We start from the raw sequence: 144,179 nt of genomic DNA on the forward strand, positions 1-144,179 counted from the left end.
TTGACAAGATGAAGATCCCCAGGAGTAGCCTCCTACCAAGCAGAGCGCCATTCTACGGGGTCGTCCCAGGCAAGGAAGCCACACCACTCGGGTGCATACGACTTCACATCACCTTTGGTGAGCCAGACAACTTCCATAAGGAACCACTCACCTTCAAGGTGGTGGATTTCCCTAGCACGTGCCACGCCTTGCTCGGGCAGCTATGTTTCGTGAAATTTATGGCTGTTCCCAACTATATGTACTTGAAGCTAAAAATGCCAGGCCCCAAGGGAGTGATCACTGTCAACGCCAATTTCCAGCAAGCCTACTACTGAGATCGAAACTATGTCGCCCTTGCTACCACAATATCAGTGTTCCTCGGCCATGCTGACAATGGCCACACCTCAGGAAAGGAGGCTCCAGGTGGGAAAAAGATCAAGACGATGGCATCGCTCGACCGACCAAGCTCTAGCAAGGTCTGGGGCACTACTGCAAGCGACATCGGCCCGAGAAGCCTCTCCGCCCTAGCACCAATGTCCACAAGAGGAATAGGCCCGGCGGAGACGAGCACTGACCATTCCCCCATAGGAAGGCCCCGGCCAAGCCACAGCCTTAGTAGCGCGGCATCCCTAGCAGGCTACGGAGTCCGACCCTTTGCACCAACAAGGCGTCCGAAAGACAGAATAACAGCTACGTAGCTTGAACTCTTAAGTCTTACATTTATGTTCTGTACCTTTTCAATTTTTGATTTAAAAAAATTTGTGACCTCGTTGCTGCGAATACTTTTTTCCTAAAGCGCTCTCTCTAAGCCCTCTGTCGTGCCTAGCTGACCCAAGCATGGTGGATCGCTCGGGGGCTCCCTAGGTGTATATCAATGGGTTAACTTCGCTCGACTTGAATTGACCAAAAAATCACCCGGTGCGTGTGCTTGCTCCTTCGCCCTCGGCTGGAAGTTTCCTCTCGGCTTGCCCGAGTGCTCTTGGTCCCCGTCCGAGCTAACATCAACACCTGGAAAGTCAAACATCTATGTCTATTCTAGCCCTAGCTTGTTTTTTTTTTATTCATCTTTTTTCATTAGTCTTAACCCTAAGACAGGTTGCTCTGCGCCACGAATGATTGAGGCAAAGCCTCCCAGAAGGGGACTCAGCTGAGAGTTCAAGGCCAGCCGAGCAAGGCTTCAAGGCCACTCGAGGCACATAAAGTGCAAGGGCCGTACACGGGCGGGCACAAGCGGCCAAAGCTCGACGCCCAGAGGCAAACCAGCCACACCATCGAACGATGTCCAAGTACGGACATAGAGCCACTCATGGTGATCCACCGAGAGAGGCATCAAGCCCCCGAGTTTGGGAGAACGGCCTTCGGAACCAAGCAAGTAACTCTGTCGGGAAGCTGAGAACCACCCCCGAGGCCTGAGGCTAGGGACAGGTCGACTGGAAACTTGGGGTTCTCACGGACTTACCCACTAGTAGCACCGGAGCGGCACTCTTGTCTATCGAGCCTAGTGTCGTACAACCCAGACCACACTACTACAGAATGGACTTGTTGTCCCGGGCGGTAACGGCCTTTAGTCCTAGTTACCGCGCCGGGACAACGATCCCGGGACTAAAGGTGCCACCTTTAGTCCCGGGTCATCGAGCCGGGACTAAAGATGGACCTTTAGTTCCAGTTGGTGTTACCAACCGGGACTAAAGGCCCTCCAGCCTAGCAAACGTGGCCGCACCCTTTAGTCCCGGTTGGTAACCCCAACCGGGACTAAAGGTTCCTTTTCTTTTTCTTTTTTTTTAATTTGTTTTCAGTTCAGTTACGTGTATTTGTTTAATATATAACATGTTTTTATGTACGTATTCTACGCTGCTAATATAAATACACGCACGCATATAATTACATCTAATTCTCATCTCGAGCATTATTATATTCGAATAAAGTATGAACCTATATATATTATAGATATATATATATATATGTATATATACAACACTTTCATAATCTTGTTCTCGAAAATAACGATATCAATAAATATTTAATTTACATCATTTATTCCTTAGGATCAAAGTAGAACTCGCCGTTGGGATTTAGCACTTTTTCTAGAAGATATCCTGCTATTGACTCTTGAACTGCTTTCAGATGGTCTTTTTGCATGACCCTTCGTTTCAACCATTCAGTCTTGCATTTGAAATAAAAGGAAAAGTATTAATACATATATATATATATTCATTTAAAAATAAATAAAAAATTGATATATACGTACTCTGAGGACATCTTTAGGAGTTCTTCTTATGTGCGCAGTGATAAATTCACAAACGTAGTATCCACACAAGTTATTACCTGGTTCCTGCCGCAAACACCACTATACGAGAAGAAGATTATTCTCATCATCTCACACGTAAATTGAAGTACGATATAGTAATTAAACACGTGGGGAAGTGTATATAGTACAACTTACTGGTATTTCAACTACATTAAGTGGTGCCTTACAATCCTTGCGATGTTGCCAAATAAACTCTTTCCAAACCCTGTGCGACCAATAATGTACGATCGTTAATAAATTATGGCAAAGTCTATTCAATAATAGTTGTGCGCGAGAGATCGAAATTACCCCTGGATAATGTCTATCATATCTTGGTATAGTGCCCGCTCTTTTCTCAACGAGTCAAAGATTACTAACCGACTTGAGTTTAACTCAATGACAATGAGTATCCAGTGAAACCTGTATTGGTTTATACACACACGTACATGCATATAAGTTGTATTGATATTACATAAAATATGTAGACTACATTATTATTAACACTTACTCAAAGTTGTACGGGAAAAGTATTGTTGTCTTGTCGTGCTGCTTCACGAAGAACATCATGATATTCTCCTGTGCTTCAGATACCCACCGCTCCTTGACAATAATACCGGTTTTGAATACGATATAAGGATCAATGAAGCCAACACTGGTGTCTTGTATTCTTTGGAGCTCTGACATCTGGAATCTGTATATAAATATAAGTTACATGTGAGGATAATTATATACACGTACGCATGGAAGTGAGTTTATTAAATAAAAGTAAGAATCACTTACAAACAAAACGAGCTAATGATTGATTTGTCCAGAGCGTCCAAGTGGAATAGTTGATGCAATTCTTCGAAACTAATATGTAAGATGTCATCGCCACGGAAGTAATGATGGTCTCTAAATCTGACAAAGATCCACTGCTCACCCCTGCCACACGCCTGCATGTACCACTTGTTGAGCAAGTACATTTGCGTACCCAATTTATTCAGAGCCGCAGGGTTGTACAGACTTTTGCCATATTTATAAGTCTTCCAGGTATCAACTTCCAAGTTCTGGATTGGAGCTTTGCCCGTCAATTGATCCAAGGTTAAACCAGTATCTTTAAAAAAAGCATTAAGGGCTTGAACCGACACTTCTCCAGAGTTGTCTGGTCGATAGACTTCTATGTTGGAACCATATTCATTAGCAACAACAAGATTTTGCATTGGTTGCTTCTGTTGTCCGAGCTGTGGGACATTCTTCCCTGATGCTCTTTTCCTTTTCTTACCTGCATCATGTGACTTCACGAGGGAGCGGTCATAGTCTGATAGTGGCGAAGGCTTACGAAGTTCAATCATCTTTTTCTTGTGAGCATCGACCTTCTGCCTCAGCACCTCTCGTGGTAGGTAAAAGTACGGCTTCTCCTTAAGCTTCGCTTGACTCTTGTTTTTGGTATCTATAAAAAAATCTTTCACTTTTTTGTCTTCTTCGGCTGCTATTTGCTCATCAGTCTTTTCAGGAAGTATTTCTTGAGAAATAACTTTTTTTCTCGAGGTCTTCTTTGCCACTGGGACCTTAGACGTCTTTGTAGTGCGTCGCTGTGGAGGGGGTGGGGGCGGTGTTGGAGACCGGCGTGGAGGCAATGTGGCCGGTGTTGGTGGAGATCGGTGTGGAGGCGTTGGAGATCGTTGTGGAGGCGGTGGGGCTGGTGTAGGAGTTGGAGATCGTTGTGGAGGCGATGGGGCCGGTGTAGGAGTTGGCGATCACCGTGGGGATGAAGTCGTCTCGCCCCTCGCGACGCTGTGATGAGATGGGGAATGAATGATTAGGCTAGGCTGGGGGGAGACCCTGCTACAAAAATAAGTTGTGTGTCAATTATTTTTGAAGCCAATAGAAAATTAATGGAAAATAATATTTCATTCACTTTCATTCGTACCTAGGGTGAGGTAGGGGAAGCGGTGGTGCCCCAGGAATGATGATGAAGCGTTTGCGCCATTGAATAAATGTCTTCTCTGCTTCTCCTAGTGTCTTCTCCCCATCACCGCCTTCAATGTCAAGAGGAACATTGCTATAACCTTTGAGCACTCTATCGACCGAGACACTAGCATATCCAGGTTGAATAACTGACCCATGGATTCTTGGTGTCTTCGTTCGGTCTATTGGAGATACAACCCCGACAGCCACCATGATTGATGCATTATTACCATCTGGAATATGCAGCTCACATGTTGTTAGAGGCTCGGTAATGTCATCAACAGGGAAGCGCAACCCAGCGTTGTCTTGAATAACTGGCAGCTCCGTAGAAGCACAACTGCTTTTCATCTGACCAACGGGGCTAATGGTGACTCCCAGCGTTGATTGCGATTGCATTTAACTCATTGCTAGCTGCACTTGCCTCTTGATCTCCTCCTACATTCTTGCCTCAAGAGATTTTTCTCGTTCACGTGATTCAAGCAATGCTTGTCGTGACTCATCAACAAATTGCTCCAATGCACGGATTCGTTCTGCCTCCTCATCCTTCTTTCTCTAGCGGCTTCTGTAGGTATCCTTGTCTGCTGGGAATGCGTGTAGCCACGAAACCTCCCCATAGCCTCTTGTTCGACCACCGTGTTCGGGATTCTCTAGGGCATATGTCAATTCATCCTTCTCTCTGTTGGGCTTGAAAACACCACTATCAGCTTCTTCCCTAGCACGAGCTAGTCTCTGTGTTGCTCTCTCAATTTTTTGGCCAAAAATTAGCTTGCCAGTGTCTGGGTCTAGGCTTCCCCCATGAGCGTAGAACCAATTCTTCGCGCGTTGAGGCCAGTTCTTCTCTATTGTTTCAGGTATGATTCCCTTGGCAGTAATCTCTGCTTCTAGGTTCTGCCACTTGGGAATAGCACTCCTATAACCACCTGATCCCATGCGATGATGGTATTGCTTCTGTCGGGCATTCTGCCGATTCCTCATCACACGTTCCTCAGTGTCTTGAGATGTCTTGTATTCTACGAAGGCATCCCAATGGGACTCCAACTTGACAAACACCTTAGCATTGAAATTCGGCGTAGCATTCTTCAAGATAAACTTTTTATACAATGTCTTCTTCCAACTCTGGAACAATGTTGCCATCTTCTTCATTGTCCAATCCCTCACTAGCTCCTTCAAAGCATCATCTGCTTGTAATGTGAAATGCTGGGTGATATCTCTCCAAGCTAGGTTCTTGTCACGATCAGATACAAAACTAACATTAGGAGCGGATATCTTCTGCTTCCATTCACGAGCACTAACTGGGATCTTATCCCTTACAATGAACCCACATTGATTGACATATGTCTGAGCATGTGGTCCCAATGGTTTGCCGGTGTCGGTGTTGAATTCTGATATTATGAAACGGCCCTCTAATGGCTTTTTTGGCCCTCGGACTTTCCTACTTTTGTCGGTGGTTGATGTAGATCCAGAGACTGGCTACATGAGTAGAAACACAACGATTAACAATAAATATACGTACGCATGCATCTATAAGAGATGATAGATAATCGAATATACCTCGACAGTATTTTCTTGCGCGACAATTTGTTGATCTTCAACCACCGGCATATTCAGGATATCCTCATAATCAGCAAAGTACTGACTCGTGTCATCTACATCCACATTGATGCCGGCGTTGATAATATCCGTCATTATGTCATCACTCAAGTTATCATCCGGAGCAGCCATTTGTATCTTCAAGATAACACATAGATAGAATTACTATGGTACATAACATAAGTACATGTGATAACACATATAGAATTACTAAATCCAATTAAATATAATAACACATAATATTTCATAAGGATAAATAATAATAAGGTATAGGCTTTGGAATTGAATCAAAAACACTTTCGATCCAAAAACATGGAAATAAGTACATGTATATATATACACATAGAATGATACAATATATTTTCTCTCTCTCTCAACATAAAGAAATAAGTGCATATGTCTATATCTCTAGATATGCATGTGATACACATAGAATGTCTCTCTAGATACAATTTTCTCTCTCTCTCAACACATGAAAATAAGTACATGTATATATACATATAGAAATAATTAAGTACATATGTATACATATAGAATCTCTCTCTAGATATAATATATATAGAGAGATAGAATATATAATTACTAAATCCAATTAAATAAATCTAACATGAAATTAGATAAACTAGTAATAGATAATACATTTTAATCTAACATATATCAAAAACTATAATAAAAAACTATCTAAAAAAACTATCTAAATAAAATACTAATTAAATTTTAATACATTTAATCTAATATATCAAAAACTACCTAAAAAATAACTAAAAAACTAACAATAATAAACTACTAATTAAAATTTAATACATTTTAATCTAACATACAGCCGAGACTTTGTAAAAAAAATCTAAAAAAACATGGCCGATCGAGAGCATGCAGCAGATCAAGCAGAGTACTTGACGGAGGCCGTACGGTGGGCGCGCGGGAAGCGTCGGTGACGGAGGGTGTGGTCGTGTGCGGCGGCGGAGACGGGATGCGGCATTGCGGGCTGGGAGAATGGCGCGGCCGGGCGGGGGTAGACGACGGCGGCGTGGCAGAGATGAGCTCGACGATGGCGGATGGCGCGGCCGGGCGGGGCTGAACGACGAAGGTGAGATCGAAGATGAACAGAACAGACGTTCGATATATATAGGCCGGGACCCTTTAGTCCCGGCTGATAACACCAGCCGGGACTAAAGGACATTTAGTCCCGGCTGGTAAGACCAACCGGGACTAAAGGCCGCCTAGCCTTTAGTCCCGGTTCTTGGTCTGGGCCGGGACTGAAGGCCTAAAAATTTTGGCAACCCGCCAGCGTAATTGGAAAGGCCTGGGATTTTGATTTTGTTTAATACTAGGTTAATCAATTAATTCCATAGCAACTTCAATACTTTGCAATATTTATTTTAAAAAATACTATTGATTAACTAATTATTTATTGTAAATAGGAAAATTTTGTAACCTAAAGTTTTTAATTTCTTTTATGAATATAGAATATAAATGTTACTAATACTAAGTATTTTGTTAATGCAAAAATATATTTGTAACTTAAAATTAATAAAACTAATATTATTCGATAGGAAATTTATTATCACATTATTGTAACGTCAATGTTTCAATTTTGTCTCGGTTTTTGACCAAAATTGACAGGAAATTTTTGTTGAACCTATAAAAATAAAGAAAATATAGTATTTTTTGTTTTATAACTTTTTCAAATGAAAAAATGGCCTATATAAGGATTGCATATATTGATGAGCTTAACAAACTCGGTATTCAAAACTTTTCAATTTGAGACAATCTAGGGTTCCGAAAACTAGTTTGTAGGCGTCGAAATTTAAAAATCACAAATTTGAACCGTCCAAACTTTCTTAGATGGAAAGTTGACCAAAACAACAATTGTAGATCTTTTTGAGTTTAACAAACTTGGTATTCAAAACTTTTCAATTTGAAGTCATTTAGAGTTCATAATACTAGAGTCAAAGTGTTGTTTTTTCATTTGACCAAATTTGACTTGGTCAAACTTGCTCAAATGAGACACTAAATGACCTCAGATGAAAAAACTCTGAATACCAAGTTTGATCATCTCAGCAAGATCTACAATTGTTACATAGCTCATTTTCCCATTTGAGAAATTTTTATCAAACACTAGTCACAACTTCTTGAATCTCATATAGACTTTCTAAAACTATGTCACACACTTGTGAAATTTGAACTACATTTTGTTCAAGCTTTCTCAAATGAAAAAATGGCCCATATAAGGATTGTAGATATTGATGAGCTTAACAAACTTGGTATTCAAAACTTTTCAATTTGAGACAATCTAGGGTCCCGAAAACTAGTTTGTAGGCGTCGAAATTTAAAAATCACAAATTTGAACCGTCCAAACTTTCTCAAATGGAAAGTTGACCAAAACAACAATTGTAGATCTTTTTGAGTTTAACAAACTTGGTCAAACTTGCTCAAATGAGACACTAAATGACCTCAGATGAAAAAACAATTGTGAAGTCATAACATATTACATAATATCCGTATCTAAAACATAATATATTAAACATGCATCGTTGTATCATGCGGGCACAACAGTAAATTTCTTCTTGACGTATGACCCTTGGTTATGATCTTGTCGTAACCATGGAGTGTCTTCATCATTTAACATGATGCTTGGATCTTTCTTCACTATGAAGGGTGAAATTCGGACATTTCTTTCGTAATCTTCTGACATGTCTGACTTGTCTTCAATTCCCACTATATTTATTTTCCCAGAAAGAACTATGTGGTGCTTTGGCTCATTGATCATTGAGTTGATGTCTTCGTTTTTTACTCTCTTTGATTTTGTAGACATGTCTTTCACATAGAACACCTGACTCACATCGGCAGCAAGGACGAATGGTTCGTCTTTGTACCCAATATTGTTGAGGTCCACTGTTGTTATTCCATACTCTTTGTCGACTGTTACCCCTCCTCCGGTCAGCTTCACCCATTGGCACCGGAACAAAGGGACTTTAAAATTAGGTGTGTAGTCTAGTTCCCATATATCTTCTATGCGGCCATAATATGTTTGTATATTCCCATTTGGATCTGTGCCATCTATGCATTTGATTGTGCTCCTTTTATCTTGGGCAACTGTGTAAAATGTATTCCCATTTATCTCGTACCCTTGGTACATGAGGATATGCCATGATGGTTGTCTAGCCAATAAATACAGTTGCTCATCAATATTGTCATCGCCTTGACATTCTTTTCGCAACCAACCACTGAAACTTTCCATGTGCTGACACCTAATCCAAGCTTTAGTCTTCCCTGGAAACTTGGATCGTAAGAACTCCTTATGTATCTCGATGTACGGATGCACCAATGATGAGTTCTGAAGAACTGTGTAGTGTGCTTTATTGAAATAACCGTCTTCCATGCCAATATATGTTTTCTTCCCTAAAGTTCCTTTACCACTGAGTCTCCCCTCGTGTCGCGATTCGGGAATGCCAATCGGGGCAAGGTCAGGAATAAAGTCAACATAGAACTCAATGACCTCCTCTGTTCCATAGCCCTAGGCGATGCTTCCTTCAGGCTTAGAACGGACTTTCACATATTTCTTCAAGACTCCCATAAACCTCTCAAAGGGGAACATGTTATGTAAGAACACAGGTCCAAGAATACTAATCTCCTTCACCAAATAAACTAGGAGGTGTGTCATGATATTAAAGAAGGATGGAGGGAACACCAACTCAAAGCTGACAAGACATTGAACCACATCATTCTGTAGAGTAGCTAGTTCCACTGGATTGATTGCCTTCTGAGAAATTGCATTGAGGAATGCACATAGCTTCATGGTGGCTAGACGTACATGTGGAGGTAGAATTCCTCTTAAAGCAACTGGAAGCAATTGCGTCATAAGCATGTGGCAGTCGTGGGACTTTAAGTTTAGGAATTTCTTATCTGGCACATTTATTATACACTTTATATTGGAGGAGAATCCCGATGGGACCTTGATGCTGCTTAGACATTCGAACATGCTGTCCCTCTCTTCTTTGCTAAGCGTGTAGCTAGCAGGACTTAAGTAATGACGTCCATCATCTGTCTTCTCTGGATGAAGGTTGTCTCATTCTTTCATGCCCTGCAAGTCCTGGCGTGCTTCAAGTGAATCCTTTGGCTTCCCGTACACACCCATGAATCCTGACAGGTTCACACAAAGATTCTTTGTCAGGTGCATCACGTCGATTGCGTTGTGGACCTCTAGGACTTGCCAATAGGGTAGCTCCCAAAAGATTGACTTCTTCTTCCACATGGGTGCGTGCCCCTTAGCATCTTTAGGAACAGATTCGCTGCCTTGTCCTTTTCCAAATACTACTTTCATATCCTTGACCATTGCGAGTACATCTTCCCCGGTTTGGTTATGAGGCTTCTTCCGGTGGTCTGGCTTACCTTTAAAATGCTTACCTTTCTTTCTTACTTGGTGATTCAAAGGAAGGAATCGACGATGGCCAAGGTACACGACCTTTCGACATCTTTTCAAATATATACTGTCAAGGTCATCAAAACAATGTGTGCATGCATTATATCCTTTGTTTGTCTGACCTGAAAGATTACTTAAAGCAGGCCAATCATTGATTGTTACGAACAACATTGCTCGTAGGTCAAAGTGTTCTTGTTTGTACTCATCCCAGACACGTACACCTGGTTTGTTCCATAAAACTAGAAGTTCTTCAACTAATGGCTTCAGATAGACATCAATGTCGTTGCTAGGTTGCCTCGGACCTTGGATGAGGATCGGCATCATAATGAACTTCCGCTTCATGCATAACCATGGAGGAAGGTTGTAGATACATAGAGTAACTGGCCAAGTGCTATAACTAGTGCTCTGCTCCCCAAAAGGATTCATACCATCTGTACTTAAGGCGAACCTTAAGTTTCTAGCCTCATTTGCAAACTCTGGAAATTCCCTGTCTATCGCTCTCCACTAGGACCCATCAGCTGGGTGTCTCAGCATATTGTCTACCTTACGGTCTTCTTTATGCCACCACAACAACTTTGCATGGTCTTTATTTCTGAACAAACATTTTAAGTGTGGTATTATAGGAGCATACCACATAACCTTGGCAGGGATTTTCTTTCTAGGACGTTGTTCACCCTCGACGTCACCAGGATCATCGCACCTGATCTTATACCGTGATGCTTTACATACCGGGCATTCATCCAAATTCTCGTATTCATTGCCATGGTAGAGGATGCAGTCATTAGGACATGTATGTATCTTCTGGATTTTTAATCCCAATGGGCAGACAATCTTTTTTGCTTCGTACGTAGTGGTGGGCAATTCATTTGGCTTCGGAAGCATCTTCTTTATGAGGTTCAATAAATTCCCAAATGCCTTGTCGGATATACCATTCTTTGCCTTCCACTGTAGCAATTCCAGTGTTGTACCCATCTTTTTTTGCCCCTCTTCGGCCGTCGGGTATAGCAACTTCCTATGATCCTCAAGCATGCGCTCGAACTTAACTTTCTCTTTTTCACTTTCCAATTCTTGTTGTGCATCACAAATGGCATCGCCAAGAGCATCACCGAGATCATCTTCTACCGCTACCTCTTCTTCATCTCCCCCCATTGTAGTATCATCAAAGGCACCATATTGAGCAATAATGTCATCAATGTCTAAATCTTCTCCTTCACCTTCTTCTATCATTACCCCGCTTTCTCCATGCTTAGTCCAACATATATAGTTTGACATGAAACCTGACTTAAGCAAATGTGAATGAAGACTCATTGAGCTTGAATATTCCTTTAAATTCTTACATAGGGCACATGGACAGCACATGAAACCATCCCGCTTATTTGCCTCGGCCACACCTAAGAAATAGTGCAAGCCCTCAATAAAGTCTTGGGAGCGGCGATCGGCATTGTACATCCAATGGCGTGACATAATCTGTATTACACGACAAATTATGAAAACCTTGAACATAATTAAGTATTTTATTACACAACATAAATGACACATACACGGTTGATTAATTAACTAAGCCTGGCTACAACGTAAGCAATCCCAACTATCACTAAACAAACTAAAACTACAATGCACTTCAGTAACATAATTATTTCGTGATCGTACGCAACTAAAACAGACAAATCATTCTTCTGTTGAATATCAATAAGCTTCTCCTGCTGGCTCACTGACTCATCAGCAGCAGCCGCTACCTCAAGCGCACCCAAATTCTGCACGTATGTAGCATAATCTTCCTCCCAGTACCAACCATCGCATCCATTGCCCTCCCATTGAAATTAAAGCCAAAAAATATTTAGTCAAAAATATTCAAGAAAAGCAGGTCAATTAGCCATAATTATAAAATGCGTAAGAAACTCACATCGCGATCCGGGCACTTGTAGAAAATACGACCCTTGTTGGGTCCCTGTCTCTTGACTCGGTACTCCATCATAATATTCTGCTTACACTTGCCGTAGATAATGAGAGGGAGTTCTGGCCTCAGTCGTTTCGCAACCGAACGAGAGGCCGAGGATCCGGTACCAGTTGTCATCTACTTTCTATACTTATTTTTGCAAACTAGTGTAAATTTCATATTTTCTAAAATAATATATTTAAATAAAACCAGTACGGATTTCACATGTTTCAATAAATAACCATCCGTACTAGTTGACCTTGCTTACGTGATCATCTCGGCCAGCATTTCTCCACCGGACGGCACCGTACTTGGCCAAGGAAGAGCTCCGATTCTACGAGAAAGGGAACACGGTCTTCCACGACCATTGCCGCTCTCCCTCGTAGAATCAAAGTTCCTCCTTGACGTCCGTTACCGCTCGGCAGAGAACATGTTGGCCGAGCTAAACACGGTTCGCAAGTTCAACTAGTACGGATTTTCTATAATTTTCTAACTATTTACTAAGTTTTTCATTTCATGGAAAATTTAATTCTAAAAAAAGGCATGATTTCTAAGTAGTTCATTTCATGGAAAAAATAATTCTAAGTGACCTGCTCGATATCGGCGAGCTCACGGACGTTTAGTTTGCCGAGGATAGTAACATTTGTAGATGACATTTATAGGTCTGAAGTTATCAAATATCCATCAAATTATAGCTCAAAAATATGTTTCAATAAATAACCATCCGTACTAGTTGACCTTGCTTACGTGATCAACTCGGCGAGCATTTCTCCACCGGACGGCACCGTACTTGGCCAAGAAAGAGCTCTGATTCTACGAGAAAGGGAACACGGTCTTCCACGACCGTTGCCGCTCTCCCTCGTAGAATCAAAGCTCCTCCTTGACATCCGTTACCGCTCGGCAGAGAACATGCTCGCCGACCTGAACACGGTCCGCAAGTTCAACCAGTACGGATTTTCTACAATTTTCTAACTATTTTCTAAGTTTTTCATTTCATGGAAAATTTAATTTTAAAAAATAAAAGGCATGATTTCTAAGTATTTCATTTCATGGAAAAAATAATTCTAAGTGACCTGCTCGATATCGGCGAGCTCGTGGGCGTTTAGGTTGCCAATGATAGTAACATTTGTAGATGACATTTGTAGGTCTGAAGTTATCAAATATCCATCAAATTATAGCTCAAAAATATGTTTCAATAAATAACCATCCGTACTAGTTGACCTTGCTTACGTGATCATCTCGGCGAGCATTTCTTCACCGGACGGCACCGTACTTAGCCAAGGAAGAGCTCCGATTCTACGAGAAAGGGAACACGGTCTTCCACGACCGTTGTCGCTCTCCCTCGTAGAATCAAAGCTCCTCCTTGACGTCCGTTACCGCTCGGCAGAGAACATGCTCGCCGAGATGAACACGGTCCGCAAGTTCAACTAGTATGGATTTTCTACAATTTTCTAACTATTTTCTAAGTTTTTTCATTTCATGGAAAATTTAATTCTAAGATCACGTAAGCCACCGGGGACGAGGATGGCGCGTGCTCCAGTGAGGACGAGCGAGGCATGATTTTGATGAACTAATTTAACTTTTGTTTATCCAAACATATATGCAAATCATCATGTGATTTTGAGCTAAAAATGACATATAAAATCATAATAAAGTCCAACATATAAAGTTACACATGCATCTACATCGCAAAATGAGATAAGCTACTGATAAAACATAAGAGAATTAAGTTTGTTACCTCCAAAATCGAAGAGCAACACCAATGGAGGGGGAGAGAGCAAGAACAACAGCAAGCTGAAGAACAGAGGCAGTGAGTTTGAATGGAATGGCTCGGGCTCGGGGAGGAAGAAATGAGCTGAATTATAGGCCGGGATGATTAGTCCCGGTTAGGGGTCCAAACCGGGACTAAAGATTAATCTTTATTCTCGGGGCATCACCCAAACCAGGACTAAAGGTAAACCTTTAGTCCCGATTGGTAATACCAGCCGGGACTAAAGATCCCTACCCCGCGGACGACCGTTGGGCAGGGACCTTTAGTCCTGGTTGGTATTACCAACCGGGACTAAAGGATCCTTTAGTCCCGGGGGCAAAAAATGCCGTGGCTAATGCCAAATTAAAACATCATTCTAAAGTCTGTTCTCTAGTAATGCCAATGAGGGAAGCAACCAACCCGAGCACGACTCGCATGAATAAGATTACTCAATATGTAATTTTATTACATGGGAACGAGAACAACCGTAACAATTATAATATATGGAAGCAGAAACCAAAGAAAAAGCTCACGTATACAGCAGCAAAAAACACAGACGGGGCACCTGACCCTCCATCCAAACCTCCATGGCACGCAGGAGGGCTCTGCGTGAGCCGTCACCACCGACCCCTGACCATGCAAGGGAAGCCGAACCCCTTGGTTCTGGATCTAGGGAAGAAGGCGACCTCTAGGTAGAAGAGGGAGCTGACGGAGGTCGCCGTGTCTGTACCAGCTTGCTTCCCAAACCAACCTTCACGATGACCTATCCCCCGGACGTCGCCCGAGAACGCGGCCTTAGCTATCAACCCCACCGGCGGGGTGGCACCGACTCCTTTAGATAGGCTCTCTCCTTGCCCATAGGGAGGAAGGATTACTGGGCGACCATGGTCGCTAAATTCCTTCCACCCTCAAGGGAGAGGCGGAAGTGGACGACCCCATGCCATCTCTGATGAAGACAGGGAGGTCATGGCCCATCACAGGTCCCCCTCATGCGGAGGTGGCATGGGGGCCAACAACAACAAGGGACCCACGAGGCGAGAGGCGTGCGAGGAAGAATGGGCAGTTCCCTAAACCACTAGGGGCATGCGGGAACTTGCCCCCTCATGCTACGCCACGCAACTGTTCCTCCCCCTCCACCTTGTTGCTGGTCCAACTTCATTGAAACCCTTCCACCCTCTTAGAAGCAACGCACCAGGCACCCGAGAGGCTCACATGAAGGGCACTACGTCCCACTCCACTGGCCAAGCCATGGCAGTGAAGATGGTGAAATGAAGGAGGATCTGTGTGGGATGCCTTCTGGTCACCTCTGGGTCAGGGCAATTTATAACTTGAGGACATAAAATACAAAGCAGCGGCAGTCGTCCGATCAGCCACACATAGTGGACCGGTTGAATGACATCTCAGAAAGGTTGAAGCCCCTTTATGACAAGGACCAGGCGCATGATGGTTACATGGGAGAAACCACGCACCATAATGGCAAAGGAAACAGGACGCCAGTAAGCCGTCGCATCCCTCCCCGTGACCCGCGCCACCACACGATGAAACTGCACTGCCACCCAAGCGTACGCTCTAGCACAGGAATCAAGGAGCTGCACCCCTCTCGAATCCTCCATGCCGAACCGACGGCTCGGATCCGTGCATTCAAAATGCCGTGGCTATCCGCCCCTTGGATCGTTGCTGCATGGCGTGGTGGTTTGCCCCGCACGGAGCATAGCGCCATGCGCATTGACTCCTCCTGTCGGCGTGATGACCAAGGAATATCACAAGACTACACCAAGTGGCAGTGGGAGGGGCACGCACGGAGAAACGTCCCACTCGCTGACAAACTGGCCCCATGATGGGCCCGGGGGCTCCTTTTGCCCACATTATCAGGAGTTTGAAGGCCCAACTGGCGGATGATACATGGCCACTCCTGAACCTAGAGATCAAGAGCAATGGGCACTATGCAATAGGCCCTCCAACAGCCTTTAGCCTGGGCACACGGAGTGCCTTGGTCGTCGCAACATGCAGCCCGAGCCCTAGAGGCCTGTTACCGAGACCTCAGATGGGCATGGAGCACCAAGCGATGAGATGGCACCGAGCCAAGGCGTAAGCAGGGCGCCTCATGGAGGCCTAGAGCCGGTAGTCCCCCTAAAGGACTCGCCGGGCCCTCGCTCAGGCTCTACCGTGGGTATCGCCTGACCTAGAGGTCATCCAGGCATCCCTCACGTCCCCAGAAGGACATCCAACCAAAGACCAACAAGACTCGAGCCCCTTTGGTCGGTTCATAAACCGCGGTCGAAGACAGCCCCTCATCGCCATCCCAGGAGCAACCCAACCATGAAAGGCTCAGGGGCTCCTGACGAGAGTCTAACGTAGGGGCATGCTAAGTCCTCGAGAAGAGAGCGATAGTCCGAGTGACCCCCCGACTGACTCTCAGCTTGGGGGCTATACCCATTGGGTATGCTCGCGCCTACCCTCTGGCAGAAAAGGAATGGCTCGGCATCCCATGAATCGCCCTCCAATGAGGAGAACTGCAGTGTTAGAAGGGCAAGCCCGAGCAGGCAAAGCAACTATCACTCGGTGCTCGGGGGCTTGGCCACAACACCAGGATTCCGGACCCAAGGGGAGCCCGTGACATGCCTCTACCCCAGCGACCATCTGAGTCTTGGCTCGGGGCCAACCAATGTCCCGGGCCAAGACTAGAAGCCAGCTCTAGAATCTGTCAGGCGCCCAAAGCCTAATAGGCACAGAAGCACTACAACTCCTTCCCGTTCCACAGCCGCGAGGCACTATCGGCCACTTCCTTGGCATGGCCACGCAAGGGGTGTCATCCTTTAGGACTAGGAACTCCCCAAGCCCGTAGGGTAGAGGGCTCTAGGCCCGCTCGTTAGCCCCTCTGGTGATGAGGACATCACTCCTTCAAATTCAAGCCAAGGAGACGAGGAGGACCAGCGTGGGCGTCCATCTCATTCACATCATGGCAGAGTCCCAGTCCAACTCAAGTTGGAGTCTATCTCGGATTATAATAGCATTCCCGGTAAAATCAACGCCCAGGGCACATACAGACACCGTTTTTATGATCTACATATGCATAGAAAGATAATTTCATAAGATAACCAATGTCTTTGTTTGACATCAAAATTCATCTGGAGTCAACAGGAATCGTCAAAACAAGTCAACATCCAAAATCTGCTAGGGTGCTGCGACACCGTCTTTTGGTCCGTTGGGCCGTGTATCGTCTTAGAGCCCATTAGGGGTGCATCTAGGGGTTTGCACGCCCAAGACACTATATTTAGTTGTTTTCGCTCTAGTTAGGTTTTGGGTTTTGTTGCATTCTTGGCTTCCTTGTGAAACAGACATTGTTCGCTACATTTGTATCGTCAAGATCGACTGTTGTGAACTAGGGCCCCGGTTCTTGATCTTGTTCGCCTGTGTTGACTAGTCATTTCGAATCAAGACTTGAACCTCATATCAAACTCATATACTTCAATTATATTTGCAATTTCAGATTGCGTTTATCCTATTCTTGCTTGTATTCTTGATTCTCTTGCAGGAAAGCCATCTCGGCGAGGTAAATCGCGTTGTGCGTGGTTGATAACCAATAGAGCAGTGGTGTAATGGTTGTGGGGGTCTGAATCAGACATGGTTCGAAGCCTAAATTGTTAACGTCGAGTTCTCTAGGAATCAAAGTTACCATACCTATCGAAAGAGTGGGCCACGTCTACATCATCTGGGCAGGGGGAGGATCCTTGCGTATCAAGGAAGCCTTAAGAAGGCTCACCTGGGGAAGACCCCATCACAGCAGATAGCACCTGACGTTCTAGTGCTAGAATATAGTAACAAATAAGGGAGTAGTTGCAACATTGTTGCCCCCCTCCTACATGACAAATAAGTACCTGGTGGTGCCAAGATGAAGGAACCAGAGGTGCCAAGGCGAGACAACCTAGACAAAATCCCCAATTTGTACCCCATGCCCTCCTCGGTATATAAGGGGAGGCATGGGCTCTTGTAGAAGGGATCAGATCGGCTCATGGAAACTAAGCGTGAGTCGGCCAAAACCCTAGGATAGCACCTCGCAATCCTCTACCAATCTCTCTCTCAAGGATTGTAAGAAACACCCAATTGGGCATTCCTAACACGAAGAACACTATATTGGCATTGTTTGGTACTGCTTATTTGGAAAGCGCTTCCTAGATAAACTGTACAAATAGAGTAAAAGCGATGGTCAAAATAAGCTGGCTTGATTCAGCTTCTGCTTTTTAGTATAAATGAGAGCCATAGGAATAAGCATGGCAAAACAACCTACAAAAAAGCGTGTTGTTCGGCTATTGGTTTGAGCTTATTTTGGCCATAAGTAGCTTATAAGCTATACCAAATAGGGCCATTGCTGGACGTAGGGCTCAAAAGCCCGAACTAGGATAGATCACATGTGCCTTTGAGTGTTTTGAGTGTCTGTGCCTCCGAAGATCCACACACTAACCTCTAATGAACAACATGATGCTTATCGTGGTTTCAAACCTGTGACAACCACGATGTCGTCGATGTACACCTCCAGGTTTCAACTGATCTGCTCCTTGAAGCACATATGCATGCATCATTAGAAGGTTGCCCCAGAATTTGTCAGACCAAAGGGCATCGACACATAGCAGAAGGAGCCAAAAGGGGTGATGAAGTAAGTTGTGAGTTGATCCGATGAATTCATTATGATTTGGTGATACCCAGAGTATGCATCTAGAAAACATAGGGTTTTGCACCCTGCCGTCGAATCAACCACTTGATCTATGTGCAGCAAAGGGAAAGGATCCTTTGGGCATGCTTTGTTAAGGCTTGTGTAGTCGACACACATCTTCCATTTTCCAGTCTTCTTGACCAGGACAGGGTTGGCCGACCACTTGGGGTGCTGTACCTCCCTCATGAAGCCCGCTGCTAGAAGTCAAGCGAGCTCCTCCCCGATCGCCTTTCGCTTCTCCTTGTCAAAGCGGTCGAGTTGTTGTTAGAATGTCTTTGCCTCGAGCTTGTTGTTGAGGCAGTGCTTGGCAGTTCTGCGTGGTATGCCTAGCATGTCCAAGGGCTTCCATGCAAAGATGTCGGCGTTCTTGCACAGGAACTCTATGAGGCACGCTTCTAGCTCCGGTGGTAGGTTAGCTCTGATGCGCATGACCTTGTTAGGATATTGGGTGGAGGATGGCTCTCATGCACATGATTGCCTTGGTGTGATCTACCGACTTGAAAGAGCTCGGGGGATCTCCCTCTTACTGTGCAGGGCCTCCTCCTTAAATTGGTGCTGGATATTGACAAGGTCAGTGGTGGCAATCGCTGTGGCCGCATGGATTGTCACCTCGTGTTCACACAGGTATGCTTCTCGGGCGCTAGAGTCCATGGTCATGACCCCGTGAGGGCTTGGGCATCTTGAGTTTTGGGTGAGCGTAGTGCGGGATGGCCATGAACTTTGAGTAGCAAGGCTGCCCGAGCAACACATGGTAATGGTCTAGGAAAGCTACCACCTCGAAGTTGAGTAGTTTCGTACAAAAGTTGGTCGGTTGCCTGAATGTGATGGGCAGCTGGATGCTCCCGAGGGGTACAACCTGCAATCTCGGAATGATTCCGTAGAGGGCACCTCGCTTAGGCGAAGATGGCTTCTTGGGATCTTCATTTGTTCTAGGGTGTTAGCATAGAGGATATTCAGCCCACTGCCATCGTCCATCAACACCCTTGAGAAATAGGGGCAACCGATGATCGGGCTAATGACGATTGGGAAATGACCCTGGCTAGGCAAGTGGTCGGGGTAGTCATCTCGGTCGAAGGTGATCGACACCTCAGGCCACTGGAGGCGTGGTGGCGCTACGGTCTCAACCGCGTTCACCTCCTGCTCAGTGAGTTTCCACCACTGTAGACACTCATGAGCCTGCTCGCCGCTGAATCTGATGTGGCACCTTTCCCCCGGGGGGTACTATTGCTAGCATTGGTTTCGCATTGGGAGGCGGCTTCGGTGGTACCGGAAAGGGGGGCGCTGCATGGCGCATCTCGGCTTGCGGGCTGCCCTAGTTCACTTTGGAACACCCCACAGCACTCCAGATTTCGCATGGGGGGTCTAGGAGGATGCACCAGCGGTGGGGGCTAGCGGGAGCCCTCATCCAGTGACGACCTAGTGATGGACGTTCGCTAATGTGTAGAACATCCAGCGACACATGACACGGTGGGTTTTGGGCCCAAATTGAGGTGGATATGATAGGACAACACCTTCTAGATGGCACATAGGAGGTCTGCCAGAGGGCACGACGTTGGGGACTTGCTATCGTCCCTCAGAAAGATGGAGATCGCCACTGTGGTCAACGACATAGTCTAGACTCCCAAAGATGAGAGCCTGGCCGGGGGTGATGGCGCCGCCGGTAGAGATGATCTCGCTGGAGAAGCGCACATCACCTTCGAGGGTGATACCTCTGGCTCTAGTGGCTAGGACAGTGGTTCGGGCCACCGAAGGGTAGCAATCACACATGACCGCTCCCCTACCTGCTGCGCTAGTGGTCACGGGTTCGTAACCACACCAAGCATCGAGTTGTTTGTCGAGGGTCGGTGTGTGGACTCAAAACACTCAGGGATACGGGTGATTTATCCTAGTTCAAGCTTCTAAGCCCTACGTCCATTAGTACGATGTTCTTCATGTTAAGAATGCTCAAATGAGAATTATTACAATGGAGGAATCGAGAGAGAGCGGTAGGGGATAGCTCGGTGCTATTCTAGGGTTCTTGGTGAGATCATCCAATCAACGGGATTCAGTCCGATCGTCTCCCCGTTCTATTCTTTGGTTGGCCCCTCCTTTCTACGGGAGCCCATGCCTCCCCTTATATACTGAGGAAAGCATGGGGTACAAAGAGAATGGTTCTTAACCTAGGGCTTCTCGCCTTGGGCTTTGGTCTTCGACGTCTAGGCACCGTCCTATTCCTTCTTTGTCTTGTAGCTAGGGGCCAACAAAACCTCAACCACTCCCTGACACATCTGCTGTAGCTTAGTGCTAACCTCCAGGTGTTGTTTGATCCAATGGTGCCTTCCCCAGGTGTCAACGATATGTGGTCGGCAGTCTATCGAGGGGTATGCCCACGATAGTAGATTGTTTGGTGGAGGTGCGCGTGAACAGGAACTGGATGGCAAACACAAGCACCGAGACTCAAGATTTAGACAGGTTCAGGCCGTCAATGAGATGTAATACCCTAGTCCTCTGTTCGGCGGATTGTATTGTTTGTGGGATGGAATAATGAGATGATTTTGAGGGGGTCCCCTACCCGCCTTATATAGCCTGGGGGGTAGGGTTACAAGTCGGTTAGATCTAAGTCTAATCGTATAAGCCACAATCTTTATAAGGAATCTAATATTTGGCATATCCTAGCAGATCAACTGTAATCTTTAGGATATCGCCTTGGTGCCTTGCGATGTGCGCCGAGCAGTGCCGTGCTCCGCAAGTCATCATCTTGTGGGATGGACCGTCCCTTTGTGCCATGGGTACCTGGGGTTATACCCCCCACACTAGGTGAGCCATCTCCTGGCTTATTTGACACGCCAGGCTCCTCCTTCTGCCTAGAGGGGCTGCCAGTTTGGCTTGGACTCCCCACCCATCATGGGCTTTGGGAGTTCCTTGCCCTGACGCGTCACGCCTTGGGCATGGCTCTGCTGAGGGAGTGGCCGACAGCCCTCGTGGCTGTGGAATGGGATGGCGGTGTAGTGCTTCTTCGCTTGTTAGGCTCTGAATGCCTGACAGTTTCTAGAGCTGGCTTCTGGTCTTGGCTCAGGACGGTCATTAGCCCCGAGCCAAGATTGGGACGACAGTGGCTTGGTCGGGGCTCGCCTTAGGCCAGGAATCCCCACGTCTTGGCCGAGCCCCTGAGCCCGAGCGATGGCAACTTTGCCTTCTCAGGCTCACCCTTCTGATAGCGAAGATCTCTTCGGGGGAGGGCCATCCAAGGTCCGCTAAGCCATCCTTAACTGCCAGAGGGTGCGCGCGAGTGCACCCGATGGGTGTAGCCCCCGAGCCCCTAGTTGATTCGAAGAGTCAGCTAGAGGGTCGGACTGTCGCGTCCTCAACCCGGGGACTTAACATACCCCTGTGTTGGACTATCATCACTTGGCCCTGATCAAGCTGGTGTCACTACAGAGAAACGGGTTTTAGTCCCGGTTGGGAAGGCCCTTTAGTCCCGGTTTTCCCAACCGGGACTAAATTCCCGGGACTAAAGGTCCACACCTTTAGTCCCGGGTCTGGGAGCCGGGACTAAAGGTCACCCACGGAAGAAAAAATAAAGGAAATCCTCGAGGCCTCGCTTGCTCTACGTGAGATTCGAACCCAACACCTCTCTCCTCGCGCGTAGGTACATTACCAACTCAACTGCACACCACTTGTGACAGAGTCATGTGTGCTCTCCTTTTGAATAGACTCGTGGGAGACCTTTAGTCCCGGGTAAAAGACCTTTAGTCCCGGTTGAAGACACCAACCGGGACTAAAAGGTCACCCTTTAGTCCCGGTTGGTGTTACCAACCGGGACTAAAAGTTGGTGAACTTTTACTCTAGGTTGCTGACACCAACCGGGACTAAAGATGACTTTTAGTCCTAGTTGGTATTACAAACCGGGACTAAAAGTCCTTTAGTCCCGAACGCAAAAAATATTGAGACTAAAGGCTAAAATCGAAGTGGGTGAAAGGTCTGTTTTCTAGTAGTGTGTGGATCCGCCTCATAGCTGTTCGGACCCACCGTGCCTCCCACTAGATCTGCCATGCCACCGCTGGGGTGGGGAGGAGGGTGAAAGAGGAAGGGGTGACCACCGTGGTGGGATGGGGCGGTGGTTGGGGTGGGATGGGGCCGTGGTCCGGGGGCTAAGCTAGGGGTTTATCGTACATGATTATCTTGGTGGAGCAGTTGCTGCGGGAGTGGGAAATTTACAATAAGTCTCCAAGATCTCCAAGCATATAAGCTGGAGCCTATCTGGAAGCACTGAACTTTGCATCAGAAGCTGAAGTGGGTCGTGTGGAATTGGAAACAGATGCTAGTACTCTTGCTCTCAGTCACCAGCTATAATTTTGATAGAGCACCAACTGGTATTCTTTTATGTGAGATTAAATTTCAAATGTTTTTAAATTTTGTTGATGTAAAAGTTAGGCACGCGCCTTAATAATGTAATTCTGTAGTGCATCGTCTAGCTAGGGTTGGTGCAAACTTGTTGCATGGTGGTTTTCACCTTTGGCATGAGTCTGTGCCCTCGATGCATTCGGCGGAGCCACTGCCTAGCCACACTGGGCGGCGGTGAATGGCAACGGATAATTTTCTTATCAAGGAGGAATACTGTATTTTCTAAATAAATATTTTTCTATGAAGTGGATCGTCCGGGCTTATAAAAATTTCTGCCTCCATCACTGTCTCCATGCAAGCACTTGGTATTTAAGATTAACTTAAGTTAATGGAGCTCTGTGTCCATTCTAAAAAAAGGTTCATAGGATGGCCTTACTTTTCCCAGTGCTTGTCGAATAAAGTAAGCAAAGCACTGCTTTTTTCCACTTTAATTTCAGATGGCCTTACTTTTTTCGTCTAATGGAGCAAGTAAACAAACTTTTCGCTACAGCTGATTGCAGGATTCACAATTTTATATGGCTTCTCATAGACTCAAATTTTGCCGAAGTGTGGACCAGCAGAAAGCATGTGGAATAAAATAAGTAAGGGCACTTTAATCGATCAAAGTGTCTTTAGACAGATTCTAGCAGTATTGGTGCTGCCTTCGGAGCTCAATCCCGGGGTGTCTCAAATTAGTTGAAATTTCACTGTCTTCTATAAAAATATGAACATAAATAAATGTGTTTTAAAAACATGTAGCCTCATCCTTTGACAACAATAGACACTTGTCCATAGATGTCAATCTAGCTACGTCTCTGTTACTATACATATCTATATAGCAGTATAAAAGATTTAGGAGAGGGAAAACGGAATGTTCAAAATTTCATTATCTCATTAAAAAGGAGATAGATAATGCCATAGTTGTTTTTTTTTTCAAAACGCGGTAAGCTGCAGATACTCTTATACAGGCACATAAAATCATTTCTACAAAATCGAATAACAGAGGCACTTAAATACCATTTACAGAGCCAGACCCAACCGCCTCTCCAAATCTAAATCTATTTATAGAGCTAGGCAGGACCTTGCTGCCTCTAGAAATATAATTTTCAAGGGATGATAGCTTAAGTTGCTCGCCTCTGGAAATGAATTTACAGAGGCGGCATGCTTAAGTCATTCAGCTCGAATGGGTTTTACAGAAGCATCTTGCTTAAGGCCCTGCCTTTATAAATCATTTCCATATTTTAAAGTTTTCTCGCTGAGTTTCCAATCCTTTAACGGAGACGGGTCTTGGCCTTGGGCCAACCTAGCGTACTGCACGGGTAGTGCTCATCTGGACTAGATTGGGTTGTTTGGTACTCCCTCCATTCCAAGATGTAAATAATTTTACTTTTGTCTTAAGTCGAACTACTCTAATTTTAACATGACGTTGAGTCAACGGGGATTGGCATAAAACATTTCACAAGGTAATCAATTACAACCTTGAATTGAGAGTATTTTCTAGAGAAAAGAACCTACTACACAACAATGGTTTATCAAAAGATATGTACATGTGTAAGCTGCAAGACAAAAAATAAAAGAAGAAAGATTGGGATACATTGAATCCTGCTAGATCCACTGTGCCATAGATCTCCAACATAGCATCTTCATTCCTATCAATGTAGCCCCCTTTCAGCGATTGAGTATCAGTTGGTATAAATCTATGCCGATGAAGGTTTTAATTGTTGTATAAGTGGCGTCAGTATAAAGTTTTGTTGACTGACACATATATCCCGACTGATAGTTCAATGCTCATGTTTATATTGACGCATAATCTGTTACAAATTTCACTGTCACACGGTTTGACGATATAAATATCTACCAATTAACACGGTCCATCATAGGTATACATAATTATATAGTTAGTTTCACATTAACCATATAGTATCAATCTTTTAAAATCCATATAAGTTCATATTACACATTAACACAGAATTGGATGAACATAGTGTCGGTATATTGGACCCTGGGTATATCCTCACCAGCCACCGCCTAGAAATAAGCCCGACTAGGATGGGTGGGCTGAGCCTACTAAGGAAGAAGCCCGACCCGAACAGGGTGCTACAACAACTTGGAAGACAAGCCATCGACTACATAGCCTTGGGAGCCAAGTCATTTGTATTGATCCGACAGTTTGATATAGTTTGTAATAGACTAGGAAACACGTATGTCAACCGATCAGGACTACCTGTAACCCTTCCCGGCCCCACTCCTAGTTATATAAGGAGGAGGGGTAGGGAGCCCATGATTAGTGCCTTCAATCCTGCAACAGATCCTAGCAATCATCTGTAACTAGAACCCTAGACAAACTCATCAACTCCCCCTGTAAATCCCGAGCATACGATATACGAGATCTATTCTTGACTAGACATAGGGCACCTTATACCTAAACCAGTATAAACTTGTGTCTCGTGTGCTACACTTCTGATTCTCTGCGCACAAAATGCTAATCTACTTGTTGACGATAAAATACATGACACACAGCTCAGTTTTCATTATTTGTTCTAGTACCATCTCTTACGAAGACGAAGTCAAAGGCAGCCTAGCTTGATCAAATGGTAGCCACAAGCTAGGTGGCTAGGTCGAATAAGTATCGCACAGGCATAAGTAGCTTGTCACAACCCACATATCATATGTTTGGCCTGCACTACCTAATTAGTTCACCCGCAAAATGCCTCCTTTCTAATTACTCGAAGACAAAATATATAGCATCCTTGGCCACTTTTCTAGCATTGGAGCATCATTGATGGTGTGTACATTCGCAGGAAAATTAAAAGGAAAAGTGAAGATGGACCCAACACGAGGGGTGGGGACCAAGGAACCTAGTGCTAGTTTTATATATAATCACACAAGAAAAGTGCGTACTGATTCTCAATGATGTGGAAAAATATAGTTATAGTCGCCTCTACCGGAAACAATATTGTCCATGGCTGGTTATGCTTCTGATTATCAGGTACATGACACCAAAAATAGTTACTCCCTCCGCTCCAAATTATAAATCACTTTGACATTTTTGGTACATCGAATTTGCTATGTATCTAGATATACATTATGTCTAGATATATAGCAAGTTTGATATATCAAAAAAATCAAAGCGACTTATAATTTGGAATAGAGGGAGTACATAGAAAAACCAAAACAATTAGGAATGTCAGGGGAAAACAAAAATATATTTTCAAATGTCGTCAAATATATTTATCAAACATCTACCATATGCTTTGTATTGCTAGCTGGACACAGGCCTCCAAAGTTTTTTTTATATATAAAAAAGAAGAGAAGCCAATGATATGTGTTTTAGTAAGTGGTATATATAGTGAACTATTTCCTAGTATATAATCCGATAAAGATGAGACTTTCCACGTCACGTCCGTTTCTTCTGCCTATATATACGCAGTTTAGGCTTGCTTCAAGCATAGCATGCATTGCCTAATACTACGTAACTACTAAGACACGTTGCTCGATCAAAAATTGAAAAAAAAAAACAATAACCATGACTCCTACTTTGACACTACTACTTCTCTTGTCTCTTTCTTCTCCAATTGGTCATGCTGGAGGTCATGAACGAGTTCAGGACAAAGAAGACACAGGAGCAGAAGCTGCAACTAGGTCGTCGATCAAGTCCAAAGCCGTCTGCTCCGGCCACAGAGGTTTCTTTCTTTTCTTTTTGTTTAATTATTTAATTATTATTTTACTTCTTTTCTTCTTTAGGAAAAAATCATTAATTTCCTAGTGTGTGTGTATATATGTGTGTGTGTTGATTTAAACTATATATATCTTGTTTTCTGTAAGAAATTAATAATCAAGCTGATCATCAGCTCTCTTGATTTTTAAATTCCATATATATATAGTGAGTATACCAGTTTCCGGCCGTGCTTGGCTGCCGCTGAACCACCGGCATGGCCCTTGCTCGCCTCTTCCTGCCTCGGCAAGGATGCCGTCGACGGCCGACGTGCTTCGCCGAGACCAACTCCGCGCGAAGGGCATCAGAGGGGTCTTGAACGGCAGTGCTTCCGCCGTGGAGCGCCACCCCGCGACCGTCCGGCCGGTCACCCTCGGCTCCTCCCTGGACACGTTGGAGTACGTCATCACCATGGGACTAGGCACGCCGGCTGTGAAACAGACCGTGTTCATCGACACCGGCAGCGACATCACGTGGGTGCAGTGCCGCCCGTGCCCTGTCCCACCATGTCACCAGCAGAAGGACCCCATCACTACCGGAAACGGCTTATTTGCCGACGGCCGGGAGGTTTGCCGATGGCCAGAGAATAAGCCATCGGCAGACCACAGGATTTGCCGATGGCAAAGCAGAGCCATCGGCAAAGATATTTTGCCGACGGTCCAGACATCGGCAAAGACAGTCCATCGATAGGTCAGGGGTCTCACACCACCAAGGGAGCCAGATCCTGCCAGAGTTCATGGAAACATGGGTATTCTTCTATTGATGCATTTGTTATAGCACTCAATTGTCACTACTTGTAACCATGTTTGTGTTTGTCCGCAGTCGGCGACGCATGGTGGGGAGCAAATCAATGAGTTCACGGGGTACGCGCTTGCTCACATCGGCAAAGCGAAAGCGCCCACCACCGTGTACAGCTCGTCGCTCGGGCCAGAGAAGTACACCAGCCCGGTCGTCTACGACAAGCTCACCAAGTACGCCGCAGCAGCTCGAGAGCGCCATGGCGATGACTACGACCCCGCCGCCGAGCCCCTGGACACTGACCTCGTGATGAGGATTGGAGGAGGGAAGCAGCACGGCCGGTACTTTATGGCCAACAGCGTCATCGACCCGTCGTCTGTTCAGACGCTGAGCCAGATCTGCAAAGAAGACCGGCAAAGGGGGGGCGGATCGCAGATCCCCATAGCGCCTCGGCAGCAGAGCAGCGCGCAGATGATGACGACACTTCAGGTAAGTGGAGTTTCATTCGTCGTTCACTCGTTTCACGCATGATGTACCTTGCCTTCAAATACCATCAACCATTCTGGTGTAATATTGCAGGCCACGGTCCAAGAGCTGCAGGCGGCCCAGGCAGCCCAGGCGGCTATCCAGGCACAGCGGGATGCGGCCCATCAGGAGCAGCTGCTGGCACTTACGTAGCACTACCAGAGATGTTGGCGGACCTGTCCCTACACTTCCGGGCCCAGATCCCGGGAATGCAGGAGCCTCCTGCCTCGATCTTCGCTCCACCACCGGTAGTTCCACTGCCTGTTCCTATACCTGGTCAGGTGAGTACAATGATTGTCGCTTTAGCTTGTGCGGCCAGCCTACAGGTACTAATTACATCACTTGGTCTTTGTGCAGGCACCGTCGGCGGGTTCGAACCTGACTCCAAGTGGTAGCCCTCCACTGGGTCCTTCTCCACCGCACGGCTGGGCACCTTACCAGAGCTTCCCCACGCAGCCGTACGTCTGGCCTCCTCCACAGTCGCAGGGGTACTCCTCCTGGCCGCAGCAGGGGCACTATGGGCCTCCAGGCGTCTGTCCGCAGCAGCTGGGGCAGTACTGGCAGTACGGTTCGGCCCCGCAGTCGGGTTGGTCGCAGCGGGAGCAAGGTGGGGGCACGACTCCGAGTTGGTCTCCGTGGGAGCAAGGTGGTGGGGGCTCTGGGACCCCTGGGGACGGCGCCTCGAGCTAGGTACTACACTTGTCGCTTTTGGACCTTGTATGGATGACTATGTATGGATGACGATCGACATTTGTCGCTTGTGTATGGATGACTTGGAGGATATGTGGGTACCATGCTATATATGTGATGTGCAGATGAAAATGGTATTTTGTTGCTATATATGTGGGTCATATGCTATATATGTGATGTATGTGTTGAAATGTCGTGGAAATGCAAGCAAAACAGAAAAGGAAAGAAAAAAAATTCCCAGGTTTGCCGATGGCCAGCCGTCGGCAAACCTGAGATTACTTGTCAGCAAATCCCAGGTTTGCCGACGGCTTCCCAGGCCATCGGCAAAATGACCATAACTTTGCCGATGGCCGGCCGTCGCAAAAATAGTTTGCCGACGATCGTGGCCATCGCCATAGAAATTCCGAAAAAAAATAAAAAACGCTTTGCCGATGGCCGTGCCGCGTCAGCCGTCGGCAAAGCCGCCGTCAGCCTGACGGCGCGTCGGCTGACGTGGCGCCTTTGCCGATTGCTGATGTGGCCATCGGCAAAGCTTTGTCGATGGCCTGACAGTTGGCCGTCGGCAAACCTCCCTTTGCTGAAGAAATGTCTGCCGATGGCTCTTTGCCGACGGCCACGTCGGATTGCCATCGGCAAAGCCTTTGCCGATGGCAATCCAGACTTCGCCGATGGCTGCGGGCCATCGGCAAACAAGCCGGATCCGGTAGTGCATGTGTCGACCCGGCGATGTCGGCGACGTACTCAGCCGTCCCCTGCGGCTCCGCCGCCTGCCGGGAACTAGGGCGCGACGGCGGCTGCTCCTCCCGTAACCTGTGCCGGTACGCCATCAGCTACGCCGGCAACGACTCCAGCACGGGGACGTACAGCTCCGACAAGCTGACGCTATCCACCACGTACGCCGTCGACGGCTTCCTGTTCGGCTGTCAACACGCCCCCGAGGAGACGCCCAACGACGACGACGCCAGGACCGACGGGATCATGGGGCTCGGTGGCGGGGTACCTTCTCTGGTGTCTCAGACCGCGGAGAAAGCCTTCTCCTACTGCCTCCCGCCGTCACCGAGCTACTCGGGGTTCCTGACGCTCGGCGCGCCGCGCGTCTCCTCGTCGAGGTTCGCGGTGACGCCCATGTACATTTACCCCGACCACCCCACGTTCTACATCGTGGTCCTGCAGGCCATCGTCGTGGCCGGGCGGTGCCTCGACGTACCGACGTCCGTGTTCTCCAATGGCGCGATCATGGACTCGGGTACGCCGATCACAACGCTGCCACCAGAGGCTTATCGCGCGCTGTGTGCGGCATTCCGGAAGGAGATGAGGATGTATCCGCGAGCGGCGCCAATGGAGAACTTGGACACCTGCTTCAACCTCGACGGCGATGTCGGCGACGCCAAGCTGCCCAACATTACCCTAGTGTTCGAGCGGGGCGCCGCCATGGAGCTCGACCGGAAGGGGATCATTGTCAACGACGGCTGCCTCGCGTTCGCACCCCACAACGATGACACCTCCCCGGGAATCATCGGTAACGTGCAGCAGAGAACGTTCGAGGTGCTGTACGACATCGGCAGTCAGGCCGTGGGATTCAGGCGTGGCGCCTGCTGAGCTGAGTGCATACACTTCATCATCCATCCTGCACCGGTGCCTCCATCTGTGCTTCAAAATAAGAAACTACGTAAACGATCGTGCGTTGCAACGGGAAATACAATACCACGGTATTATAATTAAGTATGAACGTGTGACCCAAATATAGTGTTACGATAATATAAGTATATAAACGTGTGTTGTACTGTTACCCATGTTAAATTACTTTTTAGAGACGTTGTGTACCCAGTCGTACCAGTCCCTAAAGATCCTCGGCTTTTTACCCACTTTGAGATGGCAGCGATGACCGGACAGTTGAGTTCATGGATGGGAAGCTTTTGCTCCATCGAGCTCAGGTCAATTCTCAAGCGACGGGACAATCCGCCCTGCAGCAGGGGCAGGCGCAGTGCACGGCAAACCACAAGAGAACGCATACAGGATGGTATGCATGGGAGCACGACACCGTAATCGCCTCCGCCTATGTGGCCGGGCCCCGCACCTCCTTGAGGTAGACCGCACAGAGAACGAACGAGGCCTCCGACGATGGCGCGCTCGTGGCCTCCACCTCGCCGTGAGCATCGCCAGCAGTCGTCGCCGCGTCCAGCGCAGCTGCGGCCGCTGAGCCCGTAGATCCTTTGCTATCCTGGGGATATGCTTGTACGTTGCAACGGGAATAAAATTATGCCTTGATAACTTAAGTTTGAACATGTAGTATACTATTACTAATATTTTGAGTGTGATGTTCGCAAGATTTTGTTTTGTATCTAATGAAAAACGATATTTTGAGTGTGACAAATCATCAGTATGAAAAAATTTCTACTTTCCTTGCATGGATATATATTGTTGTGTTGTGCCAGACATAACTCACAGTGGGTACCTTTTTATTTGCTTTGTTCATCGTGCGTGGATATATATACTGTTGTGCCAGACATAACTCACAGTAGGTAGCCTTTTATTTGTTTTGTTCATCGTGCGTACTCTTCGCTGGCAAAATATCGGTCGTCGTCAATCATTGCAGGGTGTGGACTGTGGAACCGGGTCTTGTCTTCAGGCTGCAACAAGTGACTATATGAGTCCCCTATTGAATCATTCTGATGAATACGTGGGTTGCAACTCGCAACTGCGCACTTTCGAAGGGGAATTTCGACTTAAGGCATTTCTCTGAAGTATGTTTACTGCCTGAGATGGCGTACTGGCACAGTGGCACATGGCGTCAAGACATTGCTCTCCAAGATAAGATGACAAACAGATGACAAGAAGTTCAATAACAAGCAAAGGCTCACAAGCCTATCTGGCAATCCACACGACGATGGATGGAGAGTGAAGAGGTTCCTTTCGACTGGAATTGTAGCACTTTGATAGATTATTAGGGACCCAGATGAGTAAATTTATAGTTTGGGACTTAGGTGTCACACGATAGTTTAGGGACCGTTCATGTAATTATGTGCTGCAGACCCACATGTCAGTTCCATGTTGGAGCGCCACATCAGCTAATGGACTGTGACGTGGCTGTTTTTGACCGGGATGGTATACCTAAAGTAGTTTAGGGACCTAGATATGCAATTTTATAGTTTCGGGACCTGGATAAGAATCGTGTAATAGTTTAGGGACCGTGGGTGTAATTTACTCTTGGCAAAATATTGGTTGTCATCAATCATTGCAGGGTGTGGACTATGGAACAGGGTCTTGCCTTCAGGCTGCAACAAGTGACTATGAGTCCCCTATTGAGTCATTCTGATGAATACGTGGGTTGCAACTGCGCACTTTCAGACGAGAATTTTGACTTAAGGCATTTCTCTGAAGTATGTTACTGGCTGAGATAATTTGAGCAGATCATGACATGTAATTAAAAGGTCGAAGCCATGATTGTTGCATGTGTTTTACACACATATCAGTACACATTTAGAGGTTCATAAACACAAATACTTTGCAGAATATTCTATACCACCACCATTCACTATCAGCAGTTCATTGCAAATTAAAATGTATGCTCAGAGTTTTCCAATTTCCTACAGAAAACAACCCAGAACTCTAGTGGCAAAAGAGTTTAACATCTTAAACAAATTCATGATCTCGATGAGTATCTGCAAGAAAAAGAAAGCCAGTCCCTTACATTAACCAGTTATAGAAATAGAGCTTAACGCTAAAATAGATGGGTGTGTCAAAATATCTCTCTTTGAATCTGCTTCTATTGATTCTATTTGTGAGTAGCGTTCTTCTTTTTTATTGCATCGACATGCAACCTTTTCAAAGACAAATAATATGGGTAGGACTAGTCATAAATAATCCTCCTTCTCTACCATATTATATACCAACTTCTAACTTTTAATTGGTGCCCAATTTAAATGTTTGGTAGTGAAACTTGTGAATTACCCTACTACAAGCAGTCCAATAGATAAAATCAGTAATAAGCTTGCTGGATTCAGGATAAAGAAGCTCCCTTAGAGACATACCGGAAGGATAGTAGACATCCCCAATGATGAAAGAGCTCTGACCTGGAGAAAAACATGAGTGAACATATTTTTAACATGTTAATGACAACATCAACTGAACAAAGTTAGTCTCATGTCATTTGGAGGCATATTTATTTTCTATGAATTTCAAAAGATCTAGAAAAATATATGCACTATCTTATTTTTTAGATTGCTAGCTTCTTCATTGTACCTCACATCTGTTTCATAAAGCTTTTGGCCCTTCAGCATCTCATTTGCCACCGCGTGAAGCCACAACAAAATGACCCAGGAGAGGACATCACCCCACGTCGTGCACTGTTGCATCTGCCTCGGCTGATCAGCTGGTGCCCCTGATATCGCCTTGGCATCAATCAGTCTTGCGTCGGCATGAAGGGCAGATAGGACCAGACAGACATTTCGACAGAGCCTTCATCAGGGACAGTTCTTGGATCAAAACTTCCAACCATATGGTGCTCTGTTTTTCAGATTAGCACGAATTAGTTAGCATCTGATTCCTACATGACAAATAAGTACCTGGTGGTGCCAAGATGAAGGAACCAGAGGTGCCAAGGCGAGACAACCTAGACAAAATCCCCAATTTGTACCCCATGCCCTCCTCGGTATATAAGGGGAGGCATGGGCTCTTGTAGAAGGGATCAGATCGGCTCATGGAAACTAAGCATGAGTCGGCCAAAACCCTAGGATAGCACCTCGCAATCCTCTACCAATCTCTCTCTCAAGGATTGTAAGAAACACCCAATTGGGCATTCCTAACACGAAGAACACTATATTGGCATTGTTTGGTACTGCTTATTTGGAAAGCGCTTCCCAGATAAACTGTACAAATAGAGTAAAAGCGATGGTCAAAATAAGCTGGCTTGATTCAGCTTCTGCTTTTTAGTATAAATGAGAGCCATAGGAATAAGCATGGCAAAACAACCTACAAAAAAGCGTGTTGTTCGGCTATTGGTTTGAGCTTATTTTGGCCATAAGTAGCTTATAAGCTATACCAAATAGGGCCATTGCTGGACGTAGGGCTCAAAAGCCCGAACTAGGATAAATCACATGTGCCTTTGAGTGTTTTGAGTGTCTGTGCCTCCGAAGATCCACACACTAACCTCCAATGAACAACATGATGCTTATCGTGGTTTCAAACCTGTGACAACCACGATGTCGTCGATGTACACCTCCAGGTTTCAACTGATCTGCTCCTTGAAGCACATATGCATGCATCATTAGAAGGTTGCCCCAGAATTTGTCAGACCAAAGGGCATCGACACATAGCAGAAGGAGCCAAAAGGGGTGATGAAGTAAGTTGTGAGTTGATCCGATGAATTCATTATGATTTGGTGATACCCAGAGTATGCATCTAGAAAACATAGGGTTTTGCACCCTGCCGTCGAATCAACCACTTGATCTATGTGCAGCAAAGGGAAAGGATCCTTTGGGCATGCTTTGTTAAGGCTTGTGTAGTCGACACACATCTTCCATTTTCCAGTCTTCTTGACCAGGACAGGGTTGGCCGACCACTTGGGGTGCTGTACCTCCCTCATGAAGCCCGCTGCTAGAAGTCAAGCGAGCTCCTCCCCGATCGCCTTTCGCTTCTCCTTGTCAAAGCGGTCGAGTTGTTGTTAGAATGTCTTTGCCTCGAGCTTGTTGTTGAGGCAGTGCTTGGCAGTTCTGCGTGGTATGCCTAGCATGTCCAAGGGCTTCCATGCAAAGATGTCGGCGTTCTTGCACAGGAACTCTATGAGGCACGCTTCTAGCTCCGGTGGTAGGTTAGCTCTGATGCGCATGACCTTGTTAGGATATTGGGTGGAGGATGGCTCTCATGCACATGATTGCCTTGGTGTGATCTACCGACTTGAAAGAGCTCGGGGGATCTCCCTCTTGCTGTGCAGGGCCTCCTCCTTAAATTGGTGCTGGATATTGACAAGGTCAGTGGTGGCAATCGCTGTGGCTGCATGGATTGTCACCTCGTGTTCACACAGGTATGCTTCTCGGGCGCTAGAGTCCATGGTCATGACCCCGTGAGGGCTTGGGCATCTTGAGTTTTGGGCGAGCGTAGTGCGGGATGGCCATGAACTTTGAGTAGCAAGGCTGCCCGAGCAACACATGGTAATGGTCTAGGAAAGCTACCACCTCGAAGTTGAGTAGTTTCGTACAAAAGTTGGTCGGTTGCCTGAATGTGATGGGCAGCTGGATGCTCCCGAGGGGTACAACCTGCAATCTCGGAATGATTCCGTAGAGGGCACCTCGCTTAGGCGAAGATGGCTTCTTGGGATCTTCATTTGTTCTAGGGTGTTAGCATAGAGGATATTCAGCCCACTGCCATCGTCCATCAACACCCTTGAGAAATAGGGGCAACCGATGATCGGGCTAATGACGATTGGGAAATGACCCTGGCTAGGCAAGTGGTCGGGGTAGTCATCTCGGTCGAAGGTGATCGACACCTCAGGCCACTGGAGGCGTGGTGGCGCTACGGTCTCAACCGCGTTCACCTCCTGCTCAGTGAGTTTCCACCACTGTAGACACTCATGAGCCTGCTCGCCGCTGAATCTGATGTGGCACCTTTCCCCCCGGGGGTACTATTGCTAGCATTGGTTTCGCATTGGGAGGCGGCTTCGGTGGTACCGGAAAGGGGGGCGCTGCATGGCGCATCTCGGCTTGCGGGCTGCCCTAGTTCACTTTGGAACACCCCACAGCACTCCAGATTTCACATGGGGGGTCTAGGAGGATGCACCAGCGGTGGGGGCTAGCGGGAGCCCTCATCCAGTGACAACCTAGTGATGGACGTTCGCTAATGTGTAGAACATCCAGCGACACATGACACGGTGGGTTTTGGGCCCAAATTGAGGTGGATATGATAGGACAACACCTTCTAGATGGCACATAGGAGGTCTGCCAGAGGGCACGACGTTGGGGACTTGCTATCGTCCCTCAGAAAGATGGAGATCGCCACTGTGGTCAACGACATAGTCTAGACTCCCAAAGATGAGAGCCTGGCCGGGGGTGATGGCGCCGCCGGTAGAGATGATCTCGCTGGAGAAGCGCACATCACCTTCGAGGGTGATACCTCTGGCTCTAGTGGCTAGGACAGTGGTTCGGGCCACCGAAGGGTAGCAATCACACATGACCGCTCCCCTACCTGCTGCGCTAGTGGTCACGGGTTCGTAACCACACCAAGCATCGAGTTGTTTGTCGAGGGTCGGTGTGTGGACTCAAAACACTCAGGGATACGGGTGATTTATCCTAGTTCAAGCTTCTAAGCCCTACGTCCATTAGTACGATGTTCTTCATGTTAAGAATGCTCAAATGAGAATTATTACAATGGAGGAATCGAGAGAGAGCGGTAGGGATAGCTCGGTGCTATTCTAGGGTTCTTGGTGAGATCATCCAATCAACGGGATTCAGTCCGATCGTCTCCCCGTTCTATTCTTTGGTTGGCCCCTCCTTTCTACGGGAGCCCATGCCTCCCCTTATATACTGAGGAAAGCATGGGGTACAAAGAGAATGGTTCTTAACCTAGGGCTTCTCGCCTTGGGCTTTGGTCTTCGACGTCTAGGCCACCGTCCTATTCCTTCTTTGTCTTGTAGCTAGGGGCCAACAAAACCTCAACCACTCCCTGACACATCTGCTGTAGCTTAGTGCTAACCTCCAGGTGTTGTTTGATCCAATGGTGCCTTCCCCAGGTGTCAACGATATGTGGTCGGCAGTCTATCGAGGGGTATGCCCACGATAGTAGATTGTTTGGTGGAGGTGCGCGTGAACAGGAACTGGATGGCAAACACAAGCACCGAGACTCAAGATTTAGACAGGTTCAGGCCGTCAATGAGATGTAATACCCTAGTCCTCTGTTCGGCGGATTGTATTGTTTGTGGGATGGAATAATGAGATGATTTTGAGGGGGGTCCCCTACCCGCCTTATATAGCCTGGGGGGTAGGGTTACAAGTCGGTTAGATCTAAGTCTAATCGTATAAGCCACAATCTTTATAAGGAATCTAATATTTGGCATATCCTAGCAGATCAACTGTAATCTTTAGGATATCGCCTTGGTGCCTTGCGATGTGCGCGAGCAGTGCCGTGCTCCGCAAGTCATCATCTTGTGGGATGGACCGTCCCTTTGTGCCATGGGTACCTGGGGTTATACCCCCCACACTAGGTGAGCCATCTCCTGGCTTATTTGACACGCCAGGCTCCTCCTTCTGCCTAGAGGGGCTGCCAGTTTGGCTTGGACTCCCCACCCATCATGGGCTTTGGGAGTTCCTTGCCCTGACGCGTCACGCCTTGGGCATGGCTCTGCTGAGGGAGTGGCCGACAGCCCTCGTGGCTGTGGAATGGGATGGCGGTGTAGTGGCTTCTTCGCTGTTAGGCTCTGAATGCCTGACAGTTTTCTAGAGCTGGCTTCTGGTCTTGGCTCAGGACGGTCATTAGCCCCGAGCCAAGATTGGGACGACAGTGGCTGGTCGGGGCTCGCCTTAGGCCAGGAATCCCCACGTCTTGGCCGAGCCCCTGAGCCCGAGCGATGGCAACTTTGCCTTCTCAGGCTCACCCTTCTGATAGCGAAGATCTCTTCGGGGGAGGGCCATCCAAGGTCCGCTAAGCCATCCTTAACTGCCAGAGGGTGCGCGCGAGTGCACCCGATGGGTGTAGCCCCCGAGCCCCTAGTTGATTCGAAGAGGTCAGCTAGAGGGTCGGACTGTCGCGTCCTCAACCCGGGGACTTAACATACCCCTGTGTTGGACTATCATCACTGGCCCTGATCAAGCTGGTGTCACTACAGAGAAACGGGTTTTAGTCCCGGTTGGGAAGGCCCTTTAGTCCCGGTTTTCCCAACCGGGACTAAATTCCTGGGACTAAAGGTCCACACCTTTAGTCCCGGGTCTGGGAGCCGGGACTAAAGGTCACCCACGGAAGAAAAAATAAAGGAAATCCTCGAGGCCTCGCTTGCTCTACGTGAGATTCGAACCCAACACCTCTCTCCTCACGCGTAGGTACATTACCAACTCAACTGCACACCACTTGTGACAGAGTCATGTGTGATCTCCTTTTGAATAGACTCGTGGGAGACCTTTAGTCCCGGGTAAAAGACCTTTAGTCCCGGTTGAAGACACCAACCGGGACCTAAAAGGTCACCCTTTAGTCCCGGTTGGTGTTACCAACCGGGACTAAACGTTGGTGAACTTTTACTCCAGGTTGCTGACACCACCGGGACTAAAGATGACTTTTAGTCCTAGTTGGTATTACAAACCGGGACTAAAAGTCCTTTAGTCCCGAACGCAAAAAGTATTGAGACTAAAGGCTAAAATCGAAGTGGGTGAAAGGTCTGTTTTCTAGTAGTGTGTGGATCCGCCTCATAGCTGTTCGGACCCACCGTGCCTCCCACTAGATCTGCCATGCCACCGCTGGGGTGGGGAGGAGGGTGAAAGAGGAAGGGGTGACCACCGTGGTGGGATGGGGCGGTGGTTGGGGTGGGATGGGGCCGTGGTCCGGGGGCTAAGCTAGGGGTTTATCGTACATGATTATCTTGGTGGAGCAGTTGCTGCGGGAGTGGGAAATTTACAATAAGTCTCCAAGATCTCCAAGCATATAAGCTGGAGCCTATCTGGAAGCACTGAACTTTGCATCAGAAGCTGAAGTGGGTCGTGTGGAATTGGAAACAGATGCTAGTACTCTTGCTCTCAGTCACCAGCTATAATTTTGATAGAGCAACCAACTGGTATTCTTTTATGTGAGATTAAATTTCAAATGTTTTTAAATTTTGTTGATGTAAAAGTTAGGCACGCGCCTTAATAATGTAATTCTGTAGTGCATCGTCTAGCTAGGGTTGGTGCAAACTTGTGCCATGGTGGTTTTCACCTTTGGCATGAGTCTGTGCCCTTCGATGCATTCGGCGGAAGCCACTGCCTAGCCACACTGGGCGGCGGTGAATGGCAACGGATAATTTTTCTATCAAGGAGGAATACTGTATTTTCTAAATAACTATTTTTCTATGAAGTGGATCGTCCGGGCTTATAAAAATTTCTGCCTCCCATCACTGTCTCCATGCAAGCACTTGGTATTTAAGATTAACTTAAGTTAATGGAGCTCTGTGTCCATTTCTAAAAAAAGGTTCATAGGATGGCCTTACTTTTCCCAGTGCTTGTCGAATAAAGTAAGCAAAGCACTGCTTTTTTCCACTTTAATTTCAGATGGCCTTACTTTTTTCGTCTAATGGAGCAAGTAAACAAACTTTTCGCTACAGCTGATTGCCAGGATTCACAATTTTATATGGCTTCTCATAGACTCAAATTTTTGCCGAAAGTGTGGACCAGCAGAAAGCATGTGGAAATAAATAAGTAAGGGCACTTTAATCGATCAAAGTGTCTTTAGACAGATTCTAGCAGTATTGGTGCTGCCTTCGGAGCTCAATCCCGGGTGTGTCTCAAATTAGTTGAAATTTCACTGTCTTCTATAAAAATATGAACATAAATAAATGTGTTTTAAAAACATGTAGCCTCATCCTTTGACAACAATAGACACTTGTCCATAGATGTCAATCTAGCTACGTCTCTGTTACTATACATATCTATATAGCAGTATAAAAGATTTAGGAGAGGGAAACGGAATGTTCAAAATTTCATTATCTCATTAAAAAGGAGATAGATAATGCCATAGTGTTTTTTTTGGAAGAAAAGCAACGGAAAAAGACGCGGTAAGCTGCAGATACTCTTATACAGGCACATAAAATCATTTCTACAAAATCGAATAACAGAGGCACTTAAATACCATTTACAGAGCCAGACCCAACCGCCTCTTCCAAATCTAAATCTATTTAATAGAGCTAGGCAGGACCTGCTGCTCTAGAAATATAATTTTTCAAGGGATGATAGCTTAGTTGCTCGCCTCTGAAATGAATTTACAGAGGCGGCATGCTTAAGTCATTCAGCTCGAATGGGTTTTACAGAAGCAGCCTTGCTTAAGGCCCTGCCTTTATAAATCATTTCCATATTTTAAAAGGTTTCTCTCGCTGAGTTTCCAATCCTTTAACGGAGACGGTCTTGGCCTTGGGCCAACCTAGCGTACTGCACGGGTAGTGCTCATCTGGACTAGATTGGGTTGTTTGGTACTCCCTCCATTCAAGATGTAAATAATTTACTTTTGTCTTAAGTCGAACTACTCTAATTTTAACATGACGTTGAGTCAACGGGGATTGGCATAAAACATTTCACAAGGTAATCAATTACAACTTGAATTGAGAGTATTTCTAGAGAAAAGAACCTACTACACAACAATGGTTTATCAAAAGATAGTACATGTGTAAGCTGCAAGACAAAAAATAAAAGAAGAAAGATTGGGATACATTGAATCCTGCTAGATCCACTGTGCCATAGATCTCCAACATAGCATCTTCATTTCCTATCAATGTAGCCCCCTTTCAGCGATTGAGTATCAGTTGGTATATATCTATGCCGATGAAGGTTTTAATTGTTGTATAAGTGGCGTCAGTATAAAGTTTTGTTGACTGACACATATATCCCGACTGATAGTTCAATGCTCATGTTTATATTGACGCATAATCTGTTACAATTTCACTGTCAACACGGTTTGACGATATAAATATCTACCAATTAACACGGTCCATCATAGGTATACATAATTATATAGTTAGTTTCACATTAACCATATAGTATCAATCTTTAAAATCCATATAAGTTCATATTACACATTAACACAGAATTGGATGAACATAGTGTCGGTATATTGGACCCTGGGTATATCCTCACCAGCCACCGCCTAGAAATAAGCCCGACTAGGATGGGTGGGCTGAGCCTACTAAGGAAGAAGCCCCGACCCGAACAGGGTGCTACAACAACTTGGAAGACAAGCCATCGACTACATAGCCTTGGGGAGCCAAGTCATTTGTATTGATCCGACAGTTTGATATAGTTTGTAATAGACTAGGAAACACGTATGTCAACCGATCAGGACTACCTGTAACCCTTCCCGGCCCCACTCCTAGTTATATAAGGAGGAGGGGTAGGGAGCCCATGATTAGTGCCTTCAATCCTGCAACAGATCCTAGCAATCATCTGTAACTAGAACCCTAGACAAACTCATCAACTCCCCCTGTAAATCCCGAGCATACGATATACGAGATCTATTCTTGACTAGACATAGGGCACCTTATACCTAAACCAGTATAAACTTGTGTCTCGTGTGCTACACTTCTGATTCTCTGCGCACAAAATGCTAATCTACTTGTTGACGATAAAATACATGACACACAGCTCAGTTTTCATTATTGTTCTAGTACCATCTCTTACGAAGACGAAGTCAAAGGCAGCCTAGCTTGATCAAATGGTAGCCACAAGCTAGGTGGCTAGGTCGAATAAGTATCGCACAGGCATAAGTAGCTTGTCACAACCCACATATCATATGTTTGGCCTGCACTACCTAATTAGTTCACCCGCAAAATGCCTCCTTTCTAATTACTCGAAGACAAAATATATAGCATCCTTGGCCACTTTTCTAGCATTGGAGCATCATTGATGGTGTGTACATTCGCAGGAAAATTAAAAGGAAAAGTGAAGATGGACCCAACACGAGGGGTGGGGACCAAGGAACCTAGTGCTAGTTTTATATATAATCACACAAGAAAAGTGCGTACTGATTCTCAATGATGTGGAAAAATATAGTTATAGTCGCCTCTACCGGAAACAATATTGTCCATGGCTGGTTATGCTTCTGATTATCAGGTACATGACACCAAAAATAGTTACTCCCTCCGCTCCAAATTATAAATCACTTTGACATTTTGGTACATCGAATTTGCTATGTATCTAGATATACATTATGTCTAGATATATAGCAAGTTTGATATATCAAAAAAATCAAAGCGACTTATAATTTGGAATAGAGGGAGTACATAGAAAAACCAAAACAATTAGGAATGTCAGGGGAAAACAAAAATATATTTTCAAATGTCGTCAAATATATTTATCAAACATCTACCATATGCTTTGTATTGCTAGCTGGACACAGGCCTCCAAAGTTTTTTTTATATATAAAAAGAAGAGAAGCCAATGATATGTGTTTTAGTAAGTGGTATATATAGTGAACTATTTCCTAGTATATAATCCGATAAAGATGAGACTTTCCACGTCACGTCCGTTTCTTCTGCCTATATATACGCAGTTTAGGCTTGCTTCAAGCATAGCATGCATTGCCTAATACTACGTAACTACTAAGACACGTTGCTCGATCAAAAATTGAAAAAAAAAAACAATAACCATGACTCCTACTTTGACACTACTACTTCTCTTGTCTCTTTCTTCTCCAATTGGTCATGCTGGAGGTCATGAACGAGTTCAGGACAAAGAAGACACAGGAGCAGAAGCTGCAACTAGGTCGTCGATCAAGTCCAAAGCCGTCTGCTCCGGCCACAGAGGTTTCTTTCTTTCTTTTTGTTTAATTATTTAATTATTATTTTACTTCTTTTCTTCTTTAGGAAAAAATCATTAATTTCCTAGTGTGTGTGTATATATGTGTGTGTGTTGATTTAAACTATATATATCTTGTTTTCTGTAAGAAATTAATAATCAAGCTGATCATCAGCTCTCTTGATTTTTAAATTCCATATATATATAGTGAGTATACCAGTTTCCGGCCGTGCTTGGCTGCCGCTGAACCACCGGCATGGCCCTTGCTCGCCTCTTCCTGCCTCGGCAAGGATGCCGTCGACGGCCGACGTGCTTCGCCGAGACCAACTCCGCGCGAAGGGCATCAGAGGGGTCTTGAACGGCAGTGCTTCCGCCGTGGAGCGCCACCCCCGCGACCGTCCGGCCGGTCACCCTCGGCTCCTCCCTGGACACGTTGGAGTACGTCATCACCATGGGACTAGGCACGCCGGCTGTGAAACAGACCGTGTTCATCGACACCGGCAGCGACATCACGTGGGTGCAGTGCCGCCCGTGCCCTGTCCCACCATGTCACCAGCAGAAGGACCCCCATCACTACCGGAAACGGCTTATTTGCCGACGGCCGGGAGGTTTGCCGATGGCCAGAGAATAAGCCATCGGCAGACCACAGGATTTGCCGATGGCAAAGCAGAGCCATCGGCAAAGATATTTTGCCGACGGTCCAGACATCGGCAAAGACAGTCCATCGATAGGTCAGGGGTCTCACAACCACCAAGGGAGCCAGATCCTGCCAGAGTTCATGGAAACATGGGTATTCTTCTATTGATGCATTTGTTATAGCACTCAATTGTCACTACTTGTAACCATGTTTGTGTTTGTCCGCAGTCGGCGACGCATGGTGGGGAGCAAATCAATGAGTTCACGGGGTAACGCGCTTGCTCACATCGGCAAAGCGAAAGCGCCACCACCGTGTACAGCTCGTCGCTCGGGCCAGAGAAGTACACCAGCCCGGTCGTCTACGACAAGCTCACCAAGTACGCCGCAGCAGCTCGAGAGCGCCATGGCGATGACTACGACCCCCGCCGCCGAGCCCCTGGACACTGACCTCGTGATGAGATTGGAGGAGGGAAGCAGCACGGCCGGTACTTTATGGCCAACAGCGTCATCGACCCGTCGTCTGTTCAGACGCTGAGCCAGATCTGCAAAGAAGACCGGCAAAGGGGGGCGGATCGCAGATCCCCATAGCGCCTCGGCAGCAGAGCAGCGCGCAGATGATGACGACACTTCAGGTAAGTGGAGTTTCATTCGTCGTTCACTCGTTTCACGCATGATGTACCTTGCCTTCAAATACCATCAACCATTCTGGTGTAATATTGCAGGCCACGGTCCAAGAGCTGCAGGCGGCCCAGGCAGCCCAGGCGGCTATCCAGGCACAGCGGGATGCGGCCCATCAGGAGCAGCTGCTGGCACTTACGTAGCACTACCAGAGATGTTGGCGGACCTGTCCCTACACTTCCGGGCCCAGATCCCGGGAATGCAGGAGCCTCCTGCCTCGATCTTCGCTCCACCACCGGTAGTTCCACTGCCTGTTCCTATACCTGGTCAGGTGAGTACAATGATTGTCGCTTTAGCTTGTGCGGCCAGCCTACAGGTACTAATTACATCACTTGGTCTTTGTGCAGGCACCGTCGGCGGGTTCGAACCTGACTCCAAGTGGTAGCCCTCCACTGGGTCCTTCTCCACCGCACGGCTGGGCACCTTACCAGAGCTTCCCCACGCAGCCGTACGTCTGGCCTCCTCCACAGTCGCAGGGGTACTCCTCCTGGCCGCAGCAGGGGCACTATGGGCCTCCAGGCGTCTGTCCGCAGCAGCTGGGGCAGTACTGGCAGTACGGTTCGGCCCCGCAGTCGGGTTGGTCGCAGCGGGAGCAAGGTGGGGGCACGACTCCGAGTTGGTCTCCGTGGGAGCAAGGTGGTGGGGGCTCTGGGACCCCTGGGGACGGCGCCTCGAGCTAGGTACTACACTTGTCGCTTTTGGACCTTGTATGGATGACTATGTATGGATGACGATCGACATTTGTCGCTTGTGTATGGATGACTTGGAGGATATGTGGGTACCATGCTATATATGTGATGTGCAGATGAAAATGGTATTTTGTTGCTATATATGTGGGTCATATGCTATATATGTGATGTATGTGTTGAAATGTCGTGGAAATGCAAGCAAAACAGAAAAGGAAAGAAAAAAATTCCCAGGTTTGCCGATGGCCAGCCGTCGGCAAACCTGAGATTACTTGTCAGCAAATCCCAGGTTTGCCGACGGCTTCCCAGGCCATCGGCAAAATGACCATAACTTTGCCGATGGCCGGCCGTCGCAAAAATAGTTTGCCGACGATCGTGGCCATCGCCATAGAAATTCCGAAAAAAAATAAAAAAACGCTTTGCCGATGGCCGTGCCGCGTCAGCCGTCGGCAAAGCCGCCGTCAGCCTGACGGCGCGTCGGCTGACGTGGCGCCTTTGCCGATTGCTGATGTGGCCATCGGCAAAGCTTTGTCGATGGCCTGACAGTTGGCCGTCGGCAAACCTCCCTTTGCTGAAGAAATGTCTGCCGATGGCTCTTTGCCGACGGCCACGTCGGATTGCCATCGGCAAAGCCTTTGCCGATGGCAATCCAGACTTCGCCGATGGCTGCGGGCCATCGGCAAACAAGCCGGATCCGGTAGTGCATGTGTCGACCCGGCGATGTCGGCGACGTACTCAGCCGTCCCCTGCGGCTCCGCCGCCTGCCGGAACTAGGGCGCGACGGCGGCTGCTCCTCCCCGTAACCTGTGCCGGTACGCCATCAGCTACGCCGGCAACGACTCCAGCACGGGGACGTACAGCTCCGACAAGCTGACGCTATCCACCACGTACGCCGTCGACGGCTTCCTGTTCGCTGTCAACACGCCCCCGAGGAGACGCCCAACGACGACGACGCCAGGACCGACGGGATCATGGGGCTCGGTGGCGGGGTACCTTCTCTGGTGTCTCAGACCGCGGAGAAAGCCTTCTCCTACTGCCTCCCGCCGTCACCGAGCTACTCGGGGTTCCTGACGCTCGGCGCGCCGCGCGTCTCCTCGTCGAGGTTCGCGGTGACGCCCATGTACATTTACCCCGACCAACCCCACGTTCTACATCGTGGTCCTGCAGGCCATCGTCGTGGCCGGGCGGTGCCTCGACGTACCGACGTCCGTGTTCTCCAATGGCGCGATCATGGACTCGGGTACGCCGATCACAACGCTGCCACCAGAGGCTTATCGCGCGCTGTGTGCGGCATTCCGGAAGGAGATGAGGATGTATCCGCGAGCGGCGCCAATGGAGAACTTGGACACCTGCTTCAACCTCGACGGCGATGTCGGCGACGCCAAGCTGCCCAACATTACCCTAGTGTTCGAGCGGGGCGCCGCCATGGAGCTCGACCGGAAGGGGATCATTGTCAACGACGGCTGCCTCGCGTTCGCACCCCACAACGATGACACCTCCCCGGGAATCATCGGTAACGTGCAGCAGAGAACGTTCGAGGTGCTGTACGACATCGGCAGTCAGGCCGTGGGATTCAGGCGTGGCGCCTGCTGAGCTGAGTGCATACACTTCATCATCCATCCTGCACCGGTGCCTCCATCTGTGCTTCAAAATAAGAAACTACGTAAACGATCGTGCGTTGCAACGGGAAATACAATACCACGGTATTATAATTAAGTATGAACGTGTGACCCAAATATAGTGTTACGATAATATAAGTATATAAACGTGTGTTGTACTGTTACCCATGTTAAATTACTTTTTAGAGACGTTGTGTACCCAGTCGTACCAGTCCCTAAAGATCCTCGGCTTTTTACCCACTTTGAGATGGCAGCGATGACCGGACAGTTGAGTTCATGGATGGGAAGCTTTTGCTCCATCGAGCTCAGGTCAATTCTCAAGCGACGGGACAATCCGCCCTGCAGCAGGGGCAGGCGCAGTGCACGGCAAACCACAAGAGAACGCATACAGGATGGTATGCATGGGAGCACGACACCGTAATCGCCTCCGCCTATGTGGCCGGGCCCCGCACCTCCTTGAGGTAGACCGCACAGAGAACGAACGAGGCCTCCGACGATGGCGCGCTCGTGGCCTCCACCTCGCCGTGAGCATCGCCAGCAGTCGTCGCCGCGTCCAGCGCAGCTGCGGCCGCTGAGCCCGTAGATCCTTTGCTATCCTGGGGATATGCTTGTACGTTGCAACGGGAATAAAATTATGCCTTGATAACTTAAGTTTGAACATGTAGTATACTATTACTAATATTTTGAGTGTGATGTTCGCAAGATTTTGTTTTGTATCTAATGAAAAACGATATTTTGAGTGTGACAAATCATCAGTATGAAAAAATTTCTACTTTCCTTGCATGGATATATATTGTTGTGTTGTGCCAGACATAACTCACAGTGGGTACCTTTTTATTTGCTTTGTTCATCGTGCGTGGATATATATACTGTTGTGCCAGACATAACTCACAGTAGGTAGCCTTTTATTTGTTTTGTTCATCGTGCGTACTCTTCGCTGGCAAAATATCGGTCGTCGTCAATCATTGCAGGGTGTGGACTGTGGAACCGGGTCTTGTCTTCAGGCTGCAACAAGTGACTATATGAGTCCCCTATTGAATCATTCTGATGAATACGTGGGTTGCAACTCGCAACTGCGCACTTTCGAAGGGGAATTTCGACTTAAGGCATTTCTCTGAAGTATGTTTACTGCCTGAGATGGCGTACTGGCACAGTGGCACATGGCGTCAAGACATTGCTCTCCAAGATAAGATGACAAACAGATGACAAGAAGTTCAATAACAAGCAAAGGCTCACAAGCCTATCTGGCAATCCACACGACGATGGATGGAGAGTGAAGAGGTTCCTTTCGACTGGAATTGTAGCACTTTGATAGATTATTAGGGACCCAGATGAGTAAATTTATAGTTTGGGACTTAGGTGTCACACGATAGTTTAGGGACCGTTCATGTAATTATGTGCTGCAGACCCACATGTCAGTTCCATGTTGGAGCGCCACATCAGCTAATGGACTGTGACGTGGCTGTTTTTGACCGGGATGGTATACCTAAAGTAGTTTAGGGGACCTAGATATGCAATTTTATAGTTTCGGGACCTGGATAAGAATCGTGTAATAGTTTAGGGACCGTGGGTGTAATTTACTCTTGGCAAAATATTGGTTGTCATCAATCATTGCAGGGTGTGGACTATGGAACAGGGTCTTGCCTTCAGGCTGCAACAAGTGACTATGAGTCCCCTATTGAGTCATTCTGATGAATACGTGGGTTGCAACTGCGCACTTTCAGACGAGAATTTTGACTTAAGGCATTTCTCTGAAGTATGTTACTGGCTGAGATAATTTGAGCAGATCATGACATGTAATTAAAAGGTCGAAGCCATGATTGTTGCATGTGTTTTACACACATATCAGTACACATTTAGAGGTTCATAAACACAAATACTTTGCAGAATATTCTATACCACCACCATTCACTATCAGCAGTTCATTGCAAATTAAAATGTATGCTCAGAGTTTTCCAATTTCCTACAGAAAACAACCCAGAACTCTAGTGGCAAAAGAGTTTAACATCTTAAACAAATTCATGATCTCGATGAGTATCTGCAAGAAAAAGAAAGCCAGTCCCTTACATTAACCAGTTATAGAAATAGAGCTTAACGCTAAAATAGATGGGTGTGTCAAAATATCTCTCTTTGAATCTGCTTCTATTGATTCTATTTGTGAGTAGCGTTCTTCTTTTTTATTGCATCGACATGCAACCTTTTCAAAGACAAATAATATGGGTAGGACTAGTCATAAATAATCCTCCTTCTCTACCATATTATATACCAACTTCTAACTTTTAATTGGTGCCCAATTTAAATGTTTGGGTAGTGAAACTTGTGAATTACCCTACTACAAGCAGTCCAATAGATAAAATCAGTAATAAGCTTGCTGGATTCAGGATAAAGAAGCTCCCTTAGAGACATACCGGAAGGATAGTAGACATCCCCAATGATGAAAGAGCTCTGACCTGGAGAAAAACATGAGTGAACATATTTTTAACATGTTAATGACAACATCAACTGAACAAAGTTAGTCTCATGTCATTTGGAGGCATATTTATTTTCTATGAATTTCAAAAGATCTAGAAAAATATATGCACTATCTTATTTTTTAGATTGCTAGCTTCTTCATTGTACCTCACATCTGTTTCATAAAGCTTTTGGCCCTTCAGCATCTCATTTGCCACCGCGTGAAGCCACAACAAAATGACCCAGGAGAGGACATCCACCCCACGTCGTGCACTGTTGCATCTGCCTCGGCTGATCAGCTGGTGCCCCTGATATCGCCTTGGCATCAATCAGTCTTGCGTCGGCATGAAGGGCAGATAGGACCAGACAGACATTTCGACAGAGCCTTCATCAGGGACAGTTCTTGGATCAAAACTTCCAACCATATGGTGCTCTGTTTTTCAGATTAGCACGAATTAGTTAGCATCTGATTCCTACATGACAAATAAGTACCTGGTGGTGCCAAGATGAAGGAACCAGAGGTGCCAAGGCGAGACAACCTAGACAAAATCCCCAATTTGTACCCCATGCCCTCCTCGGTATATAAGGGGAGGCATGGGCTCTTGTAGAAGGGATCAGATCGGCTCATGGAAACTAAGCATGAGTCGGCCAAAACCCTAGGATAGCACCTCGCAATCCTCTACCAATCTCTCTCTCAAGGATTGTAAGAAACACCCAATTGGGCATTCCTAACACGAAGAACACTATATTGGCATTGTTTGGTACTGCTTATTTGGAAAGCGCTTCCCAGATAAACTGTACAAATAGAGTAAAAGCGATGGTCAAAATAAGCTGGCTTGATTCAGCTTCTGCTTTTTAGTATAAATGAGAGCCATAGGAATAAGCATGGCAAAACAACCTACAAAAAAGCGTGTTGTTCGGCTATTGGTTTGAGCTTATTTTGGCCATAAGTAGCTTATAAGCTATACCAAATAGGGCCATTGCTGGACGTAGGGCTCAAAAGCCCGAACTAGGATAAATCACATGTGCCTTTGAGTGTTTTGAGTGTCTGTGCCTCCGAAGATCCACACACTAACCTCCAATGAACAACATGATGCTTATCGTGGTTTCAAACCTGTGACAACCACGATGTCGTCGATGTACACCTCCAGGTTTCAACTGATCTGCTCCTTGAAGCACATATGCATGCATCATTAGAAGGTTGCCCCAGAATTTGTCAGACCAAAGGGCATCGACACATAGCAGAAGGAGCCAAAAGGGGTGATGAAGTAAGTTGTGAGTTGATCCGATGAATTCATTATGATTTGGTGATACCCAGAGTATGCATCTAGAAAACATAGGGTTTTGCACCCTGCCGTCGAATCAACCACTTGATCTATGTGCAGCAAAGGGAAAGGATCCTTTGGGCATGCTTTGTTAAGGCTTGTGTAGTCGACACACATCTTCCATTTTCCAGTCTTCTTGACCAGGACAGGGTTGGCCGACCACTTGGGGTGCTGTACCTCCCTCATGAAGCCCGCTGCTAGAAGTCAAGCGAGCTCCTCCCCGATCGCCTTTCGCTTCTCCTTGTCAAAGCGGTCGAGTTGTTGTTAGAATGTCTTTGCCTCGAGCTTGTTGTTGAGGCAGTGCTTGGCAGTTCTGCGTGGTATGCCTAGCATGTCCAAGGGCTTCCATGCAAAGATGTCGGCGTTCTTGCACAGGAACTCTATGAGGCACGCTTCTAGCTCCGGTGGTAGGTTAGCTCTGATGCGCATGACCTTGTTAGGATATTGGGTGGAGGATGGCTCTCATGCACATGATTGCCTTGGTGTGATCTACCGACTTGAAAGAGCTCGGGGGATCTCCCTCTTGCTGTGCAGGGCCTCCTCCTTAAATTGGTGCTGGATATTGACAAGGTCAGTGGTGGCAATCGCTGTGGCTGCATGGATTGTCACCTCGTGTTCACACAGGTATGCTTCTCGGGCGCTAGAGTCCATGGTCATGACCCCGTGAGGGCTTGGGCATCTTGAGTTTTGGGCGAGCGTAGTGCGGGATGGCCATGAACTTTGAGTAGCAAGGCTGCCCGAGCAACACATGGTAATGGTCTAGGAAAGCTACCACCTCGAAGTTGAGTAGTTTCGTACAAAAGTTGGTCGGTTGCCTGAATGTGATGGGCAGCTGGATGCTCCCGAGGGGTACAACCTGCAATCTCGGAATGATTCCGTAGAGGGCACCTCGCTTAGGCGAAGATGGCTTCTTGGGATCTTCATTTGTTCTAGGGTGTTAGCATAGAGGATATTCAGCCCACTGCCATCGTCCATCAACACCCTTGAGAAATAGGGGCAACCGATGATCGGGCTAATGACGATTGGGAAATGACCCTGGCTAGGCAAGTGGTCGGGGTAGTCATCTCGGTCGAAGGTGATCGACACCTCAGGCCACTGGAGGCGTGGTGGCGCTACGGTCTCAACCGCGTTCACCTCCTGCTCAGTGAGTTTCCACCACTGTAGACACTCATGAGCCTGCTCGCCGCTGAATCTGATGTGGCACCTTTCCCCCCGGGGGTACTATTGCTAGCATTGGTTTCGCATTGGGAGGCGGCTTCGGTGGTACCGGAAAGGGGGGCGCTGCATGGCGCATCTCGGCTTGCGGGCTGCCCTAGTTCACTTTGGAACACCCCACAGCACTCCAGATTTCACATGGGGGGTCTAGGAGGATGCACCAGCGGTGGGGGCTAGCGGGAGCCCTCATCCAGTGACAACCTAGTGATGGACGTTCGCTAATGTGTAGAACATCCAGCGACACATGACACGGTGGGTTTTGGGCCCAAATTGAGGTGGATATGATAGGACAACACCTTCTAGATGGCACATAGGAGGTCTGCCAGAGGGCACGACGTTGGGGACTTGCTATCGTCCCTCAGAAAGATGGAGATCGCCACTGTGGTCAACGACATAGTCTAGACTCCCAAAGATGAGAGCCTGGCCGGGGGTGATGGCGCCGCCGGTAGAGATGATCTCGCTGGAGAAGCGCACATCACCTTCGAGGGTGATACCTCTGGCTCTAGTGGCTAGGACAGTGGTTCGGGCCACCGAAGGGTAGCAATCACACATGACCGCTCCCCTACCTGCTGCGCTAGTGGTCACGGGTTCGTAACCACACCAAGCATCGAGTTGTTTGTCGAGGGTCGGTGTGTGGACTCAAAACACTCAGGGATACGGGTGATTTATCCTAGTTCAAGCTTCTAAGCCCTACGTCCATTAGTACGATGTTCTTCATGTTAAGAATGCTCAAATGAGAATTATTACAATGGAGGAATCGAGAGAGAGCGGTAGGGGATAGCTCGGTGCTATTCTAGGGTTCTTGGTGAGATCATCCAATCAACGGGATTCAGTCCGATCGTCTCCCCGTTCTATTCTTTGGTTGGCCCCTCCTTTCTACGGGAGCCCATGCCTCCCCTTATATACTGAGGAAAGCATGGGGTACAAAGAGAATGGTTCTTAACCTAGGGCTTCTCGCCTTGGGCTTTGGTCTTCGACGTCTAGGCACCGTCCTATTCCTTCTTTGTCTTGTAGCTAGGGGCCAACAAAACCTCAACCACTCCCTGACACATCTGCTGTAGCTTAGTGCTAACCTCCAGGTGTTGTTTGATCCAATGGTGCCTTCCCCAGGTGTCAACGATATGTGGTCGGCAGTCTATCGAGGGGTATGCCCACGATAGTAGATTGTTTGGTGGAGGTGCGCGTGAACAGGAACTGGATGGCAAACACAAGCACCGAGACTCAAGATTTAGACAGGTTCAGGCCGTCAATGAGATGTAATACCCTAGTCCTCTGTTCGGCGGATTGTATTGTTTGTGGGATGGAATAATGAGATGATTTTGAGGGGGTCCCCTACCCGCCTTATATAGCCTGGGGGGTAGGGTTACAAGTCGGTTAGATCTAAGTCTAATCGTATAAGCCACAATCTTTATAAGGAATCTAATATTTGGCATATCCTAGCAGATCAACTGTAATCTTTAGGATATCGCCTTGGTGCCTTGCGATGTGCGCCGAGCAGTGCCGTGCTCCGCAAGTCATCATCTTGTGGGATGGACCGTCCCTTTGTGCCATGGGTACCTGGGGTTATACCCCCCACACTAGGTGAGCCATCTCCTGGCTTATTTGACACGCCAGGCTCCTCCTTCTGCCTAGAGGGGCTGCCAGTTTGGCTTGGACTCCCCACCCATCATGGGCTTTGGGAGTTCCTTGCCCTGACGCGTCACGCCTTGGGCATGGCTCTGCTGAGGGAGTGGCCGACAGCCCTCGTGGCTGTGGAATGGGATGGCGGTGTAGTGCTTCTTCGCTTGTTAGGCTCTGAATGCCTGACAGTTTCTAGAGCTGGCTTCTGGTCTTGGCTCAGGACGGTCATTAGCCCCGAGCCAAGATTGGGACGACAGTGGCTTGGTCGGGGCTCGCCTTAGGCCAGGAATCCCCACGTCTTGGCCGAGCCCCTGAGCCCGAGCGATGGCAACTTTGCCTTCTCAGGCTCACCCTTCTGATAGCGAAGATCTCTTCGGGGGAGGGCCATCCAAGGTCCGCTAAGCCATCCTTAACTGCCAGAGGGTGCGCGCGAGTGCACCCGATGGGTGTAGCCCCCGAGCCCCTAGTTGATTCGAAGAGTCAGCTAGAGGGTCGGACTGTCGCGTCCTCAACCCGGGGACTTAACATACCCCTGTGTTGGACTATCATCACTTGGCCCTGATCAAGCTGGTGTCACTACAGAGAAACGGGTTTTAGTCCCGGTTGGGAAGGCCCTTTAGTCCCGGTTTTCCCAACCGGGACTAAATTCCTGGGACTAAAGGTCCACACCTTTAGTCCCGGGTCTGGGAGCCGGGACTAAAGGTCACCCACGGAAGAAAAAATAAAGGAAATCCTCGAGGCCTCGCTTGCTCTACGTGAGATTCGAACCCAACACCTCTCTCCTCACGCGTAGGTACATTACCAACTCAACTGCACACCACTTGTGACAGAGTCATGTGTGCTCTCCTTTTGAATAGACTCGTGGGAGACCTTTAGTCCCGGGTAAAAGACCTTTAGTCCCGGTTGAAGACACCAACCGGGACTAAAAGGTCACCCTTTAGTCCCGGTTGGTGTTACCAACCGGGACTAAAAGTTGGTGAACTTTTACTCCAGGTTGCTGACACCAACCGGGACTAAAGATGACTTTTAGTCCTAGTTGGTATTACAAACCGGGACTAAAAGTCCTTTAGTCCCGAACGCAAAAAGTATTGAGACTAAAGGCTAAAATCGAAGTGGGTGAAAGGTCTGTTTTCTAGTAGTGTGTGGATCCGCCTCATAGCTGTTCGGACCCACCGTGCCTCCCACTAGATCTGCCATGCCACCGCTGGGGTGGGGAGGAGGGTGAAAGAGGAAGGGGTGACCACCGTGGTGGGATGGGGCGGTGGTTGGGGTGGGATGGGGCCGTGGTCCGGGGGCTAAGCTAGGGGTTTATCGTACATGATTATCTTGGTGGAGCAGTTGCTGCGGGAGTGGGAAATTTACAATAAGTCTCCAAGATCTCCAAGCATATAAGCTGGAGCCTATCTGGAAGCACTGAACTTTGCATCAGAAGCTGAAGTGGGTCGTGTGGAATTGGAAACAGATGCTAGTACTCTTGCTCTCAGTCACCAGCTATAATTTTGATAGAGCACCAACTGGTATTCTTTTATGTGAGATTAAATTTCAAATGTTTTTAAATTTTGTTGATGTAAAAGTTAGGCACGCGCCTTAATAATGTAATTCTGTAGTGCATCGTCTAGCTAGGGTTGGTGCAAACTTGTTGCATGGTGGTTTTCACCTTTGGCATGAGTCTGTGCCCTCGATGCATTCGGCGGAGCCACTGCCTAGCCACACTGGGCGGCGGTGAATGGCAACGGATAATTTTCTTATCAAGGAGGAATACTGTATTTTCTAAATAAATATTTTTCTATGAAGTGGATCGTCCGGGCTTATAAAAATTTCTGCCTCCATCACTGTCTCCATGCAAGCACTTGGTATTTAAGATTAACTTAAGTTAATGGAGCTCTGTGTCCATTCTAAAAAAAGGTTCATAGGATGGCCTTACTTTTCCCAGTGCTTGTCGAATAAAGTAAGCAAAGCACTGCTTTTTTCCACTTTAATTTCAGATGGCCTTACTTTTTTCGTCTAATGGAGCAAGTAAACAAACTTTTCGCTACAGCTGATTGCAGGATTCACAATTTTATATGGCTTCTCATAGACTCAAATTTTGCCGAAGTGTGGACCAGCAGAAAGCATGTGGAATAAAATAAGTAAGGGCACTTTAATCGATCAAAGTGTCTTTAGACAGATTCTAGCAGTATTGGTGCTGCCTTCGGAGCTCAATCCCGGGGTGTCTCAAATTAGTTGAAATTTCACTGTCTTCTATAAAAATATGAACATAAATAAATGTGTTTTAAAAACATGTAGCCTCATCCTTTGACAACAATAGACACTTGTCCATAGATGTCAATCTAGCTACGTCTCTGTTACTATACATATCTATATAGCAGTATAAAAGATTTAGGAGAGGGAAAACGGAATGTTCAAAATTTCATTATCTCATTAAAAAGGAGATAGATAATGCCATAGTTGTTTTTTTTTTCAAAACGCGGTAAGCTGCAGATACTCTTATACAGGCACATAAAATCATTTCTACAAAATCGAATAACAGAGGCACTTAAATACCATTTACAGAGCCAGACCCAACCGCCTCTCCAAATCTAAATCTATTTATAGAGCTAGGCAGGACCTTGCTGCCTCTAGAAATATAATTTTCAAGGGATGATAGCTTAAGTTGCTCGCCTCTGGAAATGAATTTACAGAGGCGGCATGCTTAAGTCATTCAGCTCGAATGGGTTTTACAGAAGCATCTTGCTTAAGGCCCTGCCTTTATAAATCATTTCCATATTTTAAAGTTTTCTCGCTGAGTTTCCAATCCTTTAACGGAGACGGGTCTTGGCCTTGGGCCAACCTAGCGTACTGCACGGGTAGTGCTCATCTGGACTAGATTGGGTTGTTTGGTACTCCCTCCATTCCAAGATGTAAATAATTTTACTTTTGTCTTAAGTCGAACTACTCTAATTTTAACATGACGTTGAGTCAACGGGGATTGGCATAAAACATTTCACAAGGTAATCAATTACAACCTTGAATTGAGAGTATTTTCTAGAGAAAAGAACCTACTACACAACAATGGTTTATCAAAAGATATGTACATGTGTAAGCTGCAAGACAAAAAATAAAAGAAGAAAGATTGGGATACATTGAATCCTGCTAGATCCACTGTGCCATAGATCTCCAACATAGCATCTTCATTCCTATCAATGTAGCCCCCTTTCAGCGATTGAGTATCAGTTGGTATAAATCTATGCCGATGAAGGTTTTAATTGTTGTATAAGTGGCGTCAGTATAAAGTTTTGTTGACTGACACATATATCCCGACTGATAGTTCAATGCTCATGTTTATATTGACGCATAATCTGTTACAAATTTCACTGTCACACGGTTTGACGATATAAATATCTACCAATTAACACGGTCCATCATAGGTATACATAATTATATAGTTAGTTTCACATTAACCATATAGTATCAATCTTTTAAAATCCATATAAGTTCATATTACACATTAACACAGAATTGGATGAACATAGTGTCGGTATATTGGACCCTGGGTATATCCTCACCAGCCACCGCCTAGAAATAAGCCCGACTAGGATGGGTGGGCTGAGCCTACTAAGGAAGAAGCCCGACCCGAACAGGGTGCTACAACAACTTGGAAGACAAGCCATCGACTACATAGCCTTGGGAGCCAAGTCATTTGTATTGATCCGACAGTTTGATATAGTTTGTAATAGACTAGGAAACACGTATGTCAACCGATCAGGACTACCTGTAACCCTTCCCGGCCCCACTCCTAGTTATATAAGGAGGAGGGGTAGGGAGCCCATGATTAGTGCCTTCAATCCTGCAACAGATCCTAGCAATCATCTGTAACTAGAACCCTAGACAAACTCATCAACTCCCCCTGTAAATCCCGAGCATACGATATACGAGATCTATTCTTGACTAGACATAGGGCACCATATACCTAAACCAGTATAAACTTGTGTCTCGTGTGCTACACTTCTGATTCTCTGCGCACAAAATGCTAATCTACTTGTTGACGATAAAATACATGACACACAGCTCAGTTTTCATTATTTGTTCTAGTACCATCTCTTACGAAGACGAAGTCAAAGGCAGCCTAGCTTGATCAAATGGTAGCCACAAGCTAGGTGGCTAGGTCGAATAAGTATCGCACAGGCATAAGTAGCTTGTCACAACCCACATATCATATGTTTGGCCTGCACTACCTAATTAGTTCACCCGCAAAATGCCTCCTTTCTAATTACTCGAAGACAAAATATATAGCATCCTTGGCCACTTTTCTAGCATTGGAGCATCATTGATGGTGTGTACATTCGCAGGAAAATTAAAAGGAAAAGTGAAGATGGACCCAACACGAGGGGTGGGGACCAAGGAACCTAGTGCTAGTTTTATATATAATCACACAAGAAAAGTGCGTACTGATTCTCAATGATGTGGAAAAATATAGTTATAGTCGCCTCTACCGGAAACAATATTGTCCATGGCTGGTTATGCTTCTGATTATCAGGTACATGACACCAAAAATAGTTACTCCCTCCGCTCCAAATTATAAATCACTTTGACATTTTTGGTACATCGAATTTGCTATGTATCTAGATATACATTATGTCTAGATATATAGCAAGTTTGATATATCAAAAAAATCAAAGCGACTTATAATTTGGAATAGAGGGAGTACATAGAAAAACCAAAACAATTAGGAATGTCAGGGGAAAACAAAAATATATTTTCAAATGTCGTCAAATATATTTATCAAACATCTACCATATGCTTTGTATTGCTAGCTGGACACAGGCCTCCAAAGTTTTTTTTATATATAAAAAAGAAGAGAAGCCAATGATATGTGTTTTAGTAAGTGGTATATATAGTGAACTATTTCCTAGTATATAATCCGATAAAGATGAGACTTTCCACGTCACGTCCGTTTCTTCTGCCTATATATACGCAGTTTAGGCTTGCTTCAAGCATAGCATGCATTGCCTAATACTACGTAACTACTAAGACACGTTGCTCGATCAAAAATTGAAAAAAAAAAACAATAACCATGACTCCTACTTTGACACTACTACTTCTCTTGTCTCTTTCTTCTCCAATTGGTCATGCTGGAGGTCATGAACGAGTTCAGGACAAAGAAGACACAGGAGCAGAAGCTGCAACTAGGTCGTCGATCAAGTCCAAAGCCGTCTGCTCCGGCCACAGAGGTTTCTTTCTTTTCTTTTTGTTTAATTATTTAATTATTATTTTACTTCTTTTCTTCTTTAGGAAAAAATCATTAATTTCCTAGTGTGTGTGTATATATGTGTGTGTGTTGATTTAAACTATATATATCTTGTTTTCTGTAAGAAATTAATAATCAAGCTGATCATCAGCTCTCTTGATTTTTAAATTCCATATATATATAGTGAGTATACCAGTTTCCGGCCGTGCTTGGCTGCCGCTGAACCACCGGCATGGCCCTTGCTCGCCTCTTCCTGCCTCGGCAAGGATGCCGTCGACGGCCGACGTGCTTCGCCGAGACCAACTCCGCGCGAAGGGCATCAGAGGGGTCTTGAACGGCAGTGCTTCCGCCGTGGAGCGCCACCCCGCGACCGTCCGGCCGGTCACCCTCGGCTCCTCCCTGGACACGTTGGAGTACGTCATCACCATGGGACTAGGCACGCCGGCTGTGAAACAGACCGTGTTCATCGACACCGGCAGCGACATCACGTGGGTGCAGTGCCGCCCGTGCCCTGTCCCACCATGTCACCAGCAGAAGGACCCCATCACTACCGGAAACGGCTTATTTGCCGACGGCCGGGAGGTTTGCCGATGGCCAGAGAATAAGCCATCGGCAGACCACAGGATTTGCCGATGGCAAAGCAGAGCCATCGGCAAAGATATTTTGCCGACGGTCCAGACATCGGCAAAGACAGTCCATCGATAGGTCAGGGGTCTCACACCACCAAGGGAGCCAGATCCTGCCAGAGTTCATGGAAACATGGGTATTCTTCTATTGATGCATTTGTTATAGCACTCAATTGTCACTACTTGTAACCATGTTTGTGTTTGTCCGCAGTCGGCGACGCATGGTGGGGAGCAAATCAATGAGTTCACGGGGTACGCGCTTGCTCACATCGGCAAAGCGAAAGCGCCCACCACCGTGTACAGCTCGTCGCTCGGGCCAGAGAAGTACACCAGCCCGGTCGTCTACGACAAGCTCACCAAGTACGCCGCAGCAGCTCGAGAGCGCCATGGCGATGACTACGACCCCGCCGCCGAGCCCCTGGACACTGACCTCGTGATGAGGATTGGAGGAGGGAAGCAGCACGGCCGGTACTTTATGGCCAACAGCGTCATCGACCCGTCGTCTGTTCAGACGCTGAGCCAGATCTGCAAAGAAGACCGGCAAAGGGGGGGCGGATCGCAGATCCCCATAGCGCCTCGGCAGCAGAGCAGCGCGCAGATGATGACGACACTTCAGGTAAGTGGAGTTTCATTCGTCGTTCACTCGTTTCACGCATGATGTACCTTGCCTTCAAATACCATCAACCATTCTGGTGTAATATTGCAGGCCACGGTCCAAGAGCTGCAGGCGGCCCAGGCAGCCCAGGCGGCTATCCAGGCACAGCGGGATGCGGCCCATCAGGAGCAGCTGCTGGCACTTACGTAGCACTACCAGAGATGTTGGCGGACCTGTCCCTACACTTCCGGGCCCAGATCCCGGGAATGCAGGAGCCTCCTGCCTCGATCTTCGCTCCACCACCGGTAGTTCCACTGCCTGTTCCTGTACCTGGTCAGGTGAGTACAATGATTGTCGCTTTAGCTTGTGCGGCCAGCCTACAGGTACTAATTACATCACTTGGTCTTTGTGCAGGCACCGTCGGCGGGTTCGAACCTGACTCCAAGTGGTAGCCCTCCACTGGGTCCTTCTCCACCGCACGGCTGGGCACCTTACCAGAGCTTCCCCACGCAGCCGTACGTCTGGCCTCCACCACAGTCGCAGGGGTACTCCTCCTGGCCGCAGCAGGGGCACTATGGGCCTCCAGGCGTCTGTCCGCAGCAGCTGGGGCAGTACTGGCAGTACGGTTCGGCCCCGCAGTCGGGTTGGTCGCAGCGGGAGCAAGGTGGGGGCACGACTCCGAGTTGGTCTCCGTTGGAGCAAGGTGGTGGGGGCTCTGGGACCCCTGGGGACGGCGCCTCGAGCTAGGTACTACACTTGTCGCTTTTGGACCTTGTATGGATGACTATGTATGGATGACGATCGACATTTGTCGCTTGTGTATGGATGACTTGGAGGATATGTGGGTACCATGCTATATATGTGATGTGCGGATGAAAATGGTATTTTGTTGCTATATATGTGGGTCATATGCTATATATGTGATGTATGTGTTGAAATGTCGTGGAAATGCAAGCAAAACAGAAAAGGAAAGAAAAAAAATTCCTAGGTTTGCCGATGGCCAGCCGTCGGCAAACCTGAGATTACTTGTCAGCAAATCCCAGGTTTGCCGACGGCTTCCCAGGCCATCGGCAAAATGACCATAACTTTGCCGATGGCCGGCCGTCGCAAAAATAGTTTGCCGACGATCGTGGCCATCGCCATAGAAATTCCGAAAAAAAATAAAAAACGCTTTGCCGATGGCCATGCCGCGTCAGCCGTCGGCAAAGCCGCCGTCAGCCTGACGGCGCGTCGGCTGACGTGGCGCCTTTGCCGATTGCTGATGTGGCCATCGGCAAAGCTTTGTCGATGGCCTGACAGTTGGCCGTCGGCAAACCTCCCTTTGCTGAAGAAATGTCTGCCGATGGCTCTTTGCCGACGGCCACGTCGGATTGCCATCGGCAAAGCCTTTGCCGATGGCAATCCAGACTTCGCCGATGGCTGCGGGCCATCGGCAAACAAGCCGGATCCGGTAGTGCATGTTCGACCCGGCGATGTCGGCGACGTACTCAGCCGTCCCCTGCGGCTCCGCCGCCTGCCGGGAACTAGGGCGCGACGGCGGCTGCTCCTCCCGTAACCTGTGCCGGTACGCCATCAGCTACGCCGGCAACGACTCCAGCACGGGGACGTACAGCTCCGACAAGCTGACGCTATCCCCCACGTACGCCGTCGACGGCTTCCTGTTCGGCTGTCAACACGCCCCCGAGGAGACGCCCAACGACGACGACGCCAGGACCGACGGGATCATGGGGCTCGGTGGCGGGGTACCTTCTCTGGTGTCTCAGACCGTGGAGAAAGCCTTCTCCTACTGCCTCCCGCCGTCACCGAGCTACTCGGGGTTCCTGACGCTCGGCGCGCCGCGCGTCTCCTCGTCGAGGTTCGCGGTGACGCCCATGTACATTTACCCCGACCACCCCACGTTCTACATCGTGGTCCTGCAGGCCATCGTCGTGGCCGGGCGGTGCCTCGACGTACCGACGTCCGTGTTCTCCAATGGCGCGATCATGGACTCGGGTACGCCGATCACAACGCTGCCACCAGAGGCTTATCGCGCGCTGCGTGCGGCATTCCGGAAGGAGATGAGGATGTATCCGCGAGCGGCGCCAATGGAGAACTTGGACACCTGCTTCAACCTCGACGGCGATGTCGGCGACGCCAAGCTGCCCAACATTACCCTAGTGTTCGAGCGGGGCGCCGCCATGGAGCTCGACCGGAAGGGGATCATTGTCAACGACGGCTGCCTCGCGTTCGCACCCCACAACGATGACACCTCCCCGGGAATCATCGGTAACGTGCAGCAGAGAACGTTCGAGGTGCTGTACGACATCGGCAGTCAGGCCGTGGGATTCAGGCGTGGCGCCTGCTGAGCTGAGTGCATACACTTCATCATCCATCCTGCACCGGTGCCTCCATCTGTGCTTCAAAATAAGAAACTACGTAAACGATCGTGCGTTGCAACGGGAAATACAATACCACGGTATTATAATTAAGTATGAACGTGTGACCCAAATATAGTGTCACGATAATATAAGTATATAAACGTGTGTTGTACTGTTACCCATGTTAAATTACTTTTTAGAGACGTTGTGTACCCAGTCGTACCAGTCCCTAAAGATCCTCGGCTTTTTACCCACTTTGAGATGGCAGCGATGACCGGACAGTTGAGTTCATGGATGGGAAGCTTTTGCTCCATCGAGCTCAGGTCAATTCTCAAGCGACGGGACAATCCGCCCTGCAGCAGGGGCAGGCGCAGTGCACGGCAAACAACAAGAGAACGCATACAGGATGGTATGCATGGGAGCACGACACCGTAATCGCCTCCGCCTATGTGGCCGGGCCCCGCACCTCCTTGAGGTAGACCGCACAGAGAACGAACGAGGCCTCCGACGATGGCGCGCTCGTGGCCTCCACCTCGCCGTGAGCATCGCCAGCAGTCGTCGCCGCGTCCAGCGCAGCTGCGGCCGCTGAGCCCGTAGATCCTTTGCTATCCTGGGGATATGCTTGTACGTTGCAACGGGAATAAAATTATGCCTTGATAACTTAAGTTTGAACATGTAGTATACTATTACTAATATTTTGAGTGTGATGTTCGCAAGATTTTGTTTTGTATCTAATGAAAAACGATATTTTGAGTGTGACAAATCATCAGTATGAAAAAATTTCTACTTTCCTTGCATGGATATATATTGTTGTGTTGTGCCAGACATAACTCACAGTGGGTACCTTTTTATTTGCTTTGTTCATCGTGCGTGGATATATATACTGTTGTGCCAGACATAACTCACAGTAGGTAGCCTTTTATTTGTTTTGTTCATCGTGCGTACTCTTCGCTGGCAAAATATCGGTCGTCGTCAATCATTGCAGGGTGTGGACTGTGGAACCGGGTCTTGTCTTCAGGCTGCAACAAGTGACTATATGAGTCCCCTATTGAATCATTCTGATGAATACGTGGGTTGCAACTCGCAACTGCGCACTTTCGAAGGGGAATTTCGACTTAAGGCATTTCTCTGAAGTATGTTTACTGCCTGAGATGGCGTACTGGCACAGTGGCACATGGCGTCAAGACATTGCTCTCCAAGATAAGATGACAAACAGATGACAAGAAGTTCAATAACAAGCAAAGGCTCACAAGCCTATCTGGCAATCCACACGACGATGGATGGAGAGTGAAGAGGTTCCTTTCGACTGGAATTGTAGCACTTTGATAGATTATTAGGGACCCAGATGAGTAAATTTATAGTTTGGGACTTAGGTGTCACACGATAGTTTAGGGACCGTTCATGTAATTATGTGCTGCAGACCCACATGTCAGTTCCATGTTGGAGCGCCACATCAGCTAATGGACTGTGACGTGGCTGTTTTTGACCGGGATGGTATACCTAAAGTAGTTTAGGGACCTAGATATGCAATTTTATAGTTTCGGGACCTGGATAAGAATCGTGTAATAGTTTAGGGACCGTGGGTGTAATTTACTCTTGGCAAAATATTGGTTGTCATCAATCATTGCAGGGTGTGGACTATGGAACAGGGTCTTGCCTTCAGGCTGCAACAAGTGACTATGAGTCCCCTATTGAGTCATTCTGATGAATACGTGGGTTGCAACTGCGCACTTTCAGACGAGAATTTTGACTTAAGGCATTTCTCTGAAGTATGTTACTGGCTGAGATAATTTGAGCAGATCATGACATGTAATTAAAAGGTCGAAGCCATGATTGTTGCATGTGTTTTACACACATATCAGTACACATTTAGAGGTTCATAAACACAAATACTTTGCAGAATATTCTATACCACCACCATTCACTATCAGCAGTTCATTGCAAATTAAAATGTATGCTCAGAGTTTTCCAATTTCCTACAGAAAACAACCCAGAACTCTAGTGGCAAAAGAGTTTAACATCTTAAACAAATTCATGATCTCAATGAGTATCTGCAAGAAAAAGAAAGCCAGTCCCTTACATTAACCAGTTATAGAAATAGAGCTTAACGCTAAAATAGATGGGTGTGTCAAAATATCTCTCTTTGAATCTGCTTCTATTGATTCTATTTGTGAGTAGCGTTCTTCTTTTTTATTGCATCGACATGCAACCTTTTCAAAGACAAATAATATGGGTAGGACTAGTCATAAATAATCCTCCTTCTCTACCATATTATATACCAACTTCTAACTTTTAATTGGTGCCCAATTTAAATGTTTGGTAGTGAAACTTGTGAATTACCCTACTACAAGCAGTCCAATAGATAAAATCAGTAATAAGCTTGCTGGATTCAGGATAAAGAAGCTCCCTTAGAGACATACCGGAAGGATAGTAGACATCCCCAATGATGAAAGAGCTCTGACCTGGAGAAAAACATGAGTGAACATATTTTTAACATGTTAATGACAACATCAACTGAACAAAGTTAGTCTCATGTCATTTGGAGGCATATTTATTTTCTATGAATTTCAAAAGATCTAGAAAAATATATGCACTATCTTATTTTTTAGATTGCTAGCTTCTTCATTGTACCTCACATCTGTTTCATAAAGCTTTTGGCCCTTCAGCATCTCATTTGCCACCGCGTGAAGCCACAACAAAATGACCCAGGAGAGGACATCACCCCACGTCGTGCACTGTTGCATCTGCCTCGGCTGATCAGCTGGTGCCCCTGATATCGCCTTGGCATCAATCAGTCTTGCGTCGGCATGAAGGGCAGATAGGACCAGACAGACATTTCGACAGAGCCTTCATCAGGGACAGTTCTTGGATCAAAACTTCCAACCATATGGTGCTCTGTTTTTCAGATTAGCACGAATTAGTTAGCATCTGATTCCTACATGACAAATAAGTACCTGGTGGTGCCAAGATGAAGGAACCAGAGGTGCCAAGGCGAGACAACCTAGACAAAATCCCCAATTTGTACCCCATGCCCTCCTCGGTATATAAGGGGAGGCATGGGCTCTTGTAGAAGGGATCAGATCGGCTCATGGAAACTAAGCATGAGTCGGCCAAAACCCTAGGATAGCACCTCGCAATCCTCTACCAATCTCTCTCTCAAGGATTGTAAGAAACACCCAATTGGGCATTCCTAACACGAAGAACACTATATTGGCATTGTTTGGTACTGCTTATTTGGAAAGCGCTTCCCAGATAAACTGTACAAATAGAGTAAAAGCGATGGTCAAAATAAGCTGGCTTGATTCAGCTTCTGCTTTTTAGTATAAATGAGAGCCATAGGAATAAGCATGGCAAAACAACCTACAAAAAAGCGTGTTGTTCGGCTATTGGTTTGAGCTTATTTTGGCCATAAGTAGCTTATAAGCTATACCAAATAGGGCCATTGCTGGACGTAGGGCTCAAAAGCCCGAACTAGGATAAATCACATGTGCCTTTGAGTGTTTTGAGTGTCTGTGCCTCCGAAGATCCACACACTAACCTCCAATGAACAACATGATGCTTATCGTGGTTTCAAACCTGTGACAACCACGATGTCGTCGATGTACACCTCCAGGTTTCAACTGATCTGCTCCTTGAAGCACATATGCATGCATCATTAGAAGGTTGCCCCAGAATTTGTCAGACCAAAGGGCATCGACACATAGCAGAAGGAGCCAAAAGGGGTGATGAAGTAAGTTGTGAGTTGATCCGATGAATTCATTATGATTTGGTGATACCCAGAGTATGCATCTAGAAAACATAGGGTTTTGCACCCTGCCGTCGAATCAACCACTTGATCTATGTGCAGCAAAGGGAAAGGATCCTTTGGGCATGCTTTGTTAAGGCTTGTGTAGTCGACACACATCTTCCATTTTCCAGTCTTCTTGACCAGGACAGGGTTGGCCGACCACTTGGGGTGCTGTACCTCCCTCATGAAGCCCGCTGCTAGAAGTCAAGCGAGCTCCTCCCCGATCGCCTTTCGCTTCTCCTTGTCAAAGCGGTCGAGTTGTTGTTAGAATGTCTTTGCCTCGAGCTTGTTGTTGAGGCAGTGCTTGGCAGTTCTGCGTGGTATGCCTAGCATGTCCAAGGGCTTCCATGCAAAGATGTCGGCGTTCTTGCACAGGAACTCTATGAGGCACGCTTCTAGCTCCGGTGGTAGGTTAGCTCTGATGCGCATGACCTTGTTAGGATATTGGGTGGAGGATGGCTCTCATGCACATGATTGCCTTGGTGTGATCTACCGACTTGAAAGAGCTCGGGGGATCTCCCTCTTGCTGTGCAGGGCCTCCTCCTTAAATTGGTGCTGGATATTGACAAGGTCAGTGGTGGCAATCGCTGTGGCTGCATGGATTGTCACCTCGTGTTCACACAGGTATGCTTCTCGGGCGCTAGAGTCCATGGTCATGACCCCGTGAGGGCTTGGGCATCTTGAGTTTTGGGCGAGCGTAGTGCGGGATGGCCATGAACTTTGAGTAGCAAGGCTGCCCGAGCAACACATGGTAATGGTCTAGGAAAGCTACCACCTCGAAGTTGAGTAGTTTCGTACAAAAGTTGGTCGGTTGCCTGAATGTGATGGGCAGCTGGATGCTCCCGAGGGGTACAACCTGCAATCTCGGAATGATTCCGTAGAGGGCACCTCGCTTAGGCGAAGATGGCTTCTTGGGATCTTCATTTGTTCTAGGGTGTTAGCATAGAGGATATTCAGCCCACTGCCATCGTCCATCAACACCCTTGAGAAATAGGGGCAACCGATGATCGGGCTAATGACGATTGGGAAATGACCCTGGCTAGGCAAGTGGTCGGGGTAGTCATCTCGGTCGAAGGTGATCGACACCTCAGGCCACTGGAGGCGTGGTGGCGCTACGGTCTCAACCGCGTTCACCTCCTGCTCAGTGAGTTTCCACCACTGTAGACACTCATGAGCCTGCTCGCCGCTGAATCTGATGTGGCACCTTTCCCCCCGGGGGTACTATTGCTAGCATTGGTTTCGCATTGGGAGGCGGCTTCGGTGGTACCGGAAAGGGGGGCGCTGCATGGCGCATCTCGGCTTGCGGGCTGCCCTAGTTCACTTTGGAACACCCCACAGCACTCCAGATTTCACATGGGGGGTCTAGGAGGATGCACCAGCGGTGGGGGCTAGCGGGAGCCCTCATCCAGTGATGACCTAGTGATGGACGTTCGCTAATGTGTAGAACATCCAGCGACACATGACACGGTGGGTTTTGGGCCCAAATTGAGGTGGATATGATAGGACAACACCTTCTAGATGGCACATAGGAGGTCTGCCAGAGGGCACGACGTTGGGGACTTGCTATCGTCCCTCAGAAAGATGGAGATCGCCACTGTGGTCAACGACATAGTCTAGACTCCCAAAGATGAGAGCCTGGCCGGGGGTGATGGCGCCGCCGGTAGAGATGATCTCGCTGGAGAAGCGCACATCACCTTCGAGGGTGATACCTCTGGCTCTAGTGGCTAGGACAGTGGTTCGGGCCACCGAAGGGTAGCAATCACACATGACCGCTCCCCTACCTGCTGCGCTAGTGGTCACGGGTTCGTAACCACACCAAGCATCGAGTTGTTTGTCGAGGGTCGGTGTGTGGACTCAAAACACTCAGGGATACGGGTGATTTATCCTAGTTCAAGCTTCTAAGCCCTACGTCCATTAGTACGATGTTCTTCATGTTAAGAATGCTCAAATGAGAATTATTACAATGGAGGAATCGAGAGAGAGCGGTAGGGGATAGCTCGGTGCTATTCTAGGGTTCTTGGTGAGATCATCCAATCAACGGGATTCAGTCCGATCGTCTCCCCGTTCTATTCTTTGGTTGGCCCCTCCTTTCTACGGGAGCCCATGCCTCCCCTTATATACTGAGGAAAGCATGGGGTACAAAGAGAATGGTTCTTAACCTAGGGCTTCTTGCCTTGGGCTTTGGTCTTCGACGTCTAGGCACCGTCCTATTCCTTCTTTGTCTTGTAGCTAGGGGCCAACAAAACCTCAACCACTCCCTGACACATCTGCTGTAGCTTAGTGCTAACCTCCAGGTGTTGTTTGATCCAATGGTGCCTTCCCCAGGTGTCAACGATATGTGGTCGGCAGTCTATCGAGGGGTATGCCCACGATAGTAGATTGTTTGGTGGAGGTGCGCGTGAACAGGAACTGGATGGCAAACACAAGCACCGAGACTCAAGATTTAGACAGGTTCAGGCCGTCAATGAGATGTAATACCCTAGTCCTCTGTTCGGCGGATTGTATTGTTTGTGGGATGGAATAATGAGATGATTTTGAGGGGGTCCCCTACCCGCCTTATATAGCTTGGGGGGTAGGGTTACAAGTCGGTTAGATCTAAGTCTAATCGTATAAGCCACAATCTTTATAAGGAATCTAATATTTGGCATATCCTAGCAGATCAACTGTAATCTTTAGGATATCGCCTTGGTGCCTTGCGATGTGCGCCGAGCAGTGCCGTGCTCCGCAAGTCATCATCTTGTGGGATGGACCGTCCCTTTGTGCCATGGGTACCTGGGGTTATACCCCCCACACTAGGTGAGCCATCTCCTGGCTTATTTGACACGCCAGGCTCCTCCTTCTGCCTAGAGGGGCTGCCAGTTTGGCTTGGACTCCCCACCCATCATGGGCTTTGGGAGTTCCTTGCCCTGACGCGTCACGCCTTGGGCATGGCTCTGCTGAGGGAGTGGCCGACAGCCCTCGTGGCTGTGGAATGGGATGGCGGTGTAGTGCTTCTTCGCTTGTTAGGCTCTGAATGCCTGACAGTTTCTAGAGCTGGCTTCTGGTCTTGGCTCAGGACGGTCATTAGCCCCGAGCCAAGATTGGGACGACAGTGGCTTGGTCGGGGCTCGCCTTAGGCCAGGAATCCCCACGTCTTGGCCGAGCCCCTGAGCCCGAGCGATGGCAACTTTGCCTTCTCAGGCTCACCCTTCTGATAGCGAAGATCTCTTCGGGGGAGGGCCATCCAAGGTCCGCTAAGCCATCCTTAACTGCCAGAGGGTGCGCGCGAGTGCACCCGATGGGTGTAGCCCCCGAGCCCCTAGTTGATTCGAAGAGTCAGCTAGAGGGTCGGACTGTCGCGTCCTCAACCCGGGGACTTAACATACCCCTGTGTTGGACTATCATCACTTGGCCCTGATCAAGCTGGTGTCACTACAGAGAAACGGGTTTTAGTCCCGGTTGGGAAGGCCCTTTAGTCCCGGTTTTCCCAACCGGGACTAAATTCCTGGGACTAAAGGTCCACACCTTTAGTCCCGGGTCTGGGAGCCGGGACTAAAGGTCACCCACGGAAGAAAAAATAAAGGAAATCCTCGAGGCCTCGCTTGCTCTACGTGAGATTCGAACCCAACACCTCTCTCCTCACGCGTAGGTACATTACCAACTCAACTGCACACCACTTGTGACAGAGTCATGTGTGCTCTCCTTTTGAATAGACTCGTGGGAGACCTTTAGTCCCGGGTAAAAGACCTTTAGTCCCGGTTGAAGACACCAACCGGGACTAAAAGGTCACCCTTTAGTCCCGGTTGGTGTTACCAACCGGGACTAAAAGTTGGTGAACTTTTACTCCAGGTTGCTGACACCAACCGGGACTAAAGATGACTTTTAGTCCTAGTTGGTATTACAAACCGGGACTAAAAGTCCTTTAGTCCCGAACGCAAAAAGTATTGAGACTAAAGGCTAAAATCGAAGTGGGTGAAAGGTCTGTTTTCTAGTAGTGTGTGGATCCGCCTCATAGCTGTTCGGACCCACCGTGCCTCCCACTAGATCTGCCATGCCACCGCTGGGGTGGGGAGGAGGGTGAAAGAGGAAGGGGTGACCACCGTGGTGGGATGGGGCGGTGGTTGGGGTGGGATGGGGCCGTGGTCCGGGGGCTAAGCTAGGGGTTTATCGTACATGATTATCTTGGTGGAGCAGTTGCTGCGGGAGTGGGAAATTTACAATAAGTCTCCAAGATCTCCAAGCATATAAGCTGGAGCCTATCTGGAAGCACTGAACTTTGCATCAGAAGCTGAAGTGGGTCGTGTGGAATTGGAAACAGATGCTAGTACTCTTGCTCTCAGTCACCAGCTATAATTTTGATAGAGCACCAACTGGTATTCTTTTATGTGAGATTAAATTTCAAATGTTTTTAAATTTTGTTGATGTAAAAGTTAGGCACGCGCCTTAATAATGTAATTCTGTAGTGCATCGTCTAGCTAGGGTTGGTGCAAACTTGTTGCATGGTGGTTTTCACCTTTGGCATGAGTCTGTGCCCTCGATGCATTCGGCGGAGCCACTGCCTAGCCACACTGGGCGGCGGTGAATGGCAACGGATAATTTTCTTATCAAGGAGGAATACTGTATTTTCTAAATAAATATTTTTCTATGAAGTGGATCGTCCGGGCTTATAAAAATTTCTGCCTCCATCACTGTCTCCATGCAAGCACTTGGTATTTAAGATTAACTTAAGTTAATGGAGCTCTGTGTCCATTCTAAAAAAAGGTTCATAGGATGGCCTTACTTTTCCCAGTGCTTGTCGAATAAAGTAAGCAAAGCACTGCTTTTTTCCACTTTAATTTCAGATGGCCTTACTTTTTTCGTCTAATGGAGCAAGTAAACAAACTTTTCGCTACAGCTGATTGCAGGATTCACAATTTTATATGGCTTCTCATAGACTCAAATTTTGCCGAAGTGTGGACCAGCAGAAAGCATGTGGAATAAAATAAGTAAGGGCACTTTAATCGATCAAAGTGTCTTTAGACAGATTCTAGCAGTATTGGTGCTGCCTTCGGAGCTCAATCCCGGTGTGTCTCAAATTAGTTGAAATTTCACTGTCTTCTATAAAAATATGAACATAAATAAATGTGTTTTAAAAACATGTAGCCTCATCCTTTGACAACAATAGACACTTGTCCATAGATGTCAATCTAGCTACGTCTCTGTTACTATACATATCTATATAGCAGTATAAAAGATTTAGGAGAGGGAAAACGGAATGTTCAAAATTTCATTATCTCATTAAAAAGGAGATAGATAATGCCATAGTTGTTTTTTTTTTCAAAACGCGGTAAGCTGCAGATACTCTTATACAGGCACATAAAATCATTTCTACAAAATCGAATAACAGAGGCACTTAAATACCATTTACAGAGCCAGACCCAACCGCCTCTCCAAATCTAAATCTATTTATAGAGCTAGGCAGGACCTTGCTGCCTCTAGAAATATAATTTTCAAGGGATGATAGCTTAAGTTGCTCGCCTCTGGAAATGAATTTACAGAGGCGGCATGCTTAAGTCATTCAGCTCGAATGGGTTTTACAGAAGCATCTTGCTTAAGGCCCTGCCTTTATAAATCATTTCCATATTTTAAAGTTTTCTCGCTGAGTTTCCAATCCTTTAACGGAGACGGGTCTTGGCCTTGGGCCAACCTAGCGTACTGCACGGGTAGTGCTCATCTGGACTAGATTGGGTTGTTTGGTACTCCCTCCATTCCAAGATGTAAATAATTTTACTTTTGTCTTAAGTCGAACTACTCTAATTTTAACATGACGTTGAGTCAACGGGGATTGGCATAAAACATTTCACAAGGTAATCAATTACAACCTTGAATTGAGAGTATTTTCTAGAGAAAAGAACCTACTACACAACAATGGTTTATCAAAAGATATGTACATGTGTAAGCTGCAAGACAAAAAATAAAAGAAGAAAGATTGGGATACATTGAATCCTGCTAGATCCACTGTGCCATAGATCTCCAACATAGCATCTTCATTCCTATCAATGTAGCCCCCTTTCAGCGATTGAGTATCAGTTGGTATAAATCTATGCCGATGAAGGTTTTAATTGTTGTATAAGTGGCGTCAGTATAAAGTTTTGTTGACTGACACATATATCCCGACTGATAGTTCAATGCTCATGTTTATATTGACGCATAATCTGTTACAAATTTCACTGTCACACGGTTTGACGATATAAATATCTACCAATTAACACGGTCCATCATAGGTATACATAATTATATAGTTAGTTTCACATTAACCATATAGTATCAATCTTTTAAAATCCATATAAGTTCATATTACACATTAACACAGAATTGGATGAACATAGTGTCGGTATATTGGACCCTGGGTATATCCTCACCAGCCACCGCCTAGAAATAAGCCCGACTAGGATGGGTGGGCTGAGCCTACTAAGGAAGAAGCCCGACCCGAACAGGGTGCTACAACAACTTGGAAGACAAGCCATCGACTACATAGCCTTGGGAGCCAAGTCATTTGTATTGATCCGACAGTTTGATATAGTTTGTAATAGACTAGGAAACACGTATGTCAACCGATCAGGACTACCTGTAACCCTTCCCGGCCCCACTCCTAGTTATATAAGGAGGAGGGGTAGGGAGCCCATGATTAGTGCCTTCAATCCTGCAACAGATCCTAGCAATCATCTGTAACTAGAACCCTAGACAAACTCATCAACTCCCCCTGTAAATCCCGAGCATACGATATACGAGATCTATTCTTGACTAGACATAGGGCACCATATACCTAAACCAGTATAAACTTGTGTCTCGTGTGCTACACTTCTGATTCTCTGCGCACAAAATGCTAATCTACTTGTTGACGATAAAATACATGACACACAGCTCAGTTTTCATTATTTGTTCTAGTACCATCTCTTACGAAGACGAAGTCAAAGGCAGCCTAGCTTGATCAAATGGTAGCCACAAGCTAGGTGGCTAGGTCGAATAAGTATCGCACAGGCATAAGTAGCTTGTCACAACCCACATATCATATGTTTGGCCTGCACTACCTAATTAGTTCACCCGCAAAATGCCTCCTTTCTAATTACTCGAAGACAAAATATATAGCATCCTTGGCCACTTTTCTAGCATTGGAGCATCATTGATGGTGTGTACATTCGCAGGAAAATTAAAAGGAAAAGTGAAGATGGACCCAACACGAGGGGTGGGGACCAAGGAACCTAGTGCTAGTTTTATATATAATCACACAAGAAAAGTGCGTACTGATTCTCAATGATGTGGAAAAATATAGTTATAGTCGCCTCTACCGGAAACAATATTGTCCATGGCTGGTTATGCTTCTGATTATCAGGTACATGACACCAAAAATAGTTACTCCCTCCGCTCCAAATTATAAATCACTTTGACATTTTTGGTACATCGAATTTGCTATGTATCTAGATATACATTATGTCTAGATATATAGCAAGTTTGATATATCAAAAAAATCAAAGCGACTTATAATTTGGAATAGAGGGAGTACATAGAAAAACCAAAACAATTAGGAATGTCAGGGGAAAACAAAAATATATTTTCAAATGTCGTCAAATATATTTATCAAACATCTACCATATGCTTTGTATTGCTAGCTGGACACAGGCCTCCAAAGTTTTTTTTTATATATAAAAAAGAAGAGAAGCCAATGATATGTGTTTTAGTAAGTGGTATATATAGTGAACTATTTCCTAGTATATAATCCGATAAAGATGAGACTTTCCACGTCACGTCCGTTTCTTCTGCCTATATATACGCAGTTTAGGCTTGCTTCAAGCATAGCATGCATTGCCTAATACTACGTAACTACTAAGACACGTTGCTCGATCAAAAATTGAAAAAAAAAAACAATAACCATGACTCCTACTTTGACACTACTACTTCTCTTGTCTCTTTCTTCTCCAATTGGTCATGCTGGAGGTCATGAACGAGTTCAGGACAAAGAAGACACAGGAGCAGAAGCTGCAACTAGGTCGTCGATCAAGTCCAAAGCCGTCTGCTCCGGCCACAGAGGTTTCTTTCTTTTCTTTTTGTTTAATTATTTAATTATTATTTTACTTCTTTTCTTCTTTAGGAAAAAATCATTAATTTCCTAGTGTGTGTGTATATATGTGTGTGTGTTGATTTAAACTATATATATCTTGTTTTCTGTAAGAAATTAATAATCAAGCTGATCATCAGCTCTCTTGATTTTTAAATTCCATATATATATAGTGAGTATACCAGTTTCCGGCCATGCTTGGCTGCCGCTGAACCACCGGCATGGCCCTTGCTCGCCTCTTCCTGCCTCGGCAAGGATGCCGTCGACGGCCGACGTGCTTCGCCGAGACCAACTCCGCGCGAAGGGCATCAGAGGGGTCTTGAACGGCAGTGCTTCCGCCGTGGAGCGCCACCCCGCGACCGTCTGGCCGGTCACCCTCGGCTCCTCCCTGGACACGTTGGAGTACGTCATCACCATGGGACTAGGCACGCCGGCTGTGAAACAGACCGTGTTCATCGACACCGGCAGCGACATCACGTGGGTGCAGTGCCGCCCGTGCCCTGTCCCACCATGTCACCAGCAGAAGGACCCCATCACTACCGGAAACGGCTTATTTGCCGACGGCCGGGAGGTTTGCCGATGGCCAGAGAATAAGCCATCGGCAGACCACAGGATTTGCCGATGGCAAAGCAGAGCCATCGGCAAAGATATTTTGCCGACGGTCCAGACATCGGCAAAGACAGTCCATCGATAGGTCAGGGGTCTCACACCACCAAGGGAGCCAGATCCTGCCAGAGTTCATGGAAACATGGGTATTCTTCTATTGATGCATTTGTTATAGCACTCAATTGTCACTACTTGTAACCATGTTTGTGTTTGTCCGCAGTCGGCGACGCATGGTGGGGAGCAAATCAATGAGTTCACGGGGTACGCGCTTGCTCACATCGGCAAAGCGAAAGCGCCCACCACCGTGTACAGCTCGTCGCTCGGGCCAGAGAAGTACACCAGCCCGGTCGTCTACGACAAGCTCACCAAGTACGCCGCAGCAGCTCGAGAGCGCCATGGCGATGACTACGACCCCGCCACCGAGCCCCTGGACACTGACCTCGTGATGAGGATTGGAGGAGGGAAGCAGCACGGCCGGTACTTTATGGCCAACAGCGTCATCGACCCGTCGTCTGTTCAGACGCTGAGCCAGATCCGCAAAGAAGACCGGCAAAGGGGGGGCGGATCGCAGATCCCCATAGCGCCTCGGCAGCAGAGCAGCGCGCAGATGATGACGACACTTCAGGTAAGTGGAGTTTCATTCGTCGTTCACTCGTTTCACGCATGATGTACCTTGCCTTCAAATACCATCAACCATTCTGGTGTAATATTGCAGGCCACGGTCCAAGAGCTGCAGGCGGCCCAGGCAGCCCAGGCGGCTATCCAGGCACAGCGGGATGCGGCCCATCAGGAGCAGCTGTTGGCACTTGCGCAGCACTACCAGAGATGTTGGCGGACCTGTCCCTACACTTCCGGGCCCAGATCCCGGGAATGCAGGAGCCTCCTGCCTCGATCTTCGCTCCACCACCGGTAGTTCCACTGCCTGTTCCTGTACCTGGTCAGGTGAGTACAATGATTGTCGCTTTAGCTTGTGCGGCCAGCCTACAGGTACTAATTACATCACTTGGTCTTTGTGCAGGCACCGTCGGCGGGTTCGAACCCGACTCCAAGTGGTAGCCCTCCACTGGGTCCTTCTCCACCGCACGGCTGGGCACCTTACCAGAGCTTCCCCACGCAGCCGTACGTCTGGCCTCCTCCACAGTCGCAGGGGTACTCCTCCTGGCCGCAGCAGGGGCACTATGGGCCTCCAGGCGTCTGTCCGCAGCAGCTGGGGCAGTACTGGCAGTACAGTTCGGCCCCGCAGTCGGGTTGGTCGCAGCGGGAGCAAGGTGGGGGCACGACTCCGAGTTGGTCTCCGTGGGAGCAAGGTGGTGGGGGCTCTGGGACCCCTGGGGACGGCGCCTCGAGCTAGGTACTACACTTGTCGCTTTTGGACCTTGTATGGATGACTATGTATGGATGACGATCGACATTTGTCGCTTGTGTATGGATGACTTGGAGGATATGTGGGTACCATGCTATATATGTGATGTGCGGATGAAAATGGTATTTTGTTGCTATATATGTGGGTCATATGCTATATATGTGATGTATGTGTTGAAATGTCGTGGAAATGCAAGCAAAACAGAAAAGGAAAGAAAAAAAATTCCCAGGTTTGCCGATGGCCAGCCATCGGCAAACCTGAGATTACTTGTCAGCAAATCCCAGGTTTGCCGACGGCTTCCCAGGCCATCGGCAAAATGATCATAACTTTGCCGATGGCCGGCCGTCGCAAAAATAGTTTGCCGACGATCGTGGCCATCGCCATAGAAATTCCGAAAAAAAATAAAAAACGCTTTGCCGATGGCCGTGCCGCGTCAGCCGTCGGCAAAGCCGCCGTCAGCCTGACGGCGCGTCGGCTGATGTGGCGCCTTTGCCGATTGCTGATGTGGCCATCGGCAAAGCTTTGTCGATGGCCTGACAGTTGGCCGTCGGCAAACCTCCCTTTGCTGAAGAAATGTCTGCCGATGGCTCTTTGCCGACGGCCACGTCGGATTGCCATCGGCAAAGCCTTTGCCGATGGCAATCCAGACTTCGCCGATGGCTGCGGGCCATCGGCAAACAAGCCGGATCCGGTAGTGCATGTTCGACCCGGCGATGTCGGTGACGTACTCAGCCGTCCCCTGCGGCTCCGCCGCCTGCCGGGAACTAGGGCGCGACGGCGGCTGCTCCTCCCGTAACCTGTGCCGGTACGCCATCAGCTACGCCGGCAACGACTCCAGCACGGGGACGTACAGCTCCGACAAGCTGACGCTATCCCCCACGTACGCCGTCGACGGCTTCCTGTTCGGCTGTCAACACGCCCCCGAGGAGACGCCCAACGACGACGATGCCAGGACCGACGGGATCATGGGGCTCGGTGGCGGGGTACCTTCTCTGGTGTCTCAGACCACGGAGAAAGCCTTCTCCTACTGCCTCCCGCCGTCACCGAGCTACTCGGGGTTCCTGACGCTCGGCGCGCCGCGCGTCTCCTCGTCGAGGTTCGCGGTGACGCCCATGTACATTTACCCCGACCACCCCACGTTCTACATCGTGGTCCTGCAGGCCATCGTCGTGGCCGGGCGGCGCCTCGACGTACCGACGTCCGTGTTCTCCAATGGCGCGATCATGGACTCGGGTACGCCGATCACAACGCTGCCACCAGAGGCTTATCGCGCGCTGCGTGCGGCATTCCGGAAGGAGATGAGGATGTATCCGCGAGCGGCGCCAATGGAGAACTTGGACACCTGCTTCAACCTCGACGGCGATGTCGGCGACGCCAAGCTGCCCAACATTACCCTAGTGTTCGAGCGGGGCGCCGCCATGGAGCTCGACCGGAAGGGGATCATTGTCAACGACGGCTGCCTCGCGTTCGCACCCCACAACGATGACACCTCCCCGGGAATCATCGGTAACGTGCAGCAGAGAACGTTCGAGGTGCTGTACGACATCGGCAGTCAGGCCGTGGGATTCAGGCGTGGCGCCTGCTGAGCTGAGTGCATACACTTCATCATCCATCCTGCACCGGTGCCTCCATCCGTGCTTCAAAATAAGAAACTACATAAACGATCGTGCGTTGCAACGGGAAATACAATACCACGGTATTATAATTAAGTATGAACGTGTGACCCAAATATAGTGTCACGATAATATAAGTATATAAACGTGTGTTGTACTGTTACCCATGTTAAATTACTTTTTAGAGACGTTGTGTACCCAGTCGTACCAGTCCCTAAAGATCCTCGGCTTTTTACCCACTTTGAGATGGCAGCGATGACCGGACAGTTGAGTTCATGGATGGGAAGCTTTTGCTCCATCGAGCTCAGGTCAATTCTCAAGCGACGGGACAATCCGCCCTGCAGCAGGGGCAGGCGCAGTGCACGGCAAACCACAAGAGAACGCATACAGGATGGTATGCATGGGAGCACGACACCGTAATCGCCTCCGCCTATGTGGCCGGGCCCCGCACCTCCTTGAGGTAGACCGCACAGAGAACGAACGAGGCCTCCGACGATGGCGCGCTCGTGGCCTCCACCTCGCCATGAGCATCGCCAGCAGTCGTCGCCGCGTCCAGCGCAGCTGCGGCCGCTGAGCCCGTAGATCCTTTGCTATCCTGGGGATATGCTTGTATGTTGCAACGGGAATAAAATTATGCCTTGATAAAGTTTGAACATGTAGTATACTATTACTAATATTTTGAGTGTGATGTTCGCAAGATTTTGTTTTGTATCTAATGAAAAACGATATTTTGAGTGTGACAAATCATCAGTATGAAAAAATTTCTACTTTCCTTGCATGGATATATATTGTTGTGTTGTGCCAGACATAACTCACAGTGGGTACCTTTTTATTTGCTTTGTTCATCGTGCGTGGATATATATACTGTTGTGCCAGACATAACTCACAGTAGGTAGCCTTTTATTTGTTTTGTTCATCGTGCGTACTCTTCGCTGGCAAAATATCGGTCGTCGTCAATCATTGCAGGGTGTGGACTGTGGAACCGGGTCTTGTCTTCAGGCTGCAACAAGTGACTATATGAGTCCCCTATTGAATCATTCTGATGAATACGTGGGTTGCAACTCGCAACTGCGCACTTTCGAAGGGGAATTTCGACTTAAGGCATTTCTCTGAAGTATGTTTACTGCCTGAGATGGCGTACTGGCACAGTGGCACATGGCGTCAAGACATTGCTCTCCAAGATAAGATGACAAACAGATGACAAGAAGTTCAATAACAAGCAAAGGCTCACAAGCCTATCTGGCAATCCACACGACGATGGATGGAGAGTGAAGAGGTTCCTTTCGACTGGAATTGTAGCACTTTGATAGATTATTAGGGACCCAGATGAGTAAATTTATAGTTTGGGACTTAGGTGTCACACGATAGTTTAGGGACCGTTCATGTAATTATGTGCTGCAGACCCACATGTCAGTTCCATGTTGGAGCGCCACATCAGCTAATGGACTGTGACGTGGCTGTTTTTGACCGGGATGGTATACCTAAAGTAGTTTAGGGACCTAGATATGCAATTTTATAGTTTCGGGACCTGGATAAGAATCGTGTAATAGTTTAGGGACCGTGGGTGTAATTTACTCTTGGCAAAATATTGGTTGTCATCAATCATTGCAGGGTGTGGACTATGGAACAGGGTCTTGCCTTCAGGCTGCAACAAGTGACTATGAGTCCCCTATTGAGTCATTCTGATGAATACGTGGGTTGCAACTGCGCACTTTCAGACGAGAATTTTGACTTAAGGCATTTCTCTGAAGTATGTTACTGGCTGAGATAATTTGAGCAGATCATGACATGTAATTAAAAGGTCGAAGCCATGATTGTTGCATGTGTTTTACACACATATCAGTACACATTTAGAGGTTCATAAACACAAATACTTTGCAGAATATTCTATACCACCACCATTCACTATCAGCAGTTCATTGCAAATTAAAATGTATGCTCAGAGTTTTCCAATTTCCTACAGAAAACAACCCAGAACTCTAGTGGCAAAAGAGTTTAACATCTTAAACAAATTCATGATCTCAATGAGTATCTGCAAGAAAAAGAAAGCCAGTCCCTTACATTAACCAGTTATAGAAATAGAGCTTAACGCTAAAATAGATGGGTGTGTCAAAATATCTCTCTTTGAATCTGCTTCTATTGATTCTATTTGTGAGTAGCGTTCTTCTTTTTTATTGCATCGACATGCAACCTTTTCAAAGACAAATAATATGGGTAGGACTAGTCATAAATAATCCTCCTTCTCTACCATATTATATACCAACTTCTAACTTTTAATTGGTGCCCAATTTAAATGTTTGGTAGTGAAACTTGTGAATTACCCTACTACAAGCAGTCCAATAGATAAAATCAGTAATAAGCTTGCTGGATTCAGGATAAAGAAGCTCCCTAAGAGACATACCGGAAGGATAGTAGACATCCCCAATGATGAAAGAGCTCTGACCTGGAGAAAAACATGAGTGAACATATTTTTAACATGTTAATGACAACATCAACTGAACAAAGTTAGTCTCATGTCATTTGGAGGCATATTTATTTTCTATGAATTTCAAAAGATCTAGAAAAATATATGCACTATCTTATTTTTTAGATTGCTAGCTTCTTCATTGTACCTCACATCTGTTTCATAAAGCTTTTGGCCCTTCAGCATCTCATTTGCCACCGCGTGAAGCCACAACAAAATGACCCAGGAGAGGACATCACCCCACGTCGTGCACTGTTGCATCTGCCTCGGCTGATCAGCTGGTGCCCCTGATATCGCCTTGGCATCAATCAGTCTTGCGTCGGCATGAAGGGCAGATAGGACCAGACAGACATTTCGACAGAGCCTTCATCAGGGACAGTTCTTGGATCAAAACTTCCAACCATATGGTGCTCTGTTTTCAGATTAGCACGAATTAGTTAGCATCTGATTCCTTTTTAATCAGTTATCATTCATACATGAATTTCTCGAACCATTAATACATGAATTATATCAGCCAACCAGTGAGAACAAAAGCATAGTGGAACAGGGCAGCATTGCTAGAAAAGTTTGTGAACCAAACTGACTTAAGGCACCTAAACAAGGTACTTACTATTATAGTCACCTAAAATATATATTAGACAGTGAACATTTTATACAAAAAATGAACTGAATCAGTTGGAAGGGACTTGACAGGATAAATATAGTAGAACAAGAAAAAATGTCAGAAACAACATGATGCCAACCATATCTGCACTACACATGAACAAAGAAATAAATAAAGAAGATGGTCCTTGGTCCTCACCTCATCGACACATCAAGGAAGTGATGCTTGAAGGAGGTTGGCAGCGTTCCCCTAACGCTGAATGATATGCACGAAGCCTGCATGTCAGCTCGATCCATATGCCACCCTCCAACCTCGAACTTAGTGCTGAGAGTAAGAACAAATAGCTGGCCCTCAACAAAAAGTTACTGCTATATATGTACATTAAGTGCAGGAATCTAGGCAACAACAATGGAGAGCGATCAGATTAATAAGATGTGGCTACTGACTCCAACTCCCAAAACAGAGTTGAGTGAAAAGATCATTGTGCAAGCACCACCACCGCCACTTCAAACTCTAGCTGGACAACAAATTACGAGATTAGCTTTTGAATTACCTAAATATCTCTGAGCACCTGGACGCGCTTATTGACCTTGAGAGCGAGGCTGCTGAGTACAGCTGAGTGCTGCGGAAGTTTTTTCTGCACAAGTGCGGAATAGAATCAGACAGAAGCCCACAAGGAAACCTGAACAAAAGGTATTTAAACTGCAATTATTTTAACCAGAAGAATCTAGTAGCAAAGTCCAATACGATGGATGAATGACACAGATATGACCATGATTTTTACATGAATCATTCGGTCAATCGGCCTCTGTCACCACTGTTTAGATCAATCGTAGAGACATGACCATGATTTTTACATGAAATATTTCTATGGACCTTTTAAAATTGGGCAACCATATTAGGGTGATATTATTGATTTTTTATTCTATTAGGGTGACAAGATTGATCTTTTTGTGCTCTATGAGGAATGCATGGCCAATCCAAAATGTTTAATCAAACAGATAAGAAAATCTTTGGAGTTTGGAGGTAAGTGATTGGATAATAGGGCATCTGTTCCTTTCAATATAAACTGAATAGTCTGTAGGTAGCACAAAATAGTATAAGGAAACACATCAAATGGCTTTATAAGTATGAACGTGTGTTGTATTGTTAATGAAGAAACGATACTATGAGGTTGAATCAAGATGACAGTTGAAAGAGTTTATTCTGTCGACGGTTTATAGCCTTAACAAAAGTTTCTAACAATGGCTAAGTACCCTGATTCAAACATAGCCATGCTAATTCATTATCTCTTATAGGCCATTTAGATAAAACAAATTATGTAAACCTGACAAAGGAACCTTTGTTCAGCAACATATTCAGCAGTGGAACCCCTTGAGGCTATTATCAGTTTTCATTTAGACAGACAAAGAGCAAGTCCATACAAATACTATTGCCTTCCAGAAATACTATTGCCTCCATCTCCTCTGATCGCTGCAATGAAACAAAACACCTCGATATTGAAGATTTGTTCTCTAGCTTGCACGACATTGTTTCTAACACTTCAAATTAAATGCACCAACTGAGGATGAGGAAGTTTGCAATGGACCTCGACTGGATACAAATTGATGGTCAGAAGTAGCCATTCTGGCACCGAGTAACCTATGTCCTTGTCATCAGGTAGAGCCCAATGCTATCCCATTGCTTGCCATAGAGCAAAAACAGGAGGACACCTGATATTTACATTGAATGGAAACAATCTTTCCTTTTTGCTGGCCACATAATTCACAAGTGCAATGCTGCAAAAGATGACGATAGCACTTGTTAACTCTTGTTGACAGCCAATTATTTATAACTATGCTTCCTGATCATGCATAAATAAAAGAGCTAGAAATTTTTTAGCTGTGTCAAGTGATAAATCCAAATGTCTCAAACAAGACCACAAACAACACTGATATATTTCCTGGTTTTTCCATCACTTGATCCACCGAAGTTGTGAGTTCTATCAGGACTATAGCAGATTGCATGTACAAACAGGTGTTATAGAACATAAATTGATCAAGCTACATATATGGGGAGGCACTCACTGACCTCGTCAAAGAAAGAGACTACTACTTTGCAGCCAGCTTGAATGCACCGATGACATGGAAGGATGAATTGTTAAATAGCATTATGCCCAGATTTATCATGCATTCAAATAGAAAATCTCTATTAACAACAATTTTGATTTAGCAATATGACTTTAATGCTTACATATCTTGTGAGTTGCTCCTTTCAAATTAACAAAACTCAGTTTTCTATATGCTTCACAGAATAATCAACATAAGTAACTGCTTAACTAATAGAGAATATTAGATATTTGGGAAATTTTGCTGTAGGACACCGTTTGTGGCAGAACCGCCTGAATTAGTACGCTCCCCAGAGTATTCGTCTTCCATTAGACACTAAATAATCAAGTGAGCACACTAACTCAGACAATTTCCATCGAGCACACCCCACGGGAGAACTCGAAAATCCATAATTTCATCCAGGATACAATAATGAGTACGAACTTACAATACTAAATCCATTTTATACAACAAGAGTACTCAGAAATTATTTATTACAATACCAGAGTTCAGAGTGCGATAATTAAATAGCGGAATGAAAATAAACATCTAGCGGAAACGGTACAAGGATCCTGTCTGTGCCCACCAGAAGAATCCTCCACACAGGAGCTACACCTCAAGCTGCACCTGCAACAAGGGTAAATAAACCCTGAGTACACAATGCACTTGTAAGACTTACCCGACTAGTGGGAGTAATCTCCCGACTCCAAGGGGTATGAAAGGAGATAGGGTTTGCTGTTTCCTTTTGTTTGCGAAAAGCATTACTAATAGTTCATCCTTACGACCAGGTTTTATTAGCAGTCATGACTGCTTCATTAGCTAACTGTCCTAAGTAAGCCCTGTTCTACTTTCAAGCAAGGGTTGAGCAATCAGAACCATTTCACCATATTTCATCTTTCAGTTCTTACTACGGTGCTAGACCATAGCCAAGTCGTACCATCTCACGGAAACGGCGATTCGCAAACCAATGTATCCTAGCTGGGTACCCCGAAACACACGCCTCATCTGCACCCCGGGCATAGACATGACCAACATGTTCCACTCCTGTCAAGGGGTCCAGGTCCCCGTCCAAACTTGGACTCAAAGCCCCCAGCACTAAGGCCTGCCTCAGTGTGGTGCTAAGACCTCCACCTATCCCCGCCTCCAATTAGTCGGTCCGGAAAGAGCCAGAACCCATGACTAAAGAGTAACAAGCCTTTCCGCTCCCGTAAGCAAGTATGTGCTCAGGATAAAAGTCAGTGACCTGACTACCATCCACAGCAACGGACGGTCCTTAATCGACACAGGCAGGAAAACCATGCAACCGAGCTAAGCCTTGTGGCCGCAGGACCCAACTTGTTACACCAACCAACAACTCTTCCCTATTCCTGCCCGGTCACCACATTCTTTCCACCATTTTTATCGTGAGAGTAATAATAATCACCTATCATGAGTAACAGCAGGTTACTCACACTACCGATAGCCTAAGCATAGCAGCTACTCGAACCTATACTAGTAAGACTCATAGGATAGATATATATGCATGTGGTTTCCATAGAACTCCTGCAACGTAAATGCACAACACAGATATATACGGTGAATATGAAAAATAGGGGTTATGCACCGGGGCTTGCCTTGGGCAGGCGCAGTGTTAGCTGAGTCAGTTGTCGGTGGCTCCGGGACCTCCACCTGCGTTAGAATCTCCTCCTCGTACTCCTCGACGATCTCCTCGAACTTAGATTCATCGGGAATCACGATCTCTGCTGACTCGTTCTGTATATGCATGCGATGATAATGATGCCACGATTTAGTATTTTGGCAACCACAATTCTTAAAATAAGAACACATAGGTTATACTAACAAGCTAGCTCTAATGACTAAGATACTAAGCTAACCATCATCTCTATCAAATCAGATGTTAAGCTCATCCTAACAAGTACTAAATTTCATAGATCAATATTATTCTCTTATTCTTATTAAGGTTTAATATACCAAAGCAAGGGACATTTAGTTACCCCAATAAACAGTCTAACTTAGGGCTACAAACATTACAGTAAGCACATAATAATATAATAAAGCTACTGTCAAAATTTTAGGATTAAAGCTATCACCAATTTACCATAAAAATTCTTGCAAGAATTACCGTGATAATAGTAGACATTTTTAAATGATTTAGTAGCCCTTAGTGTCATCACAGATGTGTATGAATTAATTACACCAACAGATAGATCTCAACTTTAGGAACCTAACGAATTTGGTTTTACAATTTTTGGGCACTTATATGAATTGATATTAATTATCAAAGATCAGCTCCGAATTTTAAAATAAAAGCCATTTCTAATTTCCTAATAAAAGGAAAACGAACTCATTCGCACTGCCTGCCATCACGCGGCCCGCGCGGATGCGGCCCACGTGAGACGGCCCACGATGGGGAGCCCGCGCGCGCTGGCGCTTTTGCAAAAAGGACCCTAAGCTTAGAGCTAATCAACTCACGGTCCTTTCTACTATCTCTCTCTCAGACACTTCCTCTTAACCCCCTGGTTTTCTTCTAATTCCCGCCGTGAGGTCCTTGACGACAGTGGACGCGACGGCGTGGCTACCACCGGTGCTCAGCGGCTACGCCGGCCAACTAGGACCCGCGCTGAGAACTCTAAGGGGCCGACCGCCATCTCTGGCTCGAATGATGACTCTGAGTGGTGGTGGGGAGCTAAGAGGTGTACTAGCGTCAACAGGAGCGACGAGCGGCGGTTCTCGGCGGCGGCGTGGCTGTTCCGGTGAGGTAGGGCAGCTAAACGGCTAATAAGTGAATGGTTGAGCATCAGGAGCTTACCGTGGACCTGGCCGAGGTGATCGTTCGGTCGGAGACTACCTGAGCAGGGCAGGCCATGAGCGATCGAGCGAGGCGGCGACGCTCTACAACATACACGGCCATAGCTACGATGCCGGTGAGGCAGTAGAGGTTCAACTAAGGCATGCAGGGTGAAGAGGGGATGAAGGAGAAGCTAGCGGTGCGGTGAATTGGTGCGGGATGGACGGTAGGAGGATTGCCCGCGTCCACGGCCAGACATGGCCTTATTTGCACGACGGCGGGGAAACTCCAAAAATTGGAGCTTGGCAGCACCTCCATTATGACTTGGTAGGGTCGAGCAACACGTAGGCTAGATGATGGAACCGCGGACGCGCTGAATTAAGTTGAGGTGATCCTTAGCTGGTTAACCACGTGGGCGCGGCTGCAGACAGAGAGAGGAGTGAAGGCACGGCGGGTGGGCTCGCCACTGCTTCGGCTTGGCGGGACGCGGGCGATGCGATGCGAACGCACACGTGTCACACCCAATTTTAAGGATAAAATTGACTGCACAAAACTCGTGTGTGCCCAAGGATCCATCACACACACAAGCTGACAAATTACATAAAGTATCATCATGGTGTCCTTACATCAGATCCATAATACAACTTAGTCTTACATCACACAGCGGAAAATAAAAAGATAATATGACTCTCGTGGGCTTCATCACAGGGAAGGTCAACTGGTTGACCACAAGCCTAAAAATCCTCCGGGAATTCCTCATACCCGTTGTCATCGGTTACCCATCCGGGATTTTTATCCAAATATAGAAATAAACAAGCAAAAGTACATCCCGTACTTAACAAGTTAACATGGGGTTATGAAGCTCAAAAAGGTTGACTCTGGTTTACTGCAGTTAGCATTTTTAGTAAGTGAAGCTTTTATTCTCAGGTATTATCAAATTATGCTTAAGCTCCCATTTAATCCCATAAGAACATATATCAGGGTCAAGTGTACCACATATCATCATAGAACAACTTAAATGATCAACAACAAGTATCTAGTTATTCTATGAGTTTTTCGGGCCGCTCGTAATCGTGAGCACGGCTGTTATAACAGTTTGTTACCCTCTACAGAGGTGGTGCACATTCACCGCGAGTCGTGATTCCCATATGCCCGGGTTAATTACTCCCATGTCACTGCCAAGGTGAGTGGGCAGGGTACACTATGAAGCCATTTCATAGGTTTCTCTAACAAGTTAGGGCCGCTAGGTTTCCTTGGCAGGCAGATGTAGGAACCCCCCTTTCCTACGGCATATATCCATCGCGACTATACTCATAGGAACAGAGGCAGCCCTATACCCAACGTGGCAAGCCCCATTTGTGCCAAAAAGGTAACCTCTAACTAGCTAGAAAAGGTCCTATTACTGAGCTAAAGTCAGAGCCATATGACTCTCCCGGTTGCACTGTCAGTCCCAGCTTTTGCCGACAGATAAGTCGTTATGGAGGGCCGGGAGCAACATGATCAAAAGTCATTTGCACCGTCGCCCTATGGAACAGTTGTTATAAATCATGTTATACTTTTAGTTCCATAGAATCATTCATCATCGTATAGATCATGTTCATTTAGAGCACTAGCAATCTACCCATATGCAAATACCGCATAGGAGACAAGGAATAGGATAAACAATCACTAGGATGTCCTTACGGGTATCAAATTAGACACATGCAAATGAGTAATTGATTAAAGTGAAATAGGACATCAAGGTAGGCCCATGCTATACTTGCCTTGGTTCACAAACTCTTGCTGGTCCTGCTGGTCATCGAAGAATTCTTGGTCTCCAACGTTCTCCTCACCGTCTGAACGCGACCAACACGGCAACATACAACATTCCAAAAGCATTCATGCAAAGCAAACATTACTATCATTAGAACTGTACACCAATAGTATAGAAAACAAGATAAAATGTTTGTGAAAATAATCTATGTCTCGCTACGATCACGTCAACGTGAAGTTCACAAAAAACGGAGCTAAAATGCAAAAGTTATGATTTGAACGGGATTTCCTATAGCAATATATTTAATTAAATCTAACCATGAAATTAAAAAGTTCCAAACTTGACTAACAGTGGTTCTAACATGTAGATTATGGAATTACGAAGCTAACGCGATTTGAACGTATCAATTCGGAGCTAAAACGACAATTTTATAAGCAAAATAGTTCAAATGGCATTTCTATAAATACTGAAAACGTATTTTAGACTAAAGCAGTAATCTTTACGCTTTCAAAACGAGAATGCGCAATCGAGGAAATGCGCTTTGGACTGCGGGTTAGGACTTAGAAAATTACAGGGTCTCTTTAGCAAATTGACCCATGAAGGGGTATCGGCCAATCAGAGCCGTCGGATTAGAAAGGAACAGCCAGAAACGAATCTGAGGGAGAGAAGGAGACGCCGGCGGGGAACAGAGGCAGCCGCGGCGGCTCAGCCATGAATGGCGGCGAGAGCTCGTCGGCGAGCACGGTTAGGAGGCTAGGGTTCACAATTTGAAGAACTGAGAGCACCGGGGTTAGCGGGGGAAGTAGGGGGTCTCGGCCAGGCCAAAGAAGTGGCCGGAGGGGAAGACCGAGGCGGCGGTCACCATGGCCGGCGTCCAAGGGCCAACGGCGCTAGAAACCACCTAACGCCAAAGAAAAAAAGGCCGGGGAGAAAGAGGAGAGCAAGGGGAGGCTCACAACGGGGAAATCAGGGTTGGAGTCGGCTCGGGGAAGATGGCCGACGTGGACGGCGAACGACGGTCGGCGGAGCTCCTCCGTGCAGCGGTTGCTGGGGCTTCCGAGGCAAGAGCGAGGCGAAAACGGAGCGGGGAACAGCAGAGGGACGCGTGGGGGAGGCTCGGCTTCGCTTAAAAAGAGGCTGGGCACGGGGGGAGGTGGTCCCAGAATCGGAGGTGTGGGCGGCGGTTGCCCAGGCGCACGCACAGGCGGTTTCCGAGTCACGCGGGAATAAGGGGACGGCGCCGATAGGCGGGCCCGGTCGGTCAGCGGCTGGGGAAAGGGAGAGGCGCGGCGGTTGCTGGAAGGCCGCGGAAGGCTGGGCCGGAGCAGGGCTGGGCCGGCGCAGGTGCTGGGCTGGTCGGGTGCTTCGTGCGAGCTGGGCCGTGGGGAGGAAATGGGCTAGCGGGAGGGAGCTGGGCTAGCAGAAGGAAAGGTTTGTGGCAGAAAATCAAGAAGGGAGGGAGAGGAAAATGATTCTTTTCTTTTTTTTCAACAATTTTCCAAATCCATTTTTAAATTCAAATTTCAATTCTCTTTGAAATCTTTAATAAATTCCAAACATTCACAAAATAATGTGCAGCAGCATGTATGCATCACTTGTAGCTAATCTTATATTTGATTTTAGTTTTATAAAATTATTATTTTCCTACATTTGTATGCACACATAATTGCGTAAATAAATCAATTTAGCTATTTTAAAAGAGTGAAAATTTTAGGGTGTTACAATTCTACCCCCTTAAGATGAATCTTGTCCTCGAGATTCAGGTGATTGCTTACTCAAACAGTTGGGGATAAGTCTTTCTCAGATCCTCTTCTCTTTCCCAAGTAGCCTCATCCTCTGTATATCGATTCCACTGCACCTTGCACATTTTTATAGTTCGGCTTCTTGTAACTCTTTCGGCAGTTTCCAAGATCTTTCTCGGATACTCTTCATAAGTAAGATCTTCCTTGACAGCAAGTTCTTCCAAAGGAACCTGCTCTTCTGGTACCCTCAAACACTTCTTCAATTGGGAAACATGGAACACGTCGTGCACACCTGACAAACTCTCAGGTAGTTCCAACTGATAAGCTACTTCTCCACGTCTCTCTAGGATCTTAAATGGTCCAATATACCTTGGTGCTAACTTTCCCTTCATATTGAATCTTCTCACACTTCTCATTGGTGACACCTTCAAGTACACATAATCACCAATCTCGAAAGTCAGCTCTCTTCTGCGAATATCAGCGTAACTCTTCTGTCGGGATTGAGCTACTCTCAAATTGTCTCTAATCATTCTCACTTGTTCTTCCGCGTCTCTAAGGACATCGGGTCCAAACACTTGAGTTTCTCTAGTCTGATTCCAGAACAAAGGCGTTCTACACTTACGCCCATATAGCGCCTCGAAAGGTGCCATCTTAAGACTCTTCTGATAACTGTTGTTATACGAGAACTCTGCGTATAGCAGACTCTTATCCCAACTATCTCCATACTAAAGTGCACAAGCTCTCAACATATCTTCCAAAATCTGGTTGATCCTTTCAGTCTATCCATCAGTTTGCGGATGGTAAGCAGAACTGAAACTCAACTTTGTCCCCAAAGATCTATGTACTTTATGCCAGAATTGCGATGTAAACTGAGTGCCTCTATCCGACACAATTTTCTTGGGAACACCATGTAAGCACACTATTCTTTCCATGTACAACTCTGCTAGTCTTGCACCCGTATAGGTAGTCTTGACTGGTAAAAAGTGGGCAACCTTGGTGAGTCGATCCACTATTACCCATATTGAATCATAGCCTCTTTGAGTGCGGGGCAATCCTACTATAAAATCCATACCAACTTCTTCCCATTTCTATTTAGGAATCTTCATTGGTTGTAGTAACCCTGCAGGTCTTTGATGCTCAGCTTTCACTCTTTGACAAGTGTCACACAAAGCCACATACTCTGCCACATCTCTCTTCAAACCATACCACCAATACTTCTCCTTGAGATCCAAATACATCTTAGTACTTCCGGGATGTATAGAATAAGCGGACTCATGGGCCTCTTGCAGAATTGCATCACAGATAGCCTTCACTTCAGGTACACATATCCTTTTTCTGAACCAAAGAGTGCCATTCTCATCCATTCTGAAACCTGGTGCCTTTCCAAGCACTACGTTCTCTGCTATCTCCTTAAGTTTTTCATCCTCCAATTGACCTTTGCGTATCTCTTGCTCCAATGTAGGCTCTATCACCAATTCCATTGCATTAGTGACAAGGCTCAAGTTGAGATACTCCATTTCAGCACACAACTCTGCTGACATGGATGTCATCTGAAGTCCATTGGCATAGCTCTTTCTGCTAAGTGCATCAGCTATGACGTTTGCCTTTCTCGGGTGATAATGCACTTCCAAATCATAGTCTTTGATCAATTCCAACCAACGACGTTGCCTCAGATTCAGATCTGATTGGGTGAAGATATACTTCAAACTCTTATGATCAGTATAGATATCACTCTTATGTCCAATTAGATAATGTCTCTAGATCTTCAAAGCATGAACCACAGCTGCCAATTCCAAGTCATGAGTAGGATAATTCAACTCATGCTTCCTTAGTTGTCTAGATGCATATGCCACCACTCTTCCTTCTTGCATAAGCACACATCCAAGGCCCAAACGGGATGCATCACAATATATAGAGAAGTTCTTGCTTAAATCAGGCAGAATTAATACTGGAGTTGTAGTCAATCTCTTCTTTAGCTCATCAAAGTTTGCCTGGCATTTATCCGACCATACATACTTAGCACTCTTTTCTAACAGAGCTGTCATAGGCTTGGCTAGCTTGGAAAAACCTTCAATGAACCTTCTGTAGTATCCAGCCAATCCCAAAAAGCTTCGAATCTCACTTACAGTTAGTGGTGGTTTCCAATTCAATACATCTTGCACTTTGCCTGGATCCACTGCTATTCCACCATTGGAGACAACATGACCCAGAAAAGAGACTTCCTTCAACCAAAACTCACACTTGCTCCATTTAGCGTACAACTTATGTTCTCTAAGCTTTTGCAAGACTAACCTTATATGTTCAGCATGTTCTTCTTCAGTCTTGGAGAATCTTAGTATGTCATCTATGAATACCACCACAAATTTATCCAAAAACTCCATGAACACCTTATTCATCAGATACATGAAGTATGCAGGTGCATTGGTCAATCCAAAAGACATAATGGTGTACTCATATAATCCATACCGTGTAGTGAATGCTGTCTTGGGTATGTTCGAGTTTCGAATCTTAAGCTAATGATACCCTGAGCGAAGATCAATCTTGGAGAACACATGGGCTCCTCTCAACTGATCAAACAAATCATCAATCCTAGGCAAATGGTATTTATTCTTGATTGTAACCTCATTAAGTGAGCGGTAATCCACACACATCCATTGACTACCATCCTTCTTATCCACAAAGATCACAGGTGCCCCCCATGGGGAAGAACTGGGGCGTATGAAACCTTTTTCTTGCAACTCTTTTAGTTGTTTCTTAAGCTCTTCTAATTCATTAACTCCCATTCTATATGGACGTTTAGCTATTGGTGCAGTTCTAGGTAATAATTCAATAATGAATTCAATGTCTCGGTCAGGTGGCATACCTGGCAAGTCATCGGGGAAGACATCCGGAAACTCCTCCATGACACGATCTTGTTCATTGGTTTCACCATCTAGCTGGTTCACTGTGGCTGTAGGCTGAGCTTGCACTACCACTTCTACACAGATTCTATCTCCATTGAGTGATGTCACAACCACAGATTTCTCCTGACACTGAATCACTACCCGGTGTTGTTTCATCCAATCCATTCCCAGAATAAGATCAATTCCCGTTGTTCTCAACACAATAGGCTTCACTTTGAAGTCTACCCCCCTTAAGGAAATGCTAGTTGAGGGGCTCCAATAAGAAGCTGGCATACTACCTCTTGGGGAATTTACTAGTATGGGGTTTTTCATGGCACACAAAGGTATGCTATGCATTCTAACAAAAGCTTGGGAGATAAAAGAATGCGAAGCACCAGAATCAAAAAGTACGGTAGCAGAGATAGACTTGACGCTGAGCGTACCCAACATGACCTCAGGCATCTCCTGAGCTGCATCAGATGACACATAGTTCACCTTCGCAGTGTGAGGTGGTCGGGCGTTGAACTTCTGATTGCCGGTCTGGTTTTGAGGTGCTTGTTGGTTCTGCTTCTTAGGACACTGATGAGCATAGTGACCTACTTCTCCACAGCGATAGCAGGCGTTGGGATTGTTGGGTGCACCACTCTTCACAGGGGCATTGTTGGGACGTCCAAACTGGAATGATTCCCACCAATCCTGAATAGCTCCTTGGAGTTGCCTAGAAGCGTACAACACCTTCTCAAGGTCGTTGCATTGTGCTATGTTCAGTTGTTTCTCCACAGCACGCAACCAATCATCTGCCTCCATAGGGTCTGAGGCATGGGTGAACACTAGTGGACGACCTTTCATAAACTCTCCACACTTATCTCTGACCTGAACAGGCGGTGGTCCTCTTGCAGGTTCATTGTCCAAGCGCTGCATCATAGCTTGCATCAGCTGCGCTTGCATTCCTAATATTTGTTCCGTGGTCACAGGTGGCGGTGGTGGTGGATTTATGAGAGCATCACATCCACGACCATGGCCTCTGCCTCTTCCTCCTCTTGCGGCCATCTGTTTTCCAACAAATGTGCAAAATTTAGAGATTTTCCAAATTAGAGAGCTTACAAAAGATAAGAAACAATGCTGAGAATTTTCTGGACAAGATTCAAATTCAGCAGTTCAGTAAAACTGTTATAACTCGAGTTTCAAAGATCCAACAGGGGTGCACCAAGATTTGTTAGAAAGCTTAGGAGATCAGCTACAACTTTTATTTAGATCACTTTTACAGATTCTGAAACACACATGGTCAAAAGTAGAGCTAAACCGAATCTGTTCTGGGTTCTAGACAGCGCAGGAACATCAACTTGTGTCAGCTAGATCTCACAAACCTGAATAGCTATTGATGTGATTCCAGAGACATTTGAAAGCTACATAAGTCTAGTTATCTCCACAAAAATTTCAGAATTTTTGACAACCCAGATTTTGAGATACCAGATAAAGAACACAGGCTGCTCCAGAAATCAGCACAGCAGAGATAAGATAAAGCGAAACATCTGCATTAAGATTTCATTCTAAACTTAAGGTTCCAATCTAAGGAAGTTGTGGACATGCCCACAAACTTTCGGCAATCAAGCAAATACCAAATCAACCAAGTTCACAAATTAAACATCTAATCATCCAAGTTCACAAGACCAAACAAGACTAAAAAAGAAACACGAACTAACAACGTGGTAATCTAGATCAGGGCACCTAACACCTATGGAGCAGTGTCAATCATGGTGAAGGACCGGCGCTTCTTCTTGTAGATCGAAGGCTGCCCAAGTTGTGCTCGAAGTTCATCCACTTGCTTCTGGAGGCGTCTCTGAGCCCTCTGAGATGCACGCAGTTCTCCTTTGACTTCCTCATCCACCCCCTGCATAGCGTGGACATGCTGCACCATTGCTTCCAGAGTTGGGTCACTCTCTGGTGGAGCCAAGACCTGCCAAACACCCTCATGGTCATTGCGAGGAAGGAACCTGAAGCGATCCTCCCTCATGGCCTCAAAGCGACGACCATGGTAGTGGATGTAGGCGTTCTGTGCTGCATCCTCCATGCCATCCAAGGCATGGGCTCTCCTGGCAGGGGCACAGTGGATAGTCTCCACCTCATGTCCATTCTTGATGTCATTCCAGGCGGTGACCACCAGCTCTACCTTCCAGAAGGTAGCCTCCAATGGATGCTGGTACTCGGCACAGTGGTAGCTGATGGAGGCGTGCAAGTCGGGGTAGTAGTCGTCCAGCACGTGAGTGAGGAGGGTGTGGTAGTAGGCCGTCTCTGGAGCTGGCTTGAAGTAGTACTTGCACTTCTAGCCAATCTCCTCATCCACCACGGGGACAACTGGGGATGGTGCAGGTGTAGGGGAAGTAGCCGTCGACTCCTCAGGTGTAGCTACGACAGGATAGACCGACGCGACAACTGGAGTAGGAGCAGGTGCAGGCGTCAGGGTAGCCATCTCCTCGTCGTGGGAGATGATCACATTCTCCTTCTCCGCATGTGGAGCACGTGGGGTGAACAGGGCACGGTAGCCAGCAGTGCTGAGGCGAGCAGTCTTCGGGTTATGAGACATCTATAGATTTAAAGTGAGATAGAATTAGAATCAACAATTTTATATAATAGATTAAGGTATGAAAAGTATAAATATTTTAATAAAATAACAAGAATAAGACAGTAAGCAAGAAACTAGAGGAGCAAAGATGCTAATACGACCGTTTTCTAACTAGGCTTGCGTCCTACAGTCAACACGGCTCTGATACCAATTTGTCACACCCAATTTTAAGGATAAAATTGAATGCATAAAACTCGTGTGTGCCCAAGGATCCATCACACACACAAGCTGACAAATTACATAAAGTATCATCATGGTGTCCTTACATCAGATCCATAATACAACTTAGTCTTACATCACACAGCGGAAAATAAAAAGATAATAAGACTCTCGTGGGCTTCATCATAGGGAAGGTCAACTGGTTGACCACAAGCCTAAAAATCCTCTAGGAATTCCTCATACCCGTTGTCATCTGTTATCCATCCAGGATTTTTATCCAAATATAGAAATAAACAAGCGTAAGTACATCCCGTACTTAACAAGTTAACATGGGGTTATGAAGGTCAAAAAGGTTGACTCTGGTTTACTGCAGTTAGCATTTTTAGTAAGTGAAGCTTTTATTCTCAGGTATTATCAAATTATGCTTAAGCTCCCATTTAATCACATAAGAACATATATCAGGGTCAAGTGTACCACGTATCATCATAGAACAACTTAAATGATCAACAACAAGTATCCAGTTATTCTGTGAGTTTTCCGGGCCACTCGTAACCGTGAGCACGGCTGTTATAACAGTTTGTTACCCTCTGCAGAGGTGGTGCACATTCACCGCGAGTCGTGATTCCCATATGCCCGGGTTAATTACTCCCATATCACTGCCAAGGTGAGCGGGCAAGGTACACTATGAAGCCTTTTCATAGGTTTCTCTAACAAGTTAGGGCCGCTAGGTTTCCTTGGCAGGCAGATGTAGGAACCCCCCTTTCCTATGGCACATATCCATCGTGGCTATACTCATAGGAACAGAGGAAGCCCTATACCCAATGTGGCAAGCCCCATTTGCGCCAAAAAGGTAACCTCTAACTAGCTAGAAAAGGTCCTATTACTAAGCTAAAGTCAGAGCCATATGACTCTCCCGGTTGCACTGTTAGTCCCAGCTTTTGCCGACAGATAAGTCCTTATGGAGGGCCGGGAGCAACATGATCAAAAGTCATTTGCACCGTCGCCCTATGGAACAGTTGTTATAAATCATGTTATACTTTTAGTTCCATAGAATCATTCATCATCGTATAGATCATGTTCATTTAGAGCACTAGCAATCTACCCATATGCAAATACCGCATAGGAGACAAGGAATAGGATAAACAATCACTAGGATGTCCTTACGGGTATCAAATTAGACACATGCAAATGAGTAATTGATTAAAGTGAAATAGGACATCAAGGTAGGCCCATGCTATACTTGCCTTGGTTCACAAACTCTTGCTGGTCCTGCTGGTCGTCGAAGAATTCTTGGTCTCCAACGTTCTCCTCACCGTCTGAACGCGACCAACACGGCAACATACAACATTCCAAAAGCATTCATGCAAAGCAAACATTCCTATTATTAGAACAGTACACCAATAGTATAGAAAACAAGATAAAATGTTTGTGAAAATAATCTATGTCTCGCTACGATCACGTCAACGCGAAGTTCACGAAAAACGGAGCTAAAATACGAAAGTTATGATTTGAACAGGATTTCCTATAGCAATATATTTAATTAAATCTAACCATGAAATTAAAAAGTTCCAAACTTGACTAACAGTGGTTCTAACATGTAGATTATGGAATTATGAAGCTAACGCGATTTGAACGGATCAATTCGGAGCTAAAACGACAATTTTATAAGCAAAACAGTTCAAATGGCATTTCTGTAAATACTGAAAACGTATTTTAGACTAAAGCAGTAATCTTTACGGTTTCAAAACGAGAATGCGCAATCGGGGAAATGCGCTTTGGACTGCGGGTTAGGACTTAGAAAATTACATGGTCTCTTTAGCAAATTGACCCCCGAAGGGGTATCGGCCAATCAGAGCCGTCATATTAGAAAGGAACGGCCAGAAACGAATCCGGGGGAGAGAGAAGGAGACGCCGGCGGGGAACAGAGGCAGCCGCGGTGGCTCAGGCATGAATGGCGGCGAAAGCTCACCGGCGACAACGGTTAGGAGGCTAGGGTTCACAATTTGAAGAACCGAGAGCACCGGGATTAGCAGGGGAAGTAGGGGGTCTCGGCCAGGCCAAAGAAGTGGCCGGAGGGGAAGGCCGAGGCGGCGGTCACCATGGCCGGCGTCCAAGGGCCAACGGCGCTCGCGGCAACGGCGCTAGAAACCACCTAACGCCAAAGAAAAAAGGCCGGGGAGAAAGAGGAGAGCAAGGGGAGGCTCAGAGCGGGGAAATCAGGGTCGGAGTCGGCTCGGGGAAGACGGCCGACGCGGACGGCGAACGGCGGTCGGCGGAGCTCCTCCGTGCAGCGGTTGCTGGGGCTTCCGAGGCGAGAGCGAGGCGAAAACAGAGTGGGGAACAGCAGAGGGACGCGTGGGGGAGGCTTGGCTTTGCTTAAAAAGAGGCCGGGCGCGGGGGGAGGCGCTCCCACGATCGGAGGCGTGGGCGGCGGTTGCCCAGGCGCACGCGCGGGTGGTTTCCGAGTCGCGCGGGAGGATGGGGACAACGCCGACAGGCGGGCCCGGTCGGTCAGCGGCCGGAGAAAGGGAGAGGCGCGGCGGTTGCTGGAAGGCCGCGGAAGGCTGGGCCGGAGCGGGGCTGGGCCGGCGCAGGTGCTGGGCTGGTGGGGTGCTTCGCGCGAGCTGGGCCGCAGGGAGGAAATGGGCCAGCGGGAGGGAGCTGGGCCAGCAGAAGGAAAGGCCTGTGGCCGAAAATCAAGAAGGGAGGGAGAGGAAAATGATTCTTTTCTTTTTTTTCAACAATTTTCCAAATCCATTTTTAAATTCAAATTTCAATTCTCTTTGAAATCTTTAATAAATTCCAAACATTCACAAAATAATATGCAGCAGCATGTATGCATCAATTGTAGCTAATCTTATATTTGATTTTAGTTTTATAAAATTATTATTTTCCTACATTTGTATGCACACATAATTGCGTAAATAAATCAATTTAGCTATTTTAAAAGAGTGCAAATTTTAGGGTGTTACAACACACGTAGGCGCTATGGACAACGCGTGCGTCCCCGACCGGTCATGGCCCACATGGCTGCAGTGCCATTAATGGCATGGCGACGGCGAGCACGGCCACATGCGTGCGGCAGTGGCAGTCTCAACATGGCTAGCTGCGGCGCAGAGGTGCAGAGAGGGAAAATGTGGACGTGACAGTGAGGCGATGGCAACACGGCGGTGTGGCAAGGCAGGCGGCCGTATCGCACACCGTGAGAGCAGCAGCGGTGGCACCACGCGGTAAGGCCAATGGCGCCTAGGCTGGGGCAGTGCAGCTGGCCACACGCGGCAGCGCACGGGCACGAGCAAAGCGGCCTGCGTGGCGATGTCGCGCCCCGACGTGTGGTAACCGCGCTCACCCAGCCAGCCAGCTCAAAAACATGTTATGCATGAATTGTAAAGCACCTATAATGACCAAACGGTTGCTCTCAGACCCAAACCATCTTCACCATGCTTAAGATGACTTATCAAACTATTAACCCATGCTAATACACCACACCACTACTTATCCCAATTTCACAAAATAAATTGCCAAACATGGCGTTGTCTAGCTGTTTATAACTTGAAAATTTTCAAAGTCTTTGAGCTGAATTTAATCCTAAGTTGCATTTCTAGGCTATTCGAAACACTAGCTAGCAATGTTATTTCTCTACAGCAAGAGTTGCGTTGTCCTCTACAAAGTTTGTACTTCAAACTTTATTTAGGTGTCACTCACATGTTCTATAACATTTTTGCTCAATAAAAATTGGTTTTCAACCCTACTTGACATAACATGAGCTAATGAGTCAATTTTTCTTTTAACATTTTTATTATTCATTGACCACAAGAAATTTATCTACACACTTTATCACATGCATTATCACATAAACATGATGCTCATGACATGATTTAGTAGTTGGTTTAGGGTGTACCACCGAGGGAGTTACACCGTTAAAATGCGTAATATGCTGAGGGTCACCGCCAGGAGCGAAATTTGCCCAGTACCATTACAAAATCTTATGCATTTGTCGTAACACACCACGCTTATTATTTTATTCATTTCTCGTATTCACGGAAAGACAAGACAGGAGAAATGACTTTTTTTGCCCTCGTCTTCAGCCTCTGGCTGTTCACTGATTTTTACCGTAACACACCGTTGTCCTCTTCAACCTCTCGCTGTTCACTGATGTCGTTGTCGTCGGAGCATCACCTGCGATGGCACCCACGACAGAAGCGAGTGCCCAACGTTCGTCTTGGGAGTTGCATTGCCATGTACAAAGTTTGTACTTCAAACTTTATTTTGGTGTCACTCACATGTTCTATAACATTTTTGCTAAATAAAAAATGGTTTTCAACCCTACTTGACATAACATGAGCTAATGAGTCAAATTTTCTTTTAACATTTTTATTATTCATTTAGACCACAAGAAATTTATCTACACACTTTATCACATGCATTATCACATAAACATGATGCTCATGACATGATTTAGTAGTTGGTGTAGGGCGTAACACTGAGGGTGTTACAGCTCCTCCCCCTTGAAGAAAATCTCGTCCCGAGATTTCCTGTGTGTGCCTAGTGTGGGAAAGGGATAGGAAATAAATTTTCATTTTGATTTAAATAATTACCTCGGGGAACTAGGAAGGAGATGAGGATAATGCTTCAGGATATAAGTCTCTTGTTCCCAAGTTGCTTCATCCTCCGAATGATTTTACCACTAGACTTTATAGAATTTCACCACATTGTTCCTAGTGACTCTCTCCTTTTCATCCAAGATTTTGATAGGGTGCTCAATATAGGAAAGATCAGGTTAGAGAGGAAGTCCTTCAAATTCCACCACTTCCTCAGGAACCCATAAACACTTCTTTAATTGAGATGCATGAAAGACATTGTGTACTGCTGATAAAATATCCAGAAGCTAGAGGCGATAAGTAACGGAACCACATTGTTCCAAAACCTTGTAAGGTCCAACATAACGAGGAGCTAACTTTCCACAGACTCCAAAATGATGCACACCTCTCATCGGAGATACCTTGAGATACACATGGTCACCAACTTCAAACTGCAAAGGCCTTCTTCTATTGTCCGCATAAGTTTTCTAACAATTTTGAGCTGCCTTCAAATGACTCTGAATGATGATGACTTTTTCTCTAGCTTCCTTGATAAAATCAGGCCTGAAATAACCATGGTCTCCCACTTCAACCCAGTTAAGTGGTGTTCTACATTTCTTGCCATATAGAGCCTCGAAGGGTGCCATTCGAATGCTTTCTTGATAACTATTGTTATAAGAAAACTCTGCTAAAGTCAAGCATTCATCCCACTTTTCTAGGAAAGAAATAACACATGCTCTCAACGTGTCTTCAAACACCTGGTTGACCCTTTGTGTCTGACCATCAGTCTATGGATGATAACTTGAAGTTCTGAGGAGATGATGATAAGGACATGAGCTCCATGCATACGATAATGCTTGGAGATAGAGGACGAGGAGATCAGCGACGGTGTCCTAACCGAGAAGGAGGACCGAAGCTCATCCGGTTTGAGTCACCAAGGTGGAGGCCCAAATCAAGTTCGAGCCCATCTCGGGTTCCAGGACCAGTCTATCAAAAAACTGGTCACACGGGCGTGTCTGGGCTCCGTTTTCGACGATCCACATATGGATGGAAAGCTAATTAGATAAGGAAGCCAATGCAAGTGGTCTCACATCAAAAGCCCTTCAGAATCAATAGGGATCATCGAAACAAGTCAGCGTCCAGAATCTGTCAGGGTGCTGCGACACCGTCTTTTGGTCCGTTGGAGCGTGTATCGTCTTAGAGCCCATTAGGGGACATGTCTAGGGGGTGACGTCTAGGGCTCTATAATTAGCAGCCATCGCTCTCCTTAGGGTTTGGGAGGTTTTGTTTAGTTCTTTATTTTCTCGTGAAACAGACGTCGTTTTGCTGCAACTATGACGCCAAGGCTGCTTGCTGTAAACCAGGGCCCCTGTTCTTGATCTTGTTCGCCTGTGGCGATTAGTCCTTTCAAATAAAGACTTGAACTCTTTCTCGTTATCATAAGCCTCATATTTATTTGTAATTTCAGATTGCATTCATCCTGTTCTTGCTCGTGTTCTCGATTCGCTTGCAGGAAACCCTTCTCGATGAGGTCAATCACGCTCGCGTGGTTGATAACCAACGGAGCAGTGGTGTAATGGTTGCGGGGGTTCAAATCAGTCTTGGTTCGAAGCCTAGATCTTGAACGTCAAGTCTCCACCAATCAATGCTATCATACCTATCGGAAGATTGGGCCTTGTCTACATCAGACGAGTACCGAGACATTTTTGGAGTTGCTCCCAGAAGTGAGAGACAAAAACTGACCCTCTATCCGAAACAATGGTAAGAGGAACTCCATGCAAGGTCACAACCCGATCAAAATACAACTTGGCATACTTTTTGGTTGAATACCTTGTATCCACTGGGAGAAAATGAGTGGACTTAGTAAGACGGTCCACAATAACCCAAATAGAGTCGTACCCCTTTGTTGTGCAGGGCAAACCCACAACAAAATCCATGGAGATATCCTCACATTTCCAAATAGGGATATGCAAGGGCTGTAGATATCGAGGTGTATGCATGTGGTCCGCCTTAACCCATCCACAAATGTCACATTCTGAGATGTACTTAGTAATGTCCTGCTTCATATTTGGCCACCAATACAAGTGACGCAAATCATGATACATCTTGTTACTTCCGGGATGAATGGATAACTTGGAGTTGTGAGCTTCATCCAAAATTTTTATCCTAAGCTCATCACTTGAGGGAACCACTAAGCGGTTCTTGAACTTCACTACAGCTTGGTCATCAACACTGAAATGAGGACCACGCACTTCGACAATTAACTTCTTGATATGAGGAATTCCCAAAGTATCTTGCCTTTGTTCTATAATAATTTTCTTAAGCAAATCCGAGACTAGAACAATATGAGCTAACACCTCAGAATGAGTGAGAGACAAAGATTCTTCCTCAATTTGATGCGACTTCCGGCTTAAGGCATCAGCGACCACATTAGCTTTTCCAGGATGATAGTGAACCTCCAAATTGTAATCCTTGATTAACTCAAGCCACCTCCGTTGCCTCATATTCAGCTGGGACTAAGTGAAAATATATTTGAGGCTCTTGTGATCCGTATAAATATGCACCTTATTTCCCAACAAATAATGCCTCCAAATTTTTAGAGCGTGCACCATAGCAGCCAGCTCTAAATCATGGGTGGGATAATTCACCTCATGCTTTCTCAGCTAGCGTGAAGCATAGGCTATCACACGCCCATCTTGCATAAGCACACATCCTGGCCTAGTCCTAGAGGCATCACAATACACATCAAATGGCTTCTCAATATCTGGTTGAGCAAGAACAGGAGCAAAGGTAAGAAAGTTCTTCACGGCTTGGAAAGCTTCTTCACAAGCCTGACTCCATACGAACTTGACATCTTTCTGAAGCAACTTGGTCATTGGTTGAGTTATTTTGGAGAACTCAGGAATGAAGCACCGATAATAACCAGCAAGACCAAGGAACTGACGAATCTAATGCATAGACTTTGGAGATTTCCAATTTAACACATCTTGTACCTTGTTAGGATGCACAGAGACACCTTCGGGGGTTAGGATATGCCCCAAAAACTGCACTCTATCTGACCAAAACTCACACTTGCTGAATTTAGCATACAAGTTGTGTTCACGTAATCGAGTCAGGACTATTCGATGATGCTGTGCATGTTCTTCATTGTTCCTAGAATATATCAAAATATCATCAATGAAGACTACCACAAACTTATCCAACTCTGGCTTGAAGACTAAATTCATGAGGTACATGAAGAATGCAGGAGCATTGGTGAGACCAAAAGACATGACTAGGTATTCATAAAGCCCATACCTAGTTGAGAAAGCGGTCTTTGGTATATCTTGTGGTCTGATCTTAATTTGATGATACCCGAACGGAGGTCAATTTTTGAAAACACTTTTGCACTGGCCAACTGATCGAATAAGGTATCAATGCGAGGCAAATGATACTTGTTCTTGATGGTTACCGCATTGAGAGGGCGATAATCCATACACATGCGAAAGAGTACCATCCTTCTTCTTCACAAAGATAGCTGGACAACCCCATGGTGAAGAACTAGGATGGTTGAATCCCTTCTCCAACAATTCTTCTAACTATTTCTTCATTTCTGCCAGTTCCTTTGCAGCCATGCGGTAAGGACGCCGTGAAATAGGAGCAGTACCAGGTTTCAATTCAATGGTAAACTCCACATCCTGATCCGGTGGTAATCCAGGTAGGTCTTCGGGGAAGACATCTGGGAACTCACAGACCACAGGAATAGAAGCATGATCAGGGGAAACCTCAGCATGAGCAACCACTGGCAAGGCAGGAACTGAGGACACAAGGAGAGACATTCTATCCTCAGAAGAAGGAAGCCTTAACTCAACAACTCCCTGCTTAAGGTTCAAGACTACCCCATAATTTCTCAACCAGTTCATTCCCAGAATTGCATCTATGCCTTGCCTAGGCAGCACCATGAACTGGAGATAATAAGGGTGAGTAGCTAGCACTAGTCTCACCGTGTCCGTCCAAGTGTTAATGCATAATTGCGCACCCAGGGTACTGATTCTATAGGAAATAGGAATAGCCATAATTGATATATTGTGCCTTTGTGCAAACCCCATACTCATGAATGAATGTGAAGCACCAGAATCAAATAATACATATGCTAGGTGGGAATCAATGGTGAACATACCAGCCATCACAGGCTCACCCTGTGGAATCACCTCAGCCTTAGTGAAGTTAACCTATCCAGAGTGGCTCATGGGCACCTTCCTTCTGATGATAGTCCGCTTGACTAGATGAGAGTTGGCTGAAGGCTGAGAAGACTAAGTAGGCTGGTTCTGGGGGCACTCATGAGCATAGTGGCCTTCCTTGCCACACTTGAAACAAAGCACCCAGCTTGCTCCCCTGCCCCTAATGAGGCAAAACCTGCTGTCCCTAAGGCTGCTACACCTGTTGAGTAGGTGCACAGTATTGGGTAGGCGGGGCCTGGTGAGTCTAATGAGACGACGGCCCACCTAGAGAGTGATAGGACACTCTCCTGACAACCTAGACCTTCTGAGACTGTGGGTGACTAGAAGATCTAGTGAAAGCTCGCTTGCGTTTCCACTCAGCCTGAACCTCACGCTGTGGACCTTCTATGGTAATAGCAGCGTTCATCAACTCACCAAAGGTACGGTAGCCTCCTGTGCACAGCTTCTCCTACAAGACACTAGAGAGGCCACGATTGAAACAGTCCATTTTCTTAGCATCAGTGTCCACATGAGTCCCTACATACTGCGAGAGATGGTTGAACTTGTTTACATACTCCATTACAGTCATGTTCCTCTGCTTTAGCTCCAAAAACTCTTTCAGCTTCCTACCCAACAGACCAGTAGGAATGAAGTACTGGCGGAAGGCAGTGGAAAACTCCTGCCAAGTCACATGATGATCCACAGGCTACATAGCATTAAAAGTGTCCCACCAAGCACTGGCAGACCCCAAAAGTTGCTGTGCGGCAAAGCGCACCTTCTGCTCGTCAGTCACATTGAGCAACTTCTGCTCTAAAATACGAAGCCAATGCTCCACATCCAGAGGCTCAGCAGTCAGCGTGAACGTGGGAGGGTGTGTTTCGAAGAAGTCCTGATAGGAGTAGGGCCTCTCAGGACCATGGGCACCACCACTATTCCTGCCATTGCCATCGGGGCCTCCACGGGCGAAGCCACCAATAGCCTGTGCCAGCATCTCCAAGGCACGGGCTGACTCGCGATGAGCGGCCAATATCTCGGCCATCATCTCTACATGGGTCATCGGCGGTGGTGGCAGAGGAGGAGGACCAAGGAGTGGGGCCTTGTGGCTTTCCCCGTTGACATTATCGTTACCATCGCCACGACCATTTTCGCCTTGACCTTCACCAAGGCCACGGCCCGTCCTGGCACTGGTGCTTCCGTGACCGGACCTCTGGTTCATCTGTGAACAGAGAGGAACCCACCATTAGGGACAAAGCCTCCTCCATAAGAATCAAACGACTAGAGAGATGATGAGGCCCAACATGCTAAAACTTTTTCCTTAAGAACTAAGCATTGTTTTCCACCTATCATCCTATCAATATTCTACCCAGAAATTATACATGTGGGGGAGTTTAGCTTAGTTAAATTCTTTCTTCATGATGCATGCATCGACCTATTCGTTCACTCAAGCTGGAATATAGCGGCATTCGTATAAAATCTTCCACGGTCCGCTCCGGCATTGGTGCTCCTGCGACCGGACCTCAGGTTCATCTGTAAACAGATAGGAACCAACCATTAGGGACAACACCTCTAGATTAGGAACAAAAGACTTAGAGAAATGATAAGGCTTTTATCGAAGCATTCTTTTTAGTTATCATCCTATCATATTAACTACCCAGGAATTATACATGAAGGAGGATTTAGCTTAAATAAGATTCTCTTTTCATGATGCATGCAAAATTTTTGGCACATCGCACACTCACTCCCTGTGTGCTAGTCGATTCTTACGCAATGTAAGTTAGTGTACCTGCAAAAGATTCATTAGATAAAACCAATGCCACAATCCTAGATAGACCATATTGCTAGGGCTTATACTCATTTACCTAATATATCGCATCCTATTTTTTGCAAAGCTTTTGTTGGTCAAATTTTAAGTTTTTGCAAAGTTATTAAACTTGTAGACCCATTATTGGCTCCGATACCACCTGTAGCAGAACCGCCTGAATTAGTACGCTCGCTAGAGTATTCGTCTTCCATTAGACACTAAATACTTAAGTGAGCACACTCACTCAGACAATTTCCGTCGAGCACACCCCACGGGAGAACTCAAAAATCCACAATTTCATCCAGGATACAATAATGAGTATGAGCTTACAATACTTCCATTTGATGCAACAAGAGTACTCGGAAATTATTTATTACAATACCAGAGTTCAGAGTGCGATAATTAAACAGCGGAATGGAAATAAACATCTAGCGGAAATGGTATAAGGATCCTATCTGTGCCCACCGGAAGAATCCTCCACACAAGAGCTACACCTCAAGCTGCACCTGCAACAAGGGTAAACAAACTCTAAGTACACAATGTACTCGCAAGAGTTAGCCGACTAGTGAGAGTAATCTCCCAACTCCAAGGGATATGAAAGGCGATAGGGTTTGCTGTTTCCTTTTGTTTGCGAAAAGCATTACCAATAGTTCGTCCTTATGATCAGGTTTTATTAGCAGTCATGACTGCTTCATTAGCTAACCATCCTAAGTAAGCCCTGTTCTACTTTCAAGCAAGGGTTGAGCAATCAGAACCATTTTACCATATTTCATCTTCTAGTTCTTACTACGGTGCTAGACCATAGCCAAGTCATACCATCTCACGGAAACGGCGATTCTCAAACCAATGTATCCCAGCTGGGTACCTCGAAACACACGCCTCATCTGCACCCCGGGCATAGACATGACCAACATGTTCCACTCTTATCAAGGGGTCCAGGTCCCTGTCCAAACTTGGACTCAAAGCCCCCCAGCACTAAGGCCTGGCCTCAGTGTGGTGCTAAGATCTCCACCTATCCCCGCCTCCAATTAGTCGGTCCGGAAAGAGCCAAAACCCATGACTAGAGAGTAACAAGCCTTTCTGCTCCCATAAGCAAGTATGTGCTCAGGATAAAAGTCAGTGACCTGACTACCATCCACAGCAACGAATGGTCCTTAATCGACACAGGCAGGAAAACCATGCAACCGAGCTAAGCCCTGTGGCTGTAGGACCCAACTTGTTACACCAACCAACAACTTTTCCCTATTCCTGCCTGGTCACCACATTCTTTCCACCATTTTTATCATGAGAGTAATAATAATCACCTATCATGAGTACAGCAGGTTACTCACACTACCGATAGCCTAAGCATAGCAGCTACTCAAACCTGTACTAGTAAGACTCATAGGATAGATATATATGCATGTGGTTTCCATAGAACTCCTGCAACATAAATGCACAACACAGATATATACGGTGAATATGAAAAATAGGGGTTATGCACCGGGGCTTGCCTTGGGCAGGCACAGTGTCAGCTAAGTCAGTCATCGGTGGCTCTAGGACCTCCTCCTGCGTTAGAATCTCCTCCTCGTACTCCTCAACGATCTCCTCGAACTTAGATTCATTGGGAATCATGATCTCTGCTGACTTGTTCTCTATATGCATGCGATGATAATGGTGCCACGATTTAGTATTTTGGCAACCACAATTCTTAAAATAAGAACACATAGGTTATACTAACAAGCTAGCTCTAATGACTAAGATACTAAGCTAACCATCATCTCTATCAAATTAGATGTCAAGCTCATCCTAACAAGTACTAAATTTCATAGATCAATATTATTCTCTTATTCTTATTAAGGTTTAATATACCAAAGCAAGGGACATTTAGTTACCCCAATAAACAATCTAACTTAGGGATACAAACATTACAGTAAGCACATAATAATACAATGAAGCTACTGTCAAAATTTTAGGATTAAAGCTATCACCAATTTACCATAAAAATTCTTGCAAGAATTACCGTGATAATAGTAAACATTTTTAAATGATTTAGTAGCCTTTAGTGTCATCACAGATGTGTATGAATTAATTACACCAACAAATAGATCTCAACTTTAGGAACCTAACGAAATTGGTTTTACAATTTTTGGGTACTTATATGAATTGATATTAATTATCAAAGATCAGCTCCGAATTTTAAAATAAAAGCCATTTCTAATTTCCTAATAAAAGGAAAACGAACTCGTTCGCACGGCCTGCCATCACACGGCCCGCACGGATGCGGCCCATGACAAGGAGCTCGCACACGCTGGCGCTTTTGCAAAAAGGACCCTAAGCTTAGAGCTAATCAACTCACGGTCCTTTCTACTATCTCTCTCTCAGACACTTCCCCTTAACCCCCTGGCTTTCTTCTAATTCTCGCCGTGAGGTCCTTGACGACAGTGCACGCAACGGCGCGGCTACCGCTGACACTTAGCGGCTACGCCGGCCAATTGGGACCCGTGCTGAGAACTCTAAGGGGCCGACCGCCATCTCTGGCTCGAACGGCGACTTTGAGCTGTTCCCGGCGTCGCGCGCTGTTGTTCCGATGAGCTAGGGCAGCTAAATGGCTAACAAGCGAACGGTTGAGCATCAGGAGATTTCCGTGGACCTGGCCGAGGTGATCGTTCGGCTAGAGACTACTTGAGCAGGGCTGGCCACGAGCGATCGAGCGGGGCAGCGACGCTCTGCAACAGACACGGCCGTGGCTGCGGTGCCGGTGAGGCGGTAGAGGTTCAACTAAGGCACATAGGGTGAAGAGGGGATGAAGGAGAAGCTAGCGGTGCGATGAATTGGCGTGGGATGGACGGTAGGAGGATTGCCAGCGTCCATGGCCGGACATGGCCTTATTGGCACGACGGCGGGGAAACTCCAAAAATTGGAGCTTGGCAGCGCCTCCATCATGACTTGGTAGGGTCGAGCAGCAAGTAGGCTAGATGACGGAACCGCGGACGCGCTGAATTAAGTTGAGGTGATCCCTCGCTGGTTAACCACGTGGGCGCGGCTGCAGATAGAGAGAGGAGTGAAGGGGTGGCAGGTGGGCTCGGCACTACTTCGGCTTGGCGGGACGCGTGCGACGCGATGCGAACGCACACGCGTAGGCGCTACGGACAATGCGTGTGTCCCCGACCGATCATGGCCCGCGTGGCCGCAGTGCCATTAATGGCATGGCGACGGTGAGCACAGCCACGTGCGCGTGGCAGTGGCGGTCTCGACGTGGCTAGCTGCGGTGCAGAGGTGCAGAGAGGGAAAATGCGGTTGTGACGGTGAGGCGACGGCGGTGACAGCGTCGCAGCGCAAGGTGCATCGGCAACGCAGCGGCGCGGCAAGGCAGGTGGCCGTGTCGCACACCGTGCGAGTAGCAGCGGTGGCACCATGCGGCAAGGCCAGTGGCGCCTAGGCTGGGGCAGCGCAGCCGGCCACACGCGGCAGCGCACGGGCACGCGCAAAGCGGCCGGCGTGGCGACGTCGCACCCCGACGCGTGGTAACCGCGCTCACCCAGCTAGCCAGCTCGAAAACATGTTATGCATGAATATTAAAACACCTATAATGACCAAACGGTTGATCTTAGACCCAAACCATCTTCACCATGCTTAAGATGACTTATCAAACTATCAACCCGAGCTAAAACACCACACCACTACTTATCCCAATTTCACAAAATAAATTGCCAAACATGGCGTTGTCTAGCTGTTTATAACTTGAAAATTTTCTAAGTCTTTGAGCTGAACTTAATTCTAAGTTGTATTTCTAGGCTATTCGAAACACAAGCTAGCAATGTTATTTCTCTACAGCAAGAGTTGCATTGTCATCTACAAAGTTTTTACTTCAAACTTTATTTAGGTGTCACTCACATGTTCTATAACATTTTTGCTCAATAAAAATTGGTTTTCAACCCTACTTGACATAACATGAGCTAATGAATCAATTTTTCTTTTAACATTTTTATTATTCATTTAGACCACAAGAAATTTATCTACACACTTTATCACATGCATTATCACATAAACATGAAGCTCATGACATGATTTAGTAGTTGGTTTAGGGCGTGACACCGAGGATGTTACACCGTTAAAATGCGTAATATGCTGAGGGACACCGCCAGGAGCGAAATTTGCCCATTACCATTACAAAATCTTATGCATTTGCCGGAACACACCACGCCTATTATTTTATTCATTTCTCGTATTCACGGAAAGACAAGACAGGAGAAATGACTTTTCTTGCCCTCGTCTTCAGCCTATGGCTGTTCACTGATTTTTGCCGTAACACACCGTCGTCGTCTTCAACCTATCGCTGTTCACTAATGTCGTCGGAGCATCACCTGTGACGGCACCCATGGTAGAAGCGAGTGCCCGGCGTCCGGCCAGGGAGGCCTCGCTGCTAGCCACGCCGGCCTGGGTGGCCACACCCCCAGCCGCGTTGGCCAGGGAGGCCGCGCCGGCCTAGGTGCCCGCACACCCAGGCCTGGGGGCTGTGCCGCCCCCAGCCGCGCCGGCCTGGTGGTCGCGCCGCCCCAGCCGCGCTGGCTTGGTTGGCCGCGCCCCCAGGAGCCGGACCACTGCCGGTGGGGGCCAGGCTGCCTAGCGCCGCCGCACGCCGCCACAACAGCAGTAGTGCGCCGCCTCCTGGCCACTCCGGTCCCGCCGTACCACAGGCCCCGCAGACCTTGCGGAGTTGTTCGCTGCCGGCAGCCGGCCGGAGAGCCCCGGCCAGGTCTTCCCCACGCGCGGCCCCCTCCCCTGGGCTGCTGCCTTTGCTCAGCCATGGCTGACTGTTCCAAGGAGGAAGAAAGCACATTTGACCTACTAAAGCTGACTTTGATAGTAGGGACAAGAAAATAAAAGTAATGGGGTATATATCCAACTACAGACACAAAAATGCTAAAGCTGACTTTGATAGTAGGGACAAGAAAATAAAAGTAATGGGGTATATATCCAACTACAGACACAAAAATGCTCCCAGCAGTATGCATGTGACCTACTAAAGCTGATGTCGATGCTGATGCCGTAAACTGCCTTACAGCTACAAAAGTTGCATTGATGTGATCTTTAGTGCAGACAGTCAGCAGATTGGTTTTAAAGCATACTAGGTCTCATGAAAATGATGAGAGTCGTGGTCCTGTACACGTGTCCTTCCTTTGGTAGAGAGAAGAGAGGAAAATGGATCAGATACCAAAGAGAGAGAGAGAGAGAAAAGGGACCTTGTAAACAAAGACTGTCTCGTGAAAATGAGACTCGTGGTCCAGCACAGCATGTCCTTCCTTTGGCAAATTAAATAGAAGAAAAGAAAATGGAATAAGTACCAAAGAGAAAGACAGAGAGAAAAAGGAATACAGTATATATAAACAAAGACTGTTGATGATCAGATACCAAAGAGAAAAGGGATCTTGTAAACAAAGACTGTCATGATTCATGAAAATGAGACTCCTGGTCCAGCACAGCACGTCCTTTCTTCGGCAAATTAAAGAGAAGAAAAGAAGATGGAATAAGTACCAAAGGTAAAGACAGAGGAAAGGAATACAATATATATAAACAAAGACTGTTGATGATCCAGAAGCACATGGCTAATAATAATCCTATATATATTCTCCAAAGAAAGCTTCTAAAAGGAGGCCAATGCCACAAACGAGATTCCATTTTACATTTGCCTCTCTATCCTTCCTTGTCCCTTGTTTGTTGTAAAACTTGGGCTGCCTAACTTGGAGTTCACGTGGACCGCTGGACGGCTGGACCAATTCGCCTCGGCTGATGAAGGAGTAAGCCTGAACAGGCCTTCACTGATTAGTTGCTGTGGCCGGATCTTCACAAAACCCTCACGGCTCGCAGGCTGCATTTTGTGTTGGCCCATGGCATATTACGCTTACAGATTGAGGATATCTTCCCTTGGATACACATTATGCTATGACAGGGCTAATCATTAGAGTTCGAGCACATGACAATTAATTTTTAGTTGAGCTCATTTATAAATATTATCTTTTGTGATTACGATAATAGATTGCTATCTGATGATACTATTCTTACAAATTATGGATAGGGAAAGTACTTAAAGAGGGGCATGGAGGTGGAGAAGACTAGTGTGGGCATTCAAGCCAAGTTCGTGCAACGGTCCATATCAATTTGGAGTCAAAGTTCTATATATGCAAGGAAAGCAAAGGAAATAACATTTTCAATGGCACCGGTCTCATATAAAAATTCCTTACGAGTCAATATTAATCGTCAAAATAAGTGGACATACAAAATCTGTCAAGGTGTCGTGTTACCGTCTTTTAGGCGTTGAGCTATGTATCGTGTCCAAGTCCATTAGGGACACTTCCATGGGTTCTTCGCTGCCCCTAACACTCTATATTCAGTAGTCGTCACCCAAATTAGTGATTGGGGTTTTCATAGATTACTCTATCATTGAACACTCATTGTTTATCAGTTTGTGGAACCCAACTTGTGAGCTAATCTATATTAACAATATTTCATATTGTGTTCTTTTTTGTTCTTGTTGTGTTCTTTAATTCGTAGGCAGGTATTAGCCTTCAAGGCGTGGTCAATCGGCCAGTACACAATTGATAACCAGAGGAGACATGGTGTTGTAGGGATTGTAGGTTCTGAACTTTGTGATTGGAAGCCGGAGCATGTGTGTCAAGTCTCCACCAAATTGAGAGTCATCTTCACCTAATAGAAGATCGGGCACCCGTGTTCCCATCATATACTCCTAGCAACCCTTTGCCAATCAAATTTGGATAAGACAGTTATTGACCATGCACATGTGGGCCTGGCAATTATTTCTCTCGTGATGTAGTATAGTATGTGACCCTCTGCCAATGAAATTTGGGCTTTTGTTCAAATTTGTTTTCATCTCTTTAAAATTGGATAGCTTCCGTATGTAATGTCAATTTTGAATTTTGTTAGCACCATTGCAATCCTTATGATGATATCTATAAAAAGTAAATCCATGATGCATATGTTTTGGGATCATTTTTATGTATTGATAATTTATGTTGTATGTGTAGTAACAACTTAGGTATTAAGTGTGTTGCAGTTTATGTTGATTTCAACTACACATAAGTTCATGACTTGTTATATATTTTGATACATAGTCTATATACAACTAATAGCAATCTATATACACTACTATGTAAAAACTTTTCCGAGGCGGTCGTTTTGGGTTTGCCTCCGTCTAAAGGTCTGCGTTAATGCAGACCTACGGAGGCGGGCACCTCGGTTAATTGATTAACGGAGGCGGACGTCTATAAACTTTGATATTAACTATGTGAACATTCGAGATCCTTTAGGAATTCTAAATTTTGAATTTTAAAATCTATAAATTTAGAACACATATTTGGGACACTAAACGACTTCAAATAAAAAACTTTTCAACTACAAAGTTGTAGATCGTATTGAGAACAATAACTTCCATATAGACCATGTCAACATCCGAGATAGTTTTATAATTTTAAATTTCAAATTTCAAAATCTGTGAACTTACAACAATATTTTGGCACCCTAAACATTTTCAATTCAAAAACTTTTCAACTACAAAGTTGTAGATCCCGTCATGAGCTTCAATTTTAATATAAAGTTTGTCTTCATCCGTGTTCATATGGAAAAGTTATGAATTATTTTTATGGAACTATTTACGGAGGCAGACATCTTAAGACGTCCACCTCCGTAAATCGATTTTAGGAGGTGGACGCTTAGAACGCCCGCCTGCGAAAATTATCGATTAATGGAGGCGGACATCTTAAGTTGCCCACCTCAAAAAATTGATTTACGGAGGCAGACACCTTAAGCCAACCGCCTTGATTAATAGGGCATTAACGGAGGCGGTTGGCTTATGCTGCCCGCCTCTGTTAATTGTTAACCGAGGCGGGCGCTCGGCCGGTGGCCCTGCCACCGATTAACGGAAGCGGCCGCCCAGCGTAACCGCCTTGGTTAATAAAAGGGCACCACATCGCAAAATCATTTGTGTAGTAGTGATACATATTGATTAGGGTTATAACATCAATATTGATTATTGATCACAACACCGATAACTAATTAATTTGTAGTAGGTAAACTGGTTAGGGGCCACACATCCACAAGAGGCATGCATACTGATTAGAGTTATGGGGTCTCACTACTATAGATTGAGCTATCCTAGCATCCTTATCACCGCCGGTTAGAGGGACGGCGGGGCTTAGAGACCAATTAAACCAGCGGTGAAAAGTTCTATCACTGTTGGGTGACCGTTGGATTTGGTGTTGGTTTGAGGGTCCGTTTCACCACCGAATCATACGCCGAGCTGCCTGGGATGCTGTTATGGCCGTCGGCCCTAAACGGACAATAATGGACCGGTGGTCAATAGTAATCACGATTGTTTAATGTCCCAACTACCACCCTTTAGTTTCATCACCATTACTTCTACCGGGAGAAACCTCTACATATTTTTCACCAACAATTTGACTTATGTGCCGGCGGTGATGACCATGTTGCAGCTCAATAAAACTAAGATCTTCAAATTAAGTTGGATGAAGACGAATAAGATCTGCAACTTTCTAGTTGATGACTTTTTCATTTGAAAACATTTACATTCCCAAAATTTTGTTTGAAGTTCTCATATATTTAAATTCTGTTTTTTTGAATTATCCAAATCGCCTCAGATAGACAAATAACCATAGGCAAAGTTTTAGATCTCGATGAGATCAACAACTTTGTAGTTTACAATATTTTTGTTAGAAATCATTTATGGTCCCAAATTTATATTTGAAGTTCTAACATTTTGAAATTCAAATTTTTCAGACGACCTTAGATGGAAAATCGGCCAAAACCAAAGTTGTAGATATCTGTGAGAGCAACAACTTTGTAGTTGATGACTTTTCCATTTGAAATCATTTGAGTTCCTAAAAATATAGCTCAAGTTTTCACAATTTGAAATTCAAATATGTCAAACGACCTCGGATGGTGAACTGACTAAAACCAAAGTTGTAGATCTCGATGAGAACTACAACTTTGTAGTTATTGACTTTTTCATTTGAAGTCATTTAGGGTCCCAAGTATTCATTTTAAAATCTTAAAAAGTAAATACTAGGAGAATGAATAAGCCATATAGGTACATGTGACTTAGGGGTGGAGTGGTTAGAGCAGCTATGTGTGAGGACATAGGTCTCATGTTCGAATTCCACTGCCACGCAAGGCGCTATTTTCGTGTGTGAAATCGCGTGACTTGTAACCCGATTTAGGATTTCTGGGAATCCTATTCACCGCGGGCGGTGATGACCATTCTTATCACCAATGACTTTCACCGCCTAGGGGCCGAGGAGCCAATACCGGCGATGATGAGGGGTTTGGAACCGGCGGTGATGAACATTCTGTAGTAGTGTATTGGTGGTGGTCCATGAGTTCTTCTCCCAGGAATTAGCCTACCAAATAGTAAGTTTCTTATCCCAAGATTCTCATTGACGCCAGCTATGGCAGAAAGCCAACTTTGATACAAAACAAGGTTGAAATATGTTGTCACAACAAACATGGCCTTTATCCCACGTGATCAAGCATTTTGTTGTAACCAATTAGGAATTATATATGTATTCCCAATTATAGGGTTTGTAGATCGCTCATTTGTGACATTTTTTAGATCATTGCTGTCCAAACCCCATTACCGAACTCGGTCACCCCTTGGATCAAAATCTGTTGAGGACAACGTTGAAAATAGTTCATTTTTCTAGGTTAGTCACCTCTCGTCTCATAAATCGCCATGTATGATTTTAGGTGCTACGAAGAGAGAGGAAAAGTGATTAGTGAACGAGGTCATTGGCTCGTGCAACTACTACCTCACTGCAAACGCACTTGTAGTGCGGTGGCGTGTGCTCCGTATGGTTGAGCCAGTCATCCAGGGTTCGATCTCTGGCCTTGCACCTTATTCAGGTGGGAGTCCCTCCCCCATGACGTTCAAAAAAAACTACCACCTCACATGAAAACGTAGCTAGGACAAATCCTGCACTCTTATGCTATGTGTTTTAGACTTTTCTTTTGTGTCTTCCTTCTTCACAAGGTTAGTATGTACCCCCTCCGTCCTGAAATATAGTGCATTATGACTTCTAAATTTTATACTAAAATATAATGTATTATGTGTAGTGTCTATACTCAGATTTAGCCATACTTACTAAAAATGGAACCATAGTTTGAGAAACTCTTTAATTGGATTTAATCCATGGGTACATGCATCATACTGTATTCCCTTAAGTTGTCTTAAAATTTTTTAGAGTGCATTGTATTAAAGGACGGAGCGAGTACGAGGCAATAAAAAGACGAGAAACGCCATTACGTAGTTTGTAAGTACATATGAGCATGCAGCCCGGGGCACGACAGCTTGGCTCGAAGCATGGTTTTTTGGCCCAGCCCAAGCACGGCATGGCCCGGTATTGTGCGGGCCTGGGCTAACACGGCCCGATGCATAGGGCCGTGGTTGGGCTGCATCCTAGGCAGGTGGGCTGGAATGGCACGGCCCGGTGAATAAACCAATGATGCATATGTTTTGGAATCATTTTTATGTACTGATAATTTATGTTGTATGTGTAGTAACAACTTATGTATTAAGTGTGTTGCAATTTATGTTGATAGTTCAACTACACATAAGTTCATGACTTGTTATATTTTTTGATACATAGTCTATATACAACTTATAGCAATCTATATACATACTGATTAGCTAGGGTTATAATGTCAATATTGATTATTGATCGCAACACCGATAACTACTTAATTTGTTGTAGGCAAACTAGTTAGGGACCACAGATCCACAAGAGGCATGCATACTGTTTAGAGTTATGGGGTTTCACTACTACAGATTGAGCTATCCCAGCATCCTTATCACCGCTGGTTAGAGGGATGGCGGGGCGTGGAGGTGAAAAGTTCTATCATTGCCGGGTGATTGTTGGATCCGGTGGTGGTCTTTAGGGTCCATATCACCACCAGATCGTACGCCGAGCCGCCTGGGGTGCCGTTTTGGCCGCCGGCCCTAAATGGCCAATAGTGGACCGGCAGTCAATAGTCCTCATGACTGTTTAATGTCCCAACTACCACCCTTTAGTTTCATCACCATTACTTCGGCCAAGAGAAGCATCTACATATTCTTCACCGCTAGTTCGTAACACAAACCGGTGGTGAAAATCACTTTCACCAATTGTTTGACTTATGTGCCGGCGGTGATGATGACCTTGTTGTAGCACAATAAAACTAATATCTTCTTCAAATTAAGTTGGATGAAGACGAACTTTATATCAAAGTTGTAAGTCTCGATGAGATCTACAACTTTCTAGTTGATTAATTTTTCATTTGAAAACATTTACAGTCCCAAAATTTTGTTTGAAGTTCTCATATATTTAAATTCATTTTTTTGAATTATCCGAACGACCTCAGATAGAAAAATAACCAGAAGCTTGTAGTTTACAATGTTTTCATTAGAAATCATTTATGGTCCTAAATTTGTATTTGAATTTCTAACATTTTGAAATTCAAAATTTTCAGATGACCTTAGATGGAAAATCGACCAAAACCAAAGTTGTAGATCTCGATGAGAGCAACAACTTTATAGTTGATGACTTTTTCATTTGAAATCATTTGAGTTCTAAAAGTATAGCTCAAGTTTTCACAATTTGAAATTCAAATCTGTCAAACGACCTCAGATGGTGAACTGACTAAAACCAAAGTTGTAGATCTCGATGAGAACCACAACTTTGTAGTTAATGACTTTTCATTTGAAGTTGTTTAGGGTCCCGAGTATTCATTTTAAAATCTTAAAAAGTCAATCCTAGAAAAATGAAAATGCCATATAGGTACAGATGACTTAGGTGTGGAATGGTTAGAGCAACTACCAGTGTGGACATAGGTCTCAGGTTTGAATTCCACCGCCGCGAAGGGCACGTATTTTCGCGTGTGAAATCGCGTGACTTGTGACCCGATTTAGGATTTCTGGAAATCCTAATCACTACCGGTCGTGATGACCATTCTTATCACCAATGACTTTCACCGCCTAGGGGCCGAGGAGCCAATACCGGCGGTGATGAGGGGTTTGGAACCGGCGGTGATAAACATTCTATAGTAGTGTATTGGTGGTGGTCCATGAGTTCTTCTCCCTAGAATTAGCCTATCAAACAGTAAGTTTCTTATCCCAAGATCCTTATTGACGCCAGCTATGGGAGAAAGCCAACTTTGATGCAAAACAAGGTTGAAATAAGTTGTCGCAACAAACATGGCCTTTATCCCGCGTGACCAAGGATTTTGTTGTAACCAGCTAGAAATTATAGATGTATTCCCAATTATAGGGTTTGTAGATCGCCCATTTGTGACATTTTTTAGATCATTGCTGTCCAAACCCCATTACCAAACTCCGTCACCCCGTGGATCAAAATCTGTTGAGGACAACGTTGAAAAAAGTTCATTTTTCTAGGTTAGTCACCTCTCGTCTCATAATCGCCATGTATGATTTTCGGTTGTACTGAGAGAGAGGAAAAGTGATTAGTGAATGAGGTCATTGGCTCGTGCAACTACTACCTCAATGCAAACACACTTGTAGTGGCGTGTGCTCCCTATGGTTGAGCCAGTCGGCCAGGGTTCGATCTCTGGCCTTGCACCTTATTCAGGTGGGAGTCCCTCCCCCATGACGTTGAAAAAAAGAAACTACTACCTCACGTGAAAACGTAGCAAGGACAACTCATGCACTCTTACACTATGTGTTATGGTCCCTCGCCCATGACGTTAAAAAAAAAGAAACTACTACCTCACGTGAAAACGTAGCAAGGACAACTCCTGCACTCTTATACTATGTGTTATTGCCTTTTATTTGGTGTCTTCCTTCTTCACAAGGTTAGTACGGACTGAATCGCAAAAAAAAAGGTTAGAACGGACTCCCTCGGTTCTGAAATATAGTGCATGATGACTTCTAAATTTTATACTGAAATCTAATGTATTCTGTGTAGTGTCTATGCTCAGATTTAGCCAAACTTACTAAAAATGGAACCATAATTTGAGGATAAACTATTTAATTGGATTTAATCCAGAGGTACATGCGTCCTTTGAGTATTCCCTTAAGTTGTCTTAAAAATTTTTATAGTGCATTGTATTACAGGACGGAGGGAGTACGAGGCAATAAAAAGATGAGAAACGCCATTACTTGGCTTGTAAGTCATGGTCCCATGTACATCCACATATTTAGATAGAGTATGATGACTTTGATAGTAGGGACAAGAAAATAAAAGTAATGGGCTATATATCCAACTACAGACACAAAAATGCTCCCAGCAGTATGTATGTAACCTACTAAAGCTGATGTCGATGCTGATGCCGTAAACTGCCTTAGAGCTGACAAAAGTTGCATCGATATGATCTTTAGTGCAGACTGGCACAGATTGGTGTTAAAGCATAGGTCTCATAAAAATGATGAGAGTCGTGGTCCTGTACACGTGTCCTCCCTTTGGCAAGGAGGAGGGAAGAAAATGGAATCAGATACCAAAGAGAGAGACAGAGAAAAAGGATCTTGTAAACAAAGACTGCCTCATGAAAATTGGACTCGTGGTCCAGCACAGCACGTCCTTTGGCAAATTAAATAGAAGAAAAGAAAATGGAATAAGTGCCAAAGGTAAAGACAGAGAAAAAGAAATACATATTATATATATTCAAAGACTGTTGATGATCCAGAAGCACACATGCCTAATAATCCTATATATATTCTCCAATTGAAGCTTCTAAAAGGAGGCCATTGCAACAAATGAGATTCCATTTTGCATTTATTTGCCTCTCAATCCTCCCTTGTCCCTTGTGAGATCTGCTCTAGTAGCACATGGACCTTCTGAAATCTTTGTTGTAAACTTGGGCTGCCAGAGGTGCCGAAGTTGGAGTGTTCACGTGGACCACTGCACAGCTGGACCAATTCGCCTCGGCTGATGAAGGAACGCCTCAACAGGCCTTCGCTGATTAGTTGCTGTGGCCGGATCTTCACACAGCCCTCGCTGGCTACAGGCTGCATTTTGTGTTGGCCCATGGCACATTATGCTTATAGATTGAGGATATCTTCCTTTGAATACACATTATGCTATACCAGGGCTAATCACTAACGTTCGAGCACATGACAATTTAATTTTTAGTTGAGCTCATTTCTGAATATTTTCTTTTGTGTTTATGATAATAGATTGCTATATCTAATGATACTATTTTTAGAAATTATACGTAAGTAAAGTACTTAAAGAGAGGCATGGAGGTGGGAAAGACTAGTGTGGATGTTGAAGACAAGTTGGAGCCTCAGTCCATATCAATTGTGAGTCGAAGTTCTATATATGCAGGGAAAGCTAAGGAGATAAGATATTCATTGGCACCGGTCTCATGTCAAAATTCCTTACGAGTCAACATTAATCATTAAAATAAGTGGGCACACAGAATCTGTCAAGGTGTCGCGTCACCATCTTTTAGCCTTTGAGCTATGTATCGTGTCGAAGTCCATTAGGGACACATCCATGTGTTCTTGGCTGCCCCTAACACTATATATTCAGCAATTGTTGCCCAAGTTAGGGATTGAGATTTTCTTATATTATAGGGATTGTAGATCGCTCGTTTGTGACATTTTTTAGATCACTGGTGTCCAAACCCCATTACTGAACTTGCTCACCCCTAGGATCAAAATCTGTTGACAACAACAATGAGAAAAGTTCGTTTTCAAGGTTAGTCACCAGTCTCATAAATCGGCATGTATGATTTTAGGTGGTACGAAGGAGAGAGAGCGAGAGGGAAAGTGATTAGTGAACGAGGTCATTGGCTCGTGAACAACTACCTCATGCGAAAACGTAGGACAACTCCTGCACTATTATACTAGGGAAATTTTGCTCCAGGACACCATTCGAACGTGTAATATGCTGTTGGACGTCGCCGGAAGCGAAATATGCCCATTACCATTACAAAATCGTCTATATTTGCTGTAACACACCGCACTCATTATTTTATTCATTTCTTGTATTCGCAGAGAGAGAAGGTGGGAGAAATGACTTTTTTGCCCTCGTCTTCAACCTCTGGTTGTTTACTGATTTTTGCTGTAACACATCGCTGCCTTCTCGTCGCCGTCCTCAACTGCCGCCACGCTCGCGTCTAGCACTGGCACCACGCTAGATTTCAGTGGGGTGGCATGTGCTCCCTATGGGTTGAGCCAGTCCGCCAAGGTTCGGTCTCTAGCCTTGCACCTTATTCAATGGGAGTCCCACCCCCGTGACGTTCAAAAAAAAAAAGAAACTACTACCTCACGTGAAAATGTAGCTAGGACAACTCCTGCACTCTTATACTATGTGCTTTGGACGTTTATTTGGTGTCTTCCTTCTTGACAAGGTTAGTATGTACTCCTTTCGTCGTGAAATGTAGTGCATTGTGGGGGATATACCCCCGGGTACCACAAGATGGTAGAAGATATGATTTACTAAGACTCTTATAGATATTGTAATCCAAATAGAATACCTACCATATAGCCGACTAGGATACTTTCCTTGTAACCCTACCCCTCCAGAGTATATAAGGAGGGGCAGGGGTCCCCAAGTTGGCATCTAGATACAAACCCTGGGCTTAGCCTAGGATTATTCCACCGCATACACAATCAATACAAACCAGCAGAACACAGGACGTAGGGTTTTACATCGTGTTGATGGCCTAAACCTGTCTAAATCTTGTGTCTCTATTGCTATCTAGTTCCTGATCACACGCACCTCCATCACTCAATCTACCATCGTGTGTACACCCCTTGGTGGACTATCGACAATATCTCATTGACAGTTGGCGCGACAGGTAGGGGGTGTGCATGCTGATTCCATGGCGAACCAAATGGTGCGCGTCCCAAGCTCTCCATTCTCCCCCAACCAGGCCAGTCCTTCACAGTCAGATCCATCTCCTGGGACATCAACGCTGACGTTGAAGGGGGGATCGTGGAGGAGGTGTAGGATAATCTTGTGGCAATCATGCCAACATCTACGTTGGCAGATCTGATCTCGGAACCCGTTCTGGGGTCATGTTCCTCGCTGAGAGCTCGCCGCCCGGCGCCTCATCGGCTTAGGAAGCCCATCGAAGAGGACAATCTGATCGTTTCCATCGATTGGGTCGGCAAAGGCTTAGCCGATTGCTTGTCTCTTGATGAGTCGGTCTTAAATCGATCTACCAGAAGCGATGAATTTCTACAACTCCAGCACCACCAGGCGGTCATCGCTAAGCGCTCCTCTCATTCAAGCCATCCAAGGTGGCATGATGAAGATTTGGTGATCACGGCTACTCCAGAGGGGCGCACGGTTCATCACCGACCAGTCCCTAGATCCGATCTGCCTACGGCTGATCGGGAAGCCCCAGCAGAGGATGTCATGGAGGCCCATCCCTATGGGCTGACCAATGCTGCTGCCACCTATCAAAATTCCATGCAAGATTGTTTTGCCGACTAGATCCAACATGGCTATGATCTCCCAGATCCGATCTGCCTAAGGCCGATCAGGTCACGCCAACAGTGAACATGTTGCAAATCTACCCGCTCGATGAGGACTCCCTACTCACCATCCTAGAGGAAGATCTAGGGTTAGATTCAGAGGGTTCCACCAGGACCGCCGTTAGCTACTATCCCATGCCTCGGCGATGACTTTTCCATGGACGTCTTCAGCACGCAAGAGGATATCTACAAGTAGCCACGTTTGCGACTTGATGACTGCTTCGATGACTCGAACTCGATTGGGAACCAGTCGGCCATGCATCCCAACTAGTCGGCTTCACCATTAACTACCCACTCGGCCACGACGATGACTCGTCTCCACCAACAACCTAAGTGTTATTTTCTTAAATGTTTTAATCAAATATTTCTTCGATCACCATACATCTTCAAAATTTTCTTCATGATTCTTTGCTGACCACCCTAAGGGTGCGCTTAGCGTCTAATTATGTTTCTTTGCCTTTTACTCTTGACTAAGTCACTAAAGTATTCAGGTGGAACACGCTTTCATCGAGAGGCAAAGAAGTGGCCATGTTCTCGATTTCGCACCTAAACGTGCATGGGCTATAGCGCTCTACGTCATGGGTGGTCGGCATCGGTTCCTTGGTGATGCCTGTATTCTTAAGCATGTATGAGAATCAGTGCTCTTCGCCATAGGATATGGGATAGCTCGGGCTTTGTTCTCACATAAAAGGCTAACCACTTGAGGAGATAAAGAAGACTTCAAAGAGCGAGAAGCGAAGTTATTTCGCATATGTTATTTCATCAGTGCTAATTTTCTCTAGAGTTCATATATTTTATTTTTACATCATGTACTACCCATTCTACATATTTGTATTACAGGGGCCAGGTTCGGTCGACGAGCTCATTTTTTATGCTCGGGGACTGGATCAGTCAGGAAGGACAAGAGGATCATTGTCCGGGTGGTCGCACCACCTAGCACTCGGACTTCACTGCCGACCAACTAGTCAGATCGTTAGGCTCATGGGCTTCATCGCCGACCAGTTGGTCGGACTGCTCGGAGCTCACTTCATCGCCAACTAGTTGGTCAGACTACTCGACGCTCCCTCTTGCTAGGCACTCACTTCATCGCCGACCAGTTGGTTGGACTGCTTGATGCTCGCTTCACCGCCGACCAGCTAGTCAGATTGATCGTCGCTTGGGCTTCATCATCAGTGTTGACGGTCGTTAACATCAATCATAAACCATCCACATATCCTACATATATACTTAATTCCATCAACAAACATAGGTATAGGGGTTTAAACTAACAAATTCCATAAGTTTTGGTGAATCTATGAATGAAGGAGGATTTATTCAGAAAACGAGCAAGGTGGACCCAATCGATAGATCAAATCACATTTATCCACGATGAAACCGACTTAAGAAGACTCTGGAATCATCTAGAAGACTTACTGCCGAAGATTAGGCCAAACGGTGCCATAAGTGGGCTGGCCGGTCCAACCCCTAGGCCAGCTAGCCTGCTAGGTCCACCTGGCAGCCTCTCCTTTCTACGTCGGTTTCCCACCTCCTTTGAGAGTCCATCTCCACCGTTTCTCAAGGTCGGTTCATATCGAGGGTCCAGATTTGATGTAGCATGGATTCATGGGCCCACAGGACTCCTGGTGCCCCCTAAAAAGGGCCCCCAGACCCCCTCTAGGAAGGCATTCCATTGAGATCAATACCTCATTCAGATCAAGATACACCACAAAAGAGAAATCTCCACTATACTTTCAAGATGTAGAAGTAGAATCGTTAAGTTGAGAGTTAGGGAGAGATGAGCTATGCTCAGCTTCTGGAGAAATCTTTGGAGGTCTGGTATACTTGTATCTTACCTTTGCAAGACTTATACTTTCATATAGTTATCTTCTCTATTCACTTTTATGCTTTTCATGTGTATGGTTAGTTTAGTTTTCACACCGTTGCATGGGATCTCCGCTCACATCGAGTGCTCTAGTTATAGATCATAGCTAGAGTAGTAATCAATAGTGTAGACATGGTGTCTAGGCTATGGTTTACCTGAGTTTGTGCCCAACCTCACGGATAGTTGTGGTAGCCCCAAGTGATGACAACCCTGATGGCCGACGTATTCCACCAGGTTCGGGTTGGTGTTTGTAGGACCATAGTCAGAGCTTCCTAGCCCCTTCTCATCCCTTTCTGTGGCTAGTGCTCTGATCTCCCAAAGTGTTATTGTGTGTGATCGCTATATCTATCCATGCTTTAGTTATACCCTCTAGTTTAAACTAGAATAGAACCAAAGTAATAGAGAAGTATTTAGGAACCTTGAACTCACTCATTGTCCTCTCAATTTAGCTGGACTGCTCTTTTATTTTATCATAGAATTCTCCCATGTGTGTGTTATTATTCATAACTATTATCATTATCATCACTTACCCCCATTTTAGTTTAGTTGGTATACTAGTTAGTGGATACATGATGGTGAACTATCAATTTCTTTAACCATTGTTTCCCTGTGGATAAATACGATACCTTGGAATACTCCAGGGTGAAAGCTACAGCGGTATCCGTGCGTTTGCGGATTTATCTGTTTGCATTTAAAAATACCAACAAGCTTTCTAGAGCCATTGCTGGGGAAACAATTGGTGTAAAGATTTTGATATTAACCTTGATGTCTACTAATCTAGTTTGCCACTAGCTATTGTGGGATTACCCCTATTCTATTGAATTGTGGAATAGACAGGACAACCGATGCCGTTTCAACCTTCCGGCGAATTTCCACAAGAACAAGAAGAAGAAGAAACATTGAAGAACCCAGGGTGCCTAAAAGTTCATGATCCATCAACTTTGTAACCCTGCCATCTCACAGGTTTGTATAGACATATATATTATTCTAACCATGTGTAGATTGAAGAAAAGGTTGCCATCACAAGAATTTAACTCTCATCCCATATGACAGATATAGATGCTGCGTTACTCACAAATTCCATCTCAAATTGTGAGTCATGGTAAGTTTGATCAAGAAAGGTGAGATAGTCCTGCTCATGGACTTTAAACTTGATGAGTAGTTATCTTTAGATTTTTGCATTTCACTGCATGTTTACTTTGAATAATCCATGCATCCACTCCATTAGTTTGAGTTTTCTTATGTCAAATCCACACCATGTTTAGCTCCTTGCATACATCCATATCACTTGCATGTTTATCTTAAAAAAAGAAGAAAAGAGAAAATATAAATATTCCTTACCATGATCATGCTCTTTCATCTCTATTTGAGTAAATCTCTGTAATGCTTTCATGCTGCCTTTGTTTGCAATAGTATGCTTGGGTTTGGAGTATCCTCATACACCTTTTAAATTAAGCATGGTGCGTAGTTTGAGGGGTGCTGATCTTACTTCCAAAGGCTTTTAAATTAAGCATGGTGCTTAGGTTAAAATGCTTAACCAAGAATGTGCTTTAGTATATATTGGTTATTTTGTTGGCTAACCCCTACAAAAAACTCTCAAATTCAATCTGGGTAAGTCAAGTGATGAACTCACATCAGAGATGAATCAAGGCATATGATGAACTCCAATAACTTTGCGCAAAGAAGACAGCTCATTCTTCATGGATGAAAAAAATCATAAGTATCAAAGTTCATGCACTTTGTCTTTTGCTGCAAGTTACCTTTGCCTTGAGCCATGCTAAGATGCAGCAAACAAATAAGTTTCATGATAAACAAGATCTATGCTAAAATAATCCTTAAAAACTCTTTTTCTTAGCATAGATGAAAACACACAAATTATGGACAACAACCCGTATTTTCAAATTTGTGTATTTCCTCAGGTATGTGTCCATTAACATTTTGCAGGAAAAGAGTGAATATAAGCTATGACTGTTCATGGTTTGGTATGAACATGCAAATCCAAAACCAAACCACCACGTCAGCTATGGAACAAAGAGGATGAAGACGAGTGCCAAAAAAATGAATCTACAATAAAAGCACTCACTCATAGGAAGTGGATGAACAATTCAACAGGCTACAAGCAACATCGAAGACAACTTAGCATTGAGCCTTTCCAAGACTCAAGCTAGGATGGTGATGATAAGCAGGGTGCAACTCACCTCATATTAGCCAATCTGATGCTTGCTTTCATCATCTTCGAAGACACCAATCGGCAGCATGGACAAGGATGACGAGATGCCATTACAGCATGGCATGCATCCTTATGTTAACAAACATCAATCAATGGTGGACTACCGACTGTATCTCAAAAAACCATGAACAACTATAGTTGCAAGATGGCGTCCCTAAGTCATTGGAGATGAAGCTTTCATGCAAGTACCATTAAGGTTCCTTCCTCAACCATCAAGATGGCTGGCAAACAAAGAAGAACAACTCTCCGCCATGCTATTGGAGGAAAAAGACCATCAAGGAAGAACTCGAGTCTGCATCTCCAATGAACACTAACTCATCTACTAAGAATCAATGAAAATAAAAAAGGTTGACGGAGAAGAACATGCAACTATTCGTATCCTCATCTCCTAGATCGGATGGTGCAAAGAAAAGCTAAATGCAAGGGAGAGGTCCTGCTTAATGGACTTAAAATTCTAAACCCACGCCTGGAGGATGTGGAAGAGTGTCAAGGGAAAGCTTACCTGATCGTCTTCTTTCCGCTCCACCAGGAGTACGTGTTCTCGAGCCAGCTTGACATGCTAGTAGATGAACCATCCGCTTGGGCCGCTGCACCCGCTGTGCAAGCAGGATCCAACACCCTGATGGACGAGAAGGACATCTGTTGGTGATCCCACCCAGAGAAGGAAAAGTGCAAGCAACTGAAGTCATGAGTGCATATGCAAGGATCACTCGTACATCACACCCATAGTTTTACGCTGCTAATCCAACACCAGAAGAACCAGCCTATGCCAGTTACACAGGTTTTGATCAAGCGGGGCCTTCCCGCATGTTCTGACTTGAGCACTATGTCTAGAGCCAACCCACACCTGATCATTCAAGGGGCTCCTAGCAGCAAGCTCCAAGTGAGCATTGGTAAGATGGGAACTTCCACAACTACCAAGGGAAAAACTAAGAAGAAACTTCAAGTGAGCATCAGGGGGGACGAATGTCCTTTTCTAGCTGAGGGTACCACGACTTCCAGGAGACCCAGCACCACATCGACAACAGGCTCACAACCATTGAGGAGACAACTGCTGCCGTACAAGGTACGTTATTTAATCACACACAATGACAGGCTACTATGGGACACGAGGTGGCCAGTCTCCAGCAACAACAGCAAACAACAAAACCAGAATTGGGAGACTCTATTCTAGCACTTCCACATCTAGCCACCACATTGAGAACCACGACAACAACCATCTTGGGGGAGAGGTACCCCCATTGTAGCGAGCTAAGTATTTCTTTCCTTTTGTTTTCTTAATCGTAGTTTGCTTTATATATATTAAAAAACTAGAAAACAAAAAATAAAATAAATAGTTATCTCAGTAGTAGTAAAATAAAAGAGTGTGTCTAGTTTGCTTTAATTTGTTTTTAAGAGATGAATAAAATAAAAAAGGACTCTAAAGATACTCTCTGAAAATGGAAATGATGAATAGTTGCTCTATTGTAATTCCTTTCAAGTACTTAGTTTTCAGCCTTGAATTCTCCCGAGTTTTGGATAAGATTGTTTCGATATAAGAATTTACACTGAACTTGAAACTCGTGGGTAGCATATGATTAATCTAAGTCTAGGTAATTGACAGATATGATATGAGAAGGTCTGAGCCGCTGTTTATCTTGTTCAAACTGACACTAAAATTTTGGAGATTTATCTTTTGAAAAACATAAAAAATGCTACATGATGAGTTCATGTATGACAAAGCTTGAATTTCTACCGGAGCCATACATGTAATTTAGGCTAGGAAAACTCCACATATGTGCTGCTTATTTTTGCATTGAGTTTTGTCAAGCTTTGTGACCCTTATGAGAGATTTGTCATGCCCTTAAAATCAAGATCACGTACACACCACCCAAATATGCACTATTCCTACACTAGGGGTAGGCGCAAAAACATGCTTTCCATTTAGATCCACCCAAAAATATTCTACTCCTACACTGGGAGTGAACAAAAATATGCTTGATAGGTTTTCCATCCACCACACAAATGCTCCAAGTTCTTGTTGCTATCTCTCAAAAGTTTTATTGCAGAAAAGAGGCATGGGGCTATGCAAAAGTATTGAAAAAAAGAGTTGAGAAAAAAATGGACACAAAAGTGTTCGAGATATTGAAAACAATGGGTACTTAGATGCTCACCTGAAAGAAGAAAGAAAGAAAGGAATAAAGATAGCCCCTGTTCTCTCGCAAAAATATTTCCAAGTTTCAAAAGAGAGATAGGTTTCCAAAGAGCAAAGTAAAATTAGGATAGCCACGATATATATATATCCACCATATATATCCACACACATGCACATCTTAATTTGATTGTATGACTCAATTCTCTTTGGATCTGAGGTTTGACTTTACAATATATGCATTGCAAGTATGCTCTAGCTTTCTCCCTACCTATGAACTCCACATAAACCTTAGTGGTAGGAAGAGAAAAGGCACAACAAGTTATGCCTTGGTAAGGATCCACAAATACCACATACATTGAGAGACCTGAGAGTGTCATACAAAGGAATCTCTAAGTTTTATTTGAAATCTATAAAAAAAACTCCGGAATAATGGTGGACCAAAGAACTTGAGACAGTGCTTGACTTGATCGTTCTGTCTTTCAATTGCTCAAGACCCAAGTGAAGGCTAAGAAGCCCCATGGTTGAAAGTAATATGGGTAAGTTTGAAAGTCAGATCAGTTTATTCTAATCCGAAGGAGAATTTTTGTTTGAATGCATGTGTACTTTTGAGGAGTGAAAACATTGATGCAACTCCTGATCCATTGTTCAAGTTGAACTTTGCTCAAGGACTGGCAAAGGTTAAGCTTGGGGGAGCTTGTTGATGGTCATTACCATCAATCATAAATCGTCAACATATCCTGCATATATACTTAATTCCATCACCAAACATAGGTATAGGGGTTTAAACTAAAAAATTCCATAAGTTTTGGTGAATCTATGAATGTAGGAGGATTTATTTAGAAAATGAGCAAGGTGGACCCAATCGACAGATCAAATCATGTTTATCCACGACAAAACCGACTTAAGAAGACTCTGGAATCATCTAGAAGACTTACTGCCGAAGATTGGGCCAAACGGTGTTGTAAGCGGGCCGGCCGGCCCAACCCCTAGGCCGACCGGCCTGCTAGGTCCACTTGACAGCCTCTCCTTTCTACGTCGGTTTCCCACCACCCTTGAGAGTCCATCTCCGCCGTTGCTCAAGGTCGGTTCATATCGAGGGTCTAGATTTGATGTTACCATGGATTCATGGGCCCACAGGACTCCTGGTGCCTCCTATAAAAGGACCCCTAGACCCCCTCCAGGAAGGCATCCCATTGAGATCAATATCTCATTCAGATCAAGATACACCACTATACTTTCAAGATGTATAAGTAGAATAGTTAAGTTGAGAGTTAGGGAGAGATGAGCTATGCTCAGCTTCTGGAGAAATCTTTTGAGGTCTGGTATACTTGTATCTTACCTTTGCAAGACTTATACTTTCATATAGTTATCTTCTCTTTTCACTTTTATGCTTTTCATGCGTATGGTTAGTATAGTTTTCACACCGTAGCATGGGATCTCCGCTCGCATCGAGTGCTTTAGGTATAGACCATAGCTAGAGTAGTAATCAATAGTGTAGACATGTTGTCTAGGCTATGGTTTACCTGAGTTTGCGCCCAACCTCACAGATAGTTGAGGTAGCCCCAGGTGGTGACAGCCCTGATGCCCGACGTATTCCACCACGTTTGGGTTGGTGTTTGTAGGATCATAGTCAGAGCTTCCTAGCCCCTTCTCATCCCTTTCTATGGCTAGTGCTCTGATGTCCCAAAGTGTTATTGTGTGTGATCGCTATATCTATCCATGCTTTAGTTATACCCTCTAGTTTAAACTAGAATGTAACCAAAGTAATAGAGAAGTATTTAGGAACCTTGAACTCACCCATCGTCCTCTCAATTTAGCTGGACTGCTCTTTTATTTTTTCATGAAATTCTCCTATGTGTGTGTTATTATTCATAACTCTTATTATTATCATCACTTACCCCCATTTGAGTTTAGTTGGTATACTAGTTAGTGGATACATGATGGTGAACTATCAATTTCTTTAACCATTGTTTCCCTGTGGATAAATATGATACCTTGGAATACTCCTGGGTGAAAGCTACTGCGGTATCCATGCACTTGTGGATTTATCTGTTTGCATTTAAAAATACCAACAGTTTGCTACGCTGCGGGCTTGCCAGCGATGCTGGGGACTCCTCGGTGTTTGGATTCTTCGTGCAAGTGTCGCCAGCTAAGCTGGGGACTCCCTTGGAGGTCAGATTTTCCTATGTTTCGTCGGTCGGTTAAAAAACAAAAAAGAGAGCACACTGACCGATGGATAGTAGCGAGACATGGTGTTCGGGGATAGGGCCATCGCAGCAATCTAGTGCTAAGCACATCTATCCGTTTTTGGCAAGCTTTTAGACTTATTTTTTTGGACCCTGCTACAAGACGTTTCTCTATCTTCTAGCAGGCTCGGGGGCTAAGTGTGTACACTTCACCTTATGGTGAGTGTACTATGTTTTCTTGTTAGTTCTTAGCTAAGCTAGGAACTGACTATGTGATCGGCTAGAATCTAGAGTCTTCTATTTTTTAACCCTGGCACGAGGTGAATTATTCACCTACCGTCGGGCTCAGGGACTCAATGTGTACATTGCACCTTATGGTGCGTGTACTATTTTAGCAATGGGGCCTATGTTTCCTTATTGACATTTTTTGACCCTGGCACTAGGTGAATTCTTCACCTAATATCAAGCTCAGCGACTAAGTGGCTACACTTCACCTGGTGGTGAATGTAGTGCCTTTTTCCTGATTTACCCTCCTTATTGACTTAGTCATGTATGATAATCATCCGACCTCGCAAACGGAGTCTAAGTGGCTACACTTCATCTAAGGTGAAGAAATCTCAAATTTAATTTTGAGCTCCTTGCATCCTTCTGGCAAACCTTACTTAAATAAGTTCGAGGTCCGCCGACCAGTTAAACTGGTTGGATGCTTGATTTCTACTGGTCGGCTTCAAGTTAAACTGCTCGGACTGATTCAAGATGGCGTTGCTTAGCGGATACAAGGTGCTCGGGGACTAGCTGTGGGGGATATACCCCCGGGTACCACAAGATGGCAGAAGATATGATTTACTAGGACTCTTATAGATATTGTAATCCAAATAGAATACCTACCATATAGCCGACTAGGATACTTTCCTTGTAATCCTACCCCTCCAGAGTATATAAGGAGGGGTAGGGGTCCCCTTGTTGGAATTCAGATATAAACCCTGGACTTAGCCTAGGATTATTCCACCACGTACACAATCAATACAAACCAGCAGAACACAAGATGTAGGGTTTTACGTCGTGTTGATGGCCCGAACCTGTCTAAATCTTGTGTCTCTGTTGCCATCTAGTTCCTGATCACGCGCACCTCCACCACTCAATGTACCATCGTGGGTACACCCCTCGGTGGACTATCGACGATATCTCATCGACATGCATTATGACTTCTAAATTTTATACTGAGATCTAATGTATTCTATGTAGTGTCTAAACCCAGATTTAGCAAAAATAATTAAAAATGAAATCATAATTTGAGGAGAAACTCTTTAATTGGGTTTAATCCATGGGTACATTGAAATCTAATGTATTCTCTATAGTGTCTATGTCCAGGTTTAGCAAAACTTGTTAAACATGAAACCATAATTTGAGGAGAAACTCTTTAATTGGGTTTAATCCATGGGTACATGCGTTATTTGAGTATTCCCTTAAGTTGTCTTAAAATTTTTAGAGTGCATTGTATTACCGGACGGAGGGAGTACGATGCAATAAAAAGATGAGAACCACCATTACTTGGTTTGTAATTCTAAGTCATGGTCCCATGTACATCCACATTTAGATAGAGTAGGATGACTTCGACAGTAGCTAGGGACAAGAAAATAAAAGTAAAGGGGTATATAACCAACTACAGACACAAAAATGCTCCCAGCAGTATGTATCTAACCTACTAAAGCTGATGTTGATGGTGATGCTGTAAACTGCCTTACAGCTGAGAAAAGTTGTATCAATATGATCTTTAGTGCAGACTACCACAAATTGGTGTTAAAGCAAATGTCTCTAAAAATGATGAGAGTCGTGGTCCTGTACATGTGTCCTCCCTTTGGCAAAGACAACAGCAACAAAGCCTTTTAGTCCTAAGCAAGTTCGGGTAGGCTAGAGTTGAAACCCAACATGAGCCCCTATTCATGGTTCAGGCACGTCAATGGCTGCTTTCCAAGCACTCCTATCCAAACAAAGATCTCTAGGTATATCCCAACCATTCAAATCTCTTTTTATTGTCTCCCCCCATGTCAGCTTCGGTCTTCCTCTACCTCTCGTCACATTAATATCTTGGCTTAGGACTCCACAATGCACTGGTGCCTCTGAAGGTCACCTTTGGACATGGCCAAACCACCTCAATCGATGTTGGACAAGCTTTTCTTCGATTGGTGCTACACCTAGACGATCACATATATCATCATTCCGAACTCGGTCCATCCTTGTGTGACCACAAATCCAGTGCAACATACGCATCTCTGCAACACTCAGTTGTTGGACATGTCGTCTTTTTGTAGGCCAACATTCTGCTCCATACAGCATAGCAGGTCTAATCGCCGTTCTATAAAACTTGCCTTTAAGCTTTTATGGTACCCTCTTGTCACAGAGGATGCCAGATGCTTGGTGCCACTTCATCCACCCTGCTTTGATCCTATGGCAAATGTCTGCATCAATATCTCCATCCTTCTGTAGCATCGATCCTAGATAACGGAAGACATCTTTCTTAGGCATCATTTGACCTTCCAAACTCACATCTCCCTCCTCATGTGCAGAGTTGCCAAAGTAACATCTCATGTATTCTGTTTTAGTTCTAGTTACTCTAAAACCTTTGGACTCAAGGGTTTGCCGCCACGACTCCAGTTTCCTATTTACTCCTGCCTAGCTTTCATCAACTAGCACTACATCGTCTGTAGAAAGCATACACCAAGGGATATCCCCTTGAATGTCCCTTGTCACCTCATCCATTACCAAGGCAAAGAGATACAGGCTCAAGGCTGACCCTTGATGAAGTCTTATTTTAATCGGGAAGTAATCTGTGTTACCATCATTTGTTCGAACACTAGTCATGGCATTGTTGTACATGTCCTTGATGAGGGTAACATACTTTGTTGGTACTTTATGTTTGTCCAAAGCCCACCACATAACATTCCTTGGTATCTTGTCGTAAGGCTTCTCCAAATCAATGAAAACCATGCGTAGGTCCTTCTTCTGCTCCCTGAACCGCTCCATAACTTGTCTTATTGAGAAAATTGCTTCTATGGTTGACCTTCCGGGCATGAAACCGAATTGGTTCGTAGATATCCGCGTCATTTCTCGCAGTCGATGCTCGATAACTCTCTTCCACAGCTTCATCGTGTGGCTCATCAACTTAATTCCCCTATAATTAGTGCAACTTTGGATGTCTCCCTTGTTCTTGTAGATTGGTACCAATATGCTTCTTCGCCACTCCTCAGGCATCTTGTTCGATCGATAGATATTGTTGAACATCTTAGTCAGCCATACTATAGCTAGAGGAGGGAAGAAAATGAAATCAGATACCAAAGAGAGAGACAGAGAAAAAGGATCTTGTAAACAAAGACTGTCTCATGAAAATTGGTCTCGTGGTCCAGCACAGCACGTCCTTCCTTTGGCAAATTAAAGAGAAGAAAAGAAAATGGAATAAGTACCAAAGGTAAAGACAGAGAAAAGGAATACAACATATATAAACAAAGATTGTTGATGATCGAGAAGAGCACATGGCTAATAATCCTATATATATTCTCCAAAGGAAACTTCTAAAAGGAGGCTCCACAAACGAGATTCCATTTTGCATTTGCCTCTCAATCCTGCCTTGTCCCTTGCGAGATCTGCTCTAGTAGCTTGGACCTTCTGAAATCTTTGTTGTGAACTTGGGCTGCCTGCGCTGCCTAACTTGGAGTTCATGTGGACGGCTGGACCAATTTGCCTCGGCTGCTGAAGGAGTAAGCCTCAACATGCCTTTGCTGATTAGTTGCTGTGGCCGGATCTTCACAAAACCCCCGTGGCCCACATGCTGCATTTTGTGTTGGCCCATGGGACATTATGCTTATAGATTGAGGATATCTTCCTTTAGACACAGATTGTGCTATACCAGGGCTAATCACTAAAGTTCGAGCACATGACAATTAATTTTTAGTTGAGCTCATTTCTAAATATTTTCTTTTGTGGCTTTGATAATAGATTGCTATCTGATGATACTATTCTTAGAAATTATGAGGTAAAGTACTTAAAGAGGGGCATGGAGGTGGAGAAGACTAGTGTGGGTGTTCAAGCCATGTTGGAGCCTCAGTCCGTATCAATTTTGAGTCGTAGTTCTATACACGCAAGGAAAGCTAAGTGTTGGTATTTTTAAACACAAACAGATAAATCCACAAGCGCACAGATACCGCTGTAGGTTTCACCCGGGAGTATTCCAAGGTATCGTATTTATCCACAGGGAAACAATGGTTAAAGAAGTTGATAGTTCACCATCATGTATCTACTAACTAGTATACCGACTACACTAAAGTGGGGGTAAGTGATAAATGATAAGAGTTATGGATAATGACACACACATAGGAGAATTCCACGGTAAAATAAAAGAGCAGTCTAGTTAAATTGAGAGGACAACGGGTGAGTTCAAGGTTCCTAAATACTTCTCTATTACTTTAGTTCTATTCTAGTTTAGACCATAGGGTATAACTAAAGCATAGGTAGATATAGCGATCACACACAATAACATTTTGGAGCAGCTGTACCATTCCGACCCTCAAGGGGGTGAGAAAATGTGGTCGGGAGAAAGCTGCCAAAAGCTCTACTAACATCGATCCGAACGTGGTGGATTACAATGGCCTGACAAAGCTGTCACCCCTGGGGCTACCACAACTAACCTTGGGATTGGGCACAAACTCAGGTAACCCATAGTCTAGACACCACGTCTACACTATTGATTACTACTCTAGTCACATATAATAACTAAAGCACTCGATGCGAGCGGAAATCCCATGCCAATGTGTGACAACTATACTAACCATACACATGAAAGACATACTAGTAAATAGAGAAGATAACTATATTAAAGCATGAGTCTTGCAAAGGTAAGATACAAAGATATACCAGACCTCAGAGGACTCCTCCAGAACCTGAGCATAGCTCAACTCTCCCTAACTCTTGGTATGTCTTGATCTAAATGAGATAGAATTGATCCCGAATGAGATGGCCTCCTGGAGGGAGTTTGGGGGTCCTTTTATAGGGAGAGATGGAGTAGGGGGCAAGTGCCATGCCATCGATCTGCATCACTTCCCACGGCCACCGTTGGATCAAACCGTCTTAACATCAAGAGCTAGGATCACTTGAACTTGTATGGAAATATGCTTAAGGCGGTGGAGCAAAAGGGAAGGTCACCTGAGCCAATCCTGCGCTGCCACGTGTCCGGCCTGCTCCATGTGTGTGTGCAAGCACCTACCGCAGGTGGTGGGCCCAACTGGTCCCGCTGCTTGATGATGTGGACTTCTCCTTTATTTGCGAAATTTATATCTTTTCATTCCGAGCTCAAAATATAGCAAATAATATATCCGTTTCGATCAGCTCGATGAGCTCTTCGGAATGGTCTAATCCACATATTTATTTGAGTCAGCTTTGCAACAGTAAAAATTCGAATTCCTTTTCATGGCCGATTTTCACCAAGCTGTATATGCATTATATATTATCTTTTGACGCACATTTGAGTAATTCCTGCAAAACAACTATAGAGCACCAAAACTTGTGGAACTTGTTAGATAAAATACTATTTTGCTATGACGTAGCATGGAATGTTGTCATTTAGTGTAATTTGGTGGTTAGATTACATGAGTTAAGAACCGCCAACAAGTTCCTCCACACTTATTCTTTGCACATCCTCGAGTAAAGGTTAAAGATAAAAGTAACCAAAAACATAACATATTAAGATATATAACTAACATAAAGGCTATTCCAAAACACTCCTTACACAGGTGGGATATGTGGCATTGGCTAACATATATCCTTGAGTGGTTAAAAAGTGGAACAACTCTCGAAACCAAGTTATCTTCCCAAATTCACATCTTAGTAACTTGGAGTTTTTAATATTTTCACAAAGAGAGCATAGTTCACTTAATACTCCTCAAATGGTACTCTCAAATCGCTCAATGGTGTATGATTCCTCACCAAGGCATATCATTGCAATGCCTTTTTTTCTTCCTACTTCTAAAAAGCGTATGTGGAGCTCAGGTAGGGAAAAGTATGAAGCATACTTACCTTACATATATTGTAAAGCCAAATCCCAGATCCAAGGAGGGAAATGCCATACTCCTAGATCAAGAAGTGCATGTGTGTGGAATATTTGGTGGCTAACCTAATTCTACTATGCTCCTTGAAAGATATCTCTCTCTTGTTGAAATATTTTTCTAAGAACATAGGCTATCTCTTTTTTTCCTTTCTTTTTTTATAGTTTGGACATCTTGTGTCCATTTTTTATCATATTTTTGTATAGCCCATGTCTCTTTTTGCAACAAACTTTTGAGATAAATATTATTAAGAACTTGGAGCATTTAATTTGATGGAACCTAACAAACATATTTTTGCCTACTCCCAGTGTAGGAGTAGAACATTTTTGGGTGGAACTAAAATGGAAAGCATGCTTTTGCATATTTCCAGTGTAGAAGCAGCATATATATGTGGCATGTATGTGATCTTAATCTTGGGAGCATGATAAATCTCTCAACAAGGGTCAACAAGACTTGACAAAACTCAACACAAAGTAAGATGCGTATGTAGAAGGTTTAAAGCATGTAAGGTATCATATACGGCTTTGGTAGGAATTTGTCACCATTGAGGAGTATGTGAGACTGGTTTTATGACATTTTTATTAAAAACAAAATCTCCAAGTACCTTGAATAGAAAAGGTAGGATTTCTAAACCAAAACTATATCACACTCTATAATAACTTAGTCAATATGATTGTCCTATAAAAGTATTTTCCCACAAGTATAAGTATATGTATATGTAACAATCTTTATGCAAGCTTCTATCTCAATAATGTTATAAACATGTCGCTTTTAAAATTTTAATTGATGTGTGGTCTTGGTTCATTTTAGATTGCATATTTAAACAAATGTAAAACAAGTGCAAAACTTAGTAAGCATATGAACAAGTGGGGAAGGATCAAACCGAATTGTAGAAGTTGTATGCAGGTTCCTTCACCAGTTCATGATGTTCATAATGGGGGTTGGCACGACCCCCACACTTCTCCAAAACTATACCTAGCTTTTATTCATAGACAGAAATGGTGAAAACAAAGGGGACTCTTCTGGTGAGGGACACCTGAGAGTCAAAAAATTATTGAACTAACAGATTAGCCTAAGATCTAGAAGGAAATAAGAACAAGATTGAACTTTTTAGATTAGATCATTAAATTGCAAAAATTCAATCAAGTCAATTTTTTCTAAGTTTTGAGGTTTAAGAAAAGTTTCAAACGTTGACCATTTACCTTGAATATATTACCTTCATTATCTTGGAGCGTGACAGCACCATGTGATGAGACTTCAATCACCTTGAATGGCCCTTCCCATTTGCTTTGAAGTTTTCCATGACCGAAGAGCTTTACCCTTGAATTGAATAGTAGAACCTTATGTCCAGGCTTGAACTCCTTGTGCTTGATTCTCTTATCATGCCATATTTTGGTCCTCTCTTTGTAAATCTTGGAGTTGTGATAAGCCTTTTCTCTCCATTCTTCCAACTCAGACAGTTGCATTTGATGATTGTTGCCAGCTAGGTGGAAATCCATATTCCATTTCTTGATTGCCCAATGGGCCCTGAATTCCAATTCAACAGGCAAATGGCATGTTTTTCCATATACAAGCTGATAAGGTGACATACGTATGGGTGTCTTGTATGCAGTTCGGTATGCCCAAAGTGCATCATGAAGCTTGTACTTCCATTCCTTCCCTATCTCATCCACGGTCTTTTGCAGAATGTTCTTGATTTGCTTATTTGATGTTTCAGCTTGACCACTTGTTTGGGGATGGTATGGAGTTGCAATGTTGTGCTTGACTCCATATTCAGCCAAGAACTGTTGAAAGGTCTTGTCGATGAAATGTGGTCCTCCATCACTAATGACAAGTCGAGGTGTTCCAAATCGTGGGAATATTACTTCATGGAACATTTTCTTGGAATGCTTGGAGTCAGCGGCTTGACATGGTAGTGCTTCCACCCATTTGGACACATAGTCCACCGCCACCAAGATGTATTCAGCATCTCTAGACCTTGGGAATGGTCCCATGAAGTAGATCCCCCATACATCAAACAACTCCACTTGGAGGTTGTTCATGAGTAGCATTGCATCCCGAGTACTGATGTTTCCATGTTTCTGGCATCTAGCACATCTTCTAACAAATTTATCTGTATCTTGATACATCGTTGGCCAGAAGAATCTGCTTTGCCAAATCTTAGCATGTGTACAGATTGCTCCATAATGTCCTCCATAGGGTGATGCTTGACATCTTTTCTATGATTTTTGTGGCTTCAACCATAGGGACACATCTCCGTAGCAACCCATCAGCACAAACCCAATAAAGATATTGATCATCCCACAAGTGGAAATGACTTTGATGCTTGAGTTTCCTCTTGTCTTCCCCTGGTGCAACATAACCTGCAACTATATAGTTCACAATATTTGCATACCATGTTCATCTTTATGTTGAAGCCTAGACAAGTGACCGACTACTAAATTTTCTACTCCTTTTGTATCTCTTATTTCTATGTTAAAGTCTTGGAGTAGAAGAATCCAACGGATCAACCAAGGCTTAGCATCTTTCTTAGTGAGGAGGTATTTTAGAGCAGCAAGGTCTATATAAACCATCACTTTGGCCCCACTAAGTAAGATCTAAATTTGTCTATTGCAAATACAACTGCCAACAACTCTTTTTCAGCGGTAGCATAATTGAGTTGTGGCCCAAACAAGGTTTTGCTAGCATAGGATATAGCATAGTGTGGGGGGATTAACCCCTATACCCTTACGGCTAGGCTTGGGCCGGCCCAGATCAGAGGGTTCGGTCCATCAAAAGACGACGCGTGGCCTGGCCAACCTATTTGGAGTCCCGCACAAGGAGTCAAGGCAGATTTGGCGATCAAGCAAGATCCTGGTCGGTTAGAATAGGAATCCTTATCCAGCCACATATGGCAATTGTAACTGGCTAGGATTAGTTTCCAGATCTGTAACCCTGCCCCCTGGACTATATAAGGCGGGCAGGGGACCCCTCTAAAAAACATCTCTCATTGACATACAGCAATACAATCAGACGCAGGACGTAGGTATTACGCCTTCTTGGCGGCCGAACCTGGATAAAACATCGTGTCTGTCTTGCGTCACCGTCTTGTTTGTGGCTTGCGCATCCGTCTGCCGACAATCTACTACCTTGGGCATACCCCTAGGTAGACTGCCGACCATATTTCATCGACAGTGGCGCGCCAGGTAGGGGGTGTGCGTACTGCTCTCCAAGCAAACAAGATGGTCATCATCTCCGGCTCCATGGCTACGCCAAACGGCCTCACGTTCACCGTCGGCCAGATCACCTGGACCACCGGCTCCAATGACTTCATCGCCATGACCATGCAGGAGGCGTGGATTTAGTCTGCGCCGACCACTGCTTCACCTGCATCGGCTACGGCTCCGACCACGGTGGATACGGCTCCGACCACGACGGACATGGCTCCGACCACGATGGATCTAGCTCCGACCACGGTACATCTGGCTCCGACCACACCTACATCATCTTCAGCCATGCCGACAACCCGTCATCTGCTCCCCCGCTACAAAGGGAAGCAGATCGACAACACCGACCTGCTCGACTCTATCGATCGGGTCGGCACCAAACTCGCTGAAACCCTAGCTCTGGTAAGTACGATTCAAAGTCAACCTAATGAGCAGGAAACCGCTCCCCACAACAGATCTACCCGACCAGCTCGGACCAGTCATCCTGCAAGACTTGGTACAGATCTTGTGGTCATATCTACTCCTGAAGGGCGCTCTGCTCATCGCCGGCCAGCCTTCGCAACGGGTCTCCGGCTCTCCGAGTATGAAGCCTCAACGGAGAACTACTAGGCCCAGCCCTACGGCCTGCGAAACACTGCCTCCAACTACGCGTATAACCTACAACGCCGCTTGGATCTGTGTTTTGTGCACCAACCTCGGCCGAAGCCACGCAACTTCGTCAACATGATCCGGATTGAAGATTATCAAGAAGGATCCGTCCACACAGTCCAAGAGGGTGACTCCAGCTCCTCATCTGGCATCGCATCTAATGCATATGTCCACACCGAGCTTTAGCATCACGAAGATGAAGGCGTCAAATACGATCTGGATATCCCAGACCATGCCCCGGGGTTCCCACAATTCCTGTCTTTCCCACCGAGGCGAGGGGATTTGATCCATGTTGTCAGCAATGACGAACCACCAGCAGTTGGCAAAACAGAACAAGAAAGGACTGCACGTGAAGCACGCAATATTGACCGGTTTAATCGCCGGCAAATCGAAGCCAAAGCAGACCAGGAGGCACGACGCATAAGGGTCTAGCCACGCGACCTTAACAATGCTTTCGACAGGGTGGGGGACAAACAGGTCTTCAGGACTCCAAGCGCCAACGTAGCCATCTCCATGGCGACAATGCAATGGCTACCCAACACCCTAGAAACCCAAACAATTCGCGATGAAATACAAGCCTATCTGACGGCTGCTATGGCCCAGACCATAGAGATTGTAAATCAAGCCTGGGCTCCATCCGTCTCAGTCGAGTCAAGCCACAGCCGCCAGTACCCAAGTCGCTCACAGCCACTCAACCAACGTGGCTCGTGCAACAACGACCCATCAGACAACCGTCAAGGAGGAAACGGTGGCCAGGATGACAACCGCCGTCGGGAGGACAACCGCCGCGACGTCCGGGACGATAACCGCCGAGACAACCACGATAATCGCCGCGATAACCATGGTCGCAGGGCTAATCTAGATGGCAATCGAGATCACCACGATGGCAATAACGATCTCCGCCATTACCTCGGTGGACGCGATCTACGCACTCGCATCAACCAGAGAGCCAACGATCGAGCATCCCATGAAAGTTATCGCCGTATGGAATATGACATTGCCCACGGCCCGCTGGGTTTGAAGCAGTTTACTCCACACCTTCGCCAAGTCATATGGCCCAAGAACTTCAAGCTCGAGAAACTTCAGAAGTACGACGGCAAGGAGAACCCCGAATTATGGGTCATGCTCTACGAAACTGCGTGCAGATCAGCCATGGCTGACGAGCACATCATGTCTAACTACTTCCCAGTCGCTGTTGGCCATGTAGGTCACCAATGGCTGGTCAGCTTGCCGACGAACTACTTTGATTCTTGGCAGGAGCTCAAGCAAGCCTTCATCGACAACTTCATTGCTACTTGTGAACAACCAGGCAACAAATACGATCTGCAATGGATTCGAGATCGAAAAGATGAGCCACTACGCGTGTACGTCCAGCGTTTCTCGGAGATGCACATCAAGGTCCCATCAATCTCCGACAACAAGGCAATCGAGGCTTTCATCACTGGCCTCCGCTTCCACGACGCCCTAAGGGACAAGCTCCTCCGCAAGAGACCTAAATTGGTCACAGTGCTCCTGGCCACCGCTAAGAAATATGTAGACGCCGACGACGCTAAAAAGATAATTATTGAAGAAGCAGCAAGGGTTCCACGCTCTGACCACCCCCCACACCGCGACGACTACCGCGGCAACCGTGGTCGGAACGACAATTTTGACCACCGCAACCAGCGCAACGACTCCCGCGACCAGCGCGACCAACGTAATCAGCGGCGTAACCGCCGTGACGATCACAGGAGCAAGCGTGCTCGGGAAGACGACGGTGAGGTCAACACCGTTAAAAAGGGTGGCGGACGTCGTAATTACGAAGACGACTATGCCAAAGCATTGAAAGGGCCCTGCCAGCTCCATCCTAAGTCAAACCATACCATGGAGAATTGTCGTGTTCTCAAGTCTATCTACATGCGTCAATAGGCTCCAGATACATTCGACAAGCCTAACGACGTAGGGGAACAGTGCAACGAGGATAACAACAATGACGATGTAGACCCTCGTCACAAGTACGTCAAGCCAACCGATCGCGTGCACACCATCATCGGAGGCAAAGTGTCCATCGAGACCAAGCGAGAACGCAAGCTGCTCGCCCGCGCTTGCTTGAACGTGGCCAACACCGACAACCTCCTCACCGATCCACGGCTCCCTCCGTGGACTCACCGTGAAATCTCCTTTAGCAGAAAGGACCAATGGGCCACAATACTTGAGCCAGGACGTTTTCCCCTAGTCCTCGATCCTTTTATCAACAAGGTTCAGTTCGACAGAGTACTGATCGACGGTGGCAGCTCCATCGATATACTGTTCAAGAATAGTCTGCCCGCCCTGAAGATAGCTTAGGCAAACCTCAAGCCGTACGAGGCACAGTTCTGGGGTGTTCTCCCCGGATAGAGCTCTACACCTCTCGGGCAGATCATGCTACCTGTGCAGTTTGGGACCCCGGACCACTTCCACACCGACTACGTCAACTTTGTGGTCGCTGACTTCGATGGCACCTACCATGCTATTCTTGGTCGACCGTCGCTCACCAAGTTCATGGCCATACCGCATTACAGGTATCTAGTGCTCAAGATGCCTACTGAGAAAGGAGTTCTAACCCTCTGAGGCAACGTGTACGCAGCTTATACCTGCGAAGACGACAGTTTCAAAATAGCAGAGGCTCACGACCTCTCTATTCGCATGGCCGAGACCATGCTCGACGCCAAGAAGACATCGACCGACCACCTGGAGATCCCGAAGCTTGAGGCTCCATGCAAGAACATCAAGTCCAAGGAGCACAAGGTGATCCAGCTGGTCGACGGTGATCCTAGCAAAACAACCCTTATCGGGGCCAACCTAGATCCCAAATAGGAAGACACGCTTGTTAGGTTTTTGAGGAGCAACGTGGATGTGTTCGCATGGAAACCTGCTGACATGCCCGGTGTACCTCGGAACTTGATCGAGCACTCCTTGAATGTCAACGGCAAGGCCAAACCTATCAAGCAGAAGCTACGATGGTTCGCTCACGACAAAAAGGAGGCGATTAGGGTAGAAGTTACACGGCTTTTGGCAGCCGGATTTATCAAAGAAGTGTATCATCCGGAGCGGTTAGCCAACCTAGTTCTTGTACGCAAAAAGAATAATGAATGGAGAATGTGTGTTGATTACACTGATCTCAACAAACACTGCCCTAAGGACCCCTTCGGCTTGCCTCGCATAGACGAGGTCGTAGATTCAACAGCCGGTTGCGAGCTGCTTTCCTTTCTTGATTGCTACTCTAGTTATCACTAGATCGCCCTCAAAAAGGATGACCAGATCAAGACATCTTTTATCACGCCTTTCGGCGCCTACTGCTACATGTCCATGTCGTTCGGGCTCAAGAACGCTGGGGCTACCTACCAACGCGCTATACAAGCTTGCCTCAAAGACGAGATAAAAGACGACCTCGTCGAGGCTTATGTTGATGATATAGTTGTCAAAACCAAGGAAGCACATACCCTTGTTGACAACCTAGAACACACCTTTGCAGCCCTTAACACATTCCAGTGGAAATTAAACCCAAAAAAGTGCATCTTTGGTGTACCTTCTAGCATACTACTTGGCAACGTCGTCAGTCACGACGGCATACGCCCTAACCCGGAGAAAGTCAAAGCTGTCTTGGACATGAAGCCGCCCAAAAAGGTAAAGGACATTCAGCAGCTTACCGGATGCATGGCCGCCCTCAGCCGTTTCATATCAAGATTAGGTGAAAAAGGATTACCGTTCTTTAAACTACTCAAAGCATCTGAAAAGTTTGAGTGGTCGGAGGAAGCAGACGCTACCTTCACACAGCTGAAACAATACCTTACATCACCTCCGGTCCTCACTGCTCCCAGAGAAGACGAAACACTCCTGCTTTACATTGCGGCTACTAATCGAGTGGTCTCCACGGCCATGGTGGTCGAGCGAGACGAGCCCGGCCACGTCTACAAGGTACAGCGGCCAATCTATTTCATCAGTGAGGTACTTAATGAGTCCAAGACCAGGTACCCACAGATTCAGAAGTTGATCTACGCCATACTGATAACATCCCGAAAGTTGAAACATTACTTCGACGGATACCGTGTGGTGGTCATGACTGAGTACCCTCTGCGAGACATCATTAGCAACAAGGATGCGAACGGGCACATCGTTAAATGGGCAATGGAGCTATGCCCCTTCTCATTGGAATTTGCAAGCCGTACTACAATCAAGTCTCAGGCACTCATCGATTTCATCATCGAGTGGACAGACTTAAGCACACCTGCCTCTCTAGGGCCCGACGAGTATTGGACGATGTACTTCGATGGCTCTCTCAACATTGACGGTGCGGGAGCAGGAGTCCTTTTCGTGTCACCATCCAAGGAGCAGCTCTGGTACGTCCTCAGGATTTATTTCCTAGCATCTAATAATGCCGCTGAATACGAAGCATGCCTACATGGTTTGCGCATTGCGGTCGAGCTCGGTGTTAAACGTCTCTATGTCTATGGAGACTCGGCTCTGGTCATCAACCAACTCAACAAGGACTGGGACACGACCAGTGAAAAGATGGATGCATACTACAAATCGATCAGAAAGTTGGAAGGCAGGTTCTATGGCATTGAGTACATACACGTGGTTCGGGACAAAAATCATGCAGCGGATGCGCTGTCAAAGTTAGGATCATCCTGAGCCAAAATCCCACATGGCATATTCGTCCAAGACTTGCTCACGCCTTCCATCAAAGAGGAAGATTCCACGGCAGACAAGCCTCCAGACCAGCAATTGGTGGCTACGGTTTCGGCGTCGAGCACTGCCGAAACGCCTCCAACCACTCATGAGCATGACTGGAGAATACCTTTCATCAAGTACCTAACAGATGGCAGCGGTTACACTAATCGGACAGACAACGAGCGCCTAATGCATCGCAGTAAGCAGTACCTGCTCGTCGATGGCAAGTTATGGCGCAAAAATGCAAAGGAAGAAATCTTGATGAAGTGTATAACCCAAGAGGATGGCGAACATCTCCTGGACCAAATCCACTCTAGCTCCTGCGGTAACCACGCGGCCTCAAGAACGCTGGTCGGTAAGGCTTTTCGAGC

The 144,179-nt window shown here is 45.9% G+C and overlaps 6 protein-coding genes, 2 long non-coding RNA genes and 2 pseudogenes across 8 annotated transcripts; 8 read left to right on the forward strand and 2 right to left on the reverse strand.

Moving 5' to 3' along the window:
- The first annotated feature begins 26,452 nt into the window (after positions 1-26,452).
- Positions 26,453-30,252, forward strand: LOC136522131 (aspartyl protease family protein At5g10770-like). Its single transcript, XM_066515918.1, has 3 exons — positions 26,453-26,668; positions 26,870-27,232; positions 29,369-30,252. The coding sequence occupies exons 1-3, from the start codon at positions 26,512-26,514 to the stop codon at positions 30,250-30,252; spliced, it is 1,404 nt and encodes a 467-aa protein (XP_066372015.1). The 5' UTR covers positions 26,453-26,511.
- On the forward strand, positions 27,746-28,824 carry LOC136522132 (leucine-rich repeat extensin-like protein 6). The gene is made up of 3 exons (XM_066515919.1): positions 27,746-27,927; positions 28,018-28,244; positions 28,321-28,824. Exons 2-3 carry the CDS (start codon positions 28,128-28,130, stop codon positions 28,651-28,653), a joined length of 450 nt encoding a protein of 149 aa, XP_066372016.1. The 5' UTR covers positions 27,746-27,927; positions 28,018-28,127; the 3' UTR covers positions 28,654-28,824.
- A 12,989-nt stretch (positions 30,253-43,241) lies between the features above and the next one.
- On the forward strand, positions 43,242-44,272 carry LOC136522810 (uncharacterized). The gene is made up of 3 exons (XR_010775982.1): positions 43,242-43,375; positions 43,466-43,692; positions 43,769-44,272. It is a non-coding gene; the product is annotated as an uncharacterized lncRNA (long non-coding RNA).
- A 797-nt stretch (positions 44,273-45,069) lies between these two features.
- On the forward strand, positions 45,070-45,700 carry LOC136522809 (aspartyl protease family protein At5g10770-like; annotated as a pseudogene).
- An 11,630-nt stretch (positions 45,701-57,330) lies between these two features.
- On the forward strand, positions 57,331-61,130 carry LOC136522166 (aspartyl protease family protein At5g10770-like). The gene is made up of 3 exons (XM_066515957.1): positions 57,331-57,547; positions 57,749-58,106; positions 60,242-61,130. The coding sequence occupies exons 1-3, from the start codon at positions 57,391-57,393 to the stop codon at positions 61,128-61,130; spliced, it is 1,404 nt and encodes a 467-aa protein (XP_066372054.1). The 5' UTR covers positions 57,331-57,390.
- Positions 57,960-59,781, forward strand: LOC136522167 (uncharacterized). Its single transcript, XM_066515959.1, has 4 exons — positions 57,960-58,327; positions 58,402-58,806; positions 58,897-59,123; positions 59,200-59,781. The coding sequence occupies exons 1-3, from the start codon at positions 58,316-58,318 to the stop codon at positions 58,993-58,995; spliced, it is 516 nt and encodes a 171-aa protein (XP_066372056.1). The 5' UTR covers positions 57,960-58,315; the 3' UTR covers positions 58,996-59,123; positions 59,200-59,781.
- Positions 61,131-72,759: 11,629 nt separating the features above from the next.
- On the forward strand, positions 72,760-76,558 carry LOC136522219 (aspartyl protease family protein At5g10770-like). Its single transcript, XM_066516015.1, has 3 exons — positions 72,760-72,975; positions 73,177-73,534; positions 75,670-76,558. Exons 1-3 carry the CDS (start codon positions 72,819-72,821, stop codon positions 76,556-76,558), a joined length of 1,404 nt encoding a protein of 467 aa, XP_066372112.1. The 5' UTR covers positions 72,760-72,818.
- Positions 73,625-75,175, forward strand: LOC136521078 (uncharacterized). Its single transcript, XM_066514796.1, has 4 exons — positions 73,625-73,723; positions 73,785-74,234; positions 74,325-74,551; positions 74,628-75,175. Exons 1-3 carry the CDS (start codon positions 73,625-73,627, stop codon positions 74,520-74,522), a joined length of 747 nt encoding a protein of 248 aa, XP_066370893.1. The 3' UTR covers positions 74,523-74,551; positions 74,628-75,175.
- Positions 76,559-79,306: 2,748 nt separating the features above from the next.
- LOC136521248 (uncharacterized) lies at positions 79,307-80,309 on the reverse strand. The gene is made up of 3 exons (XR_010775510.1): positions 80,207-80,309; positions 79,852-79,977; positions 79,307-79,461 (listed from the first exon to the last, which is right to left on the reverse strand). It is a non-coding gene; the product is annotated as an uncharacterized lncRNA (long non-coding RNA).
- Positions 80,310-131,108: 50,799 nt separating this feature from the next.
- LOC136519450 (uncharacterized) lies at positions 131,109-134,160 on the reverse strand (annotated as a pseudogene).
- Between the last annotated feature and the right edge of the window lie 10,019 nt (positions 134,161-144,179).

The sequence above is a fragment of the Miscanthus floridulus genome, chromosome 18, assembly GCF_019320115.1.
Source record: "Miscanthus floridulus cultivar M001 chromosome 18, ASM1932011v1, whole genome shotgun sequence".
In the NCBI taxonomy this organism is placed as follows: Eukaryota; Viridiplantae; Streptophyta; class Magnoliopsida; order Poales; family Poaceae; genus Miscanthus; species Miscanthus floridulus.

Excerpts from the sequence above, each read along its gene's own strand:
- LOC136522132 (XM_066515919.1), top strand. The coding sequence starts at position 28,128 with ATGTTGGCGGACCTGTCCCTACACTTCCGGGCCCAGATCCCGGGAATG. Across the intron at positions 28,245-28,320 it reads CTGTTCCTATACCTGGTCAG|GCACCGTCGGCGGGTTCGAA; the intron begins GTGAGTACAATG and ends GTCTTTGTGCAG.
- LOC136522167 (XM_066515959.1), top strand. Across the intron at positions 58,807-58,896 it reads AGATGATGACGACACTTCAG|GCCACGGTCCAAGAGCTGCA; the intron begins GTAAGTGGAGTT and ends GTAATATTGCAG.
- LOC136522166 (XM_066515957.1), top strand. The coding sequence starts at position 57,391 with ATGACTCCTACTTTGACACTACTACTTCTCTTGTCTCTTTCTTCTCCA. Across the intron at positions 57,548-57,748 it reads CGTCTGCTCCGGCCACAGAG|TGAGTATACCAGTTTCCGGC; the intron begins GTTTCTTTCTTT and ends ATATATATATAG. Across the intron at positions 58,107-60,241 it reads TGTCACCAGCAGAAGGACCC|CATGTTCGACCCGGCGATGT; the intron begins CATCACTACCGG and ends GATCCGGTAGTG.
- LOC136521078 (XM_066514796.1), top strand. The coding sequence starts at position 73,625 with ATGGCAAAGCAGAGCCATCGGCAAAGATATTTTGCCGACGGTCCAGAC. Across the intron at positions 73,724-73,784 it reads GGTCTCACACCACCAAGGGA|CACTCAATTGTCACTACTTG; the intron begins GCCAGATCCTGC and ends CATTTGTTATAG. Across the intron at positions 74,235-74,324 it reads AGATGATGACGACACTTCAG|GCCACGGTCCAAGAGCTGCA; the intron begins GTAAGTGGAGTT and ends GTAATATTGCAG.
- LOC136522131 (XM_066515918.1), top strand. The coding sequence starts at position 26,512 with ATGACTCCTACTTTGACACTACTACTTCTCTTGTCTCTTTCTTCTCCA. Across the intron at positions 26,669-26,869 it reads CGTCTGCTCCGGCCACAGAG|TGAGTATACCAGTTTCCGGC; the intron begins GTTTCTTTCTTT and ends ATATATATATAG. Across the intron at positions 27,233-29,368 it reads CCAGCAGAAGGACCCCATCA|TCGACCCGGCGATGTCGGCG; the intron begins CTACCGGAAACG and ends GTAGTGCATGTG.
- LOC136522219 (XM_066516015.1), top strand. The coding sequence starts at position 72,819 with ATGACTCCTACTTTGACACTACTACTTCTCTTGTCTCTTTCTTCTCCA. Across the intron at positions 72,976-73,176 it reads CGTCTGCTCCGGCCACAGAG|TGAGTATACCAGTTTCCGGC; the intron begins GTTTCTTTCTTT and ends ATATATATATAG. Across the intron at positions 73,535-75,669 it reads TGTCACCAGCAGAAGGACCC|CATGTTCGACCCGGCGATGT; the intron begins CATCACTACCGG and ends GATCCGGTAGTG.